Source organism: Prunus mume, linkage group LG2, assembly GCF_029339155.1.
Source record: "Prunus mume cultivar Tortuosa linkage group LG2, ASM2933915v1, whole genome shotgun sequence".
NCBI classification, from domain to species: Eukaryota; Viridiplantae; Streptophyta; class Magnoliopsida; order Rosales; family Rosaceae; genus Prunus; species Prunus mume.
The window spans coordinates 43,769,782-43,895,468 of NC_142699.1; the positions used below are offsets into that span (position 1 = coordinate 43,769,782).

The window sequence follows — 125,687 nt, forward strand, 5'->3', positions numbered from 1 at the left end:
CGTTTACTTGCTATTATTCGGCTGAAATATCAAATGAAAAACTTAACTTTAAGATTCTATGGAAACTCAAATAGCATATGAGTTCTAAATTAGTCTATCATGTTATGTTCTACATTCAAGTGGACTAAGTCAATTAACCTTTGGATTCTGAAAAGTACATCTGTTTGTATTTTTTTTCCTACATTGAACTATTTCTTTTTGTTTATGTTATTTTGAATTTCTTCTGATGTCATAATGATATAGTTGTTAAAGTTTTCTTTATATTTTTTCTCATTTGTTTGGTGTTAGTGGTTTCCTTTTAGTTGTTTCTGTTGTCTGAAGAAATTAACCAATTCTTGCTCTCTTTTTTTAGCCTCTCTGGCATGACTACTCTGCTTCCCTAACACATGCGTGATTAAATGGTTTTAGTGCGAGATCCACTGGCTTCTATATAGCACTTAAACTTGTCCAAACTAGATTAGCCATGCTAAACTAGACCAATAATTGCTTTAATGAACAAGTTTAAGTCCTTTGGACATTTGTTCGTTTGAATTCCATCTCATCACATTTGCCCTCGAAACGAAGGAAGAAATTATTTTCCTTGTTGATGGTCAATTTTCATGGTTTGACAGTTATTTGATGATGGTCTAAAAGGTTTTTTTTTGTTGCTTTGGTTGAATTTTGCAGGGGAGTTGGAATGTATAGTTCCAAGAAACCCGAAGATGAGAAGGAAGCAATTTCAAGCATCTTAGAAGGACTTACTTGCACAAAATGACATGGTGAATATATTTTGTTGAATGTCCCTTTGGTTTTTTGTTTTGGTTTTGAAGCCTATGAGTAAATTACAGTGATCATTTCGGCATATGGCTCGGGTATCTGTGTAGGCTAATGCTTGTTTTGATGAAGATGGTTTCTCCTATGGAATCTACACTAAAGTTGTCAAGCTCACTACAGCAGATATTGTGAAGCTATGTATACTCATTGTTTTTGCCGTGCAACTTGACTGAATGGTGCAGGTTTTAAGTTATATATAAATATATATATATACACATATATATACACATATATATACTTTTTTTTTTTTTTAAGGTGTTATTTAATATAGTTTGTTAAGTGTGTAGCTAGGTCTTTCTCTGCAGCACGCTCGCACCTCCACCTTTTCTGCTCAAACCATAACATACCGCTCCATTTCCTCTACAGCCATGGTGACCACTGTTCAGCTCGTTCCGGCGTTTGTTCTCCCAACACCTTCTTTGACGGCACGAAATCCAGCCACGAACCTTCTCCTCTCATTATGTCTTCTTGTTGATGGCGTCCCACGAGTCATGCTTCTTCATATGCTAATTTTGCGAATACAACTGCTCCACCTCCATTGCCCACCCAGTCTCGTCGTCGTCCCTCTCGGAACCTCCATGCTGCTGCTGCCTCCTTCATTTTGCCTGATGAACATTTTTCATCCGATTCCTACAAGGCTCGTTACCATAACATTGTTGTCCATCGCCCCCTGTTGTTTGAAGATGACTTTAGTCTTTCTAACCTTAGGGTTGCCATTCAACCACTTCATCACAAACATTCCTAGACTCCCTTGGTTCAAGATCTGCTGCTTCCTAATTTCTCTATTGTGCGTGAATTTCATGCGAATTTTTCGCTTGTCACAAGTGCTATTGTTCCTGGTCCTGCCTTGGTGATTCAAGTATGGGGCGTGTAGATATTCCCCTCATAGAGGACTCAATTGTTGCTACTCTTGGGTTGACTTCGCATTGTTCCTCTTAATCAAATCCATTTGTTCCTGGTCTTGCCTTGGTGATTCAAGTATGAGGTGTAGATATTCCCCTCATATAGGACTCAATTGTTGCTGCTCTTGGGTTGACTTCGCATTGTTCCCTTTAATCAAATCCATTTGTTCTTGCCAACGTGGAATGCCACACTCTAGTGCATCTCTTGTACATTGATCCTCCTCCTGAGCCTCCCTCTGAACTTCACTCCGATCGGATGAACTAGTGGTTTAGAGTTCTCTACATGTTTGTTTGAAACTTCCTCAATCCCATCTCTCAGCACTGCAAGGTCAGTTATCATGCACCTACGATTCTTTACTCTCTTCAATTTGGGTTCTTCATTCCGATTGAATGCTTTCTCCATGAAAGCCTTTCTTGTTGCTGGTTCTAGAAATGCCTCATGTTCATTTGCTAGTCTAGTTCTCCCTCGTATCATTACCTCTTTGGCTAAGTTTCATGGCATTTCGACTTAACATACTAATGATATTGGTTGTTCCAATCTGATCAAGGTCATCTCTCAAGTCTCTCTCAACAATAGCAATATGGTGGACTTACCATTCCTCAACAATCTCTTTTCGCTTAGCTCAGTGTTCAACATCATGAGACTATGACTCTGCTGCGAACTTTCCAACACACTCTTGCCAACCAAAGTGATATGATTGTTGTTATGGAAACCCGTCTTGACTCTATTGAGGCTCATCTTCGGGCCCCTCCTTCTGGTTAGGTTTCTCTTCAACTTTTTCCTTCTGTCTTTGATCATGCCCTCTGGTTCCTTTAGATTTCCTGCCAAAAAGGGGGAGAAATTGGTATGGGTATGGTAGCTGGAATTTTGTTAGCAAAGGGGAGTTTTTGTTTAGCTGTATAACATTATATTAGTTAGGGGGAGCAAATCACATGTGTTGTACTGATCTATTTACATTTGAACTATTGTGATGCCACCATGCTAATTTCAAAACTTTTTGTTACTCGTTTGGTTTTGTTATTCTTCATTGATTTAGTTGGTTGATGTTGTACATATTTAAAGGTTCACTACTGAAATTAGTGTTGGGATGTAAACCACTTTGAATTGTATTTTATTTGCTTTGTGATTTGATGTTTTGTCTAAGAAATGCCAAAGAGGGAGATTGTTGTTAGTACTGTTTCTGTGATTGACATTTCCTAGAGACCAAATAGACTAAGTATAGAAGGTAAATTAGCTATGATGGTGGCTGTCTAAATTCCAAGATATGCTCTGAAGGTTTATATGTCAATCGACGCTGAGGTAAATTCTTCATTCAATCATGCATTCTGATAGTGGTATTTCAAGCATTATTTCAAACTCACAATTTGATTAACATTATGATTAAGAAGACTTTTTATTTTAAGAAAGATTAATTTATTTTATAAATTGCTTTCCAGTTTTAAACATTAAAAGTCTTCTTTGATTGGAAATCAATTAGTATGATTTTGGAAAATTAATCTGTTGATTAGGAACTAATTGATCTTGTTTCAAGCTTTGAAAACCTATTATAAAAAGCAAGGCTTGGTTTCATTGGTACTACAACTTTCAACAAACAAAGTATTTCTTGAGTTTTCATATAAACAAAAGAAAGTTGCAATGCTTTGTTGTTCATAAGGATAAATCATCAAGAGTAGATTATCTTGGTGATTTGTCCTTGCATTCATTTGCATAAGTTATAAGATTCTCATACCTCCAGTGAGTTTGGATCGATCTTGTCAAGAATCGAATTCAACATAAGGAGAGGAGAAATCTCGCAAAAAGTTGAGTTAGGAAGAAGTTGGTTCGTTGTCTAGAGTGTCTAAGACAAGTTTGTATACTTATTGTAATCATTGTTCTATAGTGGATTTGCCTTTGACTATCAGGTCTCGTGGATTTTCCCCAAGAGGTGGGGTTTTACCAAGTAAAATACTTTGTGTTTTTCTCTGCTTTTACGTTTTGAACTGTACATGATTGATACATCGTATCAATCCCCTTGGCCTATTTTATTTGTATTATTGTGATACTCTTAACTACTCAAAACACAGACTTTATGCTTTTGGTGTTTTAAGCCATCCTATCGGTATTTTCACAAGCCATCAAAACAATATGGCTTATTTTATTTAATCTTTATTAAAAGCATGTAAGAAAACATTCTCCACTTCTTTTTTCAAAAGCATGGGTCTTCTTGATTCCAACCCATCAAAACAATATTGGCTTATTTTATTTAAATTTTATTTCATCTTTCTAAAAGGCTTGGTGTTGTGTCAATGCATTTGGTTCCTAAAAGAAAACTAAAACTCATTTATCTTCCTTTGTGTTTCCTATGGCTGGTCTTTCAAAACGTAGGGCTGTTGTCTTGAAACAAAATGTTTCAAAGAATCTATATATTCTTCCTTGGCTAGCGTTTTTCAAAGGAACTCATACTTTTCTGCATCTCACTTTCTACTTGCCCAGTATAATCATTTCAAAGGTTTTTGAAAAATTTCTTATGTGCCTCTGAGCATTCATACACATAAACACTTCGTCAAGTTAATTTATACTTTTTACAGCTAAATATTTTTCATTGCTTGACTTCATTATTATTTGTTCAACTAGTTTATGTTACTTGTCAGTATACGATTGATTGTATACATATAGCTTTCTCCAAGTAAATGTTTACAAGATTTCGGCTGAACATTTGTTTTGTTTCATTGTTGTTATTTTGATTTAAACTACATGCTTCAAGTTCACTACTTCTAATTTAATCATCACAACACTTAGGTTTCATTTGTCGAGCTCAATCATACTTTGTGATTGAGATAGATGAATCTGTGAAACCATAACTCACTTCATACATCAAACTACATGCAACTTGAGCTTGGTGTTATTGAGAGAATTTGCTGCTAAGAGATAAAGAAAAGGTGTTTGCTGGAAGGTTGGATTGTACTTGCCTATGGGTGATAGACGACCTAAGTCTTCTTTCATTTTTCTTGTATTTCTTATTTAGTAGATTGGATCTCTCCTGGCTTGGTGCCCCCAGTTTTTTCCCTTGTTGGGTTTTCTGGGTTAACAATTCTTGTGTGTTATTTACATTCCGATGTTACTAGTTTTAATTTATTAATCACGAAATTGTATGTGTTTGTGCTTGTGTGATTTTAAAGAAGTTTAATTTTAAAATGGTAGTCTTTTTCTTCTCGCCTACTTCACCCTCCCTCCTCTTCCCCCTTTTATATGCTTTTAGAGCTTAAGGTCTGGTTATTTGTTATGGACCGTTCAAGATCATCAAACAAATGGGTGATAATGTCTTTCAACTTGAATTACCACCATACATGCATATGTACTTAGTCATCAATGGCGAGAATATTAAGATTTTTGAGCCATCTCTACTTGATGATGATCCCGACGAAGACACTCGCCTTCCATCAGTTGATGACTTAAAAATTGAACAAGAAGACCCTTTGCAAGAGAATGGTATCTTGGAGCAGAAGGTTTGTGAGACCTGACATGGAAAGTATGAGGATTTCCGTATTGGTAGTAAAGGGCAACTTCCCAACAAATTGAAGCGGTATATTCAAGACAAGGCTACCCAAGAATTTCCACATCTCACCATTTAACTTGAGCAAGAGCTCAATGTTCTTAAATGGGGGAGCCATGATCCAGGAGGATCTTATAATAAATATAATATAATATAATTGATATAAATCAATTATATTATTTAATCCACAAATAAGTTGTGGCTTAAAAGAGAATTAGTCTTTAGCCAGCCACCACCTTTGTATGGCTTAAGTACATAGGAGCTTTTAAACCATATAGCTTTTAGGGCATGTTTGGTAGGCCTCACTAGACTGGACTGGACAAAATAATACTTAAAACCCATGTTTGGTTTGAGAATGGACTAACTTAAATGAGACTATATAGTCCGACGGGAAAAAAAAAAAAAAAAAAAGGGCTCACTTGCCCTTCTAATATAGTGATGTAGAAAAATTGGTTTGCAAAATAGTGCTCTCGCTGAATAGAACAAGCGAGTCCAACACAACATAAACCAGTTTCTTCTTCTTCTTCACCTGTGTCGTGATATCTTGGTGTAGCGTGTATCGACTTTGCCATACAATTCTGCCATTGACCTTCACAACGGATTTGATTGCAGGAGTGATAAGCAATTGAAATATTTCTCCATTCTGAGGGCGCCATCCATGTGGTTCTTGTTTCTGATGATGCTTTCAGGCCACCTGAAATTACAGAGCCGATAAATGTTGTGAACAGCATGGTCATCAACCAATTGAATGAATCTGTTTGTACTTGAAGTGGGCTTTGTGGTTTTTCAATCGTGGATATCAGCAACATCACAGATTCCTAAACCCAAATGCACAAAAGGTTTGCTTGTTTCTTTGTCTTATTTTGTTGTCATTATTGTTGGGTCAAAATCCATTGGTTTTGTTCATAAGATTAACTGGTTTCAATCTTTGAAGAATTGGGTTTGGGGGCTTAATGCTTCTGGTGTTGTGCATATGAGTCCATAGCACAATATGCACCCAACTGTTCACTAAAATGTGGCACTCAGTTGGGTTATGCAATGGGGTGGTAATGCAATTCTTGATTTTGATTTAGGCTACCACATGGGCATTCGAGACAAAGGTAGTGATGAGTTTCTCAAGAGTTGCTTCATTGAAGGACCAATGACATGCTTAGTCATTGGTTTGTCACCAAAACATGCCAAATTTTAGTCTTGTTTGCGGTTGTGTTGAGTAGTCTAGCTTATCTATTAGATAACTTGTCCCCTGTTTTGTAATAAATAGATGCAAGACCAAATTTCTAAATTTTTCATGTATCTCATGGTGCCAAATTTAATTTCATGGTCCAACTTGCTATGAATGAGGTTGATGGACATTTTTGGAATGCTTTCTTTGTTGATTTGATATGACTTTTTGGAGAAATTCTGACTTTGACATCTACATGTAAATTTGGTATCTAGAAAGTATATTCATAGTTTTAAGATCTTATTAAATTATATTTAATTATCTAAAAATTATTATATTTAAATATTTAAATAATTATTTTTTAGTTCGACACAACACCAAACATAGGTCTTCACTATTTTTACAATCTAGCTTTTTAGTCCGACGCAGCACCAAACGTAGGTCAATACTTAATCCAGCTTAGGCCAATCCAAACTAATCCAAGACTGTCCCAGGATTTACTCCAGTTCATAATAGTCCGCTGTACCAAACGACCCCTTATGGTTTAACTTTATTTACTCTTTCACTTTAGTTATTTTTGGAAACCAAAACTTATATAAATACGTAAGTTATTGAATGTAATAGATAAGTAGAACTCAAAGCAGTTCCTTAGTTTCTTCTTTTTGTTTCTCTAATTACCTTAAAATTTCTCTCATTCCCATATTCCTATAAACTAAGAATTCATAGTTCTATCGACTAGAAGTTTTGGATCAACCTTTGACCCGATTCGCATTTTAGTCCTTCAATTTCCAAAATCGTTCTCGTGGTCTTTCTATTTCACTTTCATTATGACAAATGGTCTTGCTGTCAATTTTATTATCTTTTCTGTTAAATACAGGGGCAAAATAGTATTTTTATAAATTTTATTTATGCATCCATTTTCTTCCTCTTCTCTCTCCAGCATTCATACCTTTCCTCAATTCGTAAAAATTATGCAACTCTGTTACTCTCTCTCTTCAGCCACTCCTTCATCACCTATTCAATTATCACTCTTTTTTTCCCTAATATATTTAAATTGAAGATGAAAACATGATAATGGAATGGCTCAATATGGAGAGTGATTCCGCATATCTCGGGAAGAGAGAGTGACGCAGGAATTTTAATCCCCCAAACCGCACTCCTCGACATAACCGGAACCCAAACACAATCTCTCTTAGCCACACTATTTCCTAAACTTTCCCAATACATAATAAAATTTAAAGATATTTCCGATTTTGACCCTCAACAATACACCATGTACCATGCATATGCTCAAATTTAACATAAAAAATTAACAAAACTGACGACATGACCATTTATCATAACAAAACTAAAGTTGAAGTACCACAAGAACAATTTTGGAAATTGAGGGACCAAAATGCAAATTAGGTCAAAATTCAAGGACCATTAGACCTTAAAACCCTTTTAAAAAAATAGCATTCCAAATTTAACATACCATAGTGTAGATCCATTGAAGCAAAAGACACTTTTAGAACTTAATCCAGAAAAAGACACCTTTAGAACTTAGTCCTACAAAAAAGAAAGATTCTTGGGTCATTTACTCAAATGGTCCTCAAACTTACACCCAATTTACATTTTGATCCCTCAATTAAATTATTCGTTCATCAACTCTATATTATTCGGTCCATTGGTCTTACCGTTATATTCTGCCAATGTTGCTGTCAAATATAAGGGTAAAACAGTCCAAATATAAATTTTAAAAAACAAGTTTAAAAAAAAAAAAACTTCACATTCTCATTCTCTTCTCTTCCCAACCCAACCCAACCCCCACACACAGTTCCCACCCAACCCTAGCCAGTCGCCTCTCTCTCTCTCTCTCTCTCCTTCTCCATAGTCCCTCTCGACCGTCATCCTTCTCTTCCCCCTTAACAAAATCAGATAAACTAGATTTGGTGATGATTGTGTAATTATTATTAGTAATATAAAAATGGGTTAGTTAGGATCTTCCAAATTTAGTTGGGGGGGAAGATGAAGCATGGCAAATCAGATCAAGAACGAGGGTTTGGTTATGTTATAGTTTCAAGTTTGAAAAGAAATCGGACCTTTTGGCCCCACATGTAAAAAAGGGCCATGACGTAGGCTCGAGTAGTAGTGATGGGGGTGGAGTAGGAGCCGAGCCAAATTTTGGAGTGCTTGTTAGGTTCTTGAATCTCAGCCACCCACTTGCCCCACTTTCTCATCCTTATCCCCTTGTACGGCTTGTCATTCTCAACCCCTCACTTCCTATTAGTTTCTGCCACACCTCTTCCATCATTCATCTTCTTCTTCTCCTTCTTCTTTGGTTCTTCAATTGTTGTCAGGTTTGGTGTTTGGGTTTTTGTGGTTGTGAGAATGCAAAATGAGTTGCTTTTTGGAGGAGAGAGGGTCTGTATACTACTTGGCCACTAAGCTTGTCATCTAGGTAAGCCTTCACGTCTCTAAACAACAAAAGAAAACAAAAAGTTAATCCCAAAATAAATCCAAATTCACCAACACAATCCCACCGTTACTTCTGGTAATGGTGGTGGTTGTGACGATTGAGAAGAAGGAGACGGAGAAGTGAATTGAGTTGGGGCTGAAGAAGAGGACGCCATCGTTTTGCTTGATGTCGACCTTGAGCAAGGTGTGAGTGAGCTTGGAGACTAGGGATTTGAGCTGGCGAGGGTGAAAGTCTTATTTACCCTTATAAATGTAACATGTGTCACTCACATGACTAAATTTAATAGAAAATGTAACGATAGAACTAATGGATCAAATAATATAAAGTTGATAGACTATTTAAATGAATAATTTAATTGAGGGACCAAAATATAAATCAGGTATAAATTTGAGGATCATTTTGAGTAAATAACCCAAGATTCTTCTTTATCTTTAAATGTGTGGAAGGTGGTGGACAAAACCCTAATTTAAAAGCTCCATTGTGGGTGCTCTGAGAAAAGCTAACTTGCTCTAATGGAACTTTCCATTCCTAAGTACTTTCTCCAAGGGCTGCACAATTACTCCTAATATTCCATTTAGGAAACTGCCCAGTTGTGAATTGACTTCTCATTCGCCCAACGTTTCGTACAATTTGTGTGAAACTGAAACACAGTTTCATATAAAACTCGAAGTGTGGGTAGGTGGTGCTCAAAAAGACTTGTGGAGGCCATGGATGCTTCGGATGTATGTCCAACTGAGGAGGCCATTAAGGCTTTTCTGGAATACTTGGTCGACCCAATACTTCCACCTAGATCTTCTCTGCGTGATACCCCATCGCTATCTCAACAAGAATCAGTTGCCAAACAGGTGTTGTTCATTTTTCGTTTCATGATGCATTTTGTGTTAAAAAAAAATCAAACTTTAACCTGTGCTTTGTGTTAAAATTTGCATGGTGTATAAAATTCTCATATATATTTAGTTTTGGACTTTGCTTCCCTTCCACTTGAAGTAGGACTAGTTTCTTGCCAACCACAGTTTGATATGTTTGCAAAAGTTTTTATCTTTGTGTTCTTTTAATGAATTATTTTTGCATATGTGTTAAAAAGTGATTTGCAAGGATGGGTGTCTTCTTGGGTAGGAGGAAAACATTGTCCTTCAGTGTTTTTATTTTAACTCAATTTTCCTTTATTAAGTCTTCATTTCTCTAAATTTCTTTTAACTATTTGCTTTGCTTGTGAAATTGGTTTCCCTTACCCTCAGGTTCATGCCGTTGTGTTACTATACAACTACTATCACCGAAAGCAATGCCCGGATCTAGAAGTTTTGAACTTCGATTCGTTTTGCAAGTTGGTTTTGGTTCTGAAACCAGCCCTGCTGCCTCATATGAAATTCATGCAAAAGCCCAGTGATACTGAGTTGGAAGACCTGGAGAAACAACTCTCAGTGACAGAAAAAACAATCATGGATGCATGCAACATGTCTTTAAGGTTGGATGCATCAAAGGATGTTCCAAATACAGAGGGATGGCCAATTTCTAAAGTTACCGTCTTTTTGGTTGACCCCAAGAAGGAGAACTGCTTATTGCTATTCAGTCTCATTACCCAGGGGGTTTGGTCGGTGATTGAAAAAGATTTAGATGTCGCAGTGCACAGTTCAGAAGATCAAACGGAGGCAAAACATGCAAACAGAAACAAAAGAGTCACTGGAAAACCTTCAAGAGTTGAATCAAGGACTGATGGAGCTAGCTTCAGGAAACTTGCATATTCAGCAGTTAGTGAAGCTGCAGGTATGCAAATTTCCTTATATACTACTTTTCGAGATGTATTGAGTCCAACAGTTCCTGATCTCTTCTGCCTTTTGTTTTGCTGATCCTGACACAGAGAATCAAGCAAATTATTCTTGAACTTGAAAATCTTTTTCAAGGTTCTTTTTTTTTTTTTTTGGTCGAACTTTTTCAAGGTTCATGCATTACAAATTTAATTACTGTAATTTGCTGTGTCTAAGTATCCAAATCCTTGTGTTCTAGGACCTTTTTCTGCTTCCAATTGTCTAACAGACTAGCTGACACATAAATATGATTCTTGTGAATGGAATAGGTATTAATCAAACAGATCTTCTGGTTTTGGAAAGCCATGTTGTATTTTCTGTGAGTAAAGAAAAGGCGGCTGTTTTCTTCTTTATAATTCAATGCACCAAAACAGTCAGTGAGAAGATCATTCAAATTCCTATTCAAGATGTTATTGACAGGTATGGTTGTAGAAAGAGACTTCTTTGTTTGGATGAGTTTTATTATGATTTATTGTTTCTTTTTTTGGTGCTTTGAGGGGTTAAGGTGGAAAGCGTGGTCGGATTAAGGGTGCGTTATACTTTGTGTTGGTCGTTAGATGGTTTTAATGTTGTGCTCTATTGGATGTTATATTACATGTTTTAAACATATTTCTTAATGTAAGTTCGAAAGTGTCAGGAAATGGGTTGGGTTTGAAAATAATAGGGTTTGTTTTTTGAGAGATGAACAGTAATTATTTATCATATTACTGCTATCCACTGTTTTAATTTTTATGCTAACATCATATCCTTGCTTTTCGAGTAGTCTGCAGGGTCCTCTGGTCATGAAGAGTTCCAGCAGTTGGACAGTTACACCAGTCATCGAGTACTTCCATGTGCTTCCTTATGCTGGGATTTTGTTAGACTGGTTTTCTAGGTGTGCTATTTACTTTCTTGATATTTTGTAGTTTTTTTCTTTTTGTCTAATTAGAAACACAATAATTGAGCATAGTAGTTTTTGTATCTTCGATGCAGATTTCTAGCTGCAGTACTAGTAATTATAATCCTTGGACATCCTCTTTATTACATGATTCTATTATTGCCTCTCATGCTTGATTGAAACATTCTTCAGGATAAAGAGTATTTGGCTGAGGTTTATTTTTTCCAAAACAAATGTCAATGGGTATTACATCAGATTTTGGTACTGTAAGATGCAAAGAATCGTACTAATCTTAATCCTTGTAAATATTATTATTATTATTATTATTATATATTTACTCTTTTAAGATTAACACTTGACCTACCCCATTTGCAAGGCTCGTTTTTATGATTGTGGGTTTTGAACCCATTTGTCAGGTCTTAGCTATTAGCTACCCTGCCATGACACAGTATCACATAACTTCGGTAACACCTTTTTCGACATGCTGGAATATGAGATTCGTTAGCTCATCATGTCCTTATTTTGTGATGTGTCTTTAGCGTTGGCCATAGAAACAAACAAACCTCAGTGTTTTCTATCTTTGGTAACATTGCCAAAACACTCGAGGCCAGTGTTGAAACTCATTGTTTTATGAACTTTTATAGAAACATTGAACGAATAAATGGTGACTTTAGCCATAGGAACTTTTTTGGTCCTCTATTCATTATTGGGATTATAGGAATGTGGAAAGTTTTTCCCTGTGCTTTCTATTAGATTTCATTTAGCAGCACTGCTTGAATACTGATTTAATGTCTCCAAATTGTCTTTTATTTACCTAACATGTGGTTTTCTCACTTGCAGGAGAGAATCCTCAAATGGTTTGCAAGATTCAAGGCTAGATGAGGAAAATATAACTGTAAACAGCCCTGATAGGGTTGAAACACCTTGCAAGCTAGAACTTGATAAAAGCAGAGACAAGTCTCATGAAAAAGGTATCATGATAGAGAATGTTGAAAACACAACTGGTTCTAATCCTCAATCATGGAAGCAGAAAGATACAAGTGGATGTTGCATGACAAGTTTGGCTGATGCCTTCAACGGGCCACAGAAAATGGAAGTGGATGACTCTTCCATGGTCCCCTTGCAGAATGAACAGAGTTGTAAGAATATTTCAAGCACCATTCAAGTTGTCAAACACCATACAGAGAATCTTGAAAAAGATACACCCAGATCTAAACCTCAATCAAGGGAGCAGAAAGATACCACTGGATGTTGCCAGACAAGTTTGGCTGATGCTTTCAATGGGCCTCAGAAAATTGAGGTAGATGACTCTCCCATGGTTCCCTCACAAAATAGAGAACCCTGCAAGAATATATTAAGCACTATTCAAGTTTCCAACATGACATCCTGTAATGAAAATGGATTAAATTGCTCAGCAAGTAATGTTAATGTAAAAGTTTAGACTTCTTTACCCACTTCAACATTTTTCCTTCTCTACATCTCATATGTGAGTCTGTAGTTCCCTGTGATTTCTAGGTACATACTTGTGCTTAGAAAAAAATTAATGGGGCTTACCAAATGTAGGTTGAGGTTCACAAATCTGTGGTTGTTGGTTTTTTTCACTTATTACATCTCAAGTACTTCAGTTATTACATGTCATATTAAACATTTCATAAAAAAGTGTCATATGTTAAGGTACTCGAGCACACTTTTATGCTTAAATTTCAAGTGCAGATCAGTTCTTTTGTTTCATTAGGCCTAGAATCTTTAGAGTTTGTACTTAACATAATTAGATTCTTTAAAATTATTTCTATATCATCTGATAGCCTGTTGCCTGGTGGGCAGGTCAAGGTGGTGAACTCAAAAACAAGGCCATTCATTACTGACTGTGGAGCTAAAAAAATTGTTGCTGGAAAGATCTGTTCCATTGACTCATCAGATCAAGATGGTATAGATGGTCCTGCCATTGTCAGCCCTCAATCAAGTTCTGAAGATCTTTACAAGCTTCAGATTGCTATAGCTTCTAAAGAAAACATCTTGTCACAAACTGCTTTGAAAGTTCTTATGAAAAAAAGGGATGACCTGGTAATACTTTTTTTCCTTTCCATAATTACCTTGGCATCCTGATCTAATTACTATTAGGATGAGTTCCTTCTAGATAATCAAACGCATAAGTATGAATGTCCATTCAGAGATTGTTGGATGGAATTAGTCTAATGTACAGTTGACTCATGTCTTCTATAGATAAGGTAACTGGGAGTGGCCTGAGCACATGTGCATTAGTGGTTTGGCGCCAGTAAAGTTGCTATATCCCAATCAGATATACCAAATTGAGATGGTGCAATTTTGTTTGCAATTTTACATCCTTCAAAGTTCAAATTGTTGTATACCAGTCAGTCCCTCAACAATTAGAATGGTTAAATACACGAGACTCTGTTTGTGGACCTATCGAATGGTTAAATTTTACATCCTTCTGCTGTAACATATTTGCTTTACTAGTTTTTATATTTTTTATATTTAAAATGAACTTGTTCTTTTTAGACTCATTTGCTCATCCACGCAGTCTATTCAGCAGCGGAATATTGAGGATGAGATTGCTCAGTGTGATAAAAAAATCCAGACAATTTTAAATGGTATTATTTTCTTTCAAGTTATTCTATTTTGGTTATTTATTTATCCTCCTTTCTGCCTGATTTTTCTCTTAAACTTTTCTATTTTACATGTTTACACTCAAATGTACAAAGTATACGAGAAAGTCCAATCACAACAAGATCTTAAACTGAATAAGCTTCTTGTCTCGTAACCCCACCAAGTTAAGTGCATTCATAATGGTGGCAGGTGGGAGAGTAAAAACTGATGCCATAAACTGATTTTTGAGTTGTACTGTTTTTAATTGTTAGTTCTTCCATAATGAGAATCTGAATTGTTCCTTGAATTCTAGTCCATTATAAGACTACTATTTCCTATATGCTGGAATTGCGGTGTGCCAATTATGTTGAAATGACCATAATTTAGAAGTCTTGAATACTGCCTTAAGTAGCGAGTTAGAATCTAAATGTAAGTGCCTTGCATCTGCAGAGTACCAGAAGATGATCAGTGACTCAATGCTGACCTTGTGGTTGTACCTTTTTTTTTTTTTTTCTTATGAACTAGTTTGAAACCTATTTGATGCATGGAACCTAATTTTTATTGTTTCTGTATTTTTTATTGTTTAAGTTATGTTTGACATATCAAACTAAGAAACTAATTTGTGGTATTGTATCTATTTAAGCAAAGAAAACAACCTAACTCAATCAAATTCATCTGTTTATAACTTTCATTTTAAGAAAATATTATTAAAACAAGGTAGCTCATAGCGCCACTGCATAAACTCAATATGTAAAATAGTTGTACCTCCTACTTATTAGACAAAATAATCAAAGCCAATGCAAAAAACTGTTAGTGGTAAAACTGTTAGTGGCCTCACTTCGGATTATGTTAGACTATATAGTTCGTGGACTCCTAAAAAAAGATATTGTGAAATTTAAAGACTCTCCACTCAGTCTTGGCCATTTATAGTACGCAGGTTACCAAAATTTGGAAAACAATCTCAAGTATTAGAATCCAACCTTTGATTAAAAAATCAAACCGTAATAGGCTAATTGAAAAATGAAGCATAAGTGGTGATAAATGAAGCCTAACAACCTTCTAATGCTTCTTATGATCAGAAGTAAAAAAGCTAGGTAAAAGCATTTTATAGTTGGGGAGATTACCAAAACTGAAAAGTGTAGAAGTTTGAAATTATGTGTCCCTTGTTTGAACTTAATACTTAGCACACGTTGTGCACATGGTGAAACACTATTGTCTTGAGCAGTGTTTTTTCATACGTATATATTTATTGGTAAAGACTTGGAATCGCAAGTGCTGGAGTCTATCCCTACATATTTAGAGGTAAGGGCTCTTGCGCAATGGTTGTACAGTACTTGACGTATACTTCCATATCAATTTTTTTACTACAATAGGTGGTGAAGATGACTTGGCACTAAAGGTAGAGTCCATTATAGAAGGTTGTAATGATGTCTGTGTAAGAAGTGGAAGGACTCATCGACTGCTTGAAGACCAACTCCCCCAAAGTAGCAAGAGGAAGAGGTTGTCAGAGGCCATTCTCAAAGAGCAAAATCCATGCCAGGCAAGTTCCCCTATTGGATTGTATTTTCTTCTCATTGCTTATGCCAATTGAGAATTGAAGGTCTATCAGAATGCCATTTGAGACATCTTCAAGGTTCTATTATTTTGCATCCTACAAAACAAATTTTAAGAGTTGGCTTCAAAAGAAGTATAAGAAGTTTCTTGGGTTATTCATTGGGTGTTTTCCCATTCGTTCAGACCTTTTGTTGCTTTTGGTAGAGGGAAAAGGAAAAAGTTTTGCAGGATTATGGAGCTTTGGCAATTTTGGTAGCCTGGTTAGGGAGAAATAGCAGAACCTTTTAGGGTAAAAGTGAGGAGGTAGTTGACTTCTTATGGGATACACTTATATTTCAGGGCATCGGTTACTAACGGTTTATAAGGCTTTCCTTTTTTCTTGCTGAATGTGGACTAGGATGCTGAAATTTCTAGGTTTTTGGCTGTTTCTGTTTGGTCTTGGTGTGCCTCTAGAGATAAAAGCATGTTGGGCTTCTCTTATTTTGTTTCCTTTGTTGATGATTGTTCCAGAATATCTGAGCATTGGAACTGCTGTGCGAAATATCTTACAATTTACCAATGAACTCTTGGTCTTCATCTGCGTTAACAAGCCACTGATCTATCGTATTTGGATGAAGACATCATCGGTTCGAATTATTATTGAACCATATGCTTTGGAACCTTGTGCAAGTTGGTTTTCATTATAGGGGTCTTTAGCTCTTCTATGAAATCCCCACTCATTTTTATTCAGATTTAGATATAGAAGTTACAAATTAGAAGCTTACAGATTTGATTTCTTATACATTCTTATAACACTGTCAACTTGGCAGGATCTGGATGATGCATGCTACGAAAACAATTGGGTATTACCAACTTATCGTGTATCCCCATCAGATGGTAAGATCATTTAGATTTGAACTGTTTTTATTTTCACATGCAATTTAAACTGTGCTTTTAAATAGAATTGATTTTCCTATGGGGAAAAAAGGATGTTATATCATTGCTTAATGTTCCTCTGATCTTGTTGCTGTTCCTGCACTTTATATGAAAAAGGATTTTTTGTACGACCTTTCAATATTTAGTTAATCAGGTAGGATTTTCCTTTTGTTTTTTTTAATCATGTTGGACTGCTTCGAGGATTCTTTTTTGGGCAATAATGTGGCAGAGCCACGCCAATTTAATCTTCCAAAGGTTTAGAATGTGCTGGGATTGTCATCTTTGACTTTCATGATCCATCAAATGTTTTACAAAATAATCCTTAGTAGCTTCTATCCACTAGATCCCTTCTTTTAACCTCTTTCAGCATTGTACTGAAATTCATAAACCTAAAGATTGAGACATTATTAAGTGTTGGTGGGTCTTGCTTGTCTTCCTTCTTGTCTCACAGCTGTGTTTTTGGTGTAAAGCTGTTGATTTGATTAGAACTTGCATAACAATTCTGGAAACTGGTTATTCTGCAGTAGGGTTTTAGTTCTGCCTTTTGGAGAACTTGCCTGGTAATGTAACCTCTAGAAGATCATCGTTGAAATCAACAACGTATCCTGCATTAGTAGATTAATCGACTGCAATGCAGAGTTAAAACTAATGGTAATTTATTTGTGTTTGAAAGGTGGATTCCAAGCTGAGGTGACAGTAAAAGGCATGGATTTTGATTGTTCAAGTGGGGGTGACCTGTGTTCCAATCCTCGTGAGGCAAGAGAATCGGCTGCAGCTCAAATACTAGTAAAATTGCGAAGTATGGCAGGCCAGGCCCAGCAGTTCTAGGTTCCTTGTTGGAAAGATAGAAACTGCATTTTGCTGAAGATTGTTAGTTCAGGTTTTTGTTTGGCTTCAGTAAAGTCAAAAGGAAATAGAGGGAAAAATATCAATACATCATCAAATATATACTAAAAGTGTAAACGCATCCTCAAGTATCCTAACAAATATATACCAGAAAATGCTAATGCATCATGTATTAAGACATATACATATAATATATTCCCTTTTGAGCTATTTTGTAAACGTATGTATTAACTGATGCTAACTTTTATAACAAGTCCTTCGCCTCCTAGCTGTGGCATGTGGATTGTTAACTTTGGTGTATGAATCAGAGAGCTATGGATTAATTTGTCCCTCTCAAATAGGTTTTCGATGAGCTCATCTCTTTATATTTGGGTGCCCTACCTTTCTATATATTATTACTTGTGAGATTTTTACAGTTTCATGTTTCTTATTCTTTATTTAAAATCCCTGAGATTAAATCTTTATTTCCTTTTCCTCCACATCTCTTCTCACACAGGTATCCTCCCTTCCCCTTTCACCTCCTCTCCTTTTTTCATCTTATAGTCAATTTGTGATATTCCGTAATGGAACTAATAAGTTCATCTAATCACAATAACTAATCTTGTTCTTGAGAAAGGACAGAAGGCTTGAAAAGTAGGCAAGTGAAGAGATTAGTGTGCATGGAATTGGCAACGAAGGTGGAACTATCGATCAGAGTATACCATGATATATAGGATTTGCACCTACAATCTCTTCAGCCCTTTAGCAAAAGTAGCCTGTCATTTTGTTCTTTGATATCTTCAATTAGCGTTGGTTATGATAGAAACAACACTAACAATAACAAAAAAAACCTTTGCATCAACGGTTCTTTTATGCATTTTCGACGTTTGAATTCTGAAGTATATTCGTGACTTGCATCATGGAAATGGAAATATCTTTTATGCAATGGAGTTTAATTTTGTGTGATCAAAGAAATCATATAGAGAATCGAGGTTCTCCTTCCTCGTGAGGTTTGTTTGCGCCTTGAAATTCCTCACAGGGAAACCGATGGATGGATCTGGTGAAGGAGAAAGTACAAATGTTTAAACCAAAGCCCCCAAGACAGGTTCTTGCATGTCTCACTCCAAACAAATGTCCAAGTTTACCAAGCATTTAAAAAAAAAATTGATTTTCAATTTTACCTCCATATGAAATGGCAAAGGGATAAGTAAAGTAAACTACTCTGAATTAATCTCATTTTAATCTAAAGTAAACTACTATAAATTTTAATCTAATTTATGGGGAGGGGGGGCTTAAACTTGAGTGCAAAGGGACATGCTCACTACTCTGACCAACTAGTTACCACGTTTGCGAAAGCTTAAGTTTTCCGTTAAAGAAGAATTGACAGATTCGACAAAATGTGACTTCATAAAATAAAGAAATGAAGTTTAAGAGAGTGAGCGAAATTAAGTGCGGGGAGACAAAAAGAGAGATATACTACAAGGAAAGAGAAGTAACCGAATATTTGTCTTACTTTTTTGGCAAGAAACTGTTCTCGACATTGTTTTGGTCGAAAGGTTTTAAACCTGGTTGATTAGGCACAATCCCAACCGATTTGATTTTCTTGAACGGCATTGATAACCTAGTACAAGTAGGATCCTCATATGGATACTATACCCTCAATTACGATGGCGTCTACAAGAGCGACTTTACCTCGTATTTGGCAAAAAAATTGTGTATCTAATACATTATGCGGCCATGCCCAAGTCATATTACGAATCTTTACATGTTATAACATAAGGAAATTAATAATTAAAACACAACGGATGGATTCGTCACAACACGTCAGCATGCCATGTGGAGATCAGATGTATACACACAAAGTATGAGAGAGATAGGGAGATCTATATAACTCAACAACTCTGCAATAAAAAGAAGATCCCGACTTTACATCTGACTAAAGGATTTATACTTTGTTTTTAAGAAATCATAAATTTGCTTCACCCTCGGCAAATTTCAATAAATACCTCAAAATTGAAGGCTTGGTGCCATCTATATCTCCTTTGTGCTTGATGTCAAAAATGCCCTTCATAATTCTAGTATAAAGCCTCTCTAGCTGTGGAATGTCATAGTTTTCAGTCCTTTCCACAAAGAGTCGCCTCACAGACTCTATTTGGTTTGTCATCTCACCATCTGACATGGTGATGTCTTGGGATCCAATCACATGAGAATTATGGCCAGAAATTTCTCCAGAAGTTTCATGCTGATGGGAGGATTCTGGCACTTCAGGATTAGTTTCATTTGTCTCAGGTTCCTGCGATGACTTGGACAGTATTGAATCCTGAAGCCATGACTTGTCCTCTGCAGTTGAAGCTGATCATCACCAGGAAGTTAACATCAAGAAGTGATATTGTGATCTTATTCAAACACCCATAGAAAACCGTGTTCAACTAAAAAGCATATCAAACTACAAAATAAGGCTTCAGAAAGACTTTGGGAATGCTAAAAGACACTTAAAAGGAAAGATACATATTTGTACTTCAACATTTAGAGCATGTGACATTGGACTACACCAGCGGCATTGATTAGCCTTCATTTCTCCAATCGTCCTAAAGTCACTCAACTCTAGACGCTAGACAGTAAATTGAATATTGCAAAAATAAAACATGTATATAGCCATGGAAAGGCTCGGAGTTACCTGTATGTGCGGGCTCAACATTCCTGTTTGGCCATTTCAAAACCTCATAATTTTCATCCACATGTACCTCCAGCTGGGGCTCAGCATTCCTCTTTGGCTGTTTCAAAGCCTCATAATTTTGATCCACTGGCACCTCCAGCTGGGGCTCGACAATCCTCTTTGGCCGTCTGCAAGCCTCATAATTTTGATCCACAGGCACCTCCAGCTGGACATTACGAAGTCGAGCACTCGCTCTAGTGACAGTTCCCAGCTGTACAACAGGTATCACGGGGAAAGTAGATACCCCTAAACCATCTGGAATATGTTCTGGACCACCTTCAGCTGCAATCTTGTCACAATATGCAACTAGTGCAGGGTCCATTTGTGACAGCATCCCATGTACCTGAGGAGAAAAATAATACATATAAGAAATGCAAAAGCCAAAAGCCTCAAATAAAATAAATAAATAATAACAATAACAGTCTAACTTACTGCGTCTCGAAGCTCATGAGCTCTGCTAACAATCCTAGCACCATTATAATCATCTCCATTGTAAGCCTGAATTCAAGATAGCAGAATACATAAAACTGACACATGATACAATTTTACAAAACAAACACAATGACAACAACAATTTTGAGCTTTCTTTGCACAACAAATTCTTGAACATAGAAATCAGAAAATCAAAAATCAAGAGCGAGAGCATGACGTTTTTCAAATATTCCCAGTTTTTATTTTTTGCATGACTTTGGTATAAATTATAATTTATAATACAAAATAAATATAATAAAAAAAGAAACGCCTAGGCGCCGCTCCAAGGCCCCAGTTACTCCTCTAGGCGCTAGGCCCCTGCCTGCCACTCGCCTACCACCTAGCGATTTTTCGAACATTGTACATTGGTAGAAGAAGGGGAATAAAATCCAAACTCGAAAGAAGTGCAAATGAACTACCATGAGACACCATGCTTCTTAAAAGTTAAACCTAAGGAAAAAGAAATGCCACGTCACGAGACATCAAAGAACAGAAGGCAACATAAAACAGAATAACATGTCATGATTACAAAAACAGAACAAAATGAAATGGCCAACCTCCTAAGTCCTCTCAGTCTATCAGATGTCATTGCAATTATTATAAATTAACAGGTAAAAACTACAGCAAGCACCACAAACCTTTGCGTTGGAAACTATAAGATCAACATCTTGCAGGAATGAAGAACATGTAATATACTGCCCAGAGTCTACATTCTGCAGCAGCTTAGCCACATCAATAGGGTTCTGAATGATTGTGCGATAGTTTGGAGCATCCTCCTCCGACACAGGATAGTGGAAAGCACCAAACCTCTTATCATATAAAAGTCTGCAGCATAGGGAAAAAAAGTATATAAGTAGAGATAAATTATATATATATATATAATGAATCATTCTCATGCCATGAGCCAAATGACCCCTATTCCGAATAACATGAGGCAATCCAACATTAAAAAAAAAAAAAGGCTTGACTAAACAGAAGCTTCAATTTCTTAATTCAAGTAAAACGGATACTACTTACAGATGAGGAAGTATTACAAAAAATTACAATGGTACACAGTTTCCAAATTCTTCATTAAATTCTCTCTTTGTAAACCACGGGCAAATGCAAGTAACCAGTAAGAAGATACACCAATCATCACAAAGGGACAGGGACACAGTAAGGATTATCTAACCTATTGCAAACATCTCTGAGGCACATCCGCAATCGGCGAAGCGCATGCTGCTCAGCTTCTACCTTGGCTTTTAACTCCGAGACCTTTGGACCACTTGCCACTTTTGGAGCCTTGGGAAGTTCAGGAACAGATACTGATTCTTGAGACTTTTTTGTTATGCCCTCTAACAAGACTGACAAAGCAGCTTCGATGAGATGGTCAAAAAACAAAAATCTGTCCTCAGTAGATGGTTTGCCCAACTGATAGCTGATAACAAGAAGCAAAAATATGACTAGAATCATAGCCATGAAAAATACTCAATAAATTATCAAAGATGATTTATGAACTAAATAAAAATAAAACTATGATAAGAGAATAAATTGATAAATCTTAAATTTGGTATTTCTGTATAGTAGTGAAATAACATCATATTACAATCCAGAGAACAAATTTCAAAACATAAAGCTTTTAGAAACCATCAGGTAATCACACAACATGTGAAAACCGAAATGCATGTGCAATCCCATGACGAAATCTCTTTGCTATAATTATTTATTAAGAGTGTAAGGAGAAAATCTTAGCGGTGGAAGTCTAATATTAGTTGCCATGGTTTTTTTCATCAATTTTCAAGAATCTTAAAAACAGTTCTTTGACAACCCAAGAAATGCCAAGTATGATACCTATAATGCAGACTATTATGATATGAGGATTGGGAACCGCAGCTTGGCACACCACAAACCTCAGATCATGTAGCAATTTGAGCAGGCTTGAATCCAATGTGATTACACTTTCATAGGTAGATTTTAATCTTAGACTTTTAAACTTTCCATCTAATCCCATGCAAAAAGTAAAATGAAACTCATCTTAAAAAAGGTTTGTTTCTTCCTTTCGCAATACAGCTAATGGATTACATTACCAAAAACAACAAGATATATAAATAAAAGTGAAAACAATTTTTCAATCTCCGGTGTAGCTCCTACTAGTTAAAAATTTTCTTTTGAAAGCAATTTATTATGTTGTCCTGCTTAAAAGAAATTTTTCTTTTTTCCCTGTTTCCTTCCCAAAAGGTACTGTTCTATCAGGATGAAAAATTATGTTCCCTTCTAAAAGCAAAAAGAAAAAAAAGAACAAGAAAGCCTTTAAGGCGCAAACCAAATGCTACTGTGTTTAATCCAATTAGGGTTAGGAAGTTGCAAACCAAATGCTACTGAAATATTAACGTTTTTTTCTTCAGGCGATAAAGGGAGTTTCACTAAAACACCCAAAATGGAGGTTGAAATTATAAAAAAACCCAACACCCAAAACACTTTATAAACACACCCAAAACCCATCATTACACACACTCAAAACCCATTTATAAACACACCCAAAAAGTTGACTTTGGGGTTGATTTTGGGTATGTTTCTATGTTTAAATAGTGCTTGGGTTTTTTTATAAATACATGTCTAGGATTGGGTTTATTTATAAGTTTGTAATAAAAGATTAGGAAGTTGCATACCAGCACAAAAAATGTCTTAGACAAACACAGCATTTGGATTCACAAATAATGGTTGGTTTAGATGATAACATACACTGAACTATCAGAAAATACTGAAGAAGCTGTGGCATCAACTTCAGCAGGTGGGACTGATGATGTTGCAAGCAGTAATATTGGCAAGTCTGATGGTAATTCTTCTAGCAACGTCAGCAAAACAGCTCGGAGCTGCTCATGTGCCTGCAGAATGAATCCATCAACCTCAAATAGCACAAAATAGACTAGTAGAATCTGATCATTGACAGCCATTTAATTAACAATGATATGAAACAAAAAGCATGCACTCACTGTCTCCCACCAAAGATTGAGCTGAGGCAAATAGAGAATTGATGGGGTTGTTCTCCTTGCTTCACCAAATATATGTACCAATGCCTCGTCTGGTGTCTTTGCACTAGGATCAGATAGAAGAGAGGGAAGTCCTAAAGAATGAACAGGGAATTTCTCGAGTTCATGTAAAATAGCAGGGCCAAGATGATCCTGTAAAACTAAAGCAGTAAGTAAATTTAGTTTGTCTTCCCATTACAACCAATTTGTCAATACGAAGAGGATCCACGATAATTACCAGACCAGAACCTTCACCGCCACATAGCAGAAGCCGAGGCCTATAGACAAGAGGAATTGCAGAGCCAGAGGAGAGCATAGCAAGCTTGGTTAACTGTGATGTCACTGCAAGGGGAGGGAAAATATCGGATATATAGTTCATGGATTTTCGGAGATGCCTTTGCAGGCATGGTGCAACTACCAAGGACAATGGCCTGGAGTGCACAACCGCTCCTCTGTGAGCAGCTGGAGTAATTGTTGACATTGCTTCAACAAAGTGATACTTTTCAACCTTTACTGAGTCAACATCAATTACAAATTTATCATCACTTGTGTAAACCTGAGGATATTTTTCACGGAAAGCACGAATGGCAGCTTCAGTACAAAGAGCCTTTAAATCAGCACCGCAATATCCAACACAACTAGCTGCAAGTTCCAGTTTTAGCTCCCTTGAAGGAGGATGCTTCCATTTTCGAGTATGAATGTCCAAAATTTCAGACCGTGCCTCACAGCCTGGCAAAGGAAAGTTGAATTCACGGTCAAATCTACCCGGGCGTCGGAGGGCTCCATCAATTGCATCAATCCGGTTGGTTGCTCCAATCAAAACGACTTGTCCACGGGAATCAAGACCATCCATCAAAGCAAGCAAAGTTGACACAATAGAATTATGAATTTGCTCTTGTTTGCTGGACCTTACAGGAGCAAGTCCATCTATTTCATCAAAGAATATTATTGAAGGTTGATTTCTTTGAGCTTCCTCAAAAAGTAGTTTCAATTGTCTTTCAGCCTCACCCACCCATTTGCTTAGCACATCTGCACCCTTCCGCATGTAAAAGCTGACTTTCTGGCCAGCCTTGGATGCAGCACAGGCTAATGCTCTGGCAATCAATGTTTTCCCAGTCCCAGGAGGACCACATAACAAAACCCCCCTTGGTGGGGTAATATGATAACTCGCAAAGAAATCTGGATATAATAGAGGAAAGAAAACCATTTCCTTCAAAGCGTCAATATATTCAGAAAGCCCCCCTATATCATCAAAACTCACACTCTCATCAACCTGCAATGGTTGTATGTCTGCCCCTCCCTTTGAGCTCGGCCCAGCAGTTTGAATTCCAGAAGTTAAAGTGGCAAAAGCATCACCCTGATGACCCCAACCTGACGCGGCAACATTCAACCCCCATGCTGTTGTTCCATGTGTGTCTAGTCCCCCAAAAAGCCACGGTGGTCCAGATCTGCTCCCACCTCGGCCCCAGGGAATTGCAGGGCCTTGATCTAGTTCGTCCACGAGAAGGGAGTCATCAGAATCATCAGTCCTTGTCATACGATGGCGCTTATGAACTCGTGATCCACCCTTTCTCACATCCCTACCAACCTTTGTCCCCATTCCTTGACGCAACACTCTTCGAGGAGATCTTGGTCTTAGCTTACGGACATCTGCACGATTTCGAAGATCATATCGTCTTCTTCCATCTTGTTCTTCTTCACCCTCCTCATCATCACCATCTTCATCACCATCACCATCACCATCACCATCACCATCATCATCACCATCACCATCACCCACATCTTCTCCATCACCTTCATTTTGACCATCATCTGCCTCATTGTATTCTATGTCATTCCCATTTTCAGTTTCCTCTTGGTCAATCTTCTCTTCTGAAGTATCCTGTTCATCATCAAACCGCAAAACCAACTGTTCTCTTGATGCCTTTAATCGACGAGGGCGCAATCCTTCACGACGAGGTGTTTGTCTAGTCTCCACTATCTTTTTATGCTTGGGAGATGATGGCTCATCTTTACATGCACTACTATGGACCTGATTTTTCATAGATTTACCTGTAGCTTTCTGAAACCAAAACAAGCCCAAAATTCAGTTCAGGCAACATATCATGTTTTACAAGCATCTGTACCAGTAATTAACCTTCATAAATGTAACATGCATAGTTGAGTATAAAACCTCACCATTATATCTAAGTCCTCACTTCCGGAACTGTCATCTGTTGTGTAAAGGTCACGATTCTTTGTTTCCTTTCTCTTCCTTGTAGAGCGTCGGAGATTGGATGCTTCTGCCTGAAAACAAATGCAGAAAAAAAATTATATATGTGCATATATCAGACTTCACATGAGAAATGGTAAGTGAGGATTAGGTCATCTTCACTCCTGCCCTACCCTAACCCCAAATTTAAATTTGAGGGAAATCACTTAAAACCCCACTCCAATCCCACTACTTATATGTAAAATCACTTAAAACCTTTCCTGACCATTATTTAAGTCACATGCAAAATCAAAGCAAACTAACGAAACAAACAAACATGCAGATTCACATCACAATTCCCTCAAAAACCCTACTGAAAATCAAAACCCTAAAATTATAACCACATCAATCATTAAACCTAGCAAACAACAGAACAAACTAAATATAATAACATCATATCCAATCAATATCAAGCAAAAAAGAACCATATTATTAAGAACTGAAGAAAGTTCGTCTTACATTATGGTTATTGGAGTCAGGAGGAGTACTGGGTTGGGTGGATCTTTGGGAACGGCTGCCATGGCGCATTATCTTAGCAATATGAGAAGCCGCAGTTCTGGTCTTCGTCTTGTTCTTCCGATTTCTGCGTTTTTGAATGAGGCTGGAGGTGCTTGTGTTGTAATAGTACATGCTTCGCCCGTACGCTGTGGGCCGTCTCCTCACCCTTCCGCTCGTCCGTACCGGCTCCGAAGCCGGCCCATCAGATCGCTTATGCATTTATACAAAAATAAAAATAAAACTTATATAAATGCAGAAACGGAAATTTGTGGAAAAGGAAACAATGAAATTAATTTTTGTTTTTCATTTTCGTGAAAGCGAAAATGGCAATTAGTGGGAAAAGGAGGAATTTAAGGAGGAAGCTCTGGTGTGTTTGGTAGAGTGGAGGACTAGGGTTTTGTACACAGTACAGAAGGAGAGGGAAGAAGGGGGCGTTTGGCTCCACGGGTAAAAAGGATTTTTTATATTTTTATATTTTCAAAACTCACTCTCCGTTTAATTAGATTGTACTCTGTAAGGCTGTGTTTGGTGGGAGTTTGAATTAACGCGTTATTTGTTGATAAAAGTAGCCCATTTAAACTTAAATACGGTACCCTTCTCAATTGGCCATTACTTGGTTTTCTCTATCGCATCCTCCAATAAATGGAGAAATTATATAATAATACGGTATCATCACGTTACATTATGTCAATATTGTCGTCAAATATAGGGTAAAATAGTCCTAAATCGGGCCCCCCCCCTTCTCTCTCTCTCTCTCTCTCAGTTGGCTTTTATTTTCACATTCTACGAGGCCCAAAATATTATCTTTGCGTATCAAGAATTTCTTGGGATCTTTCTGGATGTTTCTCAGATCTTCTCTTGTCAAGCCCATGAGAAAAATTGGATAAAGATAACTTGAATCTAGAGGTTTTGAGGGAGAATTGGAACCCAATATCAAGTTGGAAAAACAGTTCAATTTTTTTTTTTAAAAAGATAAGTGGCAATATCTGAGTGGAAGTGTTACATAATGGGATAATTGTTGAATTGGATGACTAGACGATACGCCTAGGAATCTTGATTGTTAACTCGCGGGTGAACATCATTAGCCTACTTTCTTTCCTCGCTTACTTGCTTAAAAGCTTTTTACCTAATAGGTTTGACCCAATGGTCACTAAATTCTTTAAATTCCTCCAAAACTCTAAATCACCCCATGAAGCTACTTATTCTATTTTGCTTATACACCGAGTCGTGAATCAACTCATAAGCCTCCTTGGCCAATACCATAGGACATTGTCTTTTCGAAGGCTTCAAACTCAAGCGCATCCGCCAAGATCGCCCCTTCCTTCGATTTCGCATATTGAGAAGAGTTAGACCTAAGTACCAGTTCCGATGAAAGAAAAGGGGCTCCTAGCTTTGATTACTCATCTGCCAGAGACTACTAGGGAAGACAAACCACTTTTCTTTTTTGGATAAGATTTAGGCGCAAAAACTATTTTGCATTCAAGATATGCACTCCTATCCTGAAAGAAATGCACATACTTTAAGTGTGTTCCACCACATTTTCTGGAGGGACGAAGAAAAGCATTCCTTGCTTTTCCCTCTCTGCTCGGAGACGGGAACTTAATCCAAAGAGCTGGCACATAAACATGGAATTTCTACCCCCCTCTCCCCATCGGAAACATATGAGCCTTCTATCTCAGTATGCAGGTTGTCTGCGGTTTTGTCGCCAAAAGTTAGCCACATAATCCTCAAATATCCCTCTCTCAAAAGGAGCAAGATGAGAGAGAATGGCAGGAGGTTCACTAAATTAGAAGTTGTTCGCACTAAATCTGAACATATAAGAGTTTAGGCTAACTTACAAGTGTGCTGATGGTTGAGGATTGGAATGACCTTCTTTCGTGATGTCCGAAGGTTCGAGCGAGGGCTGGATCCGAACTAAGGAGAGGATATCAGTGGGGTACCTACCAAGGCACCCGATGCCAAAGTTAATAACTAAAAGCGATTCTATTGACAGTGGAAGCACTAGTCAAGTCAGAAAGTCTTACCACTTGGCTGGGCCAAGGGGCTCTATTTATAGAGAGAGCATTTGTGATGTTCTTGGCACTTAGTTTCGATGTGGGACTCGTGGGAGTGTCTTCGGAGATCGACACATGCTCTAACAGTTCCGGCAGGTTATGAGGTAATCCGGCTGCACTGGATTGACGTGATGGTTGGTTGCTCGGCATACCATGCCGAAGGTTAGCGAAGGGATTGATGGTGCATAGTCGACCCCTTGCATCGGTACAGCGTGCGGCGAACATTCGGTATGGCCCGCTGAGCTGGTCTCGACTTTGAGGGTGTTCCACGTGTCACGACGTGAGTGGTTGGTCGATATAGTACAAACAGTAGTCCCCAAGTTTTCGATCGAGGAGGAACTTATTAGTTGGGGACTTGCTTATTCCGAGCTCGCATTCTGATCCCTCGAACGAGCCCGCTGCTTATAAGCTAGTGATGATCATGTAGTCCCCAAGTCCCCAAGCCAAGAGGTTGGGTTGAAGATGGGAAGGAATCGACAGGAAGAGGGGAGTGAAAACTCGACCACATGCGCCGCCATTCGGCACGAGGGGTAAGTGAAAACTCAACCCATGCGTGCTGCTGGGCACGAGGGTAAGTGAAACACTCAACTCATGCGTGCCTACCATTCGCACGAGAGGTGAGTGAAAACTTGACCACGCGCGTGCCTCACCGCTCGCACGAGGGGTAAGTGAAAACTTGACCCGTGCATGCTCGCTGCTCGCACGAGAGGTGAGTGAAAACTCGACCACGCCGCACCGCCGCTTGGCACAAGGGGTAAGTGAAAACTCAACTCGTGTGCTCGCCGCTCGCACGAGAGGTGAGTGAAAACTCTACCATGTGCGCCGCCATTTGGCACGAGGTAAGTGAAAACTCGACCGCGGCGTGCTCGCCGCTCGCACGAGAGGTGAGTGAAAACTCGACCACGCGGCGCCAGCTCAAAGACGAGGGTAAGTGAAAACTCGACCGGTGCGCGTCGCCGCTCGCACGAAAAGTGAGTGAAAATCGACCACGCTGCGGCTGCTGCTCGGCATGAGAGGTGAGTGAAAACTCGACCATACGTGCCTACCGCTCGCATGAGGGGTAAGTGAAAACTTGACCGTGTGTGCCGCCATATCTTTGTGAAAGTTGTGCTCTGTCTCAAAAAGAGAAGAAAGGGAGAAGGCGAACGCTCAAAGTGCGCAAGTGGGGAGGCGAGGGCGGTTGGGCTCCCTGCATGGGTGCCATGTGTCGATAAGGCTGCGAAGACTTGTGACCTTTTGGTTCCCGATGCTAGGCTCATCCTATAAATTGAGGGAAGAGGCGGTAAGAGGAGGTACATGAGTTTTTTAGAGCAAACGGAGCTTGTGAGAGGCGATTTCCGGCGAGTGCATTGCAGCGTTGTGGGCAATTTTCAAGAGTGTTTGCGATATGAGCGATTTCGCGACTTCCACCACCGTGCAAAACAAGGTATGATAATATTTTCCCGCCTGGCATGAATCAAATGCTTGTATATGTGTATGAACACGTAAGAACATAGATGAGCGTAGATGAGCAGCAGCTCTTGGGCTCTAGGATAGGGGTTTGATTCGAGCATGTCGTTTAGTGTTCCGTTGCTTTTGTTTGTAGATGTCAGACACCGAATCAGACTATAGTCATAGCCTAATTGCAGGGCTTGATAGTGCCGACTTCGAGGAGACCGAGGGAGGAGAAGTGCCGGAGGTGTCCATCGATACGGGGAGTACTTCGAGTGTGGAAGTAGTGGGGGCGGACGACGCCCACCCATCGACATCCGGGAGTCGAATGGAAGAGGCCGGCCGAGGTGTCGCTGTCGATCCTAGGGAAGGCGTGCGACGGTGGTTACCGGCCGACAAAGGATACCGATGGCGAAGCCAAAGGACCTTGTGTTTGGGGTAGACCACCTAGAGCCGAACGCTTGACCGGCAGGTGGCGAAGATCCGGCCTTGACAATATTCTCGAATCGTAAAGATGCGGATCCTGTGGTCGTTGGAATCGCTGAGCAATTCGGGGGAGGTTATCTTCTTCACGGATGTCTTCAAGCACGGGCTTAGGCCGCCGAGACATTCTTGCATGTAAGATCTCGGCAATGACGGCTACGCCCGTAGTTTAATCCAAATTTTTGATCACACTCTTGGGACGATCACGCCTTCGCATAGCCGTGAGGGGAGCCGAGCTTTGAGCAATTCGCCTATCTCGTATAGTGTGACGAGGCTAAGAGCGCCGACTAAGGGTGGGTGCCAAACTGCTCGTCGGCGGGCGTATGGGCACTTGAGTCGGGTGCCGACTCACAAAAACCTCGCTTCGGGTGTTGATGTCCGAGCTTGGGAATCGGCGTCGGAGTGATTTTGAGAGGCGATCCCACTTTCTTCCAGATAGCCTCGGTAGGCCCATGGGTGCCTTTCAAGCAATGGAGCCAATTTTTTTATTAATTTTTTTACCGGCTAATCGAGGTTGTATTTTATGTTTCAAGAGTCGTTGAAACGGCCGGTCGCTACGAAGAGGGAGATAGAAGTGATCGAGCGCCTTCGGTCAAGAATACCGGAGGAGGCTCATGTGCACAAGGCTCTACTAGACTACAAGAACCTGTTCAGATCCGGTCTGATCAGCGAGCCTGAGTACCGCCGAAGGAAATAGGAGGAAGAAGAGGAAGAGAGGCGAAGTAAGTAATGCCGTTTGACCTTTCATGATTTCATGTTATTGTGGTGTATGCCAGATCTGCACTAACTTCCCTTTGTTTTGTAAAGTGGCTAATGAGAGGGCAATGACCAAAGCGACGAGGATGAGGCTCGAGTCGTGGGCCCCTCAGAAGAAGAAAATCGGTTCCTCGAGGTAGAAGACGGTCGCCTCCAGCCGAGGGTGCGCTAAGCACATGAGGGCACTGAGCGATCGGCGGAAGAGAAGGGTGGCGGAGGCCGAGCGATCGGGAGGCCCATCTTCAGTGACCGGAAAGGGTGATCGAGGGTGCCCTTGATGTGACCCCTCTACCAAGAGGCCAAATGGCCGAACGAGGAAGTTGTCATCCTTATGTCTGACGAGGAGGATGCCAAGGCAGAGCCGTGAACATCGCCGCCTCAAAGGTGGTACCGCTTAGAACCGCTTCATTGACGGTGCTCGATGTTGCTCCCGAGCCGAGCACCGCCAAGAAGTCGGTGCGCGAATAGGCCGAACGTGCCTTTCGCTTCTAGGCTACCGTAAGTGTGCTTACCTAAGTTTTGTCCAAGGGTTGAGGTGATGGGAAAGTGCTAACGTTTGTGTTTGTGTTTGCAGGCTAACATGGAGATATGACTCGGTATGAAGCGGGCTATCAACGCGGCCGAGCCCGTCCAGAGGAAGTACTAGGAGGGCCGAGCCAAAATTGCTGAGGCTGGGAAGCTACTCCAAGATGCGGATCAGCATGCGGAGGAGAACACTGCCAAGATAATCGAGCCTCCGGTTGGCGGAGGCCGAAAGGGCAGCAGGGATGCCAAGAGGCGAGGGCGAGGGCGGCGGCGAGGAGGCCGAGCGCCGGTCTCGAGCGACCGAGCTGGAGGAGGCCAAGAAACAGGCCATAGCTGAGTACCGAAACTCGCCGGAGTTCATGGCATTGTTGGACAAGGAGGTGATAAAGCAATGCGAGGATCTCATCTACCGGTTCAAGCGCTTCAATGCCGATAAAAAACAACCTAAATTTCATCCGGATCCACCGTCGTTCGAGAGGGTAACCGAGAGATGGTCGAGGCATACCTCGGGAGGATGCCAAAGTTGATTCTCGAGCAGCCGTAATCGGACGGTGAGGAGGAAGAAACGACTCCTCTTACCGAGCCGTTGAGTTCCTGAGAGGATGAGGGCGAGCCGGCACCGCCCGAGTCCGATCCTCCAACTCCTTGACTGCTGCCCTACTTGCCCCTTTTGTTGTTGTAACATATAGTTAGTGTTTGGATATTGAGGTCGTTCGGCTAATTTTGTAAAGACAATTGCCTAGTTTGAGGCTTTAATTATATCCAAGTCTAATTTGAATCAGCTTCGGTATTTGTCCTTGTTGCTGAATATAAGCATGTATGTCGAATTGTGTAAAAATAGGGAAACGATACTGTTATTGAAAGAAAAGTTGTACAAAAGTGTAATAGAATTTTAAATGTTCAACATTCCAAGTGTGGCCGAGGGTTCGACCATCGGAGCCACGCAATCGGTAAATGCTGGGTCGGCAGATGCTGACGATTTCATAGAGCCCTTCCCAGGAGGGGCCTAGAGTGCCCTCGATGGGATTTCTCGTTGCGAGAGACACTTTATGCAGAACCCAGTCCCCCACTTTGAACAATACGTGTTTTACGCGCGAGTCGTAATACCGCCGCTCGTTGTTTGTAAGTGGCGCCCGAGCCAGGCTTGCAGCCTGCTCATTCTGAGTCGAAAGATGTCGTTCGGTATGTAGGCGCATGTACTGGGCGATACGACAACTTCGATCAAGGCTAGGAGAACGGTGTCTCACCAGTTGACCTTCGGTATGAGGTATTGATGGCCCATAGTGCTTCTGGTAGTATGGCAGGCCAATTGCCCTTGGCGGCTCCCAGCTTCTTCTTCAATGTTTTCTTGATGATTTTGTTAATAGCTTCTACCTACCCATTGGATTGTGGATGTGCCGGAGATGCAAAGAAGATGCTGATGTTGAATCGGGAGCAGAGATGCCGAAATCGGGAGCAATCGAATTGCTTGCCGTTGTCCTGTTACGATGGCGTTTGGTTGGCCGAATCGGCATAGGATTTTTTCCATACAAAGTGCTCGATCTTAGCTACCGCTATTGTTGTGAGGGCTTCGCCTCACCCATCAAAGTAATCGACGGCTACGATACGAATTTGAGTCGACCGCGCCTTGCGGCATTAGGCCGAGGAGATCGAGTCCTCATCGGGTGAATGGCCACCGCTAGTCATCGGACCGAGTGGTTCGCCGACTTTCGATACAGATCCAAACGCTGTTACGGATCGCACCTTTGCACAATCTTGGTGGCGCCACTGAGGGTTGGCCAATAATAGTTTTGCCGAACGGCCTTGAAGGCCAAGGATAGGATCCCGAGTGGTCACCGCGACTCGCCGTATCTCACTCAGATGTAGTGCTCTTATTGTGGTGCAACACATCTCAAAGAACGGCGTGAAGTAGCGCCGATAGAGGATGCCTTGCAAAGGTAGCGAGCCGATCGCCGCCGATCGCTTTGCTTCACCTTGTCGCTTGGGGGTGCCGCCGGTGAGGTGGGTGCGGATCGGTCCATCCAACTAGGGTCCCGATGAACGGTGTTGACCTCAACTTGGCCGGTTTCACCGAGCGAGAACTTCTATGGGGACGTGGCGCCCGACACGGCCGCCGATTGCCAAGCGAGCCCAGAGAGAGCATCGGTGGTCGTTCTCATATCCGGGAACCTCGCGATGTAGTAGGTTTTGAACCGCTTGAGCAATCGGCGGTCTCGCGCGAGAGAGGCAGCCATTGATTCGTCTTTTGCTGCAAATTTGGTGATTACCGTTGACAACGAGTTGGGAGTCGCTACATATCATCACCGCTTGGCACCGAGCTTTGGGCAAGCCAAGGCATACCAGAGCGCTCGTGTTCGGCCTCGTTATTGGAAGCACGAAATTGAAAGCGGATAGCATATTCGATTGTGGAGTCATCCAGAGTCTTGAGGACTAGGCCAGCGCTGTTGCCCTACCGATTGGATGAGCCGCCCACGTATAATGTCCAGTGAGGGTTGCTGTGATCGAACGCATTGTCGGTCGAAGGTGAATCTATAGGTTCTGAAGGTGGTGCGCATGACAGGGTCGATTGGTTGACCGTTATTGGTTGGAAGTGTGAGTTCGAGATGAAATCGCCATGACCGCCCTTTTTCGAAAAGCCGAGGGTGATACCGATGTTGAACTCGCCAAGCTCGATGGCCCATTTGACCACCGTCCCGATGTCTTTGGCTTCGCAAGACCTACCGTAGGGGTTGATTGGTTAATACATCGATGCCGTGAGCCCGAAAGTAGGGCCAAAGTTTGAGCGCAAAGAGAACTAGAGCGAGGCCAACCGCTCAAGTTGGGGGTACCGCTGTTTCACGCCCCGTAATGCATGGCTCATATCAAAGATGGGGAGTCAATGTCGCTCGTCGACGGATGAGTACGGAGCTGTGGCCGGCGAGACCGAGAGATAAATGATGAGGTATTCTCCGGAAGAGGGGTGGATGAGAGGAGCTCGCCATGTAGGCTTTCAGATCTTCAACGCCTGGCCGCATTCGGAAGTCCAATCTACCGCCGCTTGCTCCCTTTGAGAGCTTTGAAGAAAGGGGCGCACCGGTCGGTGGCCTTTGATATGAAACGGGCCAAGGTAGCGACTCGGCGGTGAGGCTCAACCTCCTTCTTCGCCCTCGGCACCCGCATATCGATGAGGGCTTGATCTTCTTGGGTTGGCTTCAATCCTCTTTGGCTAATCATGAAGCCCGTGAATTTGCCTAAGAGACGCCAAGACGACTTGTCGAAGATCATCGCGGTGGTCCGACTTCGGACCGCCGATCCCGTGTTGGAGATGGAGATCGCTTCGAGCACTTCGCAGGTTGAGCTTGCGGCGTGACGTTGTCCTCCCGGGTCATCGGGCGCTCGTCCCTCTATTGCCGCTCGACATGCTTGGGCGAGTAACGCCGTGTTTCGGGAGGCCTTTGCCCCGACGCCGGGTTGTTGATTCGCCGTCGATACATGGCATACCGTGCACTCAATTGGTCCCCGAACCCGACCGACTCGAGTGTGTTGGGAATTTAAGCAGATATGTGGTGACAAAATGGCTTTCATTCGGGTGAGGGCGGGCTTGCCGATGATGGCGTTGTATGCATCGGACAGTTGACTACCAGGAAGTAAGTGTAGATGAAAGTCCTTCGAGCCGGAGTCGACGGCAAGGGGAAGCTAGACGCTCCCGATTGGCTCGACCACATCGCCCGACAAGCTTAGAAGGGGAGTGATCTCCTTGTTGAGGCTTTTATGGTTGATTCCAAGGCCGTTGAAAGCATCGTAAAGAGTACATTGACCGAGCCCTGTCGATGAGGATTCGCCTACGCCGAAATCGGTAATGTCCGCCGAATAATCATGGATCGGAATGGGGAAGATGATGCCCTTCTCCTCTTTTCGCCGATTTTGCCGCTGCGCTTCTCGAGGTTGAAGACTGAGGGTGCCGAACGGCATGTACGTAACGCTTGACGGACCCACGGCCGCAACCGATCGGCCGCCACCGATCATGTTGATCCGCTAATTGTCCCGGTGCTCGGGCCCGACAGCACTCAGATATCGGTCTAGTTTGCCCTCGCGATCGCTTTTCAACGATCCTTCTGAGGGCAATGCAAGACTCAGATCGTGGTCGCTGTATTGGTGGTATCGCGTAAGACTCCTGATCCTTGTCGACTTGTCGAGGAGCTTTCGGAGACTTGGCTTCGAATCATCTGATTTTCGCCATGAGGCCATGTTCGTAGGTTGAGTTAAGAATGGTGAAGACCTTCGCGGCCGGTCGCTTTAGGTACTTCGGAAGTCTTGGCCACTTGACCCTTATTGCGCTTGCCTCCATCCCGCCGACTCGAACAAGTCCCTTTGCTTATCCCCATTGTGCAAGGTGCGGCACAGTGGGTACCGTTGTAGGGAGCTTGATTAGTGTTCTGGTATGGCAGAAATGGTAATAGGTGGATGCCAAGGCGACTTGTGCTTGCCGTCTGGCCGTAAGATGCCGAAGGCATTCTTTTAGAGTTGAAGTGTTCACCTTGGCGTGAATGGTCGCTTGCTTCATGAGTTCGCCATAGGTGATCCAATTGATGCTGTGTACTAGGTAGCGAAATTGGGAGGCTCGGAGACCACTTTTGCAGCGCCAAGGCTGCTCGCCATCGGTTTCTAGGCACCGAGAATACTCGTGGCTGAATCGGCCGCATACTCCCGGGGCTCACCGTCTCCTTGCCGAATGGTGTAGAGGTCGTCGGCAGAGTATAGACGATCGGTTTGTATCATAAAATGATTGAGGAAAATTTGTTTAACTGGTCGAAAGAGTCTACCGTACATGGTTCAAGCCGATAAAACCAATTCAGAGCTGCCCCGGCCAAGGTAGATGGGAACAACAGGCATTGGCCTTCATCGGTGAGTCCTTGCAACCCAAGGCCGTTTGAAATGTGTGAATGTGGGTGACGGGGTCTTCCACTCCCGAGTAGAATGAGATTCTGAGAGCCTGTTCTTTTTCAAGTCGGTAGAATCGATTCGGGTGAATGGTCCCGATTGTACCTTTCCCGTGTTGGTGTCCGATCCGACCGCTCTTCCTCGATCCGATTGAATTTTTGAAGGAGGAGGCAGATTGTAGCGCCGGTAGGAGGGAGGTCGGTCCCGGGGTTCGCCGCTTGGGGGCCGGTTAGGAGGCGACCCTCGTGTCCTTGTGCTCGTGGCCCGCCGCTGGACGTTCTTGCCGCCGATCGCCTTCCGCCGATCCGATGTTGTCGACCAGCGTGAGGATGTCGTGCCAAGGAGGTCGAATGTAGTCGGATTCGCCTGCTCTCAAGGCCGATCACGCCGCACTCCGAAGAGGAGATTTTGGTCCCAATACATCCAAATACCGATCGTTGAGTTTTGCTTGGACGAGCATCGGTGATGTCCGCCGCTCCCGCCGCCGGCCGCTGATTCTGGCACGACAATGAGTAGATTGGTATTCCCGCGATGCTCACGGAGTTGGCACGAACAGCCTTCGGAGGCGGATGATTCACCTCGAGCTAGTCGCTTTCACCTTGTCGATCGTTAGGCCTTGCACGCTCTTCGTGATCGCTCCGCCGGCCGCGTGGTTTGTTCCAAACCGCCCCGCAGCTGGGCTGAACGTGATTGTTGCTCGAAGTCGCTTCGGTGTCGCCCAGCTTGGAGGATAGGATATTGTTGTGCCTCGCATCCCGATCATTTCCCACCGCAGGCTTCCATCCTATCTTCCGTAGGCTCGCCGCCGCGCTTCCATTCGGTGTGCCGGGTGGCACAAAGCAGGTTCTCTCGGTGAGGCCGAGGATGGGACCGCCGCCGCAAGGGGTGAAGGCGGGTTCATAGTGTTAGAAGTAAAGGGAGATATGGGCTGATTGTCAATCGGCTTCCCACGACACGCCTAACTGTTCGCGCAAACTGCATGATAAGAGTTTAGGCTAACTTACAAGTGTGCGATGGTTGAGGATTGGAGTGACCTTCTTCCGTGATGTCCGAAGGTTCGAGCGGGGTTGGATCCGAATCGAGGAGGGGATACCGGTGGGTACCGCCAAGGCACTCCGATGCCAAAGTTAATAACTAAGAGCGATTCTATTGACAGTGGAAGCACTAGTCAAGTTAGAATGTCTTACCACTTGATTGGGCCAAGGGGCTCTATTTATAGAGAGCATTTGTGATGCTGTTGGCACTTAGTTTCGATGTGGGACTCGTGGGAGTGTCTTCGAGATCGACACGCGTTTCAACAGTTCCGCAGGTTATGAGGTAATCTGCACTGGATTAACGTGATGGTTGGTTGCTCGACATACCATGTCGAAGGTTAGCGAAGGGACTGATGGTGCATAGTCGACCCCTTGCATCGGTAGCAGTGTGCCGAACGAACATTCGGTATGGCCCGGTTGAGCTGGTCTCAGCTTTGAGGGTGTTCCACGTGTCACGACGTGAGTGGTTGGTCAGATATGGTACAAACAGAAGCAAGGATCAGAAGTCAAAGTGATGGTTTGCGTAAATATGTATATAATATGGCGGATGGAAACACTAGTCATGCTGAAATCCTTAGGCCCTTTCTTATGCTGCTACTAGGTCTTCGTCAAGCCCGTTAAAGGCCTAATAGCAGTAAGCATTCAACTTACATACTGATATAGAAGGCTCAAATGTTTCTAATTAGAAGAGCGGGGTAGAAATTCCATGTTTATGTGCCATCTCTTCGAATTAAGTTCATGTCTCCTAGCGGAGTGGGGAAAAGCAAGGAATGCTTTTCTTGTCCCTCAATATTGTGTCAAATATAGGGGTAAAACAGTCCTAAATCGAGGATTTTGCCCCATCTTCTCCTCCTCACAACCCACTTCAACGAGATTCTGTCAATATTGTCATCAAATATAAGGGTAAAACAATCTTAAATCGTTACATTATGTCAATATTGTCGTAAAATATAGGCCATGCCATAATAATGTGAGTTGTCCTTGGATAGATATTATTAGTTTTGTGATCTCGTTAAGTTGTGAAACCTACCCATTGTGGTAACGCCAAAGTTTATTTGTTTTTCCTACTTCAACGAGACAATAAATTATAGAATGATATGGTATCATCATGTTAGCTGGTGATATTTACACTCAGATATTGCCACGTGTCTTTAAAAAAAAAATTAAAAACTTTTTGCCAGTTAGATGTTGGGTTCCAATATTACCCTTCAGAAGAAAAGCAAAAAGGACAAAAACAAAGAAACTATGCCACAGCCTCCCACCTCTATCTAGTTCGCAGTCCTCCTCCTATTTTCCCACCCACTTATCTTCAAAATTTTAAAGATAAATTTATCCCTTTGTAAAATGCCTTCTACGGACCTAGGAAATTTTTTTTTTTAATGCATTTCAAATAAATAAAAAATTAACTTAAATAACATTTTTTTAAAACAAAAACTCTCTCATCTCTTCCCCTCTTCCCAACCCCATTCGATTTCTTATGCTTCTTTGTTAGAGGTCTTTCATCCCCAGTACCAGAGCTAGAAGCCATTGTCATCGCAACACCAAAAACAACAAGCTCAAATAAAAAGGGTTATCTCATTTCACAATCTTCTTGCCCCTTACTCTTATGATATTTTGTAACTTAATATATATGAATATATTTCTCTTTCCAATAGGCGAAAACTAGCACTGGGCACCTGAACCAAACCACGTCGTTAGCCAAAAATCGTACGCTGAAATGAGTCTTATGGTGCACCATTTTGGAACATCAACATCGAACCATAAGAAGCTTTCACCAAGAAATTGGTTCAGCTTGGCCGGTTTCTCTGTGAGATCCGATGAGTGGCGTCGAGAAAGAAAGAAAAGAAGTCGACGAGTTGTGCAACAGAGAGACAATTCCAAATCTAGCCATGCAACAACAGAAGAGAGAGGAGCATATTGAAATAGATGAAAAGACTAGTGAGAGATACTAAGAAGGAGAGGGTATGGAAGAGAAGAGTTGGAGATAGAGAGGAAAGGAAGATTCAATGAAAATGAACGAGAAGGAGATGAAGAGTCGAAGAAACTAATGGCATGTTTACTAATTCGTAATTGGATTATGAGGAATTGAATTAAAGATGAATTGAATTGAAGAGGAGTTGGATTGAGGAGAATTAGGCTCTGGATTCCTATTGAATTTGTTTACTAAACCATATGAATTGAGGAGATTTAGATTCCGAATTCCTATTGAAGTTGTTTACTAAATCATATGGAATTAGGGTATGAGTGGTACTAATTACTAAAATGTCCTCGTTATTAGATTAAAGTACATGACAAATTTGGAATTTTTAAAATTGTGTGAAGATATAATGGGTAAAAAGATGAAGTCCTAATGGGTTAGTTCTCCAGGAATTAGAATATCACCTCCTACCCAAGAATTGAATTCCTACAAAATCAGGAATTCAATTCCTAATTTTGTGTGGGCCCCACTTACTTTTCAATTCCTTGATGTGAAGTAAACGTAGGAATCTTCCATAGGTGGAATTCAATTCCTTATGAGAATTTCAATTCATGATTAGTAAACACATCATAAGAGAAGAGAAAGAGGAGGATGCGCAACAAATAATGATAAGGGTTCTTTCTTTGTTGCCTTATCCGTATGAGTTAAGGTTTCACTCTTAGTTTAAAGATGAGTGATGCTAATACCCATTAAATATATTTAGTATATGCTTTTAACACAACAAAGCTTGTTAGCATGGTGGTGTAGCGTGCAAGAGTTCTAAATTGGCAGCAGGGGTTCAATTCTCCTTGGTTCCAATGTTGGAATATTAAGTTAATTTTTAGCTTTGGTTCAGTTCAGGTAAACTAGCGGTCAAGGGAAAGATAAATCATAGATTGGATCAAAGAGATTGGTTCGATTCACCACTGAAAATTGAAAAATAACAAATAAAAAGATCATACGTTAGAAAGACTGCAATGATTCATCTTCTCTTGTATTAACTATAACATGGTTTGAATAAACATTATTAATTCCTTGAAGATGGAAAACCCATATTTGGGGGAGGGGGCCAACACCCCCTCCCAAGCTCGATTTCGACTCCAATGAGAAAACCGAGCCCGCAAGGGCATGGGACCTACCATCCTTGGCAAGTCCACAGCAAAAATGGATCTGGGCTATTGCCCAAGGCTATTGACGTCAACAGCTGATTTTCAATTTTTTTTTTACTGTTGGCGCATGGCTTCTCCTAGAGCTTCCAATCAAAAAATCTTGCCCAATCCAACGGCTGTCCAATTTTTTGCTTTAAAAAATTTCAAAATTTCCATATAAAAATAGCAAAATAAAAAAAATTTGGAAATTTTTTCTATAAATACCTACCAATATTATTCACTTTCCACACCAAATCTTCATAAAAATTCATCTCCTTCCAATATTTGTCACTTTTCACACCAAAATTTATACTACAAAATTCCACTTGTGCAAAAATACAAATGGCCTCTTCCATCGAAGCCGAAGGGTTGTGGACAAACGTTCGAAGAGGTCAAAACCTTGGCCACGAGGTAAAAAAAAATTAATTGTGTTTTATTCAATTTAATGTAATTTTTTAAAATATATATTTCTTGCATTTTCAATTTCATTTTTTTAAATAGATTATTCAAGGCAAAACAAAAAAGAGGAAAACCATTACATATGGCTCCTCAAGTGAACAATAGCCGCAGTCGGATCCAGTGGTGCGTTCCATGTCGGAAATAATGGCACTATTACATCCTCCGAAGGAAAAATATACTCCCCCATGTCGTAATCCGGTGGAACCGCCTCCGCTCATGATTGAGTTATCCTTGTACTCGATTGTGTCGGACTATGAGGACGGGGGAGTATTCCAATTGTATGATGAGTGAATAGGTATTTCAATTGTATGATGAGTGAGATGTGAATTTTATAATAAATATGGACACATGACAATCGAAAATCTTATCCGAAAATTTAATTTGAAAATGTTATCTGAATTTTTAGGTCAGAATTTTATTATAAATATTGACACTTAGTAACCGAAAATCTTATCCGAAAAGCTTATCAATTAATGGTTTAAGTATAGAAAAGGGAAAATGATTTTCCCACTCACCTTTTATCCATCTACACTCCTTTTTGTTTAAAAAAATGGAGTGTAAGTGGATAAAAAATGAGTGAAAAAATCAGTACCCTAACAAAATAGAAAATAAATTAAAGTGAATAGTGTTTGTCCTTCCTCTTGCCATTTAGAACAGCTCCAGCGCTGCATGCAAATCGGGCAAGAGGCCCCCCGAGCAAGCCCAAAGCGGCTCCACAGAGAATTGGCGGGCAAGCCTCTGGTCCCACCAGCCCTGCAAGCCCTAAGGGCGTGTTTTGCCTGGCTTCAACTCGAGGGCGGCGACATCATCGAGCGGAATTTTTAAAAAATTTACCGTTAGCGCGTGAGTTTCACGCACCAACAGTAAAAAAATTTGACCTCCGCTCGATGACGTCAGCGTTGACGTCATCCCTGACATAATCCAATGGGCATGTGCCACGTGTCGCAACACGGACACTCCGATCAGTTTTTTTTTTCTAGAAATCCAACGGTCCTCGTTTTTTTGTCTAGAAAAATTCTGAATTTTATTTTTAAAAATACCAAAAAATTTTGGACTTTTTCCCTATAAATACCTAACAATTTTATTCACTTTCCACACCAAATCTTCATACAATTTCTTCTCCTTCCATTATTTTTTACTTTCCACACTAAATCTTCATACAAACTCTTCTCCTTCCAATATTTTTTACTCTCCACTCACATTTTTCTACTACTTTCCATTTGTATCAAAAAATAAATGGCATCTTTTGTTGAAGCCGAAGGCAAGTGGACAATTCAGGAAGATATTGCGTTGTGTCAATCTTGGGTGAACGTTAGTCATTGCCCTGTCACAGGCAATGAGATGAAGTTCTCTCATATGTGGAGCAAAATTCATGGAGAATTTTGTCAAAGATCAGGTTTCATTTGGACCGAAATGACCTTGTCTAGTAGATGGAGAATTCTGAATAAAGAGTTAGGGAAATGGAGAACTGCCTTGACAAAAGCAAGGGAGAACGTTCAAAGCGGTCAAAATATATCCGATGAGGTAAAATATTTATAATTGTCATTTTAATCAATTTAATGTAACTTTTTTTTCTTGCATAATCCCTTTTTTTTTTTTTTTTGCATTTCCAATTTATCTATTTTTTCTTGCATTTATATTTTCTTACATAATCTTTTTTTTTTCTTACATTTCCAATTATTTATTTTTAATAGATCATACAAGCACAAATGTGGTTTGGTGCCATGGGGCGAGGCAAAAAAAGTTTCTTGCATTTCCAAAGTTGGGAAGTTGTGAAGGATTGTTCAAGATTCAAAATTATTCCCACATGTCCGGCGGTTGTGTTGAATGAGACGCCACTCTTCGATTCGTCATCAACCGATTCGCCATTGGACTCCCCAATGGAAACGGAGACCTATTGGGAGAAAAGCGGCAAAGGCCAAGAGATGGAGCAATTCGAACAATGAATGTGTACAAATTATGGAGCAAATAGCTAAGAACACCGCACTAAGAATTGAGAGAGACTTTAAAAGAGAAGAAGCGGACATCGCACGATAGGAAGCATTTGCAATTCAACAGCAGCAGGCACAATAAAAAGACATGGAGGACAGAGAGATGAAAATCATGGCCATGGATACAAGCCATATGTCTCCTGAAACAAAGGACCTATTGGAATCTAAGACGAAGGGATGTGATGAGAAGAAAACTTTTCCATGACGATGGACCTAGCAATACGAATTGGTTAAATGATCAATACCATTAGGTTGTATTGAAAGATTTGCCATATGTATTAATTTGTTGTATTGTTTCCATTTTTATACAATAAAGAAAGCATTAAATAATATGACTATTTATTAAAAACATTTGTGCATCAAAACAAAGATTAATTAAAAACAAACCTTAATTTATTGCAAACAACACACAAAACAAACCATACTTAAAAAAGCATAATTCCAAACAATACCACACAAAATAAAGCATAATTCCAAACAAAAGCACTAATCTTGACTTCATCCACTATGATTGCCTTTCATCTCCCACAAGTGCTCGATCAAGTCAAGTTGACGTCTCTCGTGAACATATGAAGATTGCATTTCTTGATAACGATCAATCATGGGGTTGTTGTATTGACCATCCCAAAGTAATGGTTCAGGCTCCATTTGTTGTCCATTTGGTCCCATCGGCCTTTCATATATTCTTGTCAACGTCGTGTTCATGGGATCGAGTTCAAACACCTCTGCAGCATCGTAGTCATACTCGTCCTCCACAATCATGTTGTGGAGGATGATGCAAGTCATCATAATACTCCGCAGTACCTCCTCATCGAGCATCCGAGTAGCACCTCTAATAATGCCCAACGAGCTTGCAAGATATCAAAACACATTTCCATGTCTTTCCTGTAACATTTTTAAAAGGCAGCAAAGCTTTTTTCCTTCTCGGATTGGGAATTCAGAATTGTTTTCACTAATGTCGTCCACCTAGGATAAATTCTGTCGACAAGGTAGTATGCTCCAGAGTATACGATATTGTTGACTTGGTACATAATCTGGGGGGAATGACCTCGCAATGCCTCATCGAACATCTGGGATTGACCAAGGACATTGAGGTCATTCTGAGATCAGGCAATCCCGAAGGAGGCATGCCAAACCCAACAGTCGAATGAAGCTACGGCCTCCAAAATTATACTTTTTGCCTTTCCGATTCCCGTATTCTCCTTGCCAAGCAGTAGGACAATTCTTCCACTGTCAGTGCATGCAATCGATGCTTCCAATCATTCCTGGGAAACCTCGAGCCTCAGCTTTTTGGAGAAGACTTTGCAGGTCCCTTGGCGTGGGTTTGCAAAGGTACTCCCTTGTGTACAAATTTTCCACTGCATCACAGAATCTCACCAAACACTCTAGGACAGTTAATTTTCCCATCCTTGCAATCTCATCCACCTGCTCTACAGATGCCTCATAAGCAAGCATCTGCAAAACGGCTGTAATTTTTTGCTCCGGGAGAAGACCCAAAACTCCAACAGCATCATACTTCTGAATGAAGTATGTGTCATAATTACAAATATCATGCGTGATTTTTTTGGAACAAATGTGGTTGCATTCTATATCTCTCTCGAAACTTAGAATTAAAGTAATCTTCCAAGAAATTCTTACCCCGAGACTCCCTACGTTTGTCCACATTCGAAGCAAGACGATGGCGGTGTTGCCTTGATTGATTAAGCATACACACCACTGCTGCAAGCATTTCTTCCTCTTCTTCATCGGCCTCCTGATCTTCAATAGCACGTTTGGGCCGGATTTCTTCCTCTTCTTTCTGTTGCCTTTCCAATACCTTTCTCAAGTTTGACATTGAAAGTAGAATGTGTTTTGCAAAATCTAAGAAATGAAGGAATAGATAAGAGATGGTATGAGATGTATGATTTGATGGTGTAGTTTTATAAAGGGATTCAGAAGATAGAGATGACACGTGGCACAATTTTAGAAGGTGAAAATCTTATCTGAAATATGACATTATAATTTTTAAAGATATCTGAAAATCTTATTTGACATGGGACACATGACATATTTTTAGAGGGTGAAAATCTTATTTGAAATATGAGATTATAAATTTTTTTTTTAAATATCTGAAAATTTTATCTGACATGGGACACGTGGCACAATTTTAGAGGGTGAAAATCTTATCTGAAATTTGATATTATAATTTTTTTAATGAATATCCGAAAATTTTATCTAGAATAAGACACGTAGCAACCGAGATTCTCATCTGAAAATCTTTTCCGAAAAATAATAGACACATGACAACCAAAAATCTTATTACAAATTTATAAATAAACCCAATTCTAGACATGTATTTATAAAAAAACTCAAGCACTATTTAAACATAGAAACACACCCAAAATCAACCCCAAAGTCAACTTTTTGGGTGTGTTTATAAATGAGTTTTGAATGTGTGTAATAATGGATTTTGGGTATGTTTATAAAGTGTTTTGGGTGTTGGGTTTTTTTATAATTTCAACCTCCATTTTGGGTGTTTTAGTGAAACTCCCAAATCTTATTTACAAAAGATTATCAAAATTAATGGTTTAAAGTATAAAAAAATATGAAATAAAGTACAATGAATAATAATTGCCTTAGCCTTAGCCTTTTGGGGTGAAACCACAAATGGCAAAACTGCCACTATTCACATGAATAGTGGCAGCCTAGCAGCCTTTGCCTCACCTTTGCCCTTATGGGTAGAACCAAAAAAGACAAGGTTGTCACTATTTACATAAATGGTGACAAACCTTGCCTTGCCCTTGCTCTTTGGGGTGGAGGTGCTTTGAGAAGAGAGTTTTTTTTTTTTTATAAATTTTATTTTTAAAATGTTATTTTTTTATTATTTTACTTTAATAATTCAAGGGTGTTTTAGTAATAATGGTGAATGGAAAGATATACAAGATTATATTTTTACAAATTTAAATAGTGGGTGGGGAAATAGGATGAAGGTGAAAATAGCAACACTAGATAAATTGAGTTTTAGGTTGAAATCTTTATCCTGAACTGGTTTTTTTTTTTTTTTTTTTTTGGGCGGGTGTTTTAAAATGATAAAATATTTAATTATAAAAGGCAGATTACTCCCAAAGGTGGTCAATTTTATTGCAAAAGATACAAGATATACGCACCAAAGCAAATGACTATTAAGCGTTGATGGATATGGATTTAACAAGGTTATGATTATATCATCATAGCTATTATATCATCATAGCTATAATAAATGCTTTGAAATCCAAATGTAGGTAATTATGTTTAAATCAGTTAATAAAACAAAATGATCCTAAACCGAAAAAGTTGAGCTCCATTTGGCTGCTTGGCCCGCAAGTTCTTTTCTCACTCCTACTTCACTTTGGAAAAAGGAAACCCTATAAATGTACTCCACTCCACACCCACACCACCAACACATTCCCAATCAAAATAGAAACAAATGGCTCTCATTCGACAACGACGCCAGCTTAATCTCCGGCTCCCCTTGCCCGAATCCTCCGAGTGCTGCCCATGTTTCTCCGTTCCCCTCCCTCCCACCGCCACTGTTACGGCCGCCGTCACAAACAACTCTTCCTTCGGCTCTATCTCCGCCGCCGATCTCGAGAAACTCCAAGTCCTCGGCCACGGTAACAGCGGCACCGTCTACAAGGTAAATCACAAGCGGACTTCCGACACCTACGCTCTCAAACTCGTTCATGGCCACTCCAACGACCCCACAGTCCGCCGTCAGCTCTTCCGCGAGATGGAGATCCTCCGCCGCACCGACTCTCCCCACGTCGTCCGCTGCCACGCTATCTTTGAGAAGCCGTCGGGAGATATCGGGATCCTCATGGAGTACATGGACTCCGGAACCCTCGAGACCTTGCTTAAAGCCCAAGGCACCTTCTCCGAGCCCAATCTTGCCCACGTCGCCCGCCAAGTTCTTAACGGCCTCAACTACCTCCACACCAACAAGATCATCCACCGCGACATCAAACCTGCCAATGTTTTGGTGAACAGAAAAATGGAAGTGAAAATCGCCGACTTTGGCGTGAGCAAGATCCTGTGCCTGACCTCGGACGCCTGCAATTCCTACGTGGGTACTTGTGCTTACATGAGCCCGGAAAGATTCGACCCGGATACTTACGGAGGAAATTACAACGGCTACGCCGGTGACATATGGAGCCTAGGGCTGACCCTGATGGAGCTTTACATGGGTCACTTCCCGTTGTTACCTCCGGGTCAGAAACCCGACTGGGCCACGCTCATGTGCGCCATATGTTTCGGAGAGCCGCCGAGCTTGCCCAAGGGGGTGTCGGAGGAGTTTCGGAGTTTCATGGAGTGCTGCTTGCAGAAGGAGTCCGAAAAGCGGTGGACCGCCGCTCAGCTTTTGACCCACCCATTCGTCTCTACGGATCCGAGCATATCCATTTCCTAATGGGGTCGCCGGATTTGGCATGAATTCAAATTTTTTTTGTTTTCTGTAGAGAGTTACCGTTTCTATGGTTCCGAGTTTTGTGTACATACTGGGCCGGATTCGGATTCGGATTCTTTGTTTATGAAATTACTTTTAATTCGTTTCAATCTTTTCAAGTTGATGATGTGCATGCTACTGTTTATCTTTAATTAAACTTGATTAAGAGAATGGAAATCAAATTTCCTCTGACTCTTTCAATTGACCAACCATTTTTCTCATTCTGCATTTTCTTATATCAGCACTTCCACTAAATTGAACCAACTCTAATCGTGCACTTCCGAAGAAAACATAGTACTGGAAAATACAAGAACATAATTAAAAGAAAAAAAGACGCATACCATAAAGGAAGCAAAATACAAAACTGTATATACTAGGATAAATTTTCGAACAATGTTAGACAAACAATTTACAAAGATGAATTTCCAGTTCTACATATATCAAACTGGACGAAGATCTACATATATATTATTAACAAATACAGTCTAAAATACTCAACATAATACTCTCGTGTGGAAAGACGACGCCTTTTCCACCAACACCTCCCGTGGCTCATTTCTTACATTTGCGCGTGAAATGTAGGGAGCTAAACAAGCTTAAAATTGATTTAAATAATGCTAAAGAATGAAAAAATAGCCAACTTTTTACGAGGAATAGATAGAGAATAAAGGAAAATGAACTAAAGTTACATACAAACATAAGATACATCTAGTGCCATTTAGCATCCAGCAGCTTTCAAGAATTTGTCGTAAGGGCTTGAAGGTGGTAATTTGAAAGAATGCTGCCCAATCTCACGTGAGCAGAGGACAAGTTGATTCTGTACTCGAACTTGCTCCTTGTTTTTCAACTTTAGATCCCCTTCTGAAAGCTCCATTGCCTGAAAGAAACAGAGACATTTGAAACCGAGTACACGTGGAGGCACACACACAAAACAAAACCAGACCCCAAAAAGAAAATCAATATTATGTTCTTCACCATGTATATTGATAACAAAATCACCCAGCCTTCATTCTATTACATATTTGCATTCTCTATCATTTATAAACCACCATATCTATGAAGCTCTCCAATTTAAGCCAAATATTACTATTCCAATAAGGGTACAAGTTACAATTCAACTAAGTGGTATATACTCCATGCCTGTGATCTCGTGAAATAAATTTTTCCATAACACAACTCACAGCTCAAGTTACAAACGCATTAGGATGAATGGTACAACTACGTTTGGATAGGGGAAGAGTCATTTTGATATTGAGAGCTACTATTTTTACACATCAAAATCTCTGATGCGGAGATCATAACCTCGACATCACCACCACCATCATCATCACCACAATCATCAGTACAATAATGAACTCTCTCTTAAGCCTTACGAGGAATAGCAAATTATTTTATTTTATATTTAGTCTTTTAAAGGAAAGGTGAATAAAGGGGCTTAAACCTGATATAAATTAGCAGGTTAAGAAGTCCACAAACATAGATTCCAAAATTATAAATTTACTAACCGTGGTTGGTAAAGTGGGACATGTGTTATCAAATTCACTGGAGAGGACTATCGCCTTGGCATCCACTTGATGCTTGAAACTATGAAGAACTGCCATCTTTTGCTGTTTACCCGTTACAAGGGCTTCACACTGGCTCTTCATTTGGTCATAAGGTATGGGTGTTGTGGAAACTGGGAAGCTTGCAACTTGTCGGGCTGTTTCGAGGACCTGGTGGTAAGACAAGCCCGACATTGTAATATTCAAGCTAATAAGAAAATTCTACTGAATCTACTGATACTTTACTTTAAAAGGATGCGAATCTGCATAACATGAATTAAAGAAAAAACCAAGCTCATTTACACAACGTAATCATTAGACATTAGGCAGGAGACACAAGGGTTTTTTTTTCTTAGAACCATCTTAGGATACATAGGGTACAACCTCTTGAAATGCCATTCATCTGCCTTAACAAATAAACACCAGAATGTTGGTGGTAGAGACCAGCAGTCCACAATGGATAGAACCCTCAAACTATATTAAAACAGAACACCAAGAACACGAAAGGCAATAAACAAATAAAACAACACCCATCCTAACCTAACATAAAACAGAGAAAACAGCCAACCAGAATGCTCACAGAAAGGAACAGCAGCTTGGCAATCCATGTTTAAAAGAAAGGACAGTCACGAAAAGTGCTCGAAACCAAAATCTAAAACAAAGCCCAAAATCTAGCCGTATCCCATAAACAGTCCACTATAACGCTTCATGTCCTTGAATCTCATCTTCACCCCACCTCCAAAAGCACAAAAACTTCTTACAAATAAAGAGTTGCAAGAGGAAAGCAGCACCTAACTCAACCTAGCAGCCTGTATCAGTAAACGCTAAACTATTTTACTTCACAACTCATTATTCTCACAATAGAGAAGAAGCAGCCTTGTTTGAAATGTCACAGCAATACCAAACTGACCCTTAGATAACTACAACCATCTTCCTCAATTAAAACCTTAAAATTCCAAATATGTCCCACATCCTTTATGCCCAAAAATACCTTCTAAAGCTCAAAAATAAATTTCCTTTTTATTTTGGTATAAAAAGGCCCATAAATCAACCTTAAACAATTGAAATTACGTGCTGTCAAAACTTCCAGCAAGCACTTTTCCAAGGTTCCTTTTAATTTAAGCCATCGAGTAACAATCTTTTGATCATGATCCTTAACTTTGTCCCAATCACATAGGATTGACCACACAGATTCTCATAATTTGTTCTTTTCTATTATATGCAGTAGTTTCTATTATATCTTATTTTTATAGATATTTATGTTTTAATCTATCCCATGTTAGTCTTGGGCAGCCTGTTGGTGTTCTACATTTTATTTTAACCAATGTGCATCTGATAATCAGCTTGCAAACACTTCAAGTTCTTATTCAACAACCCAAACCTTTAAACCTCAAATTTACAACCACCACATAAGTTAATAACCATATGCAGGCGAAATTTCCTAAGCTAATATACCACAAAGAATCCCAATTGATCTACCTGCCAAATTATTTGAAGAGGATCTACTTGTCACATTGAATCTCCTCCTCTGAGATGGTTACAGTTATGTACCTAAATGTATCCCTCCTTAAGTGTTTATAAAGGTCATACTGTTAATTCTACTTAACTTTCAAAACTTTAGCATGTCCTACACTTAAGAAGATTTTGGAAAGAGATCACTTTTTGTTCCTCTTGTCCCCAGAACTTTTCAATTAATAGACAATTGCACACAAAATGCACCTTGTATCCATCTTCCCAAACTCTTTACTTTCATATGCTTATCAAGGGCCACAACTGAAATATAAAATTGATGTACCAGCGGGTAAAATGGAATTACTGGTCCACCAACTTAATGTCAATGCTGTTCCTCTATGCCACTAAGCATGCAGCATAGGGAATGTCCTGAAAGTAATTCAGAATAAGTTAAAGATTATAAAAGAGAGCTTGTCTTACTGAATCCAGGAGCTGATTAACACTTAGAATGTCAAGTGTATTGATGGAGAGTGATGTTTTGCGGTCTGACTGGCTTCCACTTGGTTCAGGGAAGGCTTCTTCATCTGTCAAGGAACCTGGAGGCATCACCTGAGAGGAAACCCCGTCATGCAACATAGTTGAAAGCCATGAAGATAGAGACACAAATAGAAGAAATCAAACCTCATCAAAATCAGGGAAGTCAATCTGGGCAAGAGGAGAACATGGTCGTGGTGTCTCCATAAATAGTGGAGCTCCTAATGGAAATGCATCATCAGGTGAAAATCCCTGTAAGAGTTCCTTCTTGATGCTAGATAATTCATCCTTTAGAGAAGAGAACAAAAAGGAAAAAGTTAAATGCTAGGGCTGTGTGTGTACATGTGAGTGTAAACATTATGTGTGAATATATTACAGATAGATAGCCAAAGCTCAAATACCTCCTAGAAAGTTTAAACTTTTTCTTCAAATTATTAACAACTTAACATTTAAGGTCTAATTACAAATATCTGGTCAAGCCTTGGACACGTTATCCTACCAAATGCGAAGATTCAACCATGTTTATTAGTTGATAAAACTAAGAAGCAGTCTCAAGCCAGGGGTGTTTATTTATATCTAATCAATGTAACTGGAATGTGGGATATGATATAACATTAACTGGTGTCTTTGCATGTGTACGTGTGTGCACCCAATATCTTTCACCTTCCTAGGTCAACTACAGTGCAGTTTGCAGCTTTGGAACAAGGATTCTTCTTGTAAAAGGAGTCTCTTTTAGTTTTGTTTCTGTTGCCATGGACTGCTTGTCCAGAGATTGTCATTACTTCTATCATTTAAAAGAAAAACATAAACACGATATTGACCACATTAAAAAATTTATGTGGGCTCTGACGCAGGTATCATAATTTCTATTACTTTGTTAAACATCTGATGGATCCACCAAATCAAGGCTAGTTGCAATAAAACCATTAGCTTCAGAGATTATATCAGAGAACATGAATATCACCTCTGACAATTTTGCAAATTTAGTCATGAAGTGGGATATCACGGTTTCTTTTAATAGTTGGTCATCTAATTCAACTGCTGACAGAGAATTAAATGTAGCGACTTCATCCTCCTGCAACGATCCATATGATATCTTCTCCTTATAAGACTCAATAGAAACTGCCTGCAGCCAGGTATCGTCAACCAACTGAAGACAGGGATCAACCTGTTAATTTTGAAAAATTCACAAAATTGACAAAAAGTCAAGCTCGATACATAAACATTCAAACAAAAAATTATGAAAAAAAATTGAAAGGGCCTTATTCTGAATGTTATGATATGGAAATTAACCATTTTATCTTCCAAAGATGCTTTAAAAATGGGAATAAGCTCTGGGAGGTCACCAGCCCGGGCTGAAAATACAAGCATGTACGATGCCAAGGTAAAGAGAGACCTTCTACGAGATGGATGCAAACCTCCTTCAATCAGCATGTACAAAGAACATATCAGAATATTTTCACCACAAAAAAATTAGAAGGATTTGTTCAACAAGACAAAGTTCACCACAACCTAATAGCTTAGGCTTTTGGAAAAGGAGATCCCATGTTTGAATTCCAAAACCTCAGACCTGGTTCACATGTTAGGCTCAAAGAGAGTATGGGAGCCTACATGTGAAGGGGTGTATCGAAATGATTGCATTCACCATGTCCACAAGCTTCACTTTTTAGAAAAATAAAAAATTTATTGGATTTCCAGTTACAAAAGCTAAGGTTTTCTCATCGATGGATATTTATTGAAATCATGAACGGATAAAGTTAGGCAAACTGATAAGTGATGCACTATTTTCTTTTTTTCTTTTTTTCGTTTTACATAAGTAATGATTTGTAAATATTTTTTTAAAAAGGGCCAAAAGGGCACTAAACCAAGTTCAAGGAATATGTAGAGAGGCCACCCATTACTACTTTCAAGAATACAACTTATCTATCATTATACCACTTAAGCAGAAAGATTACAAGGTAAACACTGAAATAACGCTTTGTACTGAATGATCCTTACCCTCATTTGTTCTTATAATAAAACAAGAAATTAAAGCTAATAAATAACAAAAGAAAGGCTGCCCTCTAGCAAAAAATCAATCAGGCTAGTCAGGACCAGGAAAAGGACATAGAATTGTTCAAGTATCTGCATGTTAAACCTACTTGCATTTTATAGTGCTACCATTCTGATCCATTTTCTGCACCCGATAAGTAGTTACCTATCAAAAGTATCAAATGATGATATATCTGACTTACCATCTAGATCCAAGGAAATAGCCCTAATGGAGAATGCCAGCTGGAAACATCTTGCTAAAGCCATGTGACTGGAGGCCTGTCAAGAGTCGAGCAAAAGAAACATTAGCGAGTTCAGAAAGGCCACTGAGCAAAACAAATGTATAATTTTCACACTGCAAGAAAGTCATCAAGTTAAAATGAGCTGAAAACCCAATTTCATCCCCTCTCTATGACAACTGCACCCTAGAACTCTCTCCAAAATCCAATTCATGGTACTTTCTAACTGTAAAGTTCATTGCTAAACTCCAGCTTAAATCATAGGTAACCACAGCCTAAATAAAAATCCACTTTACCAGCCGAAAGGAATGCCCAGTTTTTGTTGTTAGTATCACCCAACTGCAGTAGTGATAACCCAAGTCACCAATTTGCACCCCAAAGTGTTGCTCTGTCGCTTGAGGGAATGAATTTCTATTTCAGCACAGCTTTCAAAATTTTATCCTTTAAACCTTATAAATCCCTCTCTAGTCATCTGACACCACAAATCTTCCAAACTTTTTTTAAACTTTTTTTTTTATCTAGGTTTGCAGATAAGAAGAAAGATGATGGCAATCAAGGTAGTTAGGCGACACGACAATGGCAGATCTGGAGGAGCCATGTCCTTTATACGGTATAGAGGAGCAGATGAGACTGAAGTGCGATGGTGCCTTTTTTTTTTTGGTCAAGGAAGTGTGGTGGTGCTATGTCCTCCCGTTTTGGGTCCTTTCTATGCATATGTTCAGATTGGTCCATTTCCATGGAGCCTTTGTACATGACCAAAGAAGATGGACTCTCAACCTTTTACTCGATGTAGGTTATACCCAGAACCTCTTACAATAGTCTGAACTTGGAAAATGTACAAAAGTATACAGAATGTACTTAAGCGGATTCTAACGCTGCAGATTCCATAGAGAAACTGATAGCCATTGACATGTGAGCCCAAATGTACGTAGGCATGCACACATATATCATCACTACATCTGACAATTACATTTATTTTCATAAGTGATCATTTGTTTATTCAAAGAAGCCAGGATAAACCTGGGAAGCAGATTACAAATACAATGCAATATGAACTATTAGAGACTTTATTTTCACTAAGAATTTTTTGACAAAAATACAAGGAAGCAGGGTCAGAATTATCCAAAAGTGCACCATTTAAAAGACAAGAAACGGTGTTAGGAAATAATCATAAAATATAATATACCCAAGATCTGACCTTTGATCGTGTGAACAGTAAAGCAACGTTATAAGTGTGGGCCATTGCCTCAAAATTTTCAGGAGTATTCATTGCAGATGTTGCCTGAACCCAAATCGATGAAAGCAGAAGACTCACTTGGTGACTACTTAACCGAAGGGAAGTTAGTTCCTGGAAGTTTTCAGATAAGATATTTAATTAGATTTGAATTAAATACTTACCCTTAACAAAAACACAGAATATGGACTTATTAAATTGATAGACTGAGTTTAAGATTGCATACTGTTCTACCACAAGTCAAAGCACTCTTGAAGCCGTAAGATTGATCTAATTGTTTCTCATAGACATCTGATAATTCACATCCCTCTTTCTCCAGTTCTCCATTCAACGGTACTCCTGTGTCTTTCCCTTCATCCTGAATAGAGAAACTTCCATCCTTTACCTTCTGCAATGTAGAAACAGATGCTGAAACAGCTTGCAAAGGGTTCATTTTCTGCTCTAACCAAGGAGCAACCAGAGATGGCATAAGCACCAAAGAGAAAATGCTGTGTGCTCCAACTCGTGTTTCATGGTCTGGGTGGCCCATTGCTAGGAGTAATTGGTGAAATAGAGCATCAGGAAAAGCCTGAACAGGTTATGAGTATAAAACACTTAGATGGTTTAACATGATTAGAAAATGTAGTATAATGCAACAAAATAAAGTGGCCTTGCCTTCTTGTGATATGATACATTAGGAACAGAAGATATCATCTTTGCAGTTAGATAAACAGCAGAGATTGTCGTCCTAGCTGCAACTGTATTAGTTGGAATATTCTCTAGCACCACAGCCATCTTATCAAGTATGGGTCCCACATCTCCAACCTGTGAATCGGAAACAGTATTACTGAGTGTACCAACACAGAGAAGTGGTTTGTTCCTACCCAAAAGCAAAACAAATACAATAATAAATGCAACGCATAAAAACCAATAACGTGCTTGTTCATGACCAGTATCCACTGAAGTCTGTTTGATTTCCAAGTAAATTTTGTATTTTGTATTTTCAATGCAAAATTGACCTTTGGGCCAAAACTTTCTGCAACTAAAACAAGAAAAAAAAAAAAAAACAACTACAACAGTGAAAGCAAACCAACGAAACAAAATTACAAGGCAACAGTATTCCAATCTGAATAAATACCATGAAAAGACCAGTCCCTAAACTCCGGAAACCAAAGCCCACAAGATGACCGAAAAAAACAAACTCTGTCCAACTAAAGGTCCACATCCCCCCTCCCTCCCTAAACCCCTCTCCTCCCTTCCAACAACAAAAAAACCTTAAACTTCTCACACAAATTATCACAAGATCCTAATTGTCCAACTCAAACTGGTCTTTCTCATTAATCTCATCCACAAGGACTGTGCAACTGGGCAGTGGAGCAACAAATGGTTCAAACTTTCTGCATCATTTTTGCACATCACACACTAATAAGGAGACAGACACAGATTGGGTGCCCACCTTTTCACCATGTCTCAGGTACTCACCTTTCCATGAGCAATAATCCAAGCTAAAACCCGTGCCTTAGGCCCTTAGGTGGTACTTTAGCTTTCCAACTGCTTGAGAGGACCCGGAAAGAAAGAGAACAAGATTTGCAAGAGAAAACTCATGAAGAATCCACCCTCCATATTTTTTTTCATGCCTAAATGGACCAGCCATATTTTCTTACAGATAACTCCCCTACTTCTTTATCATTCAAGTTTCGCCATCTGAAAATAAAGGAATAGTAGAAGAAGATGGACTCAAGCATAAACTAGGAATGGAATTGTGACGTGATGTTACTCATTTTGGGACAAAACTAGTTAAACATCTTTTACACAAGGCCTGCCTTGTGAAAACTTTGTGTTTTTGTTCCTGGTTAAGAGCAACTACCTTTGACAGCAAAGGAGATGGCAAAGGATATTCAGGTGCAGGTCATTATCATGCAACCAAGGATGACTAAGATTGTGAATACAGAGAACGGCTGGACGAGTAAATACACAAAAACTTTTGAAGGGGAAAAAATAAGTTGATAGAATAACGAAGAATCTGAGTACACTACAAGGAGTAGAAATGAACGGGAAACTTGACCCTAGAAATAGATTGACTGAACACATGGTAAAATGGGAGACAGAGACCAATTAAATAAATTGAGAACAAGAAAACAGGGTCAAAATATAAACAAATATGAGATACGAACAAAACTCATGCACGTATCTGAATGTGACCATGTATAACTCAAGTGACACCATACATCTGATGATCATTTGATCAAGGCCGATCATCCCCTTTAGAAATGATGAGATCAACATCCCTAAAATTCGGAATGCAGGAATTTGCACATAGGAGTGCATGACCAAAATATCAGGAATGTGATCCACGAGCTTAGAAATGGGATCACGGTGGCGTGGAGGCCAAGACCTATCTGCAAGCCTACACATGGGGATTGATTGCAGAAATCTAGCTATGCAACATAGAACCTTAGAATCACTCAAATGCCCACTTGACACTGACTTGAGCATTGGAGTGTCGTGTTGGTGCCCATCCTCTTTCAAATAGAAGCTACAAAAATTGAACGTCTGCAGAGACCATCGATTCCACAAAAAGTTTGATAAATCCAACTCTTTAGTTAACTTTTTCTGAACCAACACTAGATTTGATAATTCCACTTCCTTACCAAATAAGTTAAACCTGCAGAGATGAATCATGAACCTTCAGTTTTAACCCTGCTTGAAACTAGTGGTCCTCCTGAGATTCAAGAAAATTGACTGTGTTCCTTAATCCCTCGGCTTGTGTGTGTGAGGGTGGGGGTCAGATTCAAAAACCCAAAAGATTGCTCATCTCTCGAACCTTTCTTAACCAAACAATGAAAGGGAAGGATTATCGCATCCCTTCCTTTCAAATCACCTAAAATAAAGAAAGTGCAGGTTAAACAACAAATAACTAACACTCATAGGACCAAAATACGCTTCATGAAAATGAGATGCTTAGTCCAGGGCTTCTTCACCAAAGGACAATTCTTCTCTAGCCAAGTTTTGGCTATTGCATCATATAGTCAAAATAACAAGTGTTTATACAATTCTAGAAAGGGCCCACTAATTGAACCGACAAAAACGCCAGGGTATTTTAGGATGCAGAAGCTACGCCCTCATTGTGTAATCTATATCGCCAGTTGATTACCACGAGAGAGAGAGAGAGAGAGAGAGAGAGAGAGAGAGAATAAAACAACATACTTGAACAAACAAAAATACCTCCTGAAATTTCTCCTAAACTTTCATTTCTGCATCCATGAAGATTCTTGCAAAATATTCACAGAATTCTTGAGTTCTTTTACCCTATATTTGAAAGTGACAAACCTTATTTGATAGCTGTGAGATACATCTTTCTAGTGCCGACAGAAGATCTGGGTTCCATTTATCCGTACTCCCAGGGCTCGAGACCTCAGCTTGATTTTGCAGGCATTTTCGTAAATGTTTTATCAGGTCAGATATTGCACCAGTAATTGCAACTGATGCCTGCTGCTTAGCACCTTGTGCTATTTGTGTGGTGACATTAACAATATCAGCTTGTAGGCGAGGTTGTTTGACAACATTCTTGTGATCCAAATGCTTGACCAATATATGTAATAACAAATGGGAATTATCTCCTGATGTTCAAGTAAACCACATATATCAATTATATCCACACATGCTGTTTAAAAGAAAAAAAAAAAGCACAAAATCCAAACCTGATTCCTCCAAAAGTGACTGCAGATACATCAAAACATGATAGGCAAGTGGTTTATCTGGGGACCAATGGTTCTCAGCATCAAAACTTTGAAAAAGCGGTTCAAGCACTCGACGCACTGTTGTAGCTTCCTTTGCCAATCTGGCTATATTACGCAAGCAAACCCTAGACCAGTAAGAGGGACTCTTGTTGGCATCGCTGAGAAAATGTCACAAGAATCAAATACTGTTATGGCAACATAAACTGTTTCCTAGTGACACATGAAAGAGATTATAGGAAAAACAGAACTAACATTGTGGGATCCAAATCAGCGTTTTTCAGGTTTGGAAGTGAAGGAACCTTCTGACTAATAACTGGAAAAGATGAATCATGAACTTCTGCTTTAAGCACTCCTTGAACCCACTGGTCCTGAGACTCAGAATATTGTCTGTCTTCCGTCGCACTCCCAGGTTTAGTATGGATATCCGCGTAGTTATCCAAAGTCACTGATATGATCTATTCCAGAACAGAGAAAAAGTTTCAAATTGATAGCAAAGTCAACTGCACTCATTTGGCCATGTTTCATTTGGCCATGTTTCAAAGACAACTATACTTCGTAGAACACATCCAAAAGAGAACATTACTTTTCATGATAGCCAAACTATCACATTCCTTGCTCAAGTCAAAATTGGAAATAACAGGTGCGACATGAGGTTCAGATTACTCACAGTGTCAAAGTCCATTGAAATATGAGAGTGCTCGCCCATGAACCACACCTACAAAGAAATAGTGAAGTACAAAGAAAAGGAGAAATCATAATGTGCGAGATAACGTAATCAGGTTTTCTAAGTCAACTGACCAAAGATGACAATAAAATGAAGAAAAAGAAAACATGGTCTATGAAAGGATGATGATTTGCAAATCAAAATATCAAATAATCAGAAAAAGTGCACAATAAATATACATCTCTGTACAGAAGCAATAAGTAAAACAAATGAAAACTCTGTAAGCAGTCAACTCTCATCAAAGTCAGAGTTAGCAGTATTGCACGTAAACACCGTTATCAACAACATTCTCAGTTTCTTAGTTCATCAGTTTATTATGCCAGCATTAATGATGCATAGGGAAGAGTTTTATCATTAAATGAAGGGCCATAAAGTCAGTCATTCAAAACCAAACAGTCGTCACTCAATCCACCAATTTGGGTCGCAATCCAGATCGGGATTCAGATGAGGAACCTGCGACCCCAGTAACTCTGGGTAAGACGGAGAGTGGGAAGAGGATTTTGCTGGTGGGTGGTGCGGATAGAGGGAGAGAGAGGAGTGGAGAGAGAGTAAGCGAGGGAAAGTGAAAGGTTGAGTAACTAGCTGCTAACATTAATTGCCGTGGCATTTACACATCAGTTGGTACCAAAACGGTGGTCTCCCTCAGTTTAAGTAATGTAAACCATGCCACACATAATTTCATTATTTCTTCCCTTTAGTAATGATTTTAAATTTTCCAATCTTAAATGTTTTCCTAAGACTGGTGGTGCGCACGCGAGAGAGAGAGAGAGAGAGAGAGAGAGAGATTAAGCCAACTCTAAAAGTTTTTTTATATAGTACAACTCTAATTATAATAGGAAACTCAATAACAACCAAATCACTTAATTTAAGAAACCAAATTACTTAACATAAAGAAACCAAATCAGCCACCTACAATAAATAGGAAACCAAACATTCTAACTATGTTAAAATCCTAATTATAACATACTTTAACAATAACAACTGTTAAGTATGGGAATAGTGAACATCACAAGAGATTAATGTACTTCTTAAAATTAAAATAATCTAAAGGGAGAATGCAAAAATAATTACTAATGACATGAAACGTACATATATGATACATGTACATATGGTTATGAACATTAATACATATGTTTGGGCACTTTTACAAATATCGAGTCTGAACGTAAACATGCATGCATGTATCCCCAAATTCATATGAGATTAAAGCTAAGCTAGAAAAAGGGAATGTACCATAAAAGCCAGAGATTGCAGTCCGGCTGAACGAAGACGTAGAGCTCTTTCATTATCTCCCACTTCTTGAGCCATTTGACAAAGCTTAGGAATAAGGCCCTCTAGGCTGAACATATGTGTACTATCAATCTACACATTTATTTGAAAGTGTCAGTTTCAATCAACAAATGGAAAAAGTAAAACATAGGATCTATGACATCATAACATAACACATATACAGTAAACCTAGAGACAATATAACTCGTCACACAATGGTCTAAAGTAATCCAAGCAATATGCAACAGGTCCTTGTACATCATATACAATTTCAGAATCGGGTAATCTGATGTGTAGACATTCCCTTCAACCACTCACATTTCTTTCATTGTCAACATTGAGAACATCATCTAGACTGCTATCTCCTTTCAATAACTACAAACTTCATTCATGAGGTGGTGAATTTTCTACAGGACCCATTTAAAAGCCCTTACATGCATACCTACCAAGTATAATATACCCCAAAGTCTAAACTTCTCCTCTGTATTTATCATTTACCTGGCTATTTATAAAGTCAACGAGAGTATTACAACCTAGAATCCGCATTTCATCATGTCGATTTTGTTCCAAAAGAATCCGAACAATTCCTAGTAAACTACTGGCAAATAGTGGCCTGCAACCATTGAAGAGCACAAATGAATTAACAAAACAACATAGTGAACTAAGCATATAAGAGCATCTAATGTCAAGATATGAACTTTTTATACAGGATAAACATATAAATATCAGAACAAGCCTAAGAAGGGTTGGTTATGAACTGTCTCAGTCTCACCCTTTTCGCATGAATGATGCTTTCCTCCTTGATTCATAAGTTAATTCATAAACATGATCAAAATACTGAAACGAATGTAGACTTTTGGAAAATTAATAATAGCTTAATTTTTGGGGCAAGTGTTTCTGGGTGTCTGCACATGATGCAATGGTATCCATGTTGTAGTCAACTAGATAATACACTTTCCCTGGTATAAGGTTATCTTTCATGATTTTGAAGCTTCGCTGACTGAAATGCCAATCCATTATAAGATTAAGCTACTTCAGACTTACATTTGCTCCTTACATGATGATAGCAACTTCCTATAAATGCATAGCACCACTTTAACAGACCCAAAGTGCTCATTTCGCAAATCCTTGTAACATCTTTGCTCTAGGCTACCAGTGATCTGTGGGGAGAAAGATTGAAAGACATAAGATGGAATAGAAGACGTTTCTTCTTATAAGTAGGCACTGAAACCAAAAGTTTACAATTGGGCATGAATCATGATTTTTGCATCATTCAACAGAATTTGAAAACCAACAAATTTTCTTAATATCTGAGTCTAGTGCCATTTCAAACAGTTTACAAACCAAAATTAGAACTTGCCTCAAATACAACTAGCCATAGAAAATCAAATAGAATCTTTGTGAAATGGATGGAATGAAGTATTGAATTAGAAAACATTATGTGGTAGTTTTGAACTTCAAACTCTACACCAGAACTCGTCAAAGAGACTAAGAGAAATTCAAAAGCACCTTGGGAATTCGCAGTGGGTTCTTCAAAGCATATTCACAAAGTTTCCCAATTTTCCTGTCATTTGGTTCAGCATCCTGCCACGTATATATTTCAGATAAGCAATAAATCAGGTGTGAAAACCATCAAAACGGCATGGATTTAAAGAAGAAAAAAATTATTAGCATGAAGCTAACATTTCTCAAAAAGCTTCAACTTATTCAAAGTCTCAACTAAGACCTACAAAATAACTTATCAAAGAAGTCACGGTTGCAGTAGTAGCAACAGAAATGAAGCTTACAGTGATTATCCTTTGCATGGTTTGACAACACACTCTCCGTTCCTATTAAATTTATATACAAGACTAGAGATCTAACTCATAAGCACCAAAGTATCACCTTGTCAAAAATCATAGAACCAACACTGAGCAACTAAGAAGTCACTTCATACATAAGTAGTTCTAAAACTGCTAATTCAACCCAAACTTCTTCTGCAAGAGAAAGTATCCATCTTTTTAAAACGAGGTTGCATAACATAAGCTGAGAATTAACCTGATTACGAGGGAAGATATCAGTGAGCAACTTCTTGTAGCGTTTCACGGGCTGTCTTGACCTTGCACGCATTGAAGGACAGAAGAAGCAGAGGTTCCCGCAGGCGGGCACAATCCGCCTCGACATAACCCCCATTGTTTACCGAAAATAAATTCAAACCCCCTCTCTACACCAAAAAAATCAAACTCAAAATCAAATTTTCATACATACAATTTTGCAGAAAACTCAACAACCCGTATGATCAAATACATCTAAAATGCATAAGAACTTTCAAACCAATATGTTCTCGTAGTCTTGTCAATAAAGTCCAAAGCAAAAGCTCAAAACCCAGTTGAGCTCAGCAGCATTGGAGGCGTTTGTAAGTTCCCAAATGCGTTTTGAACGTCTTAAGAATTAAAACGACCGACAAATTGAAGGCTCAAGATAGTTCAAAATTCAGAAAAAAATAGTAACTCCAACAAATTGAAGCCAAATTCCCAAAGACAAACCGATACATACCAATTCTAAACGCAGATAATTCCACTTTTTGGCACAATTAATGGCTTGCGATCGCGATCTAGAGTACCGAGGACGCCAAAAAGTTGACAAAAACAACGTTTCAAATTTAATTGTAATATCAATTTATTTCCAGAACATTCATGTGAAAAATAATTGGAATTATTAATTGAAAAAAAAAAATTGGTGAATTTACCTTAGAATATAGCCAAGGGGGAGGCAGAGAAGTCAAATCCCCCCAGGCTTTGTCTTTTCTCTTTCTCGGGCATTAATATGAGAAAAAATGTCTGTTAAATTGGATATTGGTTCCTTGTGCAATAATTACAAAATAAATCAAACAAATTATTATAAAACTGCTTTTTCTTTTCCTTATTGACAAACTTTTTTTATATTTTTTTTTAATGTTTTTTTATACAAGCCACATTAGTTATGGAAGAATCGAACTTAAGATCTCAGTGCTAAGGGTAAATGCTATCAAGCTACAAGTCCATTGTGTTTCTATATGATATCAAAACTTGAAATCCTATTTAGTAAATTTGTGTATTATATAAATTTGGAGAAATTTGACAGAAATTAAAAAGTGTCTTTATGTTTCTTAATTGAAAACTATAATAATAAAATGTATAAAATTAAAACTACGAGAACCAAAGTAATAAAATCAGCATGGACCAAAAGTTACTTTTGATCTTCACATTTCGATCATTCACATCGTGTTCTCATATAATTTGAAATTTTAAGAAGTACTATAATTTTATAATAATGCCCAACTTTTCCGTTCTTTTTTCCACTCAAAAAAAAAATTTGAAACAAAGAAGGATATACATAAATACCCAAATATACACATATAAAGTATTAGTACTGACTGTCGTACCTAATTGTCGTTTTGGCAACCTAACTGTCATACCTACATATTTTTGCAATGTATTTATAGTCTTCATACACGTTTTCTTTTTGTTACAATTGAATCTCTATAAAAATATTTTGGGTTAGAATACGGGAATGAATGAGTAAGGATTCTATCCACTAGTGAAAATAGTTGATGCACAAAAAATTAAAAAATAAAAAATAAAAAATAAAAGGCAATAGTCCCGAGAATTAAGGGTATACTTTTCTCTGATTGCATGATGGAAATGTCCTTCCAATATTTCTTTTTGACTTTCTTGCCACTTTGTTTTGTACAAAACTTTAAATTAAAGCCTTTTAGTCATATTTTGACAACTATAGAGCAAAAGTATCCTCTAATGCGACGGCTCCATTAGCGGCTTTTGGTCACAATTTGGACCCAATATTAGGCACTCTTTTGAGTTTAGCAACTCTAGTGAGCTTACATAGTTTTTTAATAATTAAAAGTATAAAGTGATTAAGTTTTTCACTTTCAATGGTAAATGATATTTTGCAGACGTGAATTAGGCTAGTTATTCATAGTACTTATTTTTTATTTCTCTTCCTTCTAATATAAATTAATTTAGAGTAGTTTAAACTATCACTTGTATAAAAATATTTTTAAAAATGTAAGTATTATTTATGTATTTATGGCAAAGTTATTTTTTTGACCCAAACTTAAACCGTTCTCATTTTAGAGTGTAAAAAAAAAGTCTACAATATAACATAAGTATACATTGAAGGAGTTACTCTTATGTCTCACTGGGACATGGGATGCCAGTTGATGGTATCTGAAGTCAATGATATCGTCAAGGTGGAAAATAACTTATATTTAAATGAGATGTCATCATGGTGGTACCCTCAACTTATCACGCATTGTCATATATTGAAAAGTTGTATTATCATATTAAAAAGTTAAAACATATGATAATAACTTAATAAGATGATTGGCTCAGAATAGCACCACAGTAATATCCCCGATGTAAATAAGTTTTTCTCGTCACCGTTACATCCATCTACATGGAAGTTTTTGTCCTTGCCAAGGGGCACTGGCATGTGAATCCCACCTACTCTCAGGAGTTGCCGCATATGGCAGGCAGACCCCTATACAAGAACACTTCTCCCCCCGGAGTTGTTCCAAGTGACGTGCGGCGTTTCTTTTATTGTTTTCTTGTGTTTCCTTTTTTTGTTTGTTTTCTAGATTTTTGAAAGGTACGCATACATGCTAAATTCCTATCTTATGAGCATAATAATCTGTCAAACAAAAATCTTATGAAAACAAAAAAGTGTAAATGCTAGCAATTTTTTTTTTTTTTGGGTCTGAATTTAACTTTAGCTTTTGTTGCTCGAGATATTCTATGGCTGGCTTTGTCTTGTTCAAAGAAAGCAAAAGGCAATCACTCTCGTTAATATAATTTATTTTTTCCCTCTGACTTTTTTTTATTGTGAACATGATTGGTAAAGGCTTTTCGGTGCCTTAAAGAAGCTCTCATGCTGGCCTACATTAACAAAGCAAAATTGGTTGGCTCATCCACTTTTGCAATAACTATTACATGGGGATGGAGGTTGTCTAACGAAAGCATATCCTAATACCATGACCTGGCTTCTAGGTTCTAACTACACATTATATAATTGTGTGAGTTGCCTTGAAGAAATACCCTTTCGCTGTTTGGCCTATAGCTTGAAGGAAATCCAAAAAAAAATCACTCGAAATATACTTACCAACTTTTAAAATTTTGTCATCTGCCCATGTATTTTGTTATAATAGGAATGGTTCTACATGCGATCCTGCGGAAGTAGGTGGCTACCAACTGCCAATGCATGTGAATCTCACAATTAGGTCTAGGCTGAGCTTGATTTAGTTCGATTTTGACTCCAAACCGTGAGTCGAACCATATTCTACAGTTTGAATATATTGTATCGAACCGTACTCAATCTAGATTAAGTTGCATGACTAAGGGCTAGGATATGTTGTGCAAAGGAGCACATAACATTAAAACAAACCAATAGAAACAAGCCACGTATAAATTAAATATGATTTAATGTATCCAGTTCGGTTTGATTAACTGGAGGTTTTTAAAATCAGGAATCGAGCGCTGAACCATGAACACCAATTTTGTCTGATTCATGTGCCATTCACAAAAAACAAAAACAAAGAAAAACACCAAGCGAATCGGACCAAACAGTTTGGCAGGTTTTCGGTCTAATTGATTTGGCCGATTTTTGGTCCCATATGCCCAACTCTACTCACAATGCATCAATATATGAGTCACTTGCAAAGGTAAACACATATATGAAAATATTTATTTTTCAGTGTTTAGTGTATAGTGAAAGCAAAAAATAATAATAATAAAGGTTTTTTTATTTAAACCTTGCACCCCATATTATGAGTTTACCCCAACTTCTAATTCAAATTTTCACAATTTCTAAGAAAAACTCACTTTTTACCCAAACTACCACTAAATACACACCCAATAGAAAAATAAAAAGTAAAAACTCATCAACCTTACACCCCACAACCAACACCCCAATCACGACTCCAATGTTCTACATTTTTTTTAAAATAATATATATATATTGGTCTTCATAAAGACATATTATGATCAATAAAGACATATATTATGATCAAACAATATTATATTAGTCAATGATGTCATATGCAATGTTCTGCATTTTTTTTTAAATAAAGAGAAACGATGTATTGATAACACACAGAATTACAACAAGTCTTTGATCATAGCACCCTAAATAATTATGGGAGGAATCCCAAACTAAGAATCTCACATTATATACCTCAATTGACAACCCACAAACCACTATTTGCATACCTTATTTAGAGTTTGTGAAGAGAAGATGAGAGTGTAGTAAGTTTCTTAGATTGAAAAAGAAAAGTAATCTGGCAATAAGGTATAAAGGAATTTGTATTTTTCTAAAACTTAATATGAAGAGTGGTGGGGTGTGTGGAGTGTGTGTATATGTACTAGGGTTAAATATAAAGTTGAATGATATTTTTTGTCTTTTTATACAATAATAAAACTTAAGAGCTTAAAATTTAAGTATTGGGGTGACAAAGAAAGATCTGAATCCTCTGTTATGATTTTCTTTGCCATGATCTGTTTTACTTTTGTTCTTCACATGATACCTCATTAAAATTTAATCTAAGGAATTTAAACTGGACACATCATTCTCAAAACAAAAACTCAATTTACTCTTAATTAAAAATGGAAAAAAAAACCCTAACTTGACTAACTCCAACTTAACATCAGTTTTTTTTTCTCTTCGTCTTTCCTTCTCTGTGCGTCCTCCCCCGCACCGAAGCCTTGTAACTTTCTTAGAAATTGAACCAAATGATTTGGAATTTGTGGGAGGTCAAGTAACAACAAAGTTTTTTCTCCAGCCGTATGCTCCAAAAGATAATCAAATAAAGCTCAGGATTTGTTTACTATATTTGGTTTCTTTTATGTTTTTATGCAATTTATTTAATTTAATTTTCCTGTTGGCTTTTAGGTTAAGGTTGGCATTCATAATTCTTTACGTTTTTCTTGGATTGCTTGAAGTTGTTTGGGTGTGCATGAAGCCCTGATCTTATTTGCCCGGAGTTTGAGCATATCTTATCTCGACCTATTTCCATGGTTAATATCTTATCTTGATCATATCTTAATATTTAACACCAAACAAAAAATGTAAAAAGAGTTTTAGTACAAAAACAAGACAGTCTCTTAAATTGTAGAAGGAAAATTAGAGAGAGAAACAAGACAGTCTCTAACATGTCTAACTGTTTTTTTTTTCTCCTCTTTTCCATTCTCTGCACGTTCTCCCCAAAATTTGAGTTCCATTTGTTCTTTCCCCAATTCTTTTTCTCTCTCTAATTTTCCTTCTACAATTTAAGAGACTGTCTTGTTTTTGTACTAAAACTCTTTTTACATTGAGTAATGCTACACTTATTATCCCACATTTCTATACCACATGATGTGGTATATGCCACATCAATTAAATGAATGAAGTGTATTTTAATAAATAAAATTAGAAAAACAAAAACTAGTTTTTTACATGATGCGGTATATACACATCAACTGCCTCATCATGTGGTATAAAATTGTGGTATAATAAATGTGATAAGACTAGTATTATTCTTTTTTAATTAAGAGTAAATTGGGGTTTTTGTTTTGGTGGATGATGTATCCAGTTTAAATTCCTTAGATTAAATTTTAATGAGGTGTCATGGAGAACAAAAGTAAAGCAGATCATGATAGAAAAAATCATAGCAGAGGATCCGGATCCGACAAAGAAAAGTGTGGGGGTTTTAAATAGAAAAACTGAAAGAAAAAAAAAACCTCAAAATATGAATGCAATCCTATCCAATGTCTCTTTCCATGTATATTGATTATTGAGTTATAATCTAATTTGTACCCTTTGTACCATGATTTCCAATCACACGACATAATTAGTAATATAATCACAAGTTTTACCGTACAATTAATAAAAAATGTAAAGCGCATGTCAAAAATCAAGCTTAGTAGTCACACAGGCCAAAATAAATAAATAAAACATTAAATATAAATAATAATAAAAAGCCACAAACCTCAAATCATCTAATTATCAATACTGTTGCACAAATCATAAATCAAGCCCCCCATTTAAGATATCGTTGCTAAAGGGCTTGTATGAGCAACAAGATATTCATCTACAGCCCCAAATGATTCTTAAGGGTAAGGAAGGGTGGCAATGTGGTTATGAGCCACAGTTCCAATCCACAGTTTGCCCTTTACTTCCCTAACTTCACTCACAAGTTTCATAACGGCACCCTTTCGATCCTCGAGAACTTCCAAAATTTCCCCCTTCTCATTGAAGAGGGAGATCAATGTTTACATCTTCATCCCCATAAATCGCGCTAAGTAGGTCATTCGGATCAGCAAGCGAAAGTAGACACTCCGTATCCATGGATTGTGAGAGAGGACTTCTTGTGCCGGGGTCCTGCAACAATCTATGGCAACCCAGAATTGTCCTTTATCGTTTATTCTTATGTTGTCTGGAAAACCTGGAAGATCAGCAACAAGTTCCACTGTCCCATTTTTAGGACCCTCTCTAGCCAATATTTCATTACCCTGCAAAAATTCAATCAACCAGTAGAAATATTTTTAGGACCCTCTACCCAAGGTACTAGATCAAATTGGAACATATACTCAAGCTGATTCCTAGCTTTGTCCTCCAAGAAAAATTCCAAGGCCTCAGGTTTTATTATTATTACCTGCAGTTGGTGGTCTCAGTAAAGAGAAGGAAGGTTTGGTCCTTAGAAAGCTGCAACCCATTTGGAAAAGCCAAACCTTCCAAGACAATCTGAGTTGTCTTAGTGGGAGGATCATAAGCCTACCAGTGGATTCTCCTTCCAATAGTATAAAGAAATGGTTCCTGCAATTTGATTAATTTCCACTAATTAATTAGGATCAGTAAATCAAATATATGAATTTTTTAATACGAGTCTACAGGGAAGGAAATTCAAACTTGGGTGCAAAGGACGGACTTACTGCCCCTAACCAACCGACCTACCCACGTCTACCCAAATATATGTAGTTTTTATATATACTTACGCTCTGTTGTATCTCTTGCTGGATACCAGTGAAGAAGATTGAGCCATTCTTGTGGATATCAAGGTCATTTGCAAAAAGAATAAGCTTCCCTTCCACATGGGTTGACAGAGGAGTGGCTAGGCCTCCTTGAGGGCCAACAACCAAAAGACCATAATAGGCATCGGCAGTGTACAAATCTCCACTCTCTTTATCAAATCTCAGGCCAAGTGGACGGCCACACTTCTTCTCATGCTTCCATTGCTTGTGTGTGGTTGAGTCAATGCCGTTAGCACAAACCTGCTTTGACCTTTTAAGGCCCACATCCACTATAATTAATTAGCATTTTATTATATTATAATTAAGAGAAATAAACACAATGACAATATGACACATTAATGAAATAAACCACACACACCAATTTGATGTTACAAGCGCAAACGTTTCCCAGCCCAAATCGCTGCCCATCCATCTAACAATGCGTCCATCAGCCAACCCTGTGTAAGGGCCACGACCCAAAGCATCAAACTCCAAGGACTCAGGACCAAAAACTTCATCTTCAAACTCCAACTTCCCAAACCCTAACCTGCTCTCATTGTCCCTTGGCCACCTCTCCATGACTTGCTTGTATGGTGCAATGTTGTGCTTCACTGGCCTATATTCACGGTCTCCTAGTGGGCCCATTTGCAGTGGGTCCATGACAACAAACCCCAGAACTAGAACTAGGAGAAGGAGGATTGGGTGCTGCAACAATGCTTTATCTCTGAGCAAGAGTAATTTTTTCTTCTCCATGTCAAGAGAGAGAATTTGATGTAGGAATTGGATTTGAGTGGTATGTGTATAAGATTTGAGGGTATGTGTCTAGGGATTTTGATAAGAGGATTTGAGGACTTTAGATTTGAGAGATTTGGATTTGGGGAAAAATATGAGAAATTTGATTTAGGGTTTTGGATTTGAATATGAGAAATTTGAGATAAGAGTTTAGAGACAACATAGAATCGATTGCTTTGATACCATGCTAAAATATGAATATAGTTTGAATACTTTGGGTTATGTTTTATTCTTCTCCATAAAGAGATATATATGAGTTTATATGAGTGCTTTACAAGGAAATATATACAGTAATCAATTAGGATAGTATCTCTTAATTATACAATGATTTCCAATCACACGACATAATTAGCAATATAATCACAAGTTTTACCGTACAATTAATAAAAAATGTCAAGCGCATGTCAAATTTCAAGCTTAGTAGTCACACAGGGCCAAAATAAATAAATAAACATTAAATAAAAATAAAAATAAAAAGCCACAAACCTCAAATCATCTAATTATCAATACTGTTACACAAATCATAAATCAAGCCACCCATTTAAGAAACCGTTGCTAAAAGGCTTGTATGAACAACAAGATATTCATCTACAGCCCCAAATGATTCCTAAGGGTAAGGAAGGGTGGCAATGTGGTTATGAGCCACAGTTCCAATCCACAGTTTGCCCTTTGCTTCCCTAACTTCACTCACAAGTTTCATAACGGCACCCTTTTGATCCTCGAGAACTTCCAAAATTTCCCCCTTCTCGTTGAAGAGGGAGATCAATGTGTACATCTTCATCCCCATAAATCGCGCTAAGTAGGTCATTCTGATCGGCAAGCGAAAGTAGACACTCCGTATCCATGGATTGTGAGAGAGGACTTCTTGTGCTGGGGTCCTGCAACAATCTATGGCAACCCAGAATTGGCCTTTCTCATTTATTCTTATGTTGTCTGGAAAACCTGGAAGATCAGCAACAAGTTCCACTGTCCCATTTTTAGGACCCTCTAGCCAATATTTCATTAGCCTGCAAAAATTCAATCAACCAGTAGAAATATTTTTAGGACCTCTACCCAAGGTACTAGCTCAAATTGGAATATATACTCAAGCTGATTTTGACAAATGGGGCATCTTACACACACATATATATAACATTATTATTCACTACAAGAAAAAAGCCCTTTTCAACTATTAAAAAAAAGTATGTGTTGTTAAAAGGTATTGACGTTGAACGATAAGGTGGTTAAAAACATTTTGTCATAAGGTATTTTTCTTTTAAGGATTTTGCTTTGAGTTTGGCAGGAATTCCTTAACTTTTACAACACTAGTTGAATATATAGAAATTAAACTTAGGACATGTTCAAGCTGATCTTGATAAATTAGCTTCAATTACGTCAAGACAAGCTTTATTCTCATGTCTATAATTTTGGATGAAAGTTAAGATTCCTAGCTTTGTCCTCCAAGAAAAATTCCAAGGCCTCAGGTTTTATTATTATTACCTGCAGTTGGTGGTCTCAGTAAAGAGGAGGAAGGTTTGGTCCTTAGAAAGCTGCAACCCATTTGGAAAAGCCAAACCTTCCAAGACAATATGAGTTGTCTTAGTGGGAGGATCATATCTCAAAAGCCTACCAGTGGATTCTCCTTCCAATAGTATAAAGAAATGGTTCCTGCAATTTGATTAATTTCCACTAATTAATTAGGATCAGTAAATCAAATATAGATGTATTTTTTAATACAAGTCTATCGGAAGGGGAATTCAAATTTGGATGCAAGGAGCGGGCTTACTGCCCTAACCAACCTTCCTACCCACATCTGCCCCAAATATGTAGTTTTTATATACACTTACACTCTGTTGTATCTCTTGCTGGTATCAGTGAAGAAGATTGAGCCATTCTTGTGGATATCAAGGTCATTTGCAAAAAGAATAGGCTTCCCTTCCACATGGGTTGACAGAGGAGTGGCAAGGCCTCCTTGAGGGCCAACAACCAAAAGACCATAATAGGCATCAGCAATGTACAAATCTCCACTCTCTTTATCAAATCTCAGGCCAAGTGGACGGCCACACTTCTTCTCATGCTTCCATTGCTTGTGTGTGGTTGAATCAATGCCTTTAGCACAAACCGGCTTTGACCTTTTAAAGCCCACATCCACTATAATTAATTAGCATTTTATTATATCATAATTAAGAGAAATAAACACAATGACAATATGTCACATTAATGAAATAAACCACACACACCAATTTGTTGTTACAAGCGCAAACGTTTCCCAGCCCAAATCGTTGCCCATCCATCTAACAATGCGTCCATCAGCCAACCCTGTGTAAGGGCCACGACCCAAAGCATCAAACTCCAAAGACTCAGGACCAAAAACTTCATCTTCAAACTCCAACTTCCCAAACCCTAACCTGCTCTCATTGTCCCTTGGCCACCTCTCCATGACTTGCTTGTATGGTGCAATGTTGTGCTTCACTGGCCTAAATTCATGGTCTCCTAGTGGGCCCATTTGCAGTGGGTCCATGACAACAAACCCCAGAACTAGAACTAGGAGAAGGAGGATTGGGTGCTGCAACAATGCTTCATCTCTGAGCAAGAATAATTTTTTCTTCTCCATGTTCAAGTGAGAGAGAGAGAGAAGCTAGCAGAGAGTTTGGGTGGTGTCAAATGGTGTTAATGTTATGGCGATCAAGAAGAAATCAAATGGGTTTGGAGTTTCATAAAGGTAGGATGTGATTGGTTGAATTTGATATGGGAAGGGTTGATAGGCATGCATTGTTTGTGATTGGCTATGTGGTTGTTGAGAGAGTAGGTTGTCCGTTTGTTGGCCATGTCTTTCGCATTCGTTTCTTATTGTGGTGAAAACTACAAAAGGTATCAATTTTTGGTGAGAAAAGGTAGATATTGTATAGCATATAGGTTATGATTTCAGATGTTAAGGGGTTGATAGCATGCATTCTTTGTGATGGCTATATATGGTCGAGAGTAGGTTGTCTTATTTGCCTAGTCTTTTGCATTCATTCTTATTGTTGTGGATATCGAAATAATGATTGAAGCTCTAACTCATTAAGCACTAATCTGCGAGAAAAAACTAACTCTGGTACACAAAGATCTTCTACCTTCTGCAAGTTCTAGATTGCCCACTCTCAATGGGGCTCGAGTATTGTTTTAGCGCGTGCTCTTGCGAAGGCAGGGACCTCTGTTGGCTGGTGAAAATCTGATTGGATTCTCCCATTAGAAACCCAATTATAATATAACGTGTACACCTAGCATCTGTACACTTATGTCAATATTAATAGGATTAGGATTCCTAAACTCATAAGGATTCTTTATTCACATCTGTATGAGTTTACTGGACGAGTTTGTATTAATCTTTATGTCTGCAAACATGAGTTCAAGATTGATTCAATGACTGTGATGTCCTATACAAGCTTACACGATTGTCTTTAACATCATTTTTTACTTTGATTAGTTGTTCCGAAAAGTCCTATAAAAACCTGAATGACTACCCTTAACATCACTCTTTACTTTGATTAGTTTCTCCCGAAGGTCCTTAATATGATGTAGATTCCCTGAAATAGCAAGAGCACCCACACAACCAAAAAGCTGGAATCGCCAGAGAGAGAGAGAGAGAGAGAGAGAGAATAAAATTGAATAATCAAAATGTCCTTGGTGGATTGGATGTCATCGTCATGGGGACTGCTTATTATAGGCACCCATACCGCCGTGTCTTTAACATCACTATTTACTTGATTTATCTTACAATGAGTTGGGATTTCATTTTGACTACAATCAAAGGTAAGGAGGGATACTATTATTATTTTATGATCGACAAAGGAAATTTATCCACTCAGGTGGTGTCTTAGAGCACTTCCAGCAGTAGGGTTTGGGGTAAAACTCGTTTCTAGCAGTGGAGGCAGGCCGGGCACGATGGTGGGACCCAGCAAAATGGGTGGCCCACGTCAAATGTTCGCCAATGATTATGTGCCATGTGTTATGTCCTGGGCTCTCCGATCATAATTTTTGCTCCAATCCAACGGTAGCCAATATTTTTGTAATAAAAAATTGAAAAAAAATCCGAAAAACTTGAAAAAATACCAAAATTACTTTTTTTTTTTTTCTCTATACCTTATTTTCATTTTCAACATTGAAGTAAATGTCTTTGTCCTTTTACTTTTATTTATTTTTATATTACTCAATTTACTTAAGTTTACAATGTAAATAAGGAAGTACCCCATTTGGATTCAAATAAAAATAATAGAAAATCAAATTCACCAAATCAAAATATGAAAATTCGGTTTTAGTGCAAAATACGATTTAGGCTAAAAATGATGGCTCATTAAGTCAATATATACTTCATATTAAAATCCCATAAAATCAAGTTTTCTTATTTGATGTGTAAGGAATAAAAAAAAATTATCTTGAGAAAATGATTATTCGAAAAACCATTTTTCATACTTAGTCAATATTGCACCTCCGCTAAAAAAATTCGGGTCCGCCAGTATCTATAAATATCAACCAATACTCTTCACTTTTAACACCAAATCCTCATACTTTTTTTTTTCTATAAATACCAACCAATACAACTAATAAAATAAAATCTTATCCGAAAATATTATCGATAAAATAAAATCTTGCCTTTCATTTCTTAGTTTGCTTGCCTTTCATTTCATTTTATTTTTTTTGTTTTGTTTTAATAATTAGTGGTCATTCATGTATTTTATTTTATTAGTTGTATTGATTTATCTGAAATTTAAAATTTGAAATTTATATGAAATTTGAAACCAAAAATCTGATCCGATATGAATAGTATTGACACGTAGGAACCCAAAAATCTTTTCCGAAAATATTATCCAAATCAAATGTTTAAGTAAACAAAGTTGTGAAAAAAACAAAAAAAAGAATAGTATTTGTCATGGCAAGCCTAAATCTGGAAACACACTTTCTTTGGTTAGGGCAGCCACTATTCATGTGAATAGTAGCCCTAGGGCTCCCCTTGCCATGACAAGTGGCTAACGTGGAAGTGCTCTTAGAGCACCTAGTGTTTGAGAACACCCCTGTTGGTGTGGTTTGGCTTGTTTTTGCACACTCCTCAAGATTTTCATTATTTTTTGTTGTTGATAATTTTGGGGATGACGGATGAAGGACTTTTTTGACATTGGGGAGAGAAGTAACCTTAAATTAAGAGTTAGTTGGTATATATGATTCATTTTCACATCAGAGTTCTTGTAATTCCTTTATAATATACAAAGGGAAAAAAACAAGGAGCCATTGCTCGCCTTGTAAACTTCCATGTAATATGTTTTTTATCCTTTGCGATGCAAGAGATATAAAAAATGAGATAAAGAGAAAGCAGAGCCGATCCACGGTTTTCTAAGGCCCTGGGTAAATTTCGAAAGTGTGTCCCTTTAGACAAATTAAACACTAAAATTATAATTTTTATCTGAATTAAACACTGCTCAGATGCATTTGGTAAATTTTCAAGTAAAAGCATTGGTCTTTTTAACAAAATATTTATTCAAATATTCTCTTACACTTGGAAAAATTTCTTCTTCTTTTTCTTTTTTGTCTTTTGAGATTTATATAAAGTTGTTTATTAGGAAGCATTTTTTAATTTTTATAATAAACACAACGCAATAACAAAAAACTAATTAACAAATAACAATAAAACTTGGATTTTTAGCATCTTTTCTTTAACTTGAAACTTCCAATTGTAAAAAAAAAAAAAATTTTTACCAAGTTTTTTGTTGAATCAAATAATAAAGAAAAAGAAGTTAACAAAGATGTGTATAATGTATTATAAAATTTACACATCTATATCTATCTATAAAAAAAGAAGAACCTTAAAAGATCTAATAAATAAATAAAAAATTTGAAAGAAAGGCACTAATATGGTCTTGTGGAGGATTGTTTTCCAACTTAGTGTTGGAGAAGAAGAGAATCACAAAAAATAAAAATAAAAATTTGCTTGCATTTGAGAGTCTTCTTGTGTTATGTTTGAGAGCCTTTCTGCATGTTGATTATATATAAATAAATAAATAAAGGCATGTTGGTTTACCTTTGTTTAATTTCCCTATGTTTTATTCTTCTTTTGTGATATTATATAATATATAATATATATTTGACTTTGTTTTCCAAGTAAGGAAGTTTCATTGAGAGTATCAAAAAGTGATTTGTGCTAACATGCCACCATATAAGTGCAGGAACGGCTCCTTCTAGTTTTGAAGGTTTGATTCCTTTTTTTATATATAAAAAATACACATATATGGAACCAAGATTTGAATCGAATCCTTCTCAGGATGTAAGAAAAAATAATTTAAAAAAGAGAATTTATGCTTAGTTCTATTTAGAGTTTGGTCAGTCTTATTATAATCTGCACACATGTTCTACATGTGGGGTGAAGTATACTGGTGGAATGAAGATGATGAGAAGGCTCACAAGGCATTTCACAAGGACTATACCCGTGGAACTTAATTCAGGGTGCAAATGGTTTTAGTTTTTAGTCGTTTGGTTCAATGGTTCGGTGGTTGTGGCAGTGATGGTGGTGGTGGTGGGTAGTGGCGGAGCCAGGATTTCACATTAGAGGGGGCTTTTCACAAAATTTTTAAAATAATTCGAATAGGGGTCCTCAAGCGCTAAACGGGTTAATAAGTTAATATCATTTCATACTTGATTAATAATTGATCCATTTATTACAATCATAATTGTCCTGAATTTCATATTTTTGAATATTAATCTCATCATCTACACTATTAAAGACTCAAAATTTAATAATTTATACTTCAACAGAGAGAAGAAATACAAAAAATGTTCATAAATCCCAATATTAAGATACCCTACTTAGACATGTAAAATGGGAGCGGATCCGCTGTCCCCAAATTGGTGTCCCCTTCACGTCCCCTCTCTAATTTGCTGACACGTGTCAACTAACATAACGGGAAGTTAACTCCGTTAACTTTTTTATTTGACAATTTTAAAAATTAAAAAAATTAAAAACTGCCCAAATAACCTAGCAGCCAGCGAGCATCCTTCCTTGCTAAACCCAGCGAACGTCTTCCTTGCTAAACCCAGCAAGCATCGTCTTCTCCGCGAGAGTCTTCTCCTCTTCTCCAATTGCAACCAACAAGCGTCGTCTTCCTTGCAAAAACCAGCCATACCCACTCTCCTCCCTCATAATCACTACATCTTCTCCACAATCAACTCTCAAATACTTGCAAAACTCAATTCTCCTCCCTCCTAATCTCTGTTTGGAAATTGCAGCACCATTAAACCAATCGATTATACCTTTTGTTGAAGCCCCGTGGATGGAGGTGAGCAAAGCTCTGTGTATTGGAAACTTATATAATATACACTAAATCAAAGTATTATTTATTCAATTTTCTTTGTTAGGTTTTATCTTCATGATATGTTTGATGATATGTTTGATTTCATATTCATAGTAATCAATCTTTTGAACAATCCCAGCCATATATTCATAGGAATCAACCTTTTGATTTCATAGGAATCAAACCCAGTCATATATAATAATCAATCCCTGTCTTGATTAAATTAATTGTTATTTTATGATTATTGTTTTATATATAGATTCATAACGTGTTGCCAATTTTCTCAAGGACATGAACGGGGAAAATAATTACAGAGATGATGATGGAACTCAAGCAAGTCTGAAGCTAATTTTTGAAACAGGTGGGGACTTCAATGCTTTTGCAGGCAGTGAAAGTAATGAAGAAAAGTTTTCAGAAACTACACAAGGTAACAAAAACATAGAGTTGATCCATTCTAACATGCAGAAAAAACTAGTTCCTGAAATAGGCATGGAGTTTGAGACAGAAGAAGAAGCCTTTAAATTTTACAATGCATATGCATATGGTGTTGGTTTTAGTATTAGACGAAGTAAATTTCATAAAGAGAAATGTGGGAAGTTGAGAGACAGACTTTTTGTTTGCTCTGCTGAAGGTAAGCGTGAAAAGAATAAGTGTGATGGCAGTGTGAAATCTCATCGTGCTGAGACAAGATTTGGATGTCTAGCAAGGATGAAAATTAGTTGTCGGCTAAATGATAAGTATTGTGTTACTGAGTTTGTGCCTGAGCATACGCATGTTACTTCTAGTCCTTGTAAGACCCATTTTTTTAGGTCACATAGGAACATGTCTCTTGCACAAATAGTTGAAGCTGATATGGCCGATAGTTCGGGAATTGCTCCAAAAGCAACTCTAGAACTTCTGAGTAGACAAGCGGTGGACGTCAGAATCTTGGATTCATTCCTGTAGATTATAAAAATTATTTACGTTCAAAGCGTACAAGAGAAATGAGGGTAGGAGATACAGGGGGCCTGTTAGAATATTTACAACAAATGCAATTGAATGATCCTAATTTCTTTTATGCTATACAAGTGGATGAAGATGATATGATTACTAATATCTTTTGGGCTGATGCAAGGATGATGGTGGATTATGATTATTTTGGTGATGTGGTATGCTTTGATACGACCTATAGAAAAAATAAAGAAGGAAGACCTTTTGCAATGTTTGTTGGTGTCAACAATCATAGGCAAACTGTCGTATTCGGTGCTGCATTATTGTATGCTGAAACAGCTGACACATTTATTTGGTTATTTGATACTTTTGTCAAGGCTATGTCTGGAAAAAAACCAATAAGTATTCTAACAGACCAAGATGCAGCAATGGCTAAAGCGTTGCTTTCAGAGTGGCCAGAAACATGTCACCGTTTGTGCATTTGGCACATATACCAAAATGCAGCCAAGCATCTTAGCAATGCTTTTGAGAAGTTCAAAAATTTTACCAAAGACTTCGGTAGATGCATATATGATTATGAAGATGAAGATGATTTTATAAACGCTTGGAATAACATGCTTGAAAAATATAATCTCAAGGATAATGATTGGTTGAGGCGATTGTTTAATATAAAGGAGCAATGGGCATTAGTTTATGGGCGACAAACTTTTTGTGCTGATATTACTACTACCCAACGCAGTGAAAGCATGAATAGTGCTTTAAAGAAGTATGTTAGTTACAAATATGATTTGCTACGATTTTTTCAACATTTTCAGAGGTTAGTTGAAGATCGTCGTTATCAAGAGTTGAAAGCTGAATTTAGAGCAAGTCAAAGTTCACCTGCATTGTCATTTCCAGTGGAAATATTAAAGCACGCATCAAATATATATACACCAGAAGTGTTTAAGTTGTTTCAAGATGAGTTGTGTAAAGCTCATGATTGTGTCTTGAAATTCAATGGTGAGATTGGAAGCATCAGCAAATATGAAGTTATCCCTCATAAGAAGTATTGGCACCACACAGTCACATTTGACTCAATAGATAATACGGTTTTATGTAGTTGTAAGAAGTATGAGTTTGCAGGAATCTTGTGTGCACATGCCTTAAAAGTCCTCTCTACCAGAAATATTAAAAATATTCCCGCTCAATACATCTTGAAGAGATGGACCAAAAATATTAAGGCTAAGAGTACAAAATCTACTTGCAATGTCTCTAGTGAAAATGACTCAAAAGTAGAAATTGTCAGGCGTTACAGAGAATTATGTCGGTTGCATACTCAGTTAGCAACACGAGCATCAGAGTCGAAAGATGCATATGAAACTGCTATATTAGGACTTAACAATACGTTGAGAGATGTGGATGCGTGTTTGAAGAAGAAAGCAAGTCAAGAACCAACTCAGGTGATCTCAAAAACTACCAGTGCATCTAAGCTTAATGAGTATATTTGTATTGACGATGATATCATTAAAGTTAGAGGAATCAAAACTAAGACCAAAGTTGTTGGCAATTCTAAAAGGCCAAAGAATGCTTTGGAAAAGCTCACAAAGAAGAAAAAGCCTCGAAATAAAGAAGAATGTGCTCTATTGGAACAGGTATTTTAATATATATTTTTTATTATTTAAAAGTTATGATTGTTAATATTTGTTTTATTTTAACTCATTTTAAAATTTATGGTTTTGAAATAATGTTAGGAACCTGATTCTCACAATGAGACTATTCACATGCCAACCCAATCTCAAGCAACAATGGATATTTCACAGGTAATGTTTAAGTTAAATTTATCTTTTTTTTGGTGTCTATCTATGGCATTTCACAAGTAATGTTAAATATGTTACTGACTTAACTTATATATATTCTTCATGTGTGCTTCTTTGTATACTAGCAATAGTACATAAGAACCCACAATACTTTGAGCAACTATCAACAAGGTCCAACTAGCATGATGAATTTATTGCAGGTAATTCCTTGTAATTGGTTACTACCTTTTGTTTTCTCGTGAATGAGTACTAACTTATTTCATTGTATACACATATATGCAGGCAGAATTACCACAAGAAGAAGAATTAAGCTTACTGAGCTCTGAAGGACTAGACTTGCTGAACTCTGAATTGACATGCAGTGCCAAGACACATGATATGTGCGTCCAAGATGTTGAATGAGAAGAATGTTGAAGAATTTTTCCTTCTTTTGGACTCAAAGTTTCTTTTAAGAATATTTGGTTATGACATTTGGAGCAAGCATGTATTTACCTTTTGTATTGTTAAAGACTTCATATGTATGACAATTTTAATGGGCATTTGATGTCATATATTATTGGAACAAAACCAGCGACTATGTGGAATCAATTATAACTGAATATTGCTCGTTGTTAAGTGGTAGGACAAGTATTGAACAATACTATATTTCATTCTTTCCCTCATGAGGGGAAAAAAGATTTATCTTCAGTAAGTCAATAAACTGGCAAAATGCATACATCTCGCTGCAACATTTTGTCAAACACATTGTGCGTTCAACTTTTTCAGACCCTATGACATTGATTGGTGTAGGGGTAGGGGCACTTCCTTGTAGTTGCTGGAGCAGATCTTTTTCTTCTGGAATTGCAGCCGCAGTGTTCAAATCCATCAGCTTCTCTTCTCCTTCACAAGGTTTAATTAACTCAAACTCAAACTCAACTGGCACCATTGCTTGGTTGGTCACAACAGAAACTGATGATGGAGGAGGAGGAGGGTATGGAAGAAGAGACAGAGTCATTAAACTGGTGCTTTTGATGGCATCAAAGCTTGTTGGTATGGGAAGTTGTGGAAGAGCATGAGCAAAACCATCCAAGGTGATGGGTCCTCTCCTCTGCCTCTTGAAGGTTGTTGGTGACAGAGCAAAACCATCACCTCGTGAATATCGTTAAACTCCAAATAACTAAATCTCTATGTCATAACAGCAGTAGATTCAACTCCAATTAACCATTTAATTCACAAATTCTTCAAAGATAGCCAAACACATGAAAGACCCCAAGGAAGAGGATGCTCGCTGGGTTTAGCAAGGAAGAACGCTTGCTGGGTTTAGCAAGGAAGGGCCTTCATTGGCTGCTGGTTATTTGGGCGTTTTTAATTTTTAATTTTAAAATTGTCAAATAAAAAAGTTAACGGAGTTAACTTCCCGTTATGTTAGTTGACACGTGTCAGCAAATTAGAGAGGGGACGTGGAGGGGACACCAATTTGGGGACAGCGGATCCGCTCCCCATGTAAAATGGGGGGAAGGAGAATTCACAGAGCTTAAATTAAACAAAAGAGGAAGAGAAGGATAAAAAAAAGAAAGAAGAGTTTTTACTCCAAGAAGCAAACATATAAGTAAAAATATGAAGAAAAAAAAAATGAGAGAGGGCCTGGGCCCACCCTGGTCCTTAGGTGGCTCCGCCACTGGTGGTGGGTGGGGAGGCGTGGGGGCAGGGTGGGGTATGGTTAATACGGGAGGGGAAGGGAGAATTTGTTGGGTTTGCTATTTTCTTTTGTTTTTTGTTTTATCATTTTTTTAATTGAATAATTTATTATTATTATTTATTTTGTCCATATGGAGTCCAAGTCATTAAAAAATTGGCGTCCATGTATTAAATTACAAAAACACCCATGCTACGTCAACAAATTTAACTGAGATTTTTGGATGGAGTTATTGGGAAAAGCTGGTCATCAAACCTTGGACAAAGGGGGAAAGTGGGTCATTTTAAGTTTGGGGGGCAAAGTGAGATTTGGGTCTCATGCTCAATTTTTTCAATTACTTATGGGAATTCCTTTTTTTTTTTTTTTTTTATGTAACGAGCCTATCCTCTCAACAAAATAATGAGTCATCATTAATATCGACACATCTGAGATCGCCAAATGTTCAGGAGTTCCTCTATTAATTGAATTAAATACTAAATGACATGAATTTAGATAAATCAAATACTAATATTTCTAATGGATTCGGGTCCATAACCATAGGTTCCAATGTACGAGATCTTGTAGCACTTATCAATATTTGACCATAATTTTAGGAGGCAAAATAGTTTTCTTTTTACTTGCTCATCCGATAATACATGGACACAACATTCCCCTCAACACATTTGCACCTAAGAATAAGATGATATGAGTTAAAATCTACTTAGCATTTTAAGGTACCATAATGTTGAAACTGATACACGTGCACACAAGAAGGCAGTTTTATCTTTCTATGAACCGAAAAAAATAAATTTACCTTTTTTCTCTTCATATAGAGTCACAATTTTCCAACATGGAGAGGTCTACATTACATAAATAGTGGAGTTCAAGATCTAACTTTGGGACTATAGGGTAATGTTGTAGAACAACAGGTATAAACCTTAAATTCATTCTTATTAAATTATAAATTAAGTAATTTTTTGTAATAATTCTTTTGCATTATGTACAGGACAATCTAAATTTGGATGGAAATGGCAGAAGAAATATGTTGATACCGTGACTAACCGAGCAACTAGCTAGGCAAGATCAGCCACGTGCCATGCTATGAGAGGTCATCACCTTAGCCAAAGAAGCCTTACCACAAGTCACAAATCTAAGCAAGGCAAGGAGTCCCACATTGGAAGATTACAAGAGATGGTAACTCCCTTTCACCTATAAAAGAAGACCACTTCTCCACTTAGAAAAGGGTCTTGGATCTTGACCCTTGGGCCTTGGACTTTTGGTCTTTGTACCTTAGGCCTTGGGCCTTCTTCCCTTTATCTTTGGGTCTAATCCTCTTGTACAAATGTAAACAAACATTATCATAATGAGAACATCATTCTCTGTGGACGTAGCCCATTCATTAAAGGTGAACCATGTATATCTCGTCTTCTACATATTTATCGTTTGCTCAAATCTTCACACACATGCTGAAGGTCCTCACCTTCACCCATCATCTACCATTCCACTTCTATCTAAGTTGACCCTCCCAAAAAGAGCATCAACAGTTTGGCACCGTCTATGGAAATTGATACAAAAGGCTTATGTCGTTCTCCCCTTCTTCAGTTGCCCTTAGGTACCCATACAATCAGTATCACCAAAGTTGTTCGTTCGGCAATACCTTACTAGAGCAACCATAAATGCTAATGCAACAAATTGCAGAAGATGATATTTTAAGGAAAATCCAATCGGAATGTGGCTATCATTTTGCATGGCTTGCATGGCCAAACCAATATCCCAATTCAAAGTGTTGTTCGACAACTTCTTTGAAGAGTAAAAATATGGGGACTTAAGCTTGTTCTACAAGCTTCATCATTCGGCACCCCTCCATCATTCGGCACGCTCTGCCTTTGGCACCCCTCCATCATTCGGCGCATACGTTCCTTTGCACCCTTCCATCATTCGACGCGATCGATGTCTTCGGCACCCGTCGTCATTTCGCTTAAAGCGATGCCTTTCGACACCTCATCATCATCCGAAGCGAGCGATGCCTTTGGCACCCCATCGTCATTTAGCAGGAACGATGCCTTCGGCACCTCGTCATCATGTGGCGCATGCGATGCCTCCGGCAAATCTCTGATGTGAGAGATGCCTTCGACACCTCACCTTGCATGGCTTGCATGGCCAAAAGAGGAAGCCACCATTCCAGCCCAAAGAACCACCTTTCAGTCACGTTGAAAGTCTCAATTCATGGGTGGCTAAATATTCCAAATGCATGGCTTGCGCATGGCTAAGGAAAAATTGCTCCACTCTGAAGGATGCCCACGTACATCCTCACCACAAGATAAGATTTCTCTCCTTACATATAAATATTGTATACAAGCATGCAATATTTAAATAATTCATTGCTCAATCCTATTCAACAATATGATTCATGAATATTGCATATGAATAACAGCTGTCCAGATTCGGCCACTTTGAAAAAGTTCCAATTTGGCAATTGCCAAATATTCCAATTCACCAACAACATCACTTTGCATGGCTTGCATGGCCAAGGAGGCCAACCACCATTTCAATCCAATGGGAGACCCACGTGGTTCACTTTCCAATTCAACTAGAGTATCACTTTGCATGGCTTCCAAATATTCACCTAAGCCATGTGTAGGGTTTGTTGCCCGAATACGTAGGAAGACAACAAGCAAAATCCCCCAAATGCTTGAGTTCGAAAACAAGCTCCCAAGAGAGTTTTTAGAAAATCTAATGAGATTTTAAAAGAACACTCTCAGGATCACTTCACTAACACCCAAATAAGCGTGAGGATTTCGCTAATGGCTCAGCCTGAGGAGCATGTGGCATGAGAGCTAAGCTTTCATGAGTTTAGCAGTTTGAGAGAGAGAGAGAACAACATGAATTTCTTACAGAGGATCAAATCTAAACTGAGAACGAAGGAAAAGTTAGCAAGGTTTTATCTCAGGGGAAGAAGAAAACAACGGAGAAAGGGGATTGGGTGGCTTGAGTAAATTCCAGATTGCTTGACAAAGCTTGGTCAAGCTCTGGGTCGTTGAGTTGTGGATCATTTTTCCGGTAGCAAAGTCTCCTTTTATAGGCGTTAGGAGCTCTAATTTCGTCTGATTTTCCTCTTCCTTTTTCTTTGGCAGCTCCTACTTAGCCCTATTTTGATGAATTTCTCCATCCAAGGGGCATGGGTAAGGAACCCTTCATGGTTCCAATGGCTTGACGCAGCTGGGCTTTCCCATCCAGACGTTTTCTCGAGCTTACAGAGGAAAAGGAGAGATGGAGCCTTTTGTCCGATGGACACTTCTCTCACCCCCATGGATTTCCTCTGGTCTTGCCGTGGCTCCCTTATGACCATTGTTTGGAATTCAAACGGGATAGGGCTGATTTTTGCAAGCTGTTGGGCTTGGGCTTGTACATATGGTATTGGGTCCTCTGGCTTTGTTGCTTCTATCGTTTGAAGGCTTTTGTCAAGCTGCTAGAAAGGCTTTCCCTCTAATTCTATTGATGTGGGCTGGGCTAAATATCTTGGTAGGTTCTTTGGTGTCTTCCTAGAGCATGGGTCAATTTTTTCTCCTCTCTCTCATGCTAACCCATATGCTTGGGTTCTAGGAACGGGTTTGAGTTCCAAAGCCCCCAAGTGGCTTTGAAACCTACGCCTTGAACCCTCAATGGGCCCCGTGATTGCTCGCCTCCATACCACAACCTTCTCAGTAAGCCCCGGTTAATTTCGTGGCTTGGGCCCACTTAAGCTCGTGACGTAGCTTGGTATTAGAATGCGCATGATTTCTATGCTCGTGCTTGGGGTTTTATTATGCCATGATAGGCTATAGTCGGGCCAAGTAGCGCCGAATGAGCATGTGAGCGTGATTTAGTAATATCGGTATGTCCTTGGCTCCTTTTGCACGTGCTTGTTTAGCATGATTTGTCGCTTGTAGCTTGTGTTGGCGGCTCTTATAAATTTTCTTTTATCCCGATTGAGCTTATTTTGCATCCAATCACTCATATTGGGCTAAGGGTTAATTTGGGCTTAGCCCCTTGGATTTTTGGGCCTCAACACCATGGAATCAAACATGAAAGCCAATAAGGAGGAAATGGACATGCATAAATCCAATTGGGGCCCAGCATACCCACATGATTCAAAAGCAGAGCCCACGCTTGTATGACTAATGGGCAAGCTATCATGTTAGCCTGAAAGGATGCCCATGCAACTCATTTTCAAAAGCTCATATGAAATATAAATAATGGCACCTAATAGCTTGCATACCACCAATGGGTAGCGTCCACCTTGGTGTCTTCATCAAGCTTTGTTCTGAGCAAAAGGGTTTAAGAATGACACATTATCGTCCAGCGCCCCCATGCAAATAAGCATATAAAGACTCTTCCAGCATTGGACCAACAAGATCCTAACCAGAGACCACTCATGTGCTTACCGTTAAACACTTTCTTTACTGAACCAGAGATAAATCTCATCGATTGCAAAGAGGCACAACCTCCCATCTCTGCCGAAGCTTCCCAGTCTGCCCAAACCACCCTCGTCAATCGAAAAAATCGATATAAAGCTTGTACCTAATCACCCTTGCCGAACGTCAAGGGTTTTGCTGAGGCAGAGGGATGCACGAACTCTCCTTCCACAATGTTGCCGAACGGACAAGAACCGTTTAGATCATAAGGGGATGCACGAAATCTCCTTCCACCAATCCTTCTACCAACCCACGATGTGCCGAACCCAGCTCCAATACCTCTTCCCCTTGGAATCGCAGCCACGCACAAACCACTGGTGGATTCCCTGCCGAACGGCAAGAACCTAGAAGAAGATTCTCTGGGTTCAATAAACTGGGGACTCACGCAAAAATTCCTACCTAATCACCCTTGCCGAACGGCAAGGGCTGTGAGAACTCATGGTAGCATACCTGATTGTGCGAACCTAGACCTTTGCCACATGGTACAAACAGCCCAACTTCTTTGACAAAGACCAAGCCCAAGGGAGCTTGCGAAAAAACTCCTTCTATCACCCTATTCGGCAAGGGCTGTGCTCGATCTCAATTGATTTCAGAACCCACCAAAATCCAAAGTTGGATCTTTGTCGAAATGACCCAACACCGAAAAAAAAAAACTAGCACCCTCATTCAGTTGTGACAAGCATGAAACCAGCTCACCTTGCTGAGCACAGCCATTGCCTTGCCGAAGACACAAGAATCATCACAATTTTTCACCAACACACCCTTGCCGAACGACAAATGGGTTGTGCAGAAGGAAGGGAGAGCACAAAATTTTCCTCCAAGTTGCCTCTGCCGAACAGCGGACTTATGCCACCCTTTCCGAATTTTTAGCACCCTTGCTAAACGTCAAGGGCTATACAACCGGAGAAGACACCTTTGCTAAACCGAAAGAAGACCCTTGCCAAGAACTTTTTCAATCACCCTTGCCTAATGGCAAGGGCTGCAGCAAGAAAAGATAGCTCCCAAAACTCTTCATCCTTACCGAAGCAAGCCCACACTGAATCACTTCTTTGTACCCAGACCTTGCCGACACCCAGCCAAAACCTTGTCGACACTCAGCCTTGCCGATATGAGGACTCACAGAGGTAATTTTTGAAACATGCCGATTGGTAACTATGCTGAATAGGGGGAGGACCTCGAAACCTTTCTTCTTCATATACCTTGCCGAACATCACCTTCTCAAAACCCCTCTTTTTCCTTTTTATTTTATTTAGCACAACCCTAGACAAAGTGAGCCCTTGCTGAAAGCCTAAAACTCACTCAAGGTCTGCGAAAGCCCAAGAGGCCAGCCCTCACAATCTTTCTCCCATAAAAAAGAAAAAGAAAAAAAAAGATATTATTATTATTTCCTAAATAATAATTAAAAAAAAATGCACATTTTCATTTCTTCCTTTCAGCACCTTTATGCCTTTGACAACCCCCTTGTGCCCTTTGACATCTTTTCAAGTTTTTATACACTTCGGTAATTTTTCTTGTGACACACAAGTTTTATACCAATGCCTTCGGCACCCTTGTGCCTAAGCACATCACCTTGCGACATGCAAGCTTGGCACCTTCGGCACCCCTTGCCCTTCGACATCTTCTCTTGTGACTATACCTTCGGCACCCTCATGTCTAGGCACATCGCCCTGCGACATGCAAGTTTTGTGCCTAACCACATTGCCTTGCAATATGCAAGCTTTGTGTCGTCTTCGGCACCCTCGTGCATAGGCACATTCACCCTGCGACATGCAAGCTTTGTGCATTCGGCACCCTCATGCCTAGCCACATTGCCTTGCAACATGCAAGCTTTGTGTCGCCTTCGACACCTTCGTTCATAGGCACATCTCCCTGTGACATGCAAGCTTTGTGCCTTTGGCATCCATTATTCTTTGGCACCCCCGTGCCTAAGCACATTACCTTGCAACATACAAGCTTTGTGTCGCCTTCGGCATCCCTCATGCGTAGGCACATAGTCTTGCAACATGCAAGGTCTTATGCCTTTGACAGCTACATTCCTTTCAGCACCTTATTTGTGACATGCAAATCTTGTACCTTTGGCACCACCACCCTTCCACGTACCTATGATGCCCTTCAGCAACCTTGCATAACAAACTGGGGACTTGCAAACCACTTAGGTTTTGTTGCAAGTTCCCTCCCTCCAATGTCCTTCCTACCCGAGGACTTGGGGGACTATAAGTTGTGCACTATACAGCTTGGAAGACGACCTGTGGTGTTGCTCGACCAGTGCACTTAAAATTACAAATCCCCAAGCAAGAAGTACCTTCTTACTCGCGAATTTGGGGGACTACTATTGATACCTCAACTAACCGAGCAACTAGCTAGGCAAGATCAGCCATGTGCACCATTAAAAGAATGGGCTAGACGTTGCGAAGTCTACAACATTCGGGGAACTCCTCTCTTTTCTTCGAGAGAAGGCGCTTAACAACTTCTTCCATTTGATTATTAAGTATCACTAGAAAGAAATAACGCAAACATATTGTTTTCATTAAAAGGTAAGTAGATTATTTCTTAATTCACATATAATCCTTAAAAGGAAAATAACAAACATATTATTTTCATTAAAAGGTAAGTAGATTATTTCTTAGACACTTGACATATGAAATTCAATGTTGAAAGTAAAAAACTTTCCAAATTAAAAAGGAGAATCTTTCATGGAGAATCTTTCATATCTTCTATGTTGAAATTAAAAAGGAAAATCTTTCATCTCTTCTATGTTTCATAAGCAAAGCTTAACCAGGAACAATCAGTGATCCGTATATGTTGTCGAGTAACTAGCCCCTAAATAGGTTTAATAAAATATAATTTTCAGCATCCTTTCAGTATAACATATATATATTTTTTTCCAATCTTTAGTATAACATTATTAGCAATGAGCAAATATGTAGGAGAAATGGAATCATAAGTACTTTCAAAATAAGACTTAATACACAAAATTAGAAAAGAATGGTATTTCAAATCAATATACTTGAGTGGTCTCAAGTCTCAAACTATTCTCAAACATCTTGCAAGTCTACAACTTAAGTAGTATGTACACTTAGCTCAACAATAATATCCAAAAACTAGCAAAAATTACCACATCCTACGACATAATGACAATATTCCCGTACCCAAGTGTTGTTATGATAACCACAAAAAGATACAAACAATCCAAATAGTTAAATTCTGAGAGTCTGTGAAACTCCAACATACCTACTACTACACATAAGATAGGTGCAAATAGTGGCACAAAGCAATTCTAACAAGCCAACAAAATCGTTAAACCTATGCTCACTAGTGCCTCAATGAACTAGCATAAGTTCCAAATATTTGAGAAAACAATCACATAAAGTCATCAAAAATAAATCCCCCACGTAGCCCAACACTCCACTAAGAAAAAAACTCAACAATAACATTAGAACTTTACCCCAAACACTATTGGGTGTAATGTCCTTCGTATCCCACAGTTGACGTCACATGTGTCGTGAAGGAAAGTGAAAGGGCAAATGGTGATAAACTTTTTCTTTATTTTTTGTTCTGTGAAGCTATGTGGGAAACAATTGAATAAACCAAAAATCATATCAATCATCAATGACCACATGCCGATCCTAATGACCACTTAAAGACGAGTTGGAGGTGCAGGCCCCGGAATATCTTGTGGAAGAAGAGTTGCATTTTGTGTTACATCTTGTTGAAGAAGAGCTGCATCTTGTATGTGCTCATGTGCGGCTGTGCTTATGTGCTTGTATGTGCTTAAGTGTAGCTTGTAAGTGCCCAAGTGCAGTTTGTATGTGATCAGGGGTAGGTGGTGAGTGGGTGATGCAGTGGAACAAGAACAAAAGATATAATTTCGAGCAAATTTAACTCCGTTGATTCTAAGAATACCCTGGAACTAAACTCTAATATGTTAATTCTGAGAATACCCAAGAAAAGAGTAAAGAGATGAGATAAAGAATCTCAATCTTCATTCAATAAGAAACATCAACTGCCTTTCTTACAATTTCATGCATTATTTATAGGTGCCTCTCAATCAAGATGAGATAACTCTTCATAACTCTCCTAAACCTTTCATATCCTAACTTCCTTCCTAATGATAACTTCATATTAAACCTTCCTATAACTCACTCTCCATAACTTTATTCATGAACCTAGATAACTCCTACATACAAAGAGACACTTATTTGATATAGGTTATTAAGACTTTCCTCATGCATGAACGTGATCCCAATGGTCCATGTATGTATTTGCTAAACTCGCTACATCATCCTCTCTGGGTTGACAAAAATTCGCCCTTCAAATTTGGATTATCATGGAGTTGGAGCCATGGAAAGGAACAAGATATTTCACATTGAACACATCAAACATGTGAACATGGTTGGGAAGCTTCAATTTGTAAGCATTCGGATTAATCTTCTCAAGGATTTTCACCGATCCAATTTTGTGAGCAGCCAATTTGTTATATTCACCAACAGGAAAACAATCCTTGGTAAGAATGGCCCAAAACAAAATCTCCAACATTAAACTCCATAAAACGACGCTTCTTATCAGCATCATTCTCCCCGGGTTGACAAAAATTTGTCCTCGAATTTATGCCTTCTTGGATTAAAATCATGATCATTGATTGTTGGTCTTCAAATTGAAATCTCTCACTCCAAAGAAATAAATATTTTGAATATTTGAATATTCTCCAATTGTGTAAACTCTCCACGACCAATCTCTTAAACCAGAAATTCTAAAATATGGTATCAACCAAAGTGGTTGCACTATGACGACTGAAATTTTCAACCCTCATGAAATCAATATATTCAACAACTTCAAAAATATCATGAGAGTTGAATAAAGTGATGGAATCATCGACAATTGCAATATGAAGTTGACAAAATTTTCCACAACTTCTTCAATGCATTCCATTTGTTTCAATTTCGTGTCAAAAACCTTCTTAACGGTAAAATAATAATCACAACAAATCTCACAAGAACCATTTGAACATCGATCAAATACTGGAGGGAGATCCAAATATATTAAATGATCAAATGTATGATCACCACTAACCATTTTTTGACAACAGCTAATGTAGATTTGACTAACTACACAATTGGCATGTAGTTCCTCACTAGGATTTCAGTTTTGCAACTGAATCCCGCGCTATGAGACCAACTGATGCAGTGAAACAGGAACAAAAGATGTAATTTCGAGCAAATTTAACTCCATTAATTTTAAGAATACCCGGAACTAAACTCTAATATGTTAATTATGAGAATACCCAGGAAAAAAGTAAAGAGATGAGAGAAAAAATCTCAATCTTTATTCAATAACAAACATCAACTCCCTTTCTTACAATTTCATGCATTATTTATAGGTGCCTCTTAATCAAGATGAGATAATTCCTCATAACTTTGCTAAACCTTTCCTATCCCAACTTCCCTCCTAATGATAACTTCACATTAAACCTCCCTATAACTCACAAAGATGAAAAGACTTTCCATAACTTTATTCAATGAACCTAGATAACTCCCACATACGAAGAGACACTTATTTGATATAGGTTATTAAGACTTTCCTCATGCATGAACATGATCCCAATGGTCCATATATGTATTTGCTAAACTCGCTGCATTCAGTGGGGCAGGTGGTCACCTCCAACTCCACTTCCAAGTGATGAGGGGCGCAACATGGGCTTGTGAAAGTTGACTCCACTTCCACCTTCACTGCTTTGATCACCAATGTCTTCTCTGATTTCCATAGTTCTTAGCATTACTAAAATTGTAAACATAGAGATAAGAAAAATTAGATAACCAGAGGATATTATGCAAATATGCAGGTAATTCATCAATTTTATACAGATTTTACAACAAAACAATAACAGGAAACACAAACCAATGATGCAAACAAATTTGACAAAAATCCTAGGGATGACAATTTTCCCCGTGGGTAAGGGTCTTCAAGGGGCTTCGACCTAATGGGTTGGATATGAACGACAAAAAACGGGTATGGGGAAATTATCGGGTATGGTAATCGGGGAGGGGCGGGGATGATATTTTAATCCCCAAACCTGAACCTGACCCGTTAAGAACATATATATCAAATCAGCCGACATATGACTTTCTATAATAATAGAATATTTATTATATATAAATATATTATTGCAGAGATTTCAATATTGCCCTAGTTGTTGTTTATACATCTTACATAGCCGACATCTAGGGCTCTCTCACATATAAGCTTGGATCACTTGCACCCTTCCTTCTTTCAAAGTCAAAGGAATAGATTATCAACATACTGCAAGCACCATTATTTTAGGTACTCGATTCCAACTTTTAACCATTGACAATATTTTTTTTTTGTTCTATTTTTAGTTTTCATATCATCTAACATGATCACTGTAGGTGAAAACATATATTAATATATCACTAAATTTGTTAGTTGAAATAAGAATTACCAATACTATATCTTAGTTTATGCTTAGACAATTATTCATTATATTTACCTATTAATATATTTCTTGAACATCCTATTCATAGACGGACATTGATAATAAGAACATTTTGGACTTGACGGTGGTACTCAACAACATGATTCTCCAAATGTGAAGACACTAATTGAATGCTCAATAAGAGTTGAGAATGAGGATGAGAACCAAGAACACACTGCACAACCAACTGATGAAGAACCAAACCAAAATTCTAGTGGGTGTGATGATAACAGTCAAAATAAGAGAAAGTTAAGATCTATTGTTTGGAATCATTTTTAAAAAACAAAAGATTGGAGATGTGTGGAAAATCCGTGTGTAATAACTGTGGGAAAAAGCTATTGGCTTGAAGCAAAAATGGAACTACACATTTGTATGATCATTTTTAAATATGTCCTTTGAGGAAGCAAAGAGATAAAAAGCAATCTTTGTTGCATCCTACTAAATCAAATGATGGGGGTGTCAAGCTTGGTACGTATAATTTTGATCAACAAAATGCAAGGAAAGAGCTTGCTTGTATGATTATTTTGCATGAGTACTCGATGTCCATGATTGAACATGTCGGTTTTAGAAGATATTCAATGGCTTTGCAACCCTTGTTTAAGATGGTTTCTCGAAACACAATTAAGAGTGACATCTTTAAAATATTTGAGTATGAGAGAGAAAGAACAATGAAGTTGTTGGAGACAAATCAAAGTAGAATTGCAATTAGAACTGATATGTGGACCTCAAATAACCAAAAGTGAGGGTTTATGGCCGTCACATTTCATTTCATTAATGAATCTTGGAACTTGCAAAGTCGACTTATGAGGTAATTTATTTAGTTTTGAAATAAAACTTTTAACATATGTTTCATTTTAAATGTCTATTATAGCTTGTGTACTTAATTTGTCTTTTTTTTTTGGTACTAGATTTATATATGTGTCATGTCCACATACAATTGAGACTCTTGCTAGTGCTTTGATGGATTGTTTGCTAGATTGGAACATTGGTAACTTATCCACTTTGACTGTAGATAATTGCACAACTAATGATTCCATGATTGGAACATTGTTAGAAAAAAATTTGGCTCACTGTTGTTGGATGGAAGTTTGTTTCACATGCGTTATTGTGCACATATATTGAAGTTGATTGTTAAGGATGGCTTGAATGTTATCAACAGTAGCATTGAGAAAATTCGTTCTAGTGTTGCCTTTTGGTCAACCACTCCAAAGATAGCAGAAAAATTTATTGAGGTAGCCCGTCAATTGAAAATTGAGAGCACTAAGCAATTAGAGCTACATTGCAAAACTAGGTGGAACTCTACCTATTTGATGCTTAAGACAGCAATGACATACAAAAATATTTTCCTTGCTTGAGACAACGTGAGTCATTATATAAAATTATTCTTAGTGAGCAAGATTGGACGAAGGCAAGTATCATTGCTGAAAAATTGCATATTTTTTATACTATGACTGAATTGTTCTATGGGACCAAGTATCCTACAACAAACCTTTATTTTCCACACATTTGTGAGATTAGGTTGGCAATTTATGATTGGCTCTTGTCTGACCAAGATGAAGTGAAATTGATGGCCTCAAAAATGGTAACAAAGTTTGAAAAATATTGGGATACAATGCATGACATGATGGGATTGGCAATTATTTTGGATCCAAGGTTTAAGATGAAATTGATTGAGTTTGATTTTCCTCTTATATATAAAGAGAAGTTCTTCCTTGGAAATTGAGAGGATATGCAAATTGTCTTATGATATTGTCAAAGATTATCAGTCCAAGTCTAATCCAAGTGTTACTCATGAATTTTGTCAATCTTCAATTTCAACCTCTTCATCGATAGCATATCAAGTTGGAGTTGGAAACTATATGCACAAGTTTGAATATTTTCTTTCTAATTCAACTAATGTTGAGCTCGTTATATCATAGCTGAACCATTATTTGGAAGAGTCTCTTTTACCTTTGACATATAATCATGGTGGAGAACAAATGACATCAAATATCTTACTTTGCATGATATTGCTAGAGATATTTTGGACATTCATGTGTCTACAGTTGCTTTAGAGTCGTCGTTTAGCACTACTGGAAGAATTGTAAGCCCTCATCGTAATCAACTTTATTCAAAAACTGTGGAGGCCTTAGTGTGTGCTCGAGATTGGCTATGAAATGAGGTAAAAAGTATTGAAAATATGTTATACAAATTTACCATTAAATGTAATTGTTACTTAGTATTTTCTAATTATTCAGGTTTATTCTGAATAGATTCAAACTCTACATCATTGTCCCAGGGCTGCACATCTAATAATGATGTTGAGAATGAGGTTTACGAATTATATTATATAATTGATAATGATGTTTAATATCTTACTGTACATGATTGTAAAATTTATATTTTGTTTTATTTGTGTCAGGGATCTTGCACTGAAGAAGTTGAAAACATCACTTTGTGCGATTGAGATGTGTGATGACTACCTCTATAATGATGAACATGTCTTGGACATGTAATTTTGATATGTATTAATTTTTTTTATATAGTCTAGATTTTTAGTTAATAATAATTGAATTGATACATATGTGTGAGCTTATAGTGTTTTTTTCGCTCGTTCAACAAATTTTTTTATTTATTGGTTTTTCTTCAATAATGGGCGGGTAGGGGAAGCCGTTCCCCAATGAAGGCGGGGATAGGGAATCCCCGCTTAGAATATTACAGGTATGAATGCGGGGATGAAGGAAAAATGCTTAACGGGGATGGGGATGGGAATAGCATACCCATCCCCAATTCGACCCATTGCCATCCCTAAGATTATTTCTTAGACACTTGACATATGAAATTCAATGTTGAAAGTAAAAAACTTTCCAAATTAAAAAGGAAAATCTTTCATCTCTTCTATGTTGAAATTAAAATGAAAAATCTTTCATCTCTTCTATGTTTCATAAGCAGAGCTTGACTAGGAACAATCCGTGATCCATATATGTTGTCGAGTAACTAGCCCCTAAATAGGTTTAATAAAATCTAATTTTCAACATCCTTCAGTATAACATTTTTTCTTTCCAATCTTCAGTATAACATTATTAGCAATGACAAATATGTAGGAGAAATGGAATCATAAGTACTTCAAAATAAGATTTAATATGTAAAATTAGAAAAGAATGGTATTTCAAACCAATATACTTGAGTGGTCTCAAGTCTCCAACTATTCCCAAACATCTTGCAAGTCTACAACTTAAGTAGTACATACACTTAGCACGACAACCATATCCAAAAACTAGCAAAAATTACCGCATCCTTCGACATAATGACAATATCCCCGTACACAATTGTTGTTATGGCAACCACAAAAAGATACAAACAATCCAAATAGTTAAATTATGAGAGTCTGTGAAATTCCAATATACCTACTACTACACATAAGATAGGTGCAAATAGTGGCACAAAGAAATTCTAATAAGCCAACAAAATTGTTAAACCTATGCTCACTAGTGCCCCAATGAACTAGCATAAGTTCCAAATATTTAATAAAACAATCACATAAAGTCATCAAAAATAAATCCCCAACGTAGCCCAACACTCCACTAAGAAAAAAACTCAACAATGACATTAGAACTTTACCCCAAACACTATTGGGTGCAATGTCCCCGTATCCCACAGTTGACGTCATTTGTGTCGTAAAGGAAAGTGAAAGGGCAAATGGTGATAAACTTTTTCTTTATTTTTGTTTGCGAAGCTATGCGAGAAACAACGTAATAAACCAAAAATCATACCAAGCATCAATGTCCACATGCCGATCTTAATGACCACTTGAAGACGAGTTGGAGGTGTAGGCCCTGGAATATCTTGTGGAAGAAGAGTTGCATCTTGTGTTACATCTTGTTGAAGAAAAGCTGCATCTTGTATGTGCTCATGTGCAGCTTGTATGTGCTTAAGTGCAGCTTGTAAATGCCCAAGTGCAGTTTATATGTGATCAGGGGTTGGTGGTGAGTGGGCAGGTGGTCACCTCCAACTCCACTTCCAAGTGATGAGGGGCGCAACATGGGCTTGCGGAAGTTGACTCCACTTCCACCTTCACTGCTTTGATCACCAATGTCTTCTTTGATTTCCATAGTTCTTAGCGTTACTGAAATTGTAAACATAGAGACAAGAAAAATTAGATAACCAGAGGATATTATGCAAATATGCAGGTAATTCATCAATTTTTTTACAGATTTTACAACAAAACAATAACAGGAAACACAAACCAATGATGCAAACAAATTTGACAAAAATACTAGAGAAACTGATAAAGCCAGCAACAAGAATAACTTTTGAAACAAATAATGCAAACAGACTGTCAAAAATTCTCAAGAAACTGATAAACCCAGGCAACAAGATTTGATTTTGTTACCAAATGACAAATCTAAAACTTGAAAAAGAAAAAAAAGAAAGATCCCCAAACAAAATGACAAAGCTAAAACGAACATAAACGTCATAAAGAACAAAGCCCCAATAACAAATGCTGCAGATTATTCACCACATTTAGTGTTCTAGCTATACGAACGCAAAAGCCGCAACCATTTTCTCAAATTTAAACTCATTTTACAAGAAAATTAGGAAATACAAATCCTCAAGAAACTGATTAACTTAGCAACAAGATTAAATTTGAAATGTTGCATCGTTTGATTGGAGATGTTGGATCGTGGGATTATTTCCAACTTTTTGTATGTTGCTTTTGATGTTTCTAGGAGTGTATGTAAACTAATGGACCGAAATTTTGAGGCTTGTAGGTTCCATACCTACAATTATCCGTTTACTTGAACTTATCGTCATCTGATTGTGCAATCTACAAAAATTCGACAATTGGATCGTCTCCAACTTTTAGTATGCTGTTATGAGTGTTTCTGGATTATGTAGAAACTTGCAATTTGATCTTGTTAAATCTTCACAATTTGGTCCAACTGTCTCGCACATCTTTAACTATCTATAAATCAAGGATCCAACTAAAAGTACATGAGCTAGAAGTCACAAAATACATCCTCCAAACAACTAAAGTAATTAGCATCAAAAAATGGCAATCAAGACTGCTTCTCCCAACACATAACCTTCAATTGCCTCCAACCTTCTCCTTCATCACCCACAACAAACCTGAAAATCAACCATTAATAAAACAAAACAAAAATATAGACAAAATAATAAAATCTTGCAAAAATTGATGATAATTTAAACAAAAAAACATGTCCTAGACTTTGACAACAAAAATATACACATCCACATGCACATGCACATTCACATACTGTGACCAAGGTGCAATTCATCATCCAAAGCATAAAGCTTGAAGTCGAACAGAGCCGGCCCTAACTTTTCAGTGGCTTAGGGCCAAAAAATAAGATGAGGTCCTTAATTCGCATTTGTATGTAATCATAGTTTAACAAGAAAAAAAATGCACACATGCATGTATTTTCTTTTTGGGATAAATATAATAGTTATTTGAACTAAAATAACAAATGCAAACCATCATCATGTTAACTTTCTCATTATTTTATTTCCTTCTTTAAAAGACATTTTGTTGTTTTGAAACTTTTAAATTTTTAGTTATAATATGTTTGTAACACTTTAGGGTTAACTAAATAAAATATCATATGGGAGGATACTAAAACTAGCCTCTCAGTCTTTTTCAAATAATGCTGCTATGTACATCTTACAATTTTTTTTTCTTCTTGCAATTGTAAATCACTATGTATAAGAAAATGTTACCCTAAATATTTACTTTAGGGTTAATTGATGATTTTGCCCCCTAAACTTATACCTAGCTTTCAATTCATCCCTATCCTTTTTTTTTTCTAGAAAATTAAGGATATGAACTCTCTCTTTTTTGGCCAATTTCCCCCTACCGTCTAAATCCTCAACATTTCATTAAATTTTCAGTTAAATCATTTTAAAAAATATATATTTCTTTTGGAAAAAATTGAAAAATACACTGAACCAAACCTATCGCCAACCCCCTCCCCCAGCTCTATCTCCTCCAGCAACCCCATCAACCCTAAGAAAAGAAAATTATTATTTTGTGATGTGGGGAGGCTTAGGTTTCTTCATCTAGATCTAGAGTCCCACACACTTTGAAGGTAGAAGAATGTTTTGATGTCGGTATTTGCGTCTTTTTTTTTTCTTTTCAAACAAAATAGTATTGTTGTATCAAACAATAGGGCTTGAATATATGCTTATTTGGTGTCTTGCCCCCTAAGCGCATACCTATCCCATGCCCCATCCCTTGCCTCTGTGAGATCCACCTCTAGACCCAGACTCATCCCTCCCCTCCTTCTGGGACAGTAGCAACAGACTCATCCCACCCATAAAATCGGGCCCACAACCCATCGACAGAGAGAGAGAGAGAGAGAGAGTTTTCAGTTTTTTATTTTATGAGAGACTATTATTTCAAAGTATTGTTTTGTATTTTATATTTTATTTATTATTTATTTTAACGTATAAAATGATTATTTTACCTTCATATTAAAAGGCAAATTGAATGAAATGTTGCGGATTTAGATGGCAGGAGGGAAATTGGCGAAAAAAAGTTCATATCCATAATTCTTTTTATAAAAAAAAAGGATATGAGGTAAATCGAAAGTCAGGTACAAGTTTAAGTGGCAAATCTCCAGTTAACTCTTTACTTTAATCAAGATTTAATTTTATGTACTGTTTGAACCCAACTTTCGTATGGAATTCACTATACATTCTAAGTACATCTTACTCTTTATAGTAAATTTGGCTTAACCCTTCAAAGTCATTTTTCCTCAACTACAACCCATCTTTTTTTTATTTTTTTTATTTTTTCGAATAAAATCTTATTTTATTTTTTAAATAAAACCCAATGACTATGATCCAACTCTACAAGTTACCTAATCAAGCACAAAATTGAATTTATTGAAATTTTTTATTCCTAAAATACCCCTAACTAAGCCATTATTGCATTTGTATATTAACGTAAGAACCAATATAGAAACCATTTTTAATTGGATTGTAACTAATGACACACATTGAATTTGGAAAGATCTTCAAATAGATGTATGAATTAATTTGGAGTTTAAAAAAATTTAATAATAAAGTCAAACTTAACATACATAATTGGTTTATTTAATATAAAAAAGTTATTGTTTTATAAATATAATAGCGTACATAAAATTTTATGTTGAAAAAATAAAGTTCCTATTACTTCTTTTATGAAAAATAATGTTGCCTAGTATGAATTTACTTATTATTCAAATAATATACCCAACTTTTATAAATTCATTTTGGATATAATTGACCTAATAATTTCCTGTTATACAATAATATAACTTCTAATTTATCAATTATGGGTATATTGTAGGTATATTAAAGCCATAACATTTTATAGGTATATTGTGAAAATAATTTATCTAGCCATATTGGATATATACAAGATATATAGGTAAATTTGTAGGTACATTATATTGTATTGATAATAATTTACCTATTATATTTTATTGATAATATTTTATTAGGAGGAAAGTTGAGGGATTTTTTATTTTTCAAAAATTTAAGGATTTTCTTTATTGGTAGAAATTTTAGGGATTAGAGGGAATGTGCAAAAAAAGGGACTCATTGATATGTTATAAATGAGGAAGTATTAATTCAAAATGAGGGACTTAATGACATACTTGAAAATCGTCAGATTGACTTATATGAAGTTTAGTGGCAAACAATGTAAATATGTAGGAGTATTATGACCTTTTATATCTTACGAGGCATTTTAATTTGAATTTGGGTTTTATACATAGATTTCAAAATTAATGGGTTGATGTCTACAAAATAGAAATTGTAGGGGCTTATATTAGACCAACCCTATTTTATAACAAAGGGGGGTGTATTCAGTTTAGATTTTAAAAAAATTTAAAGAAGTTTAAAAGTTCAAGTGTATTCAATTACGATTTTATAGAAGTCTATACAATTCTGGTGTATTCAATTCAAGCTTTTTAAACTCCATTCAAATTTGGATGTATTCAAATACGACTTTAAAAGACTTCATAAAAGGTTGGGTATATTCAAAAACTCATTGATTTTAAAGGAAATACAAAAAGTTGTGGATTTCGTTTGATTATAAACTAATTTTAGGCCATGAAAAATCTTTAGTACCCCCTCCCCCCCCTCCCCCGAGATTTTGATAGATATATTAATTTTTATTCTCATGATATAATTTCACCACTTCTACTACCACCATCTTGTCATGGTTATCACCGTCGCCGCCACAGCCACCATCACCACCACTAACATCGTCACCACCCCTAACACCACCACCTCCGCCGTCACCTCCACCATCACCCAGTGCCGCCACTACCATCACCATCATTGCGATTGCCGCCACCACCACCATCATTATCCCCACCTCCACCGCCACTACCACCCCTACTATTAGCCCCACCATCACCCCACGGTCACCACCACCACCACAGCCACTACCAGCATCATCACCATCACTACCACTGTTGCCACCGCGCCACTCCCACCACCACCTCTACCCCTCCACCACCGCCACCACTACTACCACCCCCACATCCTCCACCACTACCTCCCCACCATCACCCACAAATCATCATCACCACCGCCACCGCCCGTCACTACCATCTTCATCACCTCTAAACCCTTTGTTTTTTGAGTAATATAAACTCCATTAAAATCAATAATAAAACTCTAACAAACTCAGTTAAAATCTATACATGAATTCAATCAAAATTTATGTGGAGTTTGTAGAATTCATTCAAACTCAATTAAATTCAATTAAACTTTGTCAACTTTACAACTCTTTTAAAATATAAATTGAATACACCGTCCTAAAACTCTCATCATTCCTAAAATAACATGTGTTCCAATTAATGAATGGTGGCATGGATTTCAAAATTGACTTTTTCTTAACCGCAACTCATCACTTTTTGTTCCTATTATTAAAAATCATTTTTTTATAGGTAAAACCCATAATTACTAGAATCCAATCCATCAAGTTTACCTTATCAAACTCAAAATCTGATTTATTATAATTTTTCAAATTCTCAAAATACCCCACATATTTACAATTGTTGCTTTCTCCATTGATTGTGCTAAATATCTTTGAACATGCAATTCAATTGTCATTAATATTCAAATGGGTTTCAAATTGGCTTGGCTTGTTGAGATTTCCTATTTCTAGTAGAATTGTGATTCCATAACGTGATATCAATTAAAATTAAAAGGCTGTGAGAGTTTTATCAACTCTCTTGCACTAGTATTTCCGTACATCGACATATATATCGTATAAGAACAAGATTTTAGAAAATCGAAACACCACCAGTCTCTTCTTCTCTTTGATCATAGAAAACTACTTGTGGAGAGATGGACTCCACATCTTCGTCGAAACTCACCTCCATTCCTGGAGAAATTGTACATGAAATCCTCCTGAGGTTGCCAGCCAAATCTTTAATCATGTGCACTGCGGTGTGCAAGCCATGGGGTAAAAGATGTATCCTCATTAATGCCCATCTCAGCCACCAATTATCATATTCCAATCCAACCACCAAATCGTCAATGGTTGTCAAGTTCTTCTGCTGGAAAATCACATAAAGTTTAACTTGTTGTCGTGTTATGGGGATATCCTTTCCCCTAACCCTATCCTTAACCCTGTTTTACCTGGTGGTGCTGCTGACTATATTATTGAGCTTATGAATCGCCAATTTTGAACGAAAACACTGATTTTGACACTTCCAAACTAGTAACGGCTTATATGCCTTACTTGTACTAAGGACGGCATAGCTTCGACTGACATCTTTATTTGGAACCCTTCAATTAGAAGGTATATGGTCTTGCCTAAGCCTAATTTTATTGTATATCTAAAAAATGATGACATTGTTCGTCACTACTTTGTCTATGATTCTCACACCAATGACTATAAGGTTTTGAGACGTGTGAGTAATTATTCTAAACTAGTTGCGGTTGAGATTTACTCCTTAGCCAGGGGCTCCTGGAAAACCCTTACCGTGTCAGCTCCTACATATTTTGGGTTTGGCGTCACTGCTACATGGCCTTTCTCTTACTGGATTGTTGTCAATGGTGCACTGCATTGGGTTCAACACCGTGAACAAAGAGGGAAGGACCTTGTCATTGTGTCCCTTGATATAAGCATTGAATTATTTGGGGAGATAAAGATGCCTCAAGGTGTGAGAAAAATAGAATATCCATACGTGGACTGCAACATATGGATTTCAAAACATAAGGGGTCCGTTGCCTTGCTTGAATGTAGCAATATGTTCAGGATCGGTAGTCAACCTCACTCGTGGGTCATGGAAAAGTATGGTGCAGTGGAATCCTGGACCAAATTGTATGAGCTGTTCCAGCGGTTAGGGCTTGGGGGGGAGCCCAAAATTCATTTCCAATGGGCCTATCTAGCCTAGCGGTGTGGGTCCCACAGGACGGGCTGGCTTGAAGTCAAAGCGAGCCGAGCTCCCTGAGTTTTGGGTGATGTCATCGTTGACGCTAGGCTAGCGTCGCCGCGCTTTCAATTTTTTTACCATTGGCGCTGCCTTTTTGCCAACGATTAGCAGCCACGTGGTGGCCTCTAGGCGTTTCGATAGATTTTTCTCCTCCAATCCAACGGTAACCAATTTTTTTGCAATAAAATTATGAAAAAATTCGATTTTTTATATATAGAAATTACCCAAAAATTAATGATTTTTTTTCTTTCTATAAATACTAACTAATACTCTTCACTTTTAACACCAAATCCTCATACATTTTCTTCTCCTTCAACTATTATTCACTTTCTACTTAATATTTTATTCACTTTCAAATTTTATTTTTCTTTATCATCTTATGGCTTCTTCTATCGAAACCGGAGGGGCATTAAGTTAGTTTGATTGCCTTTTATTTTATTGTATTTTAATGTTTTGTTTTAAAAATTAGTTGTAATTCATGTATTTTATTTAATTAGTAGTAATACTTAATTACTTGTATTGGTTTTCTTTGAGTGAATAAAGAAAGCATTCAATACAATACCTTTTTATTCAAAATATTCCATACATAAAAAACCACAACCGAAGTATAACTAAAAAACTAACCACAACCAAAGTATTTTAAAAATAAAAAAAAAACCACAACCATTCACTGTCATTACCTTTCACCGCCCATAAATGCTTCATCAAGTCAACTTGATGTCGTTCATGAATATAATATATCGATCAATCATACGGGTCATGAAACGACTTTCCCTAACCAACGGTTCATGCTCCAATGGTTCTCCATTTGGCCCCATGAGTTTTTCATAAATTCTTGTCATGGCCGTGTTCATGGGATCTGGTTCGTACAGGTCTATAGTATTGTAATCACACGCATCCTCCATAATTATGTTATGGAGGATGATGCATGTCATCATTATGCTCCTCAGCACCTCCTCATCAAACAAATGAGCCACACCCCTAATAATAGCCCACCGGGCTTGGAGGATACCAAAACACATCTCCAAGTCTTTTCTATAACCCTCTTGATAGACAGCAAATAATTTTTGCTTCTCGGATCGGGGATGTAGAATTGATTTCACAAATGTGGTCCACCTCGGGTTGATGTCATCTGCTAGATAATACCCATTCTGGTAGACGGTATTGTTGATTTCATAGGTGATATTCAGGGCTTCACCTCTTAAACATTCAAGTCGTTTTGAGATTCAACAACTCTGAAGAAGGCATGCTAAACCCATGTATCAAATCTAGCAACGGCTTCAAGGATGATATTTTTTTGCCCTTTCCTATTTCCATAATCTCCTTGCCAAGCAGTTGGGCAATTCTTCCATTGCCAGTGCATGCAGTCGATGCTACCAATCATTCCTGGAAATCCTCGAGCTTCGGCTTTTATAGAAGCCGTTGGAGGTCCCTCGGCGTAGGTCCGCAGGTAGTCCCTGGTGTATAGAGTTTTGACTGCATCACAAAATCTTACCAAGCTCTCCAAAGTAGTGGACTTCCCTATCCGGGCAATCTAATCCACTTGATCAGCAGATGAACCATACGCCAACATTCGTATAGCAACTTCGGGAAGAAGTCCCAAAACCCCAGCAACATCACACTTTTGAACAAAGTATTCATCATAATTGCAAATGTCATGCATGACTTTATTGAACAAATGAGGTTGCATTTTATATTGCCTTCGAAAATCAACATCAAAGTACAGAGAAGTTGGGATAAAATAATCTACCAGAAGATTCTTACCCCAAGAATGCCTATGTCTGTCCACATTCGGGCCACATCCGACTTGTGAACCAAGGCCTTGGTTTTCTTCATTAAGCAAAGCCGCTGCTATGACATCTTGTTGATCTAGTTCTCTCTACACCCTTTTGCCTTCAGCGCGTCTACACCTTCTTTCTTTAGTTTCTCGCTCTTGCCTCTCCAAACATCTGCTTATGTCTGACATTGAGAATGGAGTATGAATTCTAAAATATGAGAAATGAAAATATAGAGAAGATCTAGTGTGAGATATATGAGCTGAGCCTCTGAGTATTTTAAGTGGCATGACGGTTGCAAGAAGTAATTGTATATATTCTTTCTAAAACGCACTAATAAAAATTTAACTTAAGTAATTTCATGGCTATTTATGAGGAAAACATTGAAACCAGTGCTACATTCGCTAATTTCTTATAAACTAGCCTCTCTGCACGTGCTCCCACACAAGAGGCCATAGCGTGACTAAACATCGTCTGCAAAAGGGTTGAGGTTCTAATGTTAAGTTATAGTTAAACTACACATCAATTGCTTCCTTTTCAAGTACAAATTTAAATGAACAGAAAAGAACTGAAGAGAAAAATATGTCGCAGGCGATAGGACTTCATACGCTCCCAAACAACATAAATGCAATTGAAATGAACCTTTTAACTACTTTGATTCTTTTCCTTTAGCTTCTCGAAAGCCAAACAGAGATTTGGATCAACATGTTCATGCAGCATACTAAAATTGAAGGCGATAAAAAAAAAATAATTAAAATCAAAGGCCTAAATAAAATTGAGAGACATTATAATCCTTAACTTTAAAGTAAATTTAGGTTTAAGTCAAAAAAAAAAAATTCACTTTTGGAAAAAGAAGCTTTTTCAAAAAAAGAAAAACATCTCTCTCAAATAATTGTAAAGGATTCATTAGAAATCTAAAAATAAATAAGGCAATTTTGTCATTTTTTCTTTAAAAAACTTTTTACAAAGTCTCCCTAACATTCATATTCTAATTTTAGTTTTTAAAATTGTTTATTTTGCGTTTTTACGATAATACCCATGTGAGTTTTATATGCCAGTTTCATGTGCCTTTTTACGATAATACCCATCGGACACAGAATCCCTATTTTGTCCCTGCATAAACCCCAATTATCGAAGCACCCTGTAAAACCGCCCTAGAGCCTCAACGCGCCTGTTTTTACAACAGAAGAACGAAGCGAAGAAGAAAGTGAGTGAGAAAGAGAGAAGGAGAAGGAAATTCCAGAAAAAACTCCACCATCGAGGCGTAAGAAGGGAGAAGATTCATTGGTAATTTGGTAATTTGGTTCCGCCCTTTTCCATCATCACTGCCCCGCCTGTTTGTATGCAACACCTTCCTTTTACTTTCCCAGAAAACAAATGGAAGAGATTCATTCGCATTTGTTATATCGATAAATTGTTGAATGGTTAGAAGTCAATTTATTCATAATAAATATTTTTTGATTAAATTTTGCGGTAATATTTTTCAGGTTTGTTGAAGTAAGTAAATGAGGAGCAAACTGGACTTTCCCATGGAGAATTGTGCACAGCATATGGACTTGAGGTGTGGATTGTATTGTTTTTTCATTTGCCTCTATGCTAGTTTCCTTCAACTACAAGACACCCATTTAAATACTTGCCTAAGAACAGGGCCTTAGGTTAGTTTATGAGGTTGACAAACTAGAACAACAGAAATCTAGGGCTCAAGTTTTGTTTTTTTTCATGATCTTAATCTCAACTTTTATATAAGTAGGGCTATAGTGAATTAAAGCTTACAATTACTTGCTACTTGTTAAAGAAATTTCTATCATGTAACTTGGAGTGAGCAATGGAAACTGAGCTGGCTCAGCCACTTTTCCTAGGTATTTAGTTCTTCAGCCATTAACTGAAATATGTACTGCATGGTTCATAATCTCTTGTTGTTTAAATTGGAAGGGCAAAAAACTCGTTTTCTGTCATTTTAAACCTTCATCCTCTTTCCGTGTTTTTTTTTGGGGTTTAAGCTTGGGAGGTGGTGATAGCAACACCCTCATCTTGCCAGCAAAGAGAAGGAACAAAAGGAAGGGCACCAATCAGGTGCGTGCAGAAGTTAAATTACTAGTTGTTTTTTTTTTCTGCTGTATTCAAATTAAATATTCCCTGAATCTGATTATCCAGGATTGTGAAAAACTCAATAAAAGAAAAGCAACAATGATTAGCAAATCCCAGCAAAGGAAGCTGAAGAAGTTGGAGGTGCGTGACTGTATTGATAGGTGAAAAACTCAATGCATTTTTGTTTCATTGTTCTCTTAACTTAACTTGGAATTGTTTGCTTTTCATTTCTCAAGGAGGAGAAGGAAAAATCGCTTTCCATATCCAAAAGCATTGAGGCCTTAGAGTACGGCTATCATCCCTGCTCCCTCTTTTCTTGATGGGTGATTAATATTTTAGTTTGTTTCCTATCCAAGTGATGTTTGATGGCATATTTGCATTTACATTACCAGGAAATATAAGCTTCCAGAGGGTGCACATTCTCTTTTGCAGTCATCAAAGAATATTGGCAAGGTTTGCATCTGCGAAGGTGTTTACCAATATAATCAAAATTTTGTCGCATATCTTTCTTCTTAACAGGGTTTTTTTCTTTCTTTTTATTTATTTATTTTTTGGTAGGTTGAGTCTAAAAAGGAAAAACGTTAGGAAGGCTGTACTATTCTCCAAAGCTGGCTTTGGTGTTCCCCTTACCGACCAACCATTTAACAAGATAGATAGTGAAAGTGAAAGTGAACCTGAGTTAGAAAAAACTCAATCAAGGTCGGATCTTTGCAAGAATGATCAGGTGCAATCAAAGATAGTCCCAGCAGAAATCCAAAAGAACACATTTATTTCTTTGGACTCCTCTCAGGGTCTAGTCAGTGGCAGAGGACTTGGCGTGAATGGTGGAGCTGCTGCCGACTTACCATATGAAAATGCTATTGGCAACAAACATGACACTTCTTTGCGAGAAGACATAAACAGTTTGCCCACTTCAAGTGTGAATGATGATAGTCAAAGCATGAAGATGGTATGTTTCGTCTTCATCATATTGAGAATTCCTCTAAGTATCTTGTCTTTTTATGTTAATATTTTTTATGTTAATATTTTTTGAACCTATTACATGAAATCCCATTATTGGTTGATACTTTTTTAAAAGGAAATTTTGTTGCTCTTATGGCATGTATTCTATACGTTGTGATACTCCCTCCTGCAGCCTGCCCTTCAATAGAGAAAAGAAAAACGGGAACAAGCAAATAATTTTAGATTCTAAATTTCAGAATGGTTTTATAATACTTGTAAGATGTCATAGGTATCAGGATAACTATGAGCACAATGCGATCAACATGCTATTCATGTTCTTGTTTCTTACAGTAGTCAGAAATGTGATATTACCAGTTTTTATATGTTCTGAGTGGCATTTATTTATTTATGACTGGTGTTACCGACTGACTGGAGACTGGGGGTGGATTTGGGACAGGACAAAGTGAAAGAAACACCAAATGTAAATTTCAGCAGGACGAGTAAATTATCAAATTCTCCTACACCGAGATCTCTAATCACCCCAACTATAGTGCATGTATCAAGGCCTGAGGAAGTTGAAAATGCAAGGAAGGATCTTCCGATAGTAATGATGGAGCAGGAGATAATGGAGGCTGTTAATGACCATTCCACTGTTATTATATGTGGAGAGACTGGGTGTGGTAAAACCACCCAAGTTCCACAGGTGGGTTTATTATCATATTATTGTTGTTATGTTTATATGTATTTTATATTCTTGATCCCTTAAAGCTCCTAATTCTGCATTTTGGTTGACATGTTGCAGTTTCTTTTTGAAGCCGGCTTTGGTTCAAGCTTTTCTTGTGTCCGAAGTGGTATAATTGGTGTTACTCAACCTCGTCGTGTTGCAGTCCTTGCGACTGCTAAGCGAGTGGCATATGAGCTTGGTCTACATTTAGGTAAAGAGGTCGGGTTTCAAGTTAGGTATGACAAAAGGATCGGTGAAAGTTGCTCCATCAAGTTCATGACAGATGGAATCTTACTACGGGAACTTCAGGTTCTTTAAGCAACCGATCTTGTTAATGCTATCATGATTTGAGCAACTATGCATCAAATAATAAGTTTCTCTATTTGGGTTTCTATTAAGGTTGGGTTCTGTTTTCATATTGATACATATACGGTTTGGATGATTGAATCAGTGATTAGAACCATTCAGTTTTTAGCTTCTCAGCTAAATCAGAAATTGTTTAGCCATTTGATTATCCTTGGCAACTTCTGATCTGAATTTTTTTTAGCAGGTATAATCCTTGAAGAATGACCTAAAATATAGATGGTTCCAATCATTGTAAAATACATCCTTGGGCAGCCCTAGGAAGGATTTGTGCACTTTTCTTACAATAAGGACATCTTTAACATAGAAAAATTCAGTATATATATATATATATATATGTATGTATGGGTTCGGATCCTGGGACAAACTATTTTACGCATAATTACGACATTTCTCTACAATTTGGGAAATGTTTTACATGAATGGTTTTGAAGGGAACCTGCAAAATAGATGGTTTTTATATAATGGGAACACATTGTGGGATGAGCCGAACAGCATGGTTCTCTTTTCTTAAAAAGAAAACCCCTTTTAAGTTTTGACTATTTGTATATATCTTAAGTCTTATTAGATCTCTCTCTCTCTCTCATTTTTTTTCTCCTCACTCACATTCGTAGCTGGTTTCTCTCATCTTATCCAAAATAAAAAAAAGGATAAAAATGCTTTGACAAGCTGCAGTATTAATTTGATATGCATATATACTGGGCAATGGGTACCCATTGGGCTTAATGGACTGCTAGTGGGCGGTCAATAGGGAATCATATTGGTACTGCCTTGGATGTGTCTCAAGGCTTAGACGGGCAGCGTGTGAGGTACCAAAGTGCTCATCCTATAAAATATCATATTAATACTGCAGCTTGTCATTAATGTCTTCATTTTTATCCTTTTTTTTTTTGTTTTCGGGATAAGATGAGAGAAACCAGCTAGATTTTTGGATACTGTTCCCCTTTACTAAAAGTACTTGTACTTGCACAATTTAATTTTGCATCAAGGCATGCAATGGCCCGGTTTAATTCAGCCTTGAACTGAATTTCTATCGGTTTTGGTTTTCACTCTCTCTCAATTGTACAAGTATCGATCATTACTTCTTGGGATCTGTTTCCAACTTTTATTTTTGGTACCAATCTTTTATCATGTCACTGTTTTTATGAAATTTTATGGAGTTTAGTTAGATTTAGTTATCCTTGTCCTTGTACTTAAACCAAAGCTCTTTATTGTACAGAATGACTTTTTGCTGAAGCGATACTCTGTCATAATTCTTGACGAGGCTCATGAGCGGAGCTTGAACACTGACATTCTTATCGGAATGCTTTCACGTGTAATTCGTGCTCGTGAGGTAAAGCTCCATAGTGTTGATCATGAAAAAATTTGTTAGTCAAGGTTTTTGAACCATTTGTCGTACTCATTTGCATGTGATGGCAGGAAAAATATGCAGAGCAGCAACGGGAGGTGCTTTCAGGAAGAACTATAAGTACAGGGCAACAGATTTTTCCATTGAAGCTTGTTCTGATGAGTGCCACCTTGCGAGTGGAAGACTTCATGTCTGGTAGAAAGCTGTTTCGCAATCCTCCGCCAGTTATAGAAGTTCCCACCAGACAATTTCCTGTAACCATTTACTTTTCAAGCAGAACCAAGGAAGAGGATTATATTGGGCAAGCATGTAAAAAAGTCTTGGCAATTCACAAGAGGCTGCCACGCGGGGGCATACTTGTCTTCGTCACAGGGCAGAGGGAAGTAGAGTATTTGTGTCGAAAGCTACGTAGAGTTTCAAAGGAACGTTTTGAAAAAACATCTGAAGGGGATATTAGGAGTGATGTCACTGAAGTTTCTGAAAGAAGTTCTACTGAGGAAGTAGACATGAAGGAGATCAATGAAGCATTTGAGGTTCATGGAAATTCGGCTGACCATCAAACTGACAGATTTAGCTATAATGATGAAGATCAGTTTGACATAGATGACGATGAGCTGCATGATTCATATGATTCAGAAACAGAGAGTGAACTGGAAATAATTGGTGACTATGGCGACTCATTCATCCAAGCTAGCCCAGAAATTGATGGTGATGTTGAAAATGTTTTGGAGAGGAAGGGGGCATTACTCAACTGAAGGCTGCTTTTGAAGCTTTAGATGCAAAAACTTCATTTAACTTCAACTCTGATGAGAAACAACCTATTTCAGTTACTCCAAACGCTTGCCACAACCAATCCAATCCTAGCATGGGAAAAAAGAGTGGATTTGAAGAGAATACTTCTCCGGGTACATTGCATGTTCTCCCTCTTTATGCCATGCTCCATGCGAAAGATCAGCTTCGTGTATTTGAAGAAGTCAGGGAAGGAGAACGGCTCGTTGTTGTGGCCACCAATGTGGCTGAAACATCTTTAACTATACCTGGGATAAAGTATGTTGTCGATACTGGAAGAGAGAAAGTGAAGAGCTACAATTCCTCAAATGGCATGGAAACATATGAAGTACAGTGGATAAGTAAGGCATCAGCTGCTCAACGTGCAGGAAGAGCTGGAAGAACGGGGCCTGGATACTGTTACCGTCTGTATTCTTCTGCAGCATATAGTAACATATTTCCTGACTTTTCTCCGGCTGAAATATCTAAAGTCCCTGTTGATGGTGTTGTACTTTACATGAAATCCATGAATATTGATAAGGTGGGTCCAAAATGTCTCCTGGCCAAACTTTAAGCTATTAATATGCAATTAAACATTTTGAAGTTTTCTTTCAGTAGCTTGATTTTTGAGGTGGGGATATAGTTTAACTTCACAAGATTTTCATGTGCAACCCACTGACTATACGTAAAATTGACAATACTGATCTCATTGGGGTTAGGTTTGGGGTTCTGAACCTGTTGGTTTTTGTATCTTAGTGCTTGTAGATGTTGCATTCATCTTCTAATGTTCATGGTTTTGGATGGTTCTTACTATGTTCTTGGGCAGCGTTGGCTTGTTTCACCTGAAAGTATGCTTTATTTTGTTACCATTATGTTATTTACAGATCATGTTTCTTGTGTGTCATCTTTTACGTCTGGACTGCTGTTATAGTATATGACCTTTTTTTGTGTCCATCCCAGGTATCCAATTTTCCATTTCCAACTCCTCCAGAGGGTGCTGCCTTGGATGAAGCTGAGCGTTGCTTAAAGATCCTTCAAGCACTTGACAGCAATGGAAGACTGACACCTTTAGGGAAGGCCATGGCTGATTTCCCCATGAGTCCTCGCCACTCTAGGATGCTCCTTACGGTTATTCAAGTAATGAGTAAGGGGAAGAGTTACTCTAGGGCTAATTTAGTGCTAGCATACGCAGTTGCAGCAGCAGCTGCTTTGAGTTTGTCAAATCCTTTTGTCAGGCAGTTTGAAGATAGTCACACAAAAAGCCAAGACTTAGATGAGGACGGGAATTCCAGCGGCACTGTGAACATTGAAGTTATGGACAAGCAAGAGAAGTTGAGAAGGAAGAAACTAAAAGAAACTGTAAAAATGTTTCGTGAAAAATTTTCTAATCCCAGCAGTGATGCTCTGTCTGTAGCTTATGCTTTGCAGTGCTATGAACTTTCGGAGAGCCCAGTGGAATTCTGTAATGTCAATGCTCTACACCCAAAAACAATGGAGGAAATGTCCAAGCTGAGAAAGCAACTACTCCAACTTGTCTTTAACCAAAGTGGTGTTTCTAGTGGGGAGAAGGATTTTTCATGGATTTTTGGAAGTCTGAAAGATGTAGAAAATGTTTGGAGGGTTTCCCATGATAAGAACCCTCTATTATTGTATGAGGAAGAGCTCCTAGGCCAAGCTATCTGCGCTGGTTGGGCAGATAGGGTTGCCAAACGCATTAGAGGAAGTTCCGGGTTATCTTTAGGAGATAAAAAAGTTCATGCAGTTCGGTATCAAGCCTGCATGGTTAAAGAGATTGTGTTCCTCCACCGTTGGTCATCTGTTTCTAATTCAGCCCCTGAGTTTTTGGTATACAGTGAGTTGATACAGACAAGACGTCCGTACATGCACGGTGTTACGAGTGTGAAATCAGAATGGCTTGTTGAGTATTCTCGGTCTCTATGCACTTTCTCCGCACCCCCAACAGATACCAAACCTTACTATGAGCCTCTAACTGACCAAGTATTACATTATGTCATTCCAGCCTTTGGTCCTCATTTATGGGAGCTTCCATCACATAGTATTCCAATTAGTAATTATGCATTTCGAGTGGCAGTTTTTGCTTATGCTTTGCTTGAAGGCCAGGTTTTACCATGTTTAAGATTTATTCGTAAGTATATGGCAGCCCCTCCTGCTAGTGTTTTAAGGCCGGAGGCAGCAGGTCAAAGACGGGTTGGGAGTCTTTTGACTAGGCTGAATATAAAAAAGATAGACAGCTGTGCTATGTTAAGAGAGGTCTGGAAGGAGAATCCCAAGGAATTGCATCCAGAAATCATGGACTGGTTTCAGGAGGGTTTCCACAATAATTTCAAAACTCTTTGGTCACATATGCTTAGTGAAGTAATTTTAGAGCCCCAAGATCGATTCCCGAAGACATCAAAGAGAGTTAAAGTGAAAAAATAAATTGCTGGTATGGAAGTTTGGCCAGCATACTGACATATTATTGTTTCTCTATATAACATAATTATAATTCTGTGATTTAATGTGAAAAATAGCCAGAAGGAATGATCAGCCACTGTATCTGTATGGAGATGCATTGACCTTGACATGCCCTCTGACTGAAGCTACTGCAGTTAGGTAATCCGCTCTAAATGTAGACCCTTTTTCAGTGAAATATAGGAAGGAAATGTATAGGAGAAAAGAGAGAGAAGGGAGGAGGAAGGGGAAGGGATGGCTGAGGGACAATGTACATGGAATGGTACTGAAATTGAAATCAAAAGTTAAAACTAGAAACATTATACTTTCAGTTTGAAGTTTTTATTTCACGAATTCCCCTTCATCTCTCCCATATTCCCTCCGCCCTTCTAACCTCCTTCCTCTCATACATTTCCCTCCATCTTTTAGTGGAAAAGAAAAACACAAAAATTTAAGTGTTTCCAAACAGGCACTTATTTTTCATCTGTTTTTCCACAGGTTTCAGAGAGGATGATGATGAGAGATATCGGCCCCACAATTGGGAATCAGAACGACATGAGCAAGATAAAGAGCATCCTCCAGGTCATCAATCCAAGCTAAGTGATGAATTTCCAATTCATAAAATCTATATCTTGGTTAAGTTAGACCATGGTTGAGTTTAAGCCCACTGTAATAGTTATCAAAGAACATTTTAGTTTGTTCGTTCGGCATAACAGCTGATGCTTAATAACCTTCTTGTTTGGACTTTCCATTTCATATGCTTTCTTGAGCTGCTTGAAGAATTTGGTTATTTAGCGTAGATGTGCGGATGGTTTAGTGATATTGATTTTATTGGACAATTCATTGAGTTGGTGAAGAAGATGCAGAAGTAATTTAATGTTTTACATATTTTGTATCTAAGACATTTCAGCGTACCCAGAGGTTTTGACTGTATTCTAGGAGGTTTCCTTTAATTTATTTAGCTTTTTAATATTTCAAAGCTACTTTTCCCCGAATAGTACTTCATTTACTAAACTTTTGTGTCCAATGGAAACTATCTATGGCCTGGATCTTGTTGCCTCCTCTTGACTAAACGATACTATTCGGATATACAATTGAGTGTGAAGCCAAGCCACACTGTTTTGTAAGGTGCAAAGTTACAATAAAATAAAAAATAAACATCTGTTGCACATCCTTCTCACCACCCTTCCTTAACCCTTTTTCCCTCTTTTCTTGCATGTATTCCCTCAATCTCGAATAAAAATAATACAAATTTATAAATAAACCCAATCATAGACATGTATTTATAAAAAAACTCAAGCACTATTTAAACATAGAAACACACCCAAAATCAACACCAAAATCAACAATTGTATATTTTTTGGGTGTGTTTATAAATGGGTTTTGAGTGTGTGTAATGATGGGTTTTGGGTGTGTTTATAAAGTGTTTTGGGTGTTGGGTTTTTTTATAATTTCAGCCCCCATTTTGGGTGTTTTAGTGAAATTCCTTTTTCTCAAAACGAAAACCAGGGTTGAAATTCTGGGTGAAACTGACATGAAAAAGATATCTAAGACAACATTCTACAAAAGGAAATTTGAAAGACAGCAGCAACGAATCTAAAGATAGATATAGCAAAGATAAATCGAAAGTTACTGCACTCTAATTAATTTGATCTCATAATCGGTACATCATGCTACTTAAATACATCCCAATGTATTTTGGAATTTTGAGATACATTCCAATTTCGATCTAATTTTTCTTGAAATTTTTCGACTTCAGAAGTGGGATTTGATTTGGGCATGCCAAAGTTGAAAATTTTCAGATCGAAACTGCCCACAAAACGGAATTTCTTATTCAACTTGCATCCCAACTCTGGCGACTTAGGTTATATATTAAAGTAAAACTATGTTTTGGATGGCAATAATTTAACAATGATAGATTTTGAGTTTTTCTATTTAAATCCCACACTTTTCTTTGTTCACCCTAATACATAAATCATTAATCTCTAAGTTTTATTGTTGTGTAAAAAGACAAAAAAGTCATCCAACTTAATAATTAACCCTAGTACAACGTAGTAGCCTTGCGGGGAGAGAGATTCTTCAGCTCCACTCCTTGTTATATATATAGTAGAAAATAGAGTAGAAAACTACGCTTCAAAATAAAGCCCAAAAAACGATCCTTTTGAAATGTCCTATCTTGACCTATTCAAGCCATGAAAGTGACCTTTTGGATTAGAAAACATGGCCTCTGGTACTCTTTCCTGGGTTGATCGAAGAGCTGCTAACAAAAAGGCGAAGGCAGGATTCATAATAAAATAACCGTGGACGGATTGAGCCAATGTTTTCAAAAATTCCAATACCATAAGCGGATTCCACATCTATTTTTTTATTATTATAGATTTTGCACCTTCAAAAAGAGATCTCGAAGGGAAGGTATATTGAATTACAGAAATCGATTCACGTGTACTTCTTGCTGCTACAATTCAAGAAAGATAGAGGAACTAATTCAAGAAAGTCATTTGTGGACGAGAAGAGTACGACATATTCTAGGGACCGATCTATCTCATTAAAGGATTTTGTGGACAGGGCACAGACCTTAAACCGATCGATTAAACCAATTATTGTAGAGTTTCTGGTGGAAGTATTGAATTAAAGTCATTCATGTGTGCTGATTTCCTTATGGTTGACTTAACAATTGGGATACTGGTTTCACCGTACTTATAATCCATCTTTTATTATATGCTAATTTCAGCCTATTAGTTCATAGTGAAGCTTAGCTGGGCTGGAGGGACACATACATTGTATGTAGGGCTTATACACACCTTTAGTAGTTCCCTCCAAAACCCATGTCTTCTGCCTACCAATGGGAGAGAGAGCTTGTTGGACGGATAGAGTGAATGAGGGAATGAGGGAATGACATAGAGGAATGGGATACTACTAAAAAAAAGTAAGAAACACGGGAGCCTGTGGTTGATATAAGAAGTACTTACTATCTTTCCCAAACACCCCTTGTTCTGCCTACCGACCTTAACTTCTCTTTCTAGGCCCTCTACGCTTATCAACTCCTGCATTCATTTGATTGCTTGTTGTACTCCTTCTACCATATTCCTTTGTCTTTGCATCTCAATCCCGGATCGACTATAAGTCTTCTTTGCTATAGCTTGAATCCGTGATAGACCTAAAATATATTATAAAAAGTCTTTTGTTTGCTGGCTTGAGTCTGCTTGATTTATTTCTTTTATTATAAGCGCCGAATCCCTAACTCTCTTCTTGTTGCTAGCAAATGGGAAAAGACTACTTCTTGGACTGTGGCCGACACCAGAGAAGACTAATTAGAGATTTGCTAAGCGAATGAGCCCTAGCTTGATCTAAGTCTTATACATTAATTAAGCAGCTTGACTTATATGCTCCTCTTACCTTGCTTTATTACACCGTGAAGATGAAGCGAAGGACATTTATTATCTATAACAAAAAATCAAACCTAAGCTGCACCACCACTCTTCATATCTCCCTCCCGACTATACACTACCCCACCACTCTTCATATTAAATTTCAGAAAAACACAAACTCCTCTACACCTTATTGCTAAATTACTCATCTCTTTCAATCCAAGAAACCTATTACACTCTAATCTTCTCTTCACAAACCCTAAATACGGTATGCAAATAGTGGCTTGTGGGTCGTCAATTGAGGTATGTAATGTGAGAAGTTCCCCCACAAACCTAACTGCATGAGTTAAACTATAATAGCATCATCAACAATCTCACTCTACTCTCCCACTTTCCCCCAAAGTTCCCTTAGAAGATCAACCCCATGAAAATCCACGATGAAGAAATGAACAAAACATTGACCATGGCCTTACAGTTGTAGATGACAAAGGAGCTTCAGATAACTATTAGAACTACCAATTCAGGGAAGCCTCTCTATCGAGCAATGTCAAATTAACATTGCATCATAAAGAATTAACAGTTGATGATGGCAAAACATTCAACTGCTTGGGAAGCATTTTCCGTTGAGGAAGATAACCGTCTTTGTCAACCAAATAAAACTTGTGCATCCACATGTTGTTGGTCTGCAATTAAAGTTCTGAATTCAAAATCGCAATAAACAAGCATTGGCAAGAGTAATTAAAAGCCAATGGAATGAAACTGACAATGCCATGGAAGAAAAGAAAATATTTACCGCAAGAAGTAAAAGTCCAGTGACACCAAGAACAAGGCCGGCAGCTCCAAGGAAAGCAGTGTTCTCACCAACGAACAAGGCCGCAAGTATAGCCACCATCAAAGGTTGTGAATCAATTATAACATGGGGTGTGGGGTCGATGGGTTTTTTTTTTTTTTTTTCCTGAGTGTGTATTTTGGGGTAATTAGGAAGATAGTGGAGTTTTTTTTATAAATTGTAAAAAATTTGAATTAGAAGTTGAGATGAACTTAGAATATAAGGTGAACAAAGAGAAGTGCGGAGTTTAAAAGAAAAACTCCAGATTTTTAGTTGACTTGTATTCATTTTCCAAACTTAATATGACAAGCTTAGGGACTCGAGAGACCTTTGCCCTCTTCTCTGAGTTGAAGATTCTTCATTAACATCTCATATTTCGTACTTTTCACCTCTGATAGCACACTATTGTCAAGTTGAAAGTGTCTTTTATCCCTCACCATCTGATCGAAGCAAAAGCTCACACAACCTAGTTAGAAATATCGATTTGATTTTAAGGGAATTGGGAATTGGGCATACGTATCGCTAAAAGGGGTCTGAGGATTAGGACGAGATTACAGTACATGTGCCATTCACATGGTATTTTTGTCGGGCATTTGGATGGAATTGTGAAAACACTAACAGCTGGAGCGAAATTGACAAATACATTTAATATGAAGGCTAAATTGGCTGAAAAATTAATTCAGAGTGGTAATTTCAACATTTGAAATAGTTCAGCGGGTATTCGGCAGTACCCTTCTCGTAATTAGTATAAAACTTATTTCAATATACAAAGAAAAACTGAAATATATTGTTACTCTTCAAATTTATATATAAAAGATTTGGGAATTAAACAGAGCTCAACTTGCTGCCACTACAAGTGCAAAACTAATCAACAATACACATTGCGATTCAGTAGTCTATTATTTGGAACTGCTCTACCGGTCGGACACAATATTCAACTCATTTAGCTCGTCGCTTAAATGGGCATTGCAACGAAATCCATTCAGCAGCCAGATATCAAACAAAACAAACTAGCAGAAAGCACACTTCAAAACTGGTAATTGCATTAAAATGAAGAAGAGGCAAGTCTAAATGCCATAATTGAAGAAAATAAACTAACACCATCCACCAAACAATTGCAGCATGCAATAACAATTCATTACAAAAGTATTTTAATCACTACCATAAAAGATAAGTTTTCCAATTCTCAACACCTAGCAACCATCTGACATGCTCAGGGTATTCCAGTTCACAGGTCTTGCACACTCAAACCTGCAGACATGAAAATAACATTTTTATCTCTTCAATCAGCCACAACAAATTCAACAAAAACCCAGTATAACATCAAATCAAATAAACCTAAACATTCAAAGTTGCCTAAATCATTTAACAACAAACTCAGTTACATGAAAAAAAGGCTCTCAAAAATAAATAATATTACTTGCATCCTAACAGATGAAAGGAAAAATGGGTGACCTAAAAACATATCTACAGTACTATAATATGTGCGTGAACATACTTTCACAACCCATGAAACTCCATTTGCACAATAAATTGTGGAAAAATTATAGGGGCTTATGAAGAATCCAGTTGATATCTTGATGCCTAAATCACTATAAACAAAGCATACAAAGCTAATAACTTTTAGGACATACAATAGCATCATTACCTGCTTCTAAACAGATATTGGTGTTTTCATAACATTTTACCTGGGGGAAGAGACTGCTTCAACTTGTCAGCCTTCTCTGAGTCAAACACACAAAGTGTGTACAGGTACTTGGAGCAGCGAACCTTGAACTTGACTGCATCTTTGCTTCTCTTGATTTTCACCGAGCGTGCATCTTTCCTTCTTGCAGTGAGAAGGAAATCTTTAATCTCATGGATTTGCTTAGGCTGTGGAGAAAACAACAAACATGAACTCTTAGCACCAAAGAGTAACAAGTAAAACAATAAAGGAATCCAATATCAGCAAACAAGATCATAACCATAGCAGCCAACATTAACAAATAAATGTAACAGAAAAAAAAAACTGAATATTCCAAAACAATCAAACAGGCATCAAATTAGAAGTAATGAGATGGGCAATAAAATATGAATCAACTAAGATTGATAATATCATCACTGATGTACTGTAATCAGGAGATGATGGGCAATAAAATGAAATTCTATACAACATTTTTATTGAGGGTTCAAGACAATCTTGACATGGTGAATTTTGACCGTTGTCTCTTACTAGCATAGAATCCAGAGTCTACAAAAAGGACTGGAAGCTAAGAACAGAGCCACTGAACCGAATCACAATACTATGAATTATCATTTTAAATGCAAACATGAATTATCGAAAAACATTCATTTATCTAAATATACATTTAAATATTATTCAAAGATATTCCACTTAACCTCACCCATCATCCTTTGAACATTTCCTTCATTCCCTCTACCTAGACTCTGAATTTTCATTCACTTTGAATCAGAAAGATACTAAAGACTACTTTTTTTTTATTTTTTTTATAATAATTCTATATTGGATTATACTCCAACCAATCCATACCTAAAATGCACCTCGTCAAAGGATTTTTTTTCAGAAATCCATGTATCTCCGTTTATTTGAAAAACACAAGCAACTACGGCCATACTGAAATGGATTAAAACCAGAAAGTGCAAATAGCACATAATCTTCAGTCCAGGTCCAAAAACACCCAAACAAGAAAAATTGAAGGAAACCCATTTCACTACACGGATGGATTCACACATAAAAATACCAGAGCATACACTTCAACGTGTGTCTATACGTATACACACACATATATATACATGTCAGTAAGTGCAAAGTTAAGTGTATATATCAGATGTGTGTATATGCATCCATGCATCTATATGTTTACAAACATGTTAATCAACACAATAAAGGGAGAAATGAATATACCATTCTGACGGCGGAGAAGCTTCTCCTTCTTCTCCTGGTAAAGGCAGATCCACACGAACCAAGCCGCGTTATGTGTTCTGAGCTACATTTATACCTCAAGATGCAAGAGGCTCCTTTTTAACCCTAGAAAAATTGGGTCGAATTACCCTTTGGGTTCTGCAATGGGCTTTTCTGGCCGAGCAGTTTCGCGGGCCAACACATATTAATAGGCTTTTATTACTCTCTCCCACTGGCCCACCTTCAATTCTGATGATTTTTCCCATTGGGCTTGCATTTCTTGACATTTATCACAAAGAGTTCGTTTGGTACGGCGGATTATCATGAATTGAACTAAATACTGGGATTGTCTTGGATTGGCATGGCCTGGCATAAGCAGGATAAGACTTGTTCTGCGTTTGGTGTAATGTCGAACTAAGAAGCTAGATAACGAAAATAGTACTATTCTGTGCTTGGTATATGCTTGGACTGTGACTATTTTTTTTTTTTTGAGGTGATATAATATTTTAATTAGAAATTATTTTTACTATTATTCCTTAGCCAAAAATTAGTATTAAATTTTCCAAAACTTTGGGAACACGCCTGTATTTTGAGAACATTTTATAAATGTGAAAGCTCAGGGGATGTTTGGTATCCTATTCAAATAGGGAACTCAAAAACTTGGAGTTCTTAAATCTATTTTTAAGATTCAAAAACTTGTTTGGTATGCAACTTGAAAACTGTTTTCAAATCTTAAAAATTTGAGAACTTGTGGGTTGTTAGAAAAAAAAACTGAAAAAAAAACATATATTTTTTGTTTTTAATAATTGGGATGTTTTTAAGTTGTTCTTGAGTTTGAGTTTTTTTAAATAGGATTACCAAACAGGTTTTCTTTGTTTTGAACTCAAATTCTATTTTTGAGTTTCAAAAGTTGGATTCAAATTGAATATCAAACAGACCCTCAACTTCCCTAACTTAAATTACCAAACCGTCACTAGGTAATTGCAAACGCAACATGCAGTTGCCATCATAGTTTATGAAAACCAACTATCTGTTTGTCAATTGCCGAACCACTAGCCACATGACCTCTACACTTGGTTTTATGCTTCCTTTCTTCCTTGAAACATGGTGAGACAAGCTCCAAACCATCCCAACATCTTGGCAAGCCAATTTTCATAACATAAAGTTCTATTTAATTCATGGTAAATATCCAACACAAAGTTCGCAAAATAAGATGATCAATGGTGCATATACAACACCAAGCTCACAAAAAAGAAAATCAATGTTGCGTATCCAACAACGTTCACAAAATAAGATTATCCATAGTGGATTTCCAGCACCATAATTACAAAAGAAAGTACACATGTTAGTGTTCACAAACTAAGACAAGTGTGAGAATCCTTATTCTTAAAAGTGTTAATATTTAATTTTTTAGTAAGTATTAAATTATAATTATAATTATTTATGGAAGTCTATGTTTTATTTGCTTCACGTAATTTACTTATCCTATATAGTTATTTTGAACTCTTTCTTCTATCTAAATTTAAAAATAAATAAATAAAATAAAATAAAATAATTCATGCATAAGAGTTATTTTACACTCCACGTAGTTAGCATTTGTGCAAATTTTCACTATTAGTTCATGATCTTGTTAGAGTTGGGCAATAGAAAACGTAACCTTTTGCATGCAACACCTCTTAACTTTAATTGTTATAGTTGGCAAGTTTACATTGCATTGCATATTAGCTAAGCAAACGTGGAACTCATTTACACTTGCTTGCTGCACACTAAGGCTCACATCTGTCTTTGTGACTAAGCAACTTAACCATGAGCTGTTGTGATTTTAGAAATAGTTATCCACAGCTGAAGCAAATCAACATGCAGCCAATGAAAGTATAGGATAGTTGCCGCCTCTGTTTAGTATAAATAGGACCCTTCACTACTAATCGTCATGCATAGTTGTGCATGAGAAGAGAAAAAGAAATCGAAAGAGGAGAAAGTGAGAAAGAAAAGAAGATAGAGAGGAAGACTAAGTTTGTGAAGGTGGTAGAAATTTGGGAAAACACATTACATTTCTAGCAAAAGCTTTGGTATCAAGGTAGGGGTTTCTTGGGGGGCCTTTTTCAGAGATTGATTTAATTAAATTTCGTGAGCATAATATTATACATGGTACTGTTTGATTTACGTACTCTTAACTGTTTGAACAATGTGGGCATGATTATATGTACATTGGTGATATTTAAATGATTACATTGTTTTTATGAGATATGTGAACTATATAATGTCATGTAAATTATTTGGAGTTCTTGGGTTGAGAAAATAATGGTGGAAAAAGAGGGTAATGGGAATGATCTTTTGTGTAGTTGAGTCTAACTCTTGGCAGGTACCAGGTCTCAGGGATCCCACAGTGCACATAATTTTTATTGGGTGATTCGGGACTGGCGAAAGGGAGTTAGACAAGATGACTAACAAAAGGGGAATTATGGATGATTAAAATGGGTGTTAGTTCATATAAATAGGCATTCGGGACCAAGTGGTATAAGCATGGTATGGGGCGTGCAGTGCTTGTCATTTATGAATTAACGGGATTAGATGAAGAGCATTCATGCATTGTTACTAATAATGTGAAATTTGGCTGCTTGATTATTTGTCACTTAATTTAATTATATCAATTTATAGTAAAAAGGTTTATGTCCCTACTGAGCTGTGGTTTCGCTCACCCCCTAATAGATTTTGCAGGTACCGAACCTGAAATCTAGAGCTTGTGATGATTTTTGGCATGTCTATAGAATGTAACATAGCTTGTGGTTGAATAATGAGCTACTCTTTAAGTGAACTCTCGAGTAGTTCTAACTTGTAAAATAATGTAAAATTCTTATGGTTTCAAACGTTATCGTTTCCGCGTTTTTGTTGAATATTTTATGTGAAATATCTATTTTATTTATTTAAATGTCTTCTTCACATTTTAGTTATAGTTTTTATTAAATTCTATAATTAAGGTGTGAATCACGTCGTAACCCAAGGTTTTGTAAATCCGAGGGTTGGGGTGTGACAAGTTGGTATCAGAGCTTTGTTTTACGATTTCATTAAATTGTTTTGTTACTCACTGACCTGTTAAAATATTGTTTAGGATGCAACCCGATCAGAGTAATGATACATGGGGAGGGTTCCAAATGGGACCCGAAGGCCTTATCCCAATAGACGAAGAAGCATACCATAGTCGCCTACGTAACCAAGCCTATGTGGATGTCGTTAATGAAGCTGTAGAGACAGGGTATAGAAGGATGTTTTATACACCAGAAATGCAAAGACTTGTGGTTAGACATCGATTGCATACCAATAACATAAGGAGTCAATATCAGTTAAATATTGAAGCACATTCTTACAACCAGGTGTTTGAAGATGCTGCAACTATAGCTGCTGATATGTGGCCACCACCAGGAATAGACCTACCATATGTTCCAGAACCACAGGACTTAAACTTACCCCTTGTGCGGACTCCAAGAGATGAAGCCTATTTGGAACTTCGGACCTTGATGCTTTATCTGCGAGAATCATTGCGTCATCTGCTCCAGTAGTTATCATTGAACAACAAAATCTCAGTCCAACTATCATCAATATAAGTTCTGATGATGAAAATGAATATCCCGAGCCCATTATCCCTCCTGTTGAAGTTATAGATATTAGTTCTGATGATGAATAGATTCTCTCAGAAGTTTGACTAATAAGATAGTGTAAGTCTAACAAGTTGATTTTGATATGTATAGTTTTTGGTAAGCAGCCTTATGAAGGTTTTTAAATAGAAAGTTCCTTGTAATATAGGTTTGTGACTATTTTGTTAAAATAGGTTTGTAACAACTTATAAATATTTAATAAGCATGTTTGATTTTCTGTAATATTTCTTTTTTTTTCATATAATTTATCAATGTTATATATATAGGTATGTTTTTCTTTCTGATTTCTATTGACATGATTAATTGCATAAAAAGTTGCTATGAATTAATTAATTGTCAATTTCATTTTTCATAATATGTATTACTTCAAACAATTATTTTTGTGTCATGCCAGTATTTTTGATCTTGATAAATTGAGTGATTTAACTCAGTTATGTGCAATTCATCAGCTTACACACTAGCAATTCTTTTTACTGTATCATATAGGTTTGCATTTAACTTACAAAGACAAGTGGCAGTTTTTAGTTTTGTTAGATTCTATTAAAATCTTGTGTACATTTCAGTATAGTTTGGAGTTTTCTTAAGTATAGCATTCAGTCATTTTATTTAGTTTACTTGATTCTTCGATTCACTAGATTATAAAAATCCATACTGAATTTCGTTAGCATCAACACTTTTTATTGGTATATGTCATTGTGTGTCTTACGTTGTGCATATGACAAATATGCTTATTTTAATATTATATATATATATATTAATCTTATGGAATTATTTGGTATCAAGGTTTAATTATTAAGATGGCTGGAGTAGAAGGACAAAATGAGAATGATGTGAGTGATAGTATGAGAATAATGTTAGCCATTCAAGATATGGCATCTGCTATTCGTGAGACAAATCAACAGAACCACGAACACCATCAAGAAACTCAAGATGATCAAATAATGAGGATTCAAGGAGAATTTCGTAAGACACGACCACCTGTGTTCAAGGGTGATCCAAACCCTATGGCGCAGAAGAATGGTTAAGACAAATAAAGAGAAAGATGAATGAACAAAGAGTTCTGGAAACTGAAAGTGACCATTGCTTCTACCTATTTGGAAGGACAAGCTTATCATTGGTGGGAATCTGTCTTGGCTATGCCTGATGTTGAGGTTGCAAGTTGGGTTGCCTTTGAGACAATGTTTCTGGAGAAATATTTTCTGAAACTATGAAAACCATGAAGGTACGTGAGTTCACTAATCTGTATCA

The 125,687-nt window shown here is 37.9% G+C and overlaps 8 protein-coding genes and 3 pseudogenes across 22 annotated transcripts; 6 read left to right on the forward strand and 5 right to left on the reverse strand.

The window, feature by feature from the left end:
- Positions 1-9,342: 9,342 nt before the first annotated feature.
- LOC103322400 (uncharacterized) lies at positions 9,343-17,691 on the forward strand. 6 transcript variants are annotated; one of them, XR_016124535.1, is made up of 11 exons: positions 9,344-9,713; positions 10,107-10,632; positions 10,943-11,093; positions 11,437-11,547; positions 12,391-12,850; positions 13,375-13,614; positions 14,093-14,162; positions 15,531-15,697; positions 16,222-16,337; positions 16,521-16,587; positions 17,300-17,691. XR_016124535.1 is itself a non-coding variant. In XM_008224314.2 (10 exons), the coding sequence occupies exons 1-10, from the start codon at positions 9,576-9,578 to the stop codon at positions 17,452-17,454; spliced, it is 2,085 nt and encodes a 694-aa protein (XP_008222536.2). In that variant the 5' UTR covers positions 9,345-9,575; the 3' UTR covers positions 17,455-17,691. The 6 variants fall into 6 exon arrangements, 2 of the variants coding, with proteins under 2 accessions (XP_088903192.1, XP_008222536.2); XR_016124536.1 differs by having other exon boundaries at positions 16,222-16,399; positions 17,300-17,343; XM_008224314.2 differs by lacking the exon at positions 16,222-16,337 and having other exon boundaries at positions 9,345-9,713.
- Positions 17,692-19,316: 1,625 nt separating this feature from the next.
- On the reverse strand, positions 19,317-26,864 carry LOC103322399 (cell division cycle protein 48-related / CDC48-like protein). Its single transcript, XM_008224313.2, has 10 exons — positions 26,357-26,864; positions 25,825-25,932; positions 23,885-25,708; positions 23,611-23,799; positions 23,360-23,502; positions 21,810-22,055; positions 21,277-21,463; positions 20,600-20,665; positions 20,129-20,510; positions 19,317-19,803 (listed from the first exon to the last, which is right to left on the reverse strand). Exons 1-10 carry the CDS (start codon positions 26,612-26,614, stop codon positions 19,418-19,420), a joined length of 3,789 nt encoding a protein of 1,262 aa, XP_008222535.2. The 5' UTR covers positions 26,615-26,864; the 3' UTR covers positions 19,317-19,417.
- Positions 26,865-46,588: 19,724 nt separating this feature from the next.
- LOC103322415 (mitogen-activated protein kinase kinase 9 pseudogene) lies at positions 46,589-47,722 on the forward strand (annotated as a pseudogene).
- Positions 47,723-47,955: 233 nt separating this feature from the next.
- LOC103322398 (ARM repeat superfamily protein) lies at positions 47,956-63,201 on the reverse strand. 3 transcript variants are annotated; one of them, XM_008224311.2, is made up of 21 exons: positions 63,084-63,201; positions 62,891-62,948; positions 62,393-62,558; positions 61,865-61,939; positions 61,400-61,515; positions 60,854-60,968; positions 60,320-60,448; positions 59,030-59,077; positions 58,615-58,817; positions 58,324-58,520; positions 57,953-58,242; positions 55,298-55,447; positions 54,870-55,211; positions 54,608-54,757; positions 53,374-53,449; positions 52,433-52,560; positions 52,104-52,307; positions 51,287-51,427; positions 51,086-51,214; positions 49,118-49,324; positions 47,956-48,489 (listed from the first exon to the last, which is right to left on the reverse strand). In XM_008224311.2, the coding sequence occupies exons 3-21, from the start codon at positions 62,525-62,527 to the stop codon at positions 48,331-48,333; spliced, it is 2,994 nt and encodes a 997-aa protein (XP_008222533.2). In that variant the 5' UTR covers positions 62,528-62,558; positions 62,891-62,948; positions 63,084-63,201; the 3' UTR covers positions 47,956-48,330. The 3 variants fall into 3 exon arrangements, with proteins under 3 accessions (XP_008222533.2, XP_016647733.2, XP_088901090.1); XM_016792247.2 differs by having other exon boundaries at positions 61,413-61,515; positions 63,084-63,199; XM_089044964.1 differs by lacking the exon at positions 62,891-62,948 and having other exon boundaries at positions 63,084-63,098.
- Positions 63,202-68,282: 5,081 nt separating this feature from the next.
- On the reverse strand, positions 68,283-70,427 carry LOC103322414 (protein STRICTOSIDINE SYNTHASE-LIKE 13-like; annotated as a pseudogene). Its single transcript, XR_016123549.1, has 4 exons — positions 69,752-70,427; positions 69,358-69,643; positions 69,018-69,178; positions 68,283-68,874 (listed from the first exon to the last, which is right to left on the reverse strand). The product of XR_016123549.1 is annotated as a protein STRICTOSIDINE SYNTHASE-LIKE 13-like (transcript).
- Positions 70,428-70,637: 210 nt separating this feature from the next.
- Positions 70,638-72,851, reverse strand: LOC103322397 (protein STRICTOSIDINE SYNTHASE-LIKE 13-like). Its single transcript, XM_008224310.2, has 4 exons — positions 72,384-72,851; positions 71,991-72,275; positions 71,644-71,811; positions 70,638-71,171 (listed from the first exon to the last, which is right to left on the reverse strand). The coding sequence occupies exons 1-4, from the start codon at positions 72,755-72,757 to the stop codon at positions 70,772-70,774; spliced, it is 1,227 nt and encodes a 408-aa protein (XP_008222532.2). The 5' UTR covers positions 72,758-72,851; the 3' UTR covers positions 70,638-70,771.
- Positions 72,852-77,924: 5,073 nt separating this feature from the next.
- Positions 77,925-78,410, forward strand: LOC103344202 (protein FAR1-RELATED SEQUENCE 5-like). Its single transcript, XM_016797279.2, has one exon. The coding sequence runs from the start codon at positions 77,925-77,927 to the stop codon at positions 78,408-78,410; it is 486 nt and encodes a 161-aa protein (XP_016652765.2).
- Positions 78,411-78,760: 350 nt separating this feature from the next.
- LOC148920475 (protein FAR1-RELATED SEQUENCE 5-like) lies at positions 78,761-80,611 on the forward strand. Its single transcript, XM_089046683.1, has 3 exons — positions 78,761-80,026; positions 80,126-80,194; positions 80,474-80,611. Exons 1-3 carry the CDS (start codon positions 78,776-78,778, stop codon positions 80,591-80,593), a joined length of 1,440 nt encoding a protein of 479 aa, XP_088902809.1. The 5' UTR covers positions 78,761-78,775; the 3' UTR covers positions 80,594-80,611.
- Positions 80,612-93,085: 12,474 nt separating this feature from the next.
- LOC148920476 (zinc finger BED domain-containing protein RICESLEEPER 3-like) lies at positions 93,086-93,601 on the forward strand (annotated as a pseudogene).
- A 12,556-nt stretch (positions 93,602-106,157) lies between these two features.
- Positions 106,158-114,682, forward strand: LOC103322410 (ATP-dependent RNA helicase DEAH13). 7 transcript variants are annotated; one of them, XM_089046195.1, is made up of 14 exons: positions 106,161-106,298; positions 106,491-106,564; positions 107,004-107,076; positions 107,158-107,232; positions 107,328-107,377; positions 107,484-107,544; positions 107,650-108,040; positions 108,491-108,736; positions 108,836-109,066; positions 110,340-110,453; positions 110,540-111,777; positions 112,197-113,682; positions 113,768-113,849; positions 114,186-114,682. In XM_089046195.1, exons 11-12 carry the CDS (start codon positions 111,334-111,336, stop codon positions 113,673-113,675), a joined length of 1,923 nt encoding a protein of 640 aa, XP_088902321.1. In that variant the 5' UTR covers positions 106,161-106,298; positions 106,491-106,564; positions 107,004-107,076; positions 107,158-107,232; positions 107,328-107,377; positions 107,484-107,544; positions 107,650-108,040; positions 108,491-108,736; positions 108,836-109,066; positions 110,340-110,453; positions 110,540-111,333; the 3' UTR covers positions 113,676-113,682; positions 113,768-113,849; positions 114,186-114,682. The 7 variants fall into 7 exon arrangements, with proteins under 7 accessions (XP_088902317.1, XP_088902321.1, XP_016647990.2 ...); XM_089046196.1 differs by having other exon boundaries at positions 106,168-106,306; XM_089046191.1 differs by having other exon boundaries at positions 106,158-106,290; positions 112,197-113,849.
- Positions 114,683-118,895: 4,213 nt separating this feature from the next.
- Positions 118,896-120,931, reverse strand: LOC103322396 (large ribosomal subunit protein eL38z/eL38y). The gene is made up of 3 exons (XM_008224309.3): positions 120,790-120,931; positions 119,573-119,756; positions 118,896-119,135 (listed from the first exon to the last, which is right to left on the reverse strand). Exons 1-3 carry the CDS (start codon positions 120,790-120,792, stop codon positions 119,113-119,115), a joined length of 210 nt encoding a protein of 69 aa, XP_008222531.1. The 5' UTR covers positions 120,793-120,931; the 3' UTR covers positions 118,896-119,112.
- Positions 120,932-125,687: the final 4,756 nt, after the last annotated feature.

What these genes read in the sequence shown, in the direction of transcription:
- LOC103322400 (XM_008224314.2), top strand. Translation starts at nt 9,576, where the DNA reads ATGGATGCTTCGGATGTATGTCCAACTGAGGAGGCCATTAAGGCTTTT. An exon ending in AGCAGTTAGTGAAGCTGCAG is followed by an intron (nt 10,633 to 10,942) that starts GTATGCAAATTT and finishes TGAATGGAATAG; the next exon opens with GTATTAATCAAACAGATCTT. An exon ending in TGAAAAAAAGGGATGACCTG is followed by an intron (nt 13,615 to 14,092) that starts GTAATACTTTTT and finishes TCATCCACGCAG; the next exon opens with TCTATTCAGCAGCGGAATAT.
- LOC103322399 (XM_008224313.2), bottom strand. Translation starts at nt 26,614, where the DNA reads ATGCATAAGCGATCTGATGGGCCGGCTTCGGAGCCGGTACGGACGAGC. An exon ending in GTATTTTCTGATAGTTCAGT is followed by an intron (nt 22,056 to 23,359) that starts GTATGTTATCAT and finishes TCTTGTTATCAG; the next exon opens with CTATCAGTTGGGCAAACCAT. An exon ending in TTATAGTTTCCAACGCAAAG is followed by an intron (nt 20,666 to 21,276) that starts GTTTGTGGTGCT and finishes TCTTGAATTCAG; the next exon opens with GCTTACAATGGAGATGATTA.
- LOC103322398 (XM_008224311.2), bottom strand. Translation starts at nt 62,527, where the DNA reads ATGGGGGTTATGTCGAGGCGGATTGTGCCCGCCTGCGGGAACCTCTGC. An exon ending in GCTGATTTGGATCCCACAAT is followed by an intron (nt 58,521 to 58,614) that starts GTTAGTTCTGTT and finishes ACATTTTCTCAG; the next exon opens with CGATGCCAACAAGAGTCCCT. An exon ending in CTTTGACTTGTGGTAGAACA is followed by an intron (nt 54,758 to 54,869) that starts GTATGCAATCTT and finishes GAAAACTTCCAG; the next exon opens with GAACTAACTTCCCTTCGGTT.
- LOC103322397 (XM_008224310.2), bottom strand. Translation starts at nt 72,757, where the DNA reads ATGGAGAAGAAAAAATTATTCTTGCTCAGAGATGAAGCATTGTTGCAG. An exon ending in GCGCTTGTAACAACAAATTG is followed by an intron (nt 72,276 to 72,383) that starts GTGTGTGTGGTT and finishes GGGCTTTAAAAG; the next exon opens with GTCAAAGCCGGTTTGTGCTA. An exon ending in ACTGAGACCACCAACTGCAG is followed by an intron (nt 71,172 to 71,643) that starts GTAATAATAATA and finishes GAATTTTTGCAG; the next exon opens with GCTAATGAAATATTGGCTAG.
- LOC103344202 (XM_016797279.2), top strand. Translation starts at nt 77,925, where the DNA reads ATGCAGAAAAAACTAGTTCCTGAAATAGGCATGGAGTTTGAGACAGAA.
- LOC148920475 (XM_089046683.1), top strand. Translation starts at nt 78,776, where the DNA reads ATGTCTGGAAAAAAACCAATAAGTATTCTAACAGACCAAGATGCAGCA. An exon ending in AATGTGCTCTATTGGAACAG is followed by an intron (nt 80,027 to 80,125) that starts GTATTTTAATAT and finishes AAATAATGTTAG; the next exon opens with GAACCTGATTCTCACAATGA. An exon ending in CAACAATGGATATTTCACAG is followed by an intron (nt 80,195 to 80,473) that starts GTAATGTTTAAG and finishes ACATATATGCAG; the next exon opens with GCAGAATTACCACAAGAAGA.
- LOC103322410 (XM_089046191.1), top strand. Translation starts at nt 111,334, where the DNA reads ATGGGAAAAAAGAGTGGATTTGAAGAGAATACTTCTCCGGGTACATTG. An exon ending in AATCCATGAATATTGATAAG is followed by an intron (nt 111,778 to 112,196) that starts GTGGGTCCAAAA and finishes TGTCCATCCCAG; the next exon opens with GTATCCAATTTTCCATTTCC.
- LOC103322396 (XM_008224309.3), bottom strand. An exon ending in GAAGCAGTCTCTTCCCCCAG is followed by an intron (nt 119,136 to 119,572) that starts GTAAAATGTTAT and finishes TCATGTCTGCAG; the next exon opens with GTTTGAGTGTGCAAGACCTG.